The sequence below is a fragment of the Sorex fumeus genome, unplaced genomic scaffold, assembly GCF_029834395.1.
Source record: "Sorex fumeus unplaced genomic scaffold, SorFum_2.1 ptg000026l, whole genome shotgun sequence".
NCBI lineage: Eukaryota > Metazoa > Chordata > Mammalia > Eulipotyphla > Soricidae > Sorex > Sorex fumeus.
Window position 1 is genome coordinate 18,759,329 of NW_026606083.1, and position 144,179 is coordinate 18,903,507.

The 144,179-nt window shown below is 40.8% G+C and overlaps 1 protein-coding gene and 1 pseudogene across 1 annotated transcript; both read left to right on the top strand.

Moving 5' to 3' along the window:
* Window positions 1-14,549: 14,549 nt before the first annotated feature.
* Window positions 14,550-14,662, top strand: LOC130024115 (uncharacterized; annotated as a pseudogene).
* A 12,441-nt stretch (window positions 14,663-27,103) lies between these two features.
* Window positions 27,104-121,390, top strand: ARMC3 (armadillo repeat containing 3). Its single transcript, XM_056114666.1, has 18 exons — window positions 27,104-27,151; window positions 41,295-41,412; window positions 44,557-44,682; window positions 53,062-53,130; window positions 53,556-53,731; window positions 57,007-57,201; window positions 58,369-58,552; window positions 75,078-75,230; window positions 75,335-75,440; window positions 95,046-95,295; window positions 96,227-96,363; window positions 98,447-98,615; window positions 99,398-99,498; window positions 100,309-100,410; window positions 101,174-101,269; window positions 112,822-113,019; window positions 117,608-117,770; window positions 121,181-121,390. Exons 1-18 carry the CDS (start codon window positions 27,104-27,106, stop codon window positions 121,388-121,390), a joined length of 2,601 nt encoding a protein of 866 aa, XP_055970641.1.
* The last annotated feature ends 22,789 nt before the right edge of the window (window positions 121,391-144,179 follow it).

A 144,179-nucleotide genomic window follows, 5' to 3' on the forward strand; every position in this document is an offset into this window, starting at 1 on the left:
TAGAAAGAAAGACTGAATCCTGTACGCATTTTTTTTTATTTATTTATTGAATCACTGTGGGAAAGGTTACAAAGCTTTCAGGTTTATGTCTCAGTCATGCAAATATCAAACACATTTCCCTTTACCAATACTTATTTTTTACCATGAAGAACCCCAATAAAACCCCACCCCCCACCCCTCCCCGTCCCTGTGAGGCAGATGAATTCTAGTTAACACTCTATCTGCTTTGATTAGATTCATTGTTTCAATAAAAGATTCACCACTATTATTTAGAGTTTACCCCCCCCCCCCATTTTTTCTTAACCTTTGACATTGGTGACAAGGGTAATTGGGCACTGCATCACAGAGGTAAACATACTCATACTCATTTGACTCAGGAGTCAGAGAAGTGGAAGGATGATGGAGGTGAGACAGAACAATTGCAGACTTAGTGGGACATCAGTGGATCTATAACAGTGTGTGTGAACATTACAACCAAAATATACAATGAAAGGGCATTATGGGAAATGTAGTTCAGGCTAGCTAAGTTAACACATCATAAAGCTATCACATCCAAAATTAAATTTGTTTTTCCTTTTAAAGAGAAAGATATAGAATGAAAGAAACAAGTCAAAGAACTCAGTAAAGCATTGATTTTAAGTCTGCTTATTAAAAAAAACAGCAGTACAAAACTGTGATGTGAAATTGCAGGAATAAGTTTGGTAGAACTATAGGGGGAGAAAAAAGTGTCTAATATCGTGCTATGTTTCATGGACAGAAGTAGTTATTGATTGGTTCAGCCTTCCAAAATATAGTTCAAGAATGTATTTTAAAATTATGAAAGCAAGAACAAGCTATGAAATAAAGATTTGTTCAATCAAAAGCTGAGAAAATGTGTTGTTTATAGAAATGTCTTTTAAGAAATGCTAAGAACAAGTGCAATGGACAAAAATGATACTAGATGAAAACATAAGCTATGCAAAAAGTAAAGCATGCTAGTAAAGGTAAATATGTAGTAAAGAGAAAATACTTATTTCTCATTTAATAATCTTTAAAAGTTAGTAGCTTGAGGCAAGAATATTAATAATGTTGTTTCATGCGTTTATAATATAGTGAAGTAAAATGTTTGATGATAGCAGAAAATATGAAAGATAGGGGAAATTCATGCGTACTATTGTATTAACTTCTACATTCAACAGTGCAATTTTATCTGATGGTAGAATGTTAAGTAAGAGTGAATCTCACAAACTCAAGAACAACATACTAAGCCACACAAAACAAAAGAGCCAACACAAACAAACCAACAAATCAAAGCACTATTGAAAGCCATAGAAAAGATACAGGGAAACACTAAAGTAGAGCAAAAGGGTGTGGTTCTGGGGGATAAAGCTTGCTTCAAATGAAAACCAGAGAGGTCAGACTTAAATTCAACTATATTTGGGGCTGGAGCGATAGCACAGCGGGTAGGGTATTCGCCTTACAAGCGGCCAACATGGCCGACCCGAGTTCGATTCCTCCACCCCTCTTGGAGAGCCCAGAAAGCTACCGAGAGTATTCGATATGCCAGAACTATATTAGAAGTCATATCAAATGTAAATGATATAAACATTCCAATTAAGAAACACTACCAGTAAAAACAACAAGACAAATGCTTACTTAGAAAAATATATTTAAAAATAAAGGTTGCTGTTGGATGTTAATGTACAGGAAATATAAATGCAAACCATAACTAAAGAGAGGTGTTGGGGCTAAGGAGATAGTGCCAGTGCCAGAGCACATGGCTGGCATGTGAACCCCTGGATTTCATCCTTGGCACCATGTGTCCCTCTTCCTAGCACTGCTGAAAGTGGCCTCTAAACACAGAAGACAATTGGTATGACTATATTAATATTGTCTTCTGCTTTTCAAAGCTTCAGATTAGAAGTCATCCCTTATTTTTTTTTTTGCACTTGTTTCTGTCTTTTTTTTTTCTGCATTGACAATCTTTACTTTTCCATAGTTTCTTGGCAAATTGGTACTGAGGTGTTGGTTTATTTTCTTTGGGAGTCTCTTGGGGAGCAGAACTGGGGAGGGCCACCCAGTAATGCTCAGTACATATTGCTGGCTCTGTATTCAGGGATCACTTCTAGTGGTGCTTGTGGAACAAAGCATGGGTTGGTCCCAGGCAAAGCACCACACTTTAATCTTTGAACTCTCTCTGAAGCATCACAACTGCTGAAGAATGCAAACTGGGATACTCCCTTTCTCCTTCCGCCTCACCACCCAGGAAGGAATTTGGAAATCAGAGGAGAAGAAATTGAAAAGAAAATGATCCCTCACCAAAAGCTATTTCCAACTACACGCAAAGTACATTTTAATGGGAAGAGACCCAGTAGGAGGCAAATGTTCTTTTAGCTTAGAGAGGGGTTAATTTGTAGGATTGATCCCTCAGGACATAGCAAGAGGCGGACCAGGATTCTTAAGAGAATCCTAATTCTTGAGAGACAGTAGAGAGGTTAAGGCACTTGCCTTGCATGCTGCTCACCCCACTTTGATTCACCCCACTTTGATTCACAGCATAGTGTGGTCTCCTGGTCGGCACCTGGAGAACCAACCACCAGGTGTTGTCAAACATCCCCCCCCACGCCACACACACACTCTCTACCAATACCCTCCCTAAATAAGAAAGAGAAATCCTAATTCTCACTCTTTACCAATACTCTTCCCCCCACCCCACCCCATGCCCAGATAAAAAAAGAGTAATCCTAATCCTAAATCTACAGAAACCAGCTGCAGTTTATTACTTGGAGAGACTTCAGATTGACTCAAGGAGCTGGAGACTCTTCCCTCCAGAGCCAACTGGGCAGGGGAAAGCCCACCAAGTCCCAACAAGGTCTGGGTTGGCAGCTTTTACACGCTCAAAAAAGAAGCTGGGGATGAGGTTCTTGATCTTGTGGGATAACCAACATTCCCCAGAATTGGTGCTATAAAAGGAATTTATCCAGCAAAATTCCAAACAGCAGTTGGCTGGTGGTCTGCAGTTTGCAGATACTTACTGGAACACTGAAGTAATGACAATTTTGTTTTTGATTTTTGCTAAACTTCTTTTATCTTTGTCATGGCTCATTGTGGTTTAGCCTGGTTTAAGGCAGGGCATTTTACAAAGGATCGGTGCCCGTTTCTGATCACCCAGGAGGTCACTGTCTAAACTTTTGTACCCTCAAAAAGGGACATTTCACCGCAACTTTTTATTTTGTTTAATGATCCTTCACCAGAGAGTATTGCAAGAGACATTCCTCTAGAATGAGAATGGTTCCTTGTTATACCAATGAGCTAGATATCGCTGTGTGTGGAATTTCCTTGGTATATACTGCTTTTAATTAAAATTCACCACTTGGCTTATTTTCAAAGGAGCTTCCCAAAGTTGAAGGATAAAACTCCTGATGCTTTGCACTAACCATATGGGCATGAGAGCCCTTTCTCTCCCAGTCTCATCTCCTGTCATTTCTCAGAGACCTGCCAGCTCATGCCTTAATAAGGTCTTGCAGCCTGCAAAGTGTATTTGTGTATTTTGTTAATATTATTCATTCTCTCACAAGTGAATCCACCTACTATCCATTTGAAAAGCTGGCATAATTCCTCCCAAGTCAGTTTAAATGCTCTGTGTTTTGGAGCCTGTCTTTCTTTCTTTCTTCTTTCTTCTTTCTTCTTTCTGGACCTGGTTGTATGCTGGCTTGCTGGTCTCTTCCCGGTATTTTTTATGTCTCATGAAAACTGGGCTACAGAGATAGCTCAAAGTGTTGAGCACATACTTGACATGCTGGAGGCCTGACTTTGATCCCTGGCAACACAAGGTCCCCCAATCACTGTTAGAAGTTTCTTCTAAGCAACTCTCCTGATGTGTCCCCTGGTCACTGCTGATGTGTCTCAATCCCCACGGCTACCCCACAATTAACCAAAACCAAAATCTAACTGCTTCGTTATTGATGAAATTTATGTCAAAGATTAAGATTGTGGGTATGAATCACCCTTCTTGCAAATATGAATTATCTATTTCTAACCCTGTTTATATCAGTCAGATGAAGCAGAAAACATCTATGAAATGACACTGTCACTGTCCTCTCGTTGCTCATCAATTTGCTCAAGCGGGCCCAGTGATGTCACCATTGTGAGACTTGTTGTTACTGTGTTTGGCATATTGAATACGTCACAGGTAGTTTGCCAGGCTTTGCCATGCGGGCGAGATACTCTTGTAAGCTTGCCGGGCTCTCCAAGAGGGGCGGAAGAATCGAACTCAGGCTGGCCCGGTTGGCGGTGTGCAAGGAAAATGCCCTACTGCTGTGCTATTGCTCCAGCCCATGAAATGACAACAGTTTAAAAAATTAAACAATTTACTAAACTAAAGCACTGATATAAATAGTATCATTGCTGTATTGAGAATATATTCCAGAATGGGCAGGCCTTACTTTAGTTCTTAAAATGTGTCTTGGGCCAAAAATACCAAAAAAGAAATCAGATAAAATGTAAATCATCAAATATAAATTTCAGTAGTCCTTTGGTATCAATAACTGCTTGTTTTCTTTTCTTTTCTTTCTTTTTTTTTTTTTGCGATGCACAGGGGTTACTCCTGGCTCTGCACTCAGGAGTTACTCCTGGCAGTGCTCAGGAGACCATATGGGATGCTGGGAATCGAACCCGGGTCGGCCATGTGCAAGGCAAATACCCTACCCGCTGTGCTATCTCTCCAGCCCCCAATAACTGCTTATTTTCAAATAAAACAGTCTCTCTAATTAATAACTAGGTTTTTAGGCCCAGAAGTGGAGTTTGGGTCGAACACAAATAAGTCTGGTGTGAGACAACAGAGAGAAAAAACAAGGGAGTTAGTAATGACTTGATATGGACTTTACATCTGCTCAAACAATAAATGAGATGTTCCCTCTTTGAAAAAATAGTGTACACTACAAAAGAGTAATGTACCCATTTTTTTATTGCTGTTGTATTTTGGGTCACACTAGCAGTATTTAGGGTATACTTCTGAGAGATCACTTGACGATGAGAATAAAACCTGGCTCTTACAAGCAAGGTATGCACACTGGTCCTTTGAACTGTCTTTCCACTGCCTAAAAACATTATTTTAAAGAAATTTTCCATTGTCTACTAATGTTCCTCAAAATATATAACAATGTTTTTTTATTTGTTTGTTTGTTTATTTATCTATTTATTGCTCTTTGGGTCATACCTGGCGATGCTGAGGAGATACTCCTAATTCTGCAATCAGGTATTATTCCTGGCAATGCTCAGGAGATCATAGGGGATGCTGGGGCTATTGAATCCAGGTCAGCTGCATGCAAGGTAAATGCCCTATCTGCTATACTATCACTTCGGCAACCAACCAATGCTTTTTTTATAAAGTAGCTTCCGCCATCAAGTAATTTTATCAACAGTCATAAACCAAGAAAATTCACATTTATACTTAAATTTATAACTGTATATCTATCTGAGTTATATACTACCTAAACATGAGGAATTTGATCAGTGTCTGGTGGTAAATGATTATGGGAATGGAATCCAGTGCTATTGGTATGAACAAAGATAATGGAAATTTTAGTGGACATAGATCATGTTCTTGACTTTGGCCTTTGATTGAAACTATGTGGAGAAGCAATTTAAAACCTTAAAAATTATAAAATGCAATACTAGGAATTAGTCAGATGATGCAAGCCTGTAATCTGTAGAATCAAAACATACTGTATGTATCTCACATGATGGGTCTGGGAGCTAGATCTTCCAAGCCTTTGTACATCAAAGGGTCCTATGGTAAGTTGATAGTCACTGCTGTCCTCTGGAATGGTCTGAGTGCAGAAGTCCTTCTCTTAGCAGTAAATATATAACTGTATCACTGTCATCCCATTGTTCATCTATTTGCTCGAGCTGGCTCCAGGAACGTCTGCATTCATCCCAGCCCTGAGATTTTAGCAGCCTCTCCTTACTCATCCTTCCCAAAGGTGCCATATTGGAGGCTCTTTCAGGGTCAGGGGAATGAGACCCGTTATTGTTTTGGCATATCAAATACGCCACAGGGAGCTTGACAGGCTCTGCCATGAGTAAACATATATCTTCTGAAATCTAGTCTAATTCATGGGCCCTATTTGGTGAGGTAGAGACAAGTAGAGATCAGACCCAAAATTCCAGCCAGAAAATTTCCTTTTGCTCCTGGATTATTCTATAATTCATAATGACAGATGAGGGAAGAGCTGATAATAATACTTCTACTGTCACCAGACTGGTTTCTTGAGGTCCACAACCACATTTTTAATCAATCTAGTTGTTTCTAATCTGGTTGTCTTTTAGGCAAACCCACTTATTCTCAACTTAGAGGAGCATTTCTTAAATACGTACTATTACTCAGCTCCTTTTTGCAAACCAACTGACTTCCAGAAGCTAAACCAAGGGGCTCTCTGCCTGTCAAAGGGCTGTTGTGTTGGCTGTCCAGCCATTTCTCCAACATCATGACAGACACATTCCCCACAGGGCCAAGGAGCCATGCTGCATGGAGTAAAATGTTATTGCCCAAAACTGTTTTCTTGGACACTGCTTAACACACTTTTTCTTTAAGTGAAACACACTCTGTTTTCTCCTAAGCCTCACTACCTCTAGCAAACAACTAGGACACTTCACAGTTCAAATTATAGAAACTGAGTTGAGTCAAAAGAAGGTAAAAACAAGATAAAAAAACTAAATGGTTGCTCCATATGGACTCACTGCCCCATATGGACTTGGTCTGCTATGTTAAGCTGATTTTAAAGCCCAAGGGTCAAGTACACAATCAACATTGTTGACATTGAAACTGTCTTTCAGATTGTTCAATGATCTTCTTTTTCTCTGTAGCATGATGGCCTTTTGTGTTCACTGGTCTTATATTTCCATCGTGGGTCCTGAGTCCTATTGCCCATTTGAATAGCCAACAGGACTCCCCACTGTTTCATGAGCCTTTGAAGAACAGCGTTTGTCTCTGGGGTCTTAATTTTTTTTCTCCCCTGATACAGCGAGACAAATGCACTGAAATTGTGCCAAGATTTTGCTTCAGCCATAGCATGAGATAAAGAGGATTTACAGGCAAAGAACTCCCTTGAACAGCGGCCAAAAAAGCAGATAACTTTTAAATAACACAATGTGGTGGAAGAAGCTGCCTTGTGGCGATCTGCTGTTGAGAAAAAGAGCAATTATTTACAGCTCATGTTGGCAAACGCTGTGTGCTAACATTTTAGAAAAGGCAAAAGGTTACCATCCTGTTTATGGTTGCCTTACATCACTGAAACAGAATTGAATGTTATAAACAGAAGTCTTCCACTTTTATTATTTGTCTTCAACTAATTTCAACTGATTTATGGCAACCATATGACTAATTTAATTTGATGGAAAGGAATCCAAAAAATACTTTAAGACAAGTCTACTATGATAAATTAATATGACATGGATGTACCCCCCCTCACTTTAAGCAAATTTAGATTTATAAAGTAGATAAATAATAGATGATTGCTTTTTTTTTTTCATATACGGAAGGGCTCTTGTCTTTCTCTTGATGAAGTGATTCAGCCTTAGATATCTTTAGACAGTGAAATCCTGAAAGTGTAATTAGACTTCAAAAATATTTTTCAAACCCACATTTTCTGAAACATGTCTGTTGAATGAAATAAATTTTATTATCCTTGGATTTTCAAGTTATTAACATGGCAGAGTTGGAAGCATCAGGTAGTTTAAACCTCTCAATCCTTATACATGGTATATGAAGAAGATAGACTTAAAGATACTTATTTTAAAATACACATACTAAGAAAAGACAAAATATCTCTTTGCTTTATAGTAACTATGTAGATTTTAGCAAAGTTCAAGGGAGAAAGATGCTGAGTCTGAGATTGCCTTTTTTTTTTTTTGCAGGGGTGGTTTGGGCCATACTTGGCAGTGCTCAAGGGATCATGCCTGGCAGTGCTCAGCGAACCATATGAAGTGCCTGGGATTGGACTGGGATTGGCAGCATGCAAGGCAAATGTTTACCTATCTTTGAGTTCCTAGATGTTGAGTCTGAATGTCAGTAATAATCTTCATGCAAAAAAAAAAAATAATCTTCACGTGGCGCAACAAAAAAACCCTTCTGATCTCTTACCTTTCCTGTCTCAGCTCATATTCACAGTATTCTGATTGCTTATTTGATATGCAAGTGCCTTAATACCAAGAAAGGATGGACACTAGTTTGGGAAATGTCGGGATATTGCTCATTATAAATTGTTTACAGATATATTTGGTGAACTCCATGTATAGCTAATGTCAAACTACTAAACCAGGGCTGTTAGGAAAATATCCTAAAGATCCAATACAGAATTTTTAACATTCAGCAAAACTTTAAATCAGTGTTTCTCAGACTCAAAGTTTTCTATTTCTGGGCATATACAGAAAATGGCAACATTTCTAAGTTCCACAAAGATGAAGTAGAGATGATTGTGGGGGAACCCCCAAAAGCCCACAATTGTGGCTCTGGGTGAAAGATAAATGATCCTATTTTCTTTAAATGTATGATAATGAAAAGAAAACTTAGATCTATATTAAACGCCAAATAATTTTTTAAATACAGGATTGGAAAGAACACAGAGGGTAAGGCAGCTGCTTTGCATGAAGTGGATTCTACTTCAAATCCCTGTCACATGTCAAAACCCTGAAATTACATCCGTGTGCATTTTCCAAGTAAGGAGAATCATCATAAAGTCACATAAAGACCTCTGCATAAATGTTTTGATCAGATTTATCTTTAACATCCCCAAATAGGAAAGAACCCAAATGTCCATCAAGTAGGGAATGGGAATTATAGAACCATGCAGTGCAGTGCTCTTCAGTAACAGGGACATGTGATTCCATGAACAAATTTTCAAAGCATTGTGTTGGCACAAATTAAGGGAGTGAGACACAAAGGACAGGATATTATATGAACCCATTTATAGAACATACTAGAAAATACAAAATTATAGGGAGAGTTATTTCTAGGGAAGTGGGGTGAAAAGAAAGGTTTGATTTCAAAAGAGTATGAATGAAATTTGAGATGATGGGAATGTTCCAGAACTTCATTATGTTTGTGATTATACAACTGTAAACTTTTGTCAAAACTCATTCAATGTATTTGTTGAAATAAAATAGGGCCCATCAAAATAGGCAAGTGTAGTAAAGATTAAGTCTGTGGGAGAAGTGTCAAAACAAAAGTTATAATTATTTGATTAAAAAACTTTTGTTTCTTACAACATTGTAGTTCCAGGAGAGACTGATATATTGGTTTAGGACATGGCAACAAGCCAAACAATAGTTTATTCAGAGAAAACGCAGATAAAGAAAAGTTTGGAGCAGAGGGAAAGGTCAATATCAATCCTATCTCAGGATAGGTAGTCATGGGTGGGGCTGTGCATGCGTTCAATCGGTTGCCATGAATGGCATCTTTTAATTTATTCTTATTTATGGAAAGCTGATCAGGAATGGGTAGCCTTTAAGAATGGGATCAGCTAATATTCCCCAGCTAATATTCATCTACAATTGCCATTTCAAACCTCACAGTTATTTTAGTTACTTCCTGATTAATGTGGGCAATTACTGTTGAGCAGTGAGAACTGAAGGGTTCTACTTCCATGCCTGAGGGTTGCAGTCCTGTCCCTAAGATCTCTGACATCAGTATTTCCATGGGCTAGATCCAGAGTGTTCTCTTAGAGTATATTTCCTTTGTCCCACCCCTCAAACTTTAAAAAGTATCATCATTCAAAAAAAGCAATAAAAGCAACTTTTTCTTTTTTAAAAATAAGCTTTTAATTGAGCTTCTGTGGTTTAGAGTATTACCAAAGATTTCTCACACTCATAATTCCAACACCACATTCATCACAAATGTACCCTTTTATTCTCCAAAAGATGACAAGATCCCTCCCTCCCAAGCTGACCAACTCAACTGTGTGGATCAGTCCTTCCATTATCTTGCCTTTGGATCTTTAATGCTACTTTGTTGTGTCTCCTTAAGTCACACATATGAGAAAGATCTTTCTGAATCTGCCCTTCCTTTTGACTTCACTCAGCATGAGATCCTTTAATTCTATTCATGTTGCTAAAAATTGCATGATTTTGCTCTTTCTTAGAGTTACATAGTATTCCACTGTGTATGTATATCACAACTTCTTGATCAAGTCATCTGTAGTATTGGGTGTTTGGGTTGTTTCCATATCCTTTCTCTTGCACAAAGTGTAACGATAAACATAGCTGTACATATTTCCTTTTGGATTAATATTTTTGTGTTTTTGGGACAACAACAACTTTTTCTGAGGCCAAGGAGATGACTTGAATGGTTGGAGTGCTGTTTTACCTGAGGGAGCCCAGAGCCCTGGGTTCTATCCAAGCCTAACCCTAGCATCAAGTTTGGTTTTTATTTTTATTTATTTTATTTTTTCTTTTTGGGTCACACCTGTCGATGCACAGGGGATACTCCTGGCTCTGCACTCAGGAGTTACTTCTGGCGGTGCTCAGGATACCATATGGGATGCTGGAAATCAAACCCAGGTCGGCCGTGTGCAAGGCAAACGCCCTACCTGCGGTGCTATCACTCTAGCCCCTAGAATCAACTTTGGGAGTAGCCACTCCCTATCCAGCACTACTGGATGGTGTCCCCCACCTCCACTAACACCCCCCAAAATAAATTTTCCTTCCACAGAAAAGAAACAACAACAAAAAACCCAACTTGATAATAAGAGTCAAATTGTAGTAAAATGGACTTGGTTCAGTCTTGGTTCTTCCATTTATTACTAGAGTGACTTTATGCTGATTTTTTTTTTACTTTTTGGATCATACCTGGCGATGCACAGAGGTTACTCCTGACTTTGCACTCAGAAATTACTCCTATGACAGTGCTCTGGGGAACCATATAGGATGCTGGAATTGAACTCAAGTCAGTCATGTGCAAATGCCCTACCTGCTGTTCTATGGCTCCAGCCCCTGTTTTTTAATTTTAACCTTTTTAGCATCATGATGGGAATTTCCTGATGCACTTTCACCACTTCATAATTGCCTGACTCACAATGGGCACTTGAGAAATATTAGTTAAATAACAGTTAGAAACAGTCTAGGGAGGAAGGCACATGTATAAACAAATATCTTATTATATCATATGACAAGGGGAAAAATAAAGTAAGTATGAGATTTAGTGCTAGCACCAAACGATAAATTTTTCACTCTGAAGAAGGTAATAAAGATTTCTGGGAGAAATCACAGCTAGAATAAAATTTGAAAGATGAATAGATGGCTTTCTGATAGAGCAGGAGAGGAAAAGGTACGAAATGTCATGGTATCCTTGGAGAATTATGAAAAATTTGCTCAATTTCTCTTCTTTTTTTCCTGAATGAAAAGAAAAGCTATTGCAGGAGGGAGTAACCAGATAGAACAAAGTCTTGAGTACCAATTGAAGAATCTTGTTACTTTTCATCATGTATGGGGTGGAATTAATTGGGAGTCAGAGAGGAGAGAAACCAATTACAAAGATCAGTTTGGTCATACTAGGGAAAATTAATTGAAGTTAAAGATTATGCTAAGATGATGAGTAAGAGAAGGCTTGTTAGATGAAATCACGTCAAGGATGGTGATATTCCATATGTGGAGCATGAGAATGGAAACATGGAATAAATTCAAGACATGACTAATGGGATCTAATAACTGTATGAAGGAGAGAGAGTCTGGGATGTCTTTCAGACTTCATGCTTGTATATCTAGGTGGGTAGTGATATCCCTTGATAACTTTTTTTAATGTTTATATTGGATGCATGGTGAGCCCAGGTGGCCATTGTTGATATTTGATGTGCCTCTGGACACTCCAGTATAACATTTCAGTAAGAGAAAGAACATATGAGCCTAATACTCATTAGAATATAATGCATTGCTAATATGACACTTTAGGCAGAAAAATAAATAAGAGAAACCGTTAAAGTATGAGAAAAGAGCCAGGCATAGAGGGGAAATATCACCATCTAAAGCTATATGGAAAAGTATCTAGACAGTGGTCATTTATCTGAGAAGGTTGGGGGCTGGAGCGATAGTACAGTGGGAAGGGTGTTTGCCTTGCACATGGTCAACCAGACTCAATCCCTGGCATCCTATATGATCCCCTGAGCACTGCCAGGAGTAACTCCTGAGTCCAGATCCAGGAGTAATTCCTGCCTGTGGAGCCAGAAGTAATCCCTGAGCAATGCCAGGTGTGACCAAAAAAGCCAAAAAAAAAAAAATCTTAATTAGGAATTAAGATTCCACTTCCTTGAAATAGAATCAAGAAAACCAAGAAGTGTTTCATGGGTACATAGTGATAGCACAGTGGGTAGAGTACTTGCCCTGTATGCAGCAGACCTGGGTTCGATCCTTGTTATTTCGTATGGTCCCCTCAGCACAGTCATGAGTAATCCCTGAGCACAAAGCCAGGAATAACCTCTGAACATTGCCAGGAGTGGCCCCCCAAAAAAACAACAACAAATAAAGGAGAGCATTTCAAGAGTGAGGTGTCCCATCAGGAAATATGACGTGTTCAGTGTTTGTTTTGTTGAGGCCCTTCTAGAGACAATACTATACCTGGACCAATGAGTAGTACCTTCAAATTCTTTCCCAGGAGCAACTTCATAGAGGCTGTGTATTTATCATGTGCCTGGTTGTCTTCTTATATGGCAGTGTGATTTTAGGTTTCTTGTGTTACTTGTGTTTCATGTGTAGTAACTGGGGAGTCAGGGCAGGCTCAAAATATTTTCTACATAAATTAATGGCAATTGCTTCCTTGCTGTAAGCCTTTCTGCCTGTGAAAGTTTTCATAGGAATTCTCTGCTTTGCAAAAGCAAGTACAGAGTACAATATGAAAGGAGATTTGGTTTTGTTTGCGTAAGACAGAGGAGAAACTTCATAGTATGCATATACTTATGAGGAAAAGGCTCTGTGGGGGGGGGGGCGATGAAAATAGAGGAGCATATTTTACCAAGTGTAGCATGAGAAAAATCATTATTTGATCACAGAAAATAGAATGAATTGGTTATAAGTATCAGGTAAAAATGTAGAAGAGAACTAATAGAGGGAATCTTAAGCATTTACTACAGTAGAACTCAAGGACCAAAGAGGGTGGTTGAGTCACTGGGAAGGTAAGCAATGGAATTTGTAGTGTGTGTGTGTGCAATTTAGAAAAGTGAGAGATTTTGGGGGGGCACAGAAATGTAAAAATCTCTCAATGGAAGACACTTTTAGGGAGATAGTAATTGAACTGGGCATAATTCAGTAGAAATGAAACTTTCCAGAGTTACACAAGTGGCAAATAGCCAATTGGAAATCTTTGTTAACTAGATGAAGTGATGTAGGAGCAGAGTGAGCCAAAATCTAGAGGGATGGAAAATATTGGGGAGCACAGACAGCTCTGAATGTAGAGGGCAATGAGGGTTCAGAGGCTTTCCTTAAGGAAGCCACTGGAATTGGAGTAGGGGAGTGGCATGACCTCTCTGTGAATAGCAGAAATATCTTGGTAGAGGAGAGAAACCCATATTATCTTTTAGGAGGACCCAAATGATGGCCTGACCTGCGGGGTCCGTGAGAATTTAAGAAAGGGGATGAAACACGACAAAAAGGTAGAGAGCTAGTTGATGTCACCGCCGATTGGGTCTGGAGTTGAAGGAGGCAGAGAGGAAAGTGGTTACAGACCCGGGGGAGGAAGGGCAGAGAGGCGCGAGAAGTTGGACGTCCACCAGATGAGAAGGCGGCAGTGCAGGTCGTCGGAACGTGGACACCGGGCAGAAGAGGCGAAGTGGAAGTCGCGTGGTCTGCGCGGGCCAGAACTGGACCGAACCGAGTAGCCTCGCATAGACCGTGTGTTCGCAGCCAGCCCGCCCACACTCCCGCCTGGTTTACTGTGTTCGCGCGGTTCAGCCCTTAACCACAAGCAACAGGAGACTTCTTAGCGTCTACGTTGCCTCCAAGCACAGAAGTCGGGCTCCTAGACCGCAATCCCGTGCAGGATAATGGACATCTTCAGCCGCCCACCCCCCCGCAAAGGCATCCTTGGGCGGAGACGCGCAGGCGCGTCCTGGCGTTGCTTAGCAACCGGACAACATTGGCCCTTGAGCCGTTGGGGCCCGGCTTAGTACTGCTCGCAGGCTCGGAGTTGCGCGGGCTCCGCGGGATCTCCTGGCAGGTAAAGGCAGGCGGGCTACAGCCCAGCGACCCCAGCAGTTTGGAAAGGCTCAGGACAGGGTCCCAGTGAGACACGGAAGGAGGGAGTGGGAGGAACCCCGCTGGTGGGGATGACACTTCGTAAGGCATCGTCTGACCCAGTCCTGACCCGGCTGTTAGAAGGGTCTGTGGGTTCGGAAGCATTTGGGCCCACCCCTCCCGCGCTTTAACAGGTGACAAACACGAGACTCGGTGGCGATTAGAGGGTTAATTTAGTATTCTGTTACTTGACTGTGAACCGCACAAGAAGCAGGTCCCTCCTTGCTCTAGCCTTCTTCCTCCCCTGGAGGACTTCCAAAATTAATCTGCTCCTTTAGGAAACATTTAAGGTGGTGCTCGCTTTGGCAGCTCATAGGATAAAATTGGAAGGATAGATGCAAAAGAAAGATTGGCTTCACCCCTGCACAAGGATGATTGGCAAATTCTTGAAGCGTTCATATTCTGTTTTGATTTGGCGCCACACCCACAAATGGAGGTGTTTAGGTCCTGCACTCAGTAACCACTCCCAGTGATGCTCAGAGGCCATGTGGGGTTCTGGGGATCGAACCCGTTCAGCCACGTGCGAGGCAAACACCCTACCTGTTGTACTGTCGCTCTGGCCCCAAGGTTCCATAGTTTTAAGCTGCTGACTAGACGGCTCTCGGGTCTGAGAACTCTGGGGCCTTCTCGAAATGGGGGAGGGCAGATTCTTCTTGCTTTAAGGCCCAGCAGCTTCCATGCACACCATATATCCCGGGGCACAGAAATGGCCCAGCTCCACAACTGAACCTCACGACCTGTCAAGCCACCAAATCATCACAGCTCCGCAGCTCCTGGGCACTTGCTTGCATCTCCAAGTTTCACAGAACTGACGGCCCATTAGAAGCGCTGCAAATCTCAACAGTGTTACTTGCTGGTCTCCATGTTTCTTTGTTTACTTATTTCCTCTCTGGAGAAACCTTTGTTCTGTCTTGAACACACATTTCTCCTCTTTCTCTCCTCTCACATCTTTCTAAGCAAGTTTCCTTCAATAAAAACTACCTTGCTTCATTAAAAAAAATTTTAAGATTTCCTAGGTTGAAAGTTAACCAAGAAGAAACACAAATGATTAATATGTGTGTGTGTGTGTGGGGGGGGGGGGGGTGGAACTAAGCTAAACTAAAAGTGAATCCTCAAAAAATCAAGAAGATGGAAATTCAAACTTGGTCTCATGTCCAATGTTAAAAAATTTGTACATTTTCACCTGCTTATTACAGTGCTAGGAATTTATCTTAAGGAAACACTGACAGGTGTAGATGGATGTTTTATATCTAAAATTGTTTGCTCATTACAGCCTTGTCCCTAGTAATTCTAGAAAATTGGAGGCAAGCACTCAATGATAAGAGATGGGCTAAATAATATGGGTTTAATGATATTATAAGTGACATGATATGTCGATCTATCCATTGGGAATGGTTGAAGCAATAAAGGGAGACGGAAAATTTCATGAGCTAGGCCAAGAGTTTAATAGGAAATGTTCCAAAGAAGGGAAACTGGAGATAGAAGATAGACACTTGGTAGGATGGTTAAGTTATTACAAAAATATACAAGAGAAATTGTTTCAAAGTCATGCTGAACTCCCTGAGAATCATGACAAAACAAAACATGATCTTGGTTTATGATTTTTTTTATAAGTGAAATATTGAAGATTTCTATTTTGTTTCTTCTTCTTCTTTTTCTTTCTTTCTTTTTTTTTAAATCCTTAGGCTGATCTCTGATATTGCCAGCTAGAAACTCCCTCACCCATTAGTTAGTCTACTCATCCTGTCAATTAAAAATAGGAACTAAACATGTTACACTTCACAGTAATCTTGTACGTTTAAGTTCCACTAGCCTCTGTACTCATTAATATACAAGTATTCAAAACCACTCTCCTGAAATAAGATTCTAAGTGAAAATCAGATGATTGAAACCAGTTTTATGCAGTCATAATGCAATTGCTTCCTGGATATCTTTTCATAAGGAATTCTTTTGTAAATCTACCTTGTAATTGGTTCTATAAAGAACTATGAAATCTATTTACCTAGTGGTGAATTATTGGATAGATTTTCACTTGTATGGAGTATTTTCTCTGTGTCTGGCTGAAGCATTAGTGGTAAAAGTGCAGGGCCTTGTGCTTTTTCAAGCATCTCAAAGAAGTTTGAGATTTGAAAAAAAAATCTCTAAAATATAAAAAGAAACAAAGTCATTGTTCATTATTTTTAAAAAATTGACATTGCATTTGCAAATAATTTTCTCATTTTGCAGAAATTTTTCAGATTCTTAAACTGATTGCTGAGTCATTTCATATATAAAATTTCATATATAAAAGGAAACCTCTTTTGGAGGGTCATACCCAGCAATGCCCAGATATCACAGCGGGTCTCCTGCAAACAAAAATTGTGCTCTCAGCTATTGAATTATCTCTCCAGCCCTTCCAAAACATTTTTTATATTAAAATTATGTTCACATCAATGTGTGGAACTTTAACATAATTATTGTGAGGTAGCATCACAGAGCAAATATCTAGACATTCAAAGATCTAAAAGTTTATGTGAACTTAAATTAGGGACCTGGACTGGAGCTTTTGGCAGTTTCTTAAAGTTTCTAAGAGCAAGTGACTCTCTAGTATGTGCTGATCATGTCTGATCAGTGTCTATTTTCCTAATAGTTGCTTTTCTCCCTTGACAACTCAGCTGAATAAATGGGGGACTTTGTAAATTCCCTCTAAATTTCCCCATTTCCCAGAGATGCTAGGAATTTCCTTGAAACCAGAAGAAGCATCTGAGATGGTCCAAAACTATCTAGGGTTAGTCTAATAGTCACTGGCATCTTGAACAGGTTTCTGCACCCAGATGGAGTTACTTTTTCTGTCAATCAATCCTATTTACTTTTCCCACACAGGAATGGACATATGAGGGCAAGTGGAAGAAGGTGGTGCCAGGAGTAACTACAATTTTCCCAGAATATGTTTCTTTAGATGATCAATTGCTTTTGATTAATTATTAGAATAGAGAAAACCTTTTATTTATTTTTTATTTTTTTGCTTTTTGGGTCACACCTGGCAATGCACAGGGGTTACTTCTGGCTCTGCACTCAGAAGTTACTCCTGGCGGTGCTCAGGGGACCATGTGGGATGCTGGGAATCGAACCTGGGTCGGCCGCGTGCAAGGCAAATGCCCTACCCACTGTGCTATCTCTCCAGCCCTGAGAAAACCTTTTAAAATTAATTTTTAAAATTTTATTATAGAGGTGCTTGTATTGTACGGATACACTTTTGTTTAGTCAAGTTCCAAATCTTAACCTCTCCGTCGCATGCCCCCAAAAAGACAGTAGCCAGGCTTTTGGGGTGCTTTGCCAAGCAATTGACTCCATCTCGGTCTCCATCCAGGGAAGCAAGGAATGGTTTGGCAAACACCCGCTCCAACTTGGTAGCATTTAAAGCTCTCACGTATTCTCGCGGGACCTCAAAAGGATGTAAGGTAGGATCATAGTTTCTAGGAACTCTCTGTAGGTCCAACTTGGTCTCACGGACGTAGTTGTCCGGGTTCCGGCTCACCATCTTCACCTTCATCTTGGCGGCTCGCGGGAGACACTGACACCTCGAGCCCTCCTCCCCTCGGGGCCTCCGCTCGCCTCCACACCAGCGGGCCCAGGCACTACTTCCACTACCCAGCCGTGCCCATACTCCAGGACGCTTTCTGGACCCGCGTGGCAGCTCCGGCCGAGACTCACGCACGACTGAAGACCCACAGAACAAGATAAGCGAAACTCTCTGAGACCTTGGACTCCAGGCTTGGCAGACCCAGGGACAGAGCTTCTCTGCTTGCTCCCACCAACCACAGCCATCGCCACACTCCAGGATGCTTTATGGACCTGTGCGGCCGCAAAGTGGCCACACGACACATCATAAGACACTAAATACCCATCTTCCGGAATTGTCGTACCATATTTGAGAGGGTTCAAATATGGTAACATCTACAAGGGTGATTAGAGGTCGCCCCAAAAGCCTCTATCCCTCTCGGAAAGACTGGCAAGCTACCGAGAGTATTCCGCCCGCACGGAAGAGCCTGTCAAGCTATCCGTTGTGTATTCGATATGCCAAAACCAGTAACTACAACTGGTCTCATTCACCTGACCCTGAAGGCTTCACCGACATGGCAGCACTGAGAAGGATGAGAAAGGAGAGGCAGACAAAATCTCAAGGCCGACCTAGGCTGCCACAATGAAGAAGACAAAAATGATCGTCTGTATTTTCAATGCACGTACGCTAGCATCAGATGCATCCATTGAGGACCTGATGGTACAAGCGCGAATGATCAAGTACGACATCATTGGTCTGACCGAGACAAGAAGGCACAAATCTCACCATGCCATTTTCGACACTGGAGAAGAATTGTTCCTCGGAACATGCGATAAAAGAGGTGTTGGAGGCGTCGGTGTCCTTGTCAACACAAACTTGGCCAAGAGCATTGATTCATTCGAATGCCCAACAACCCGAATCGGACGTTTACATTTGAATAGATGTGGCTCACTGCCTGCAGTTTCTATCTTCGTTGTCTACGCACCAACATCTCATTATGATGAAAGAGAAATCGAGAAGTTCTACATGGAGCTAGAGAAGTTCTATAAAGAAGACCACACCTTCTACAAGATCATTGTGGGTGATTTTAATGCCAAGATAGGACCGAGAAGATCAGCTGAAGAACTTCACATCGGGACCCATGGCCTAGAATGGAACGAACAGGGTGAGAGACTGTCTGAGTTCATCATGTCGACCAAGACCATTCATGGTAACTCACAGTTCCAGAAGGCAGAATCTAAACGATGGACATGGGAGTCTCCCGGTGGACGATTCCACAACGAAATAGACCACATCATATTCAATCGACGGTTTTGCCTGACTGATGTCGCTGTTGTCCCAAAATTTCGAATGGGATCGGACCACCGTCTCCTTCATGCAAAATTCTACTTCACAGATTGGGGAGAAAGGGCTGCAAAGTTCAAAAAGAGAACTCTCAGAATGACTACCAACTGGGAACTCTTTGGTACTATTGCGGCAACATGGGAAGATGCCATTGTTGACAACATTGACGAGGAATACGATCAACTGGTTCAGCACCTCCATGAATGTGCGAGGAACACCAAGAGAGAGATAGACACAAAAAATCGCCAGCGTGGTTTGGCGCATGCCTCAGGCAACTGCAAGCTAACATCCGAGCTCGCAAAGCAGTGCAGAGATGTGATCAAGGAAGACCTCAAAGAGAGAAGAGCAGAAGTACTGGTAGATGCGGCAGAAGCCGGGAAAAGTATTCGTAACACCCGCCTGTCCTTCGCCAACTACAAGACCAAGATGACTGCCCTCCGACGTCCTGATGGATCCATCACATCTTCCAGAACGGCAATGGAGAAGATTATCCATGACTTCTACTCAAATCTCTTTGATAGCCATGTCCACTTGCCGACATACCAAATTCCACAGGATGGATATGTCGTTTCCAACGTTCTCCCTTCCGAAATCCGACACGCCATTCCGTCGGTAAAGAAACAAACAGCACCCGGCCCAGACAAGGTCAGACCTGAACACCTGAAGAACCTGCCGTCAGTACTCATCAATACACTGGCTCGGCTCTTCACTCGCTACTTGTCTGAATGCAAGGTTCCGTCCCAATGGAAAACCAGCAGGACCGTACTACTGTTCAAGAAGGGAGACATCCATGACATTGGCAACTGTCGCCCGATCTGCTTACTGTCTGTCATCTACAAGTTGTTCACTCGAGTCATCCTAAATAGGATTGGCAGAACACTAGATGAAGGACAACCATGCGAGCAAGCCGGGTTCCACAAAGGATTCAGCACCATCGACCATATCCACACGATAACCAAGCTCATTGAGGTTTCTCGGGAGTTCAAGATGCCGCTCTGTTTAACGTTCATTGATTTAAAGAAGGCCTTTGATTCTGTTGAGACGGAAGCGGTCATTGAAGCCCTAGCCAATCAGGGCATTCAAGCCCAATACATCAGTATCCTCCGTGAGCTGTATTGCGGATTCACTACCAGGATCTCACCATTCTACAAAGAAGTGATCGTTGATGTCAAGAGAGGGGTGCGGCAGGGTGATACCATTTCACCGAAACTCTTCAGTGCCACCCTTGAGAACATCATGCGACGACTAGAATGGGAAGGAATGGGAGTGAAGATAGATGGTTGGCAACTACACCACCTCCGCTTTGCTGATGACATTGTTTTAATAACACCAAACATCAGCCAAGTGGCACAAATGCTGGCCGACTTTGACCGTGAGTGTGGAAAGGTAGGACTACAGCTGAATCTTACGAAGATAATGTTTATGAGAAACAGCTTCATTCCTGATGCCCCATTCGCTCTCAATGGAACGACCATCTCTGAATGCAACAGCTATGTGTACCTAGGTCAAGAGGTCAACATGACAAATGACCTGGCACCCAAGCTTCGCAGGAGGAAGAGAGCGGCTTGGAATGCCTTCAAGAACGTCGAAGAAATAGCTAAGAGGACGAAGAACCTCCGGCTCCAGGCACATCTCTTTGATTCCACTGTTCTTCCTGCATTAACATATGCCTCAGAGACCTGGGCCCTAGGAAAACAGGATGAGAACGCTATTCAGGTCTCCCAAAGAAGAATAGAAAGAGCTATGCTTGGAATATCACGTTTCACTCAAATGAGAGAAAGAATCCGGAGTTCTGACATCCGTCGACGATCAAGAATCAGGGACGCTGTCTCATTTGCCAAGGTGTCGAAAATCAGATGGGCTGGTCACGTAATGAGATTTAAAGAGGACCGCTGGACTAGAGCTGTTACCGACTGGATTCCACGGGATGTCAAAAGACCGCGTGGCCGCCCACCTACCAGATGGTCAGACTTCTTTGTCAAAATCATGAACGATCGGTTTGAGGCCCTTCATGTTCCGGAACGAACAGATGCCATTGGGCTACACTAGCACGCGGCAGGGACAAATGGAGACGTTACTGGCGCCCGCTCGAGCAAATCGACGACTAACGGGAAGTTAAGTGATATTATAGAGGTAACAATATGATCATTTGCAATTTTGCTAATGTTTATGCTTTTGGGGTACAAAGTTTTTATATCATTACCACCAAAGTGCCAAAGATCTATCACACTCCTCCTGTCACTTCTAATCCATCCCTTTCTTCCCCTGTCTGACTCCAAACTCTGCTCAGAAACCTCAGTTCTATTGTCAAAGTGCAAAGGTTTGTTGTCACTAGACACTGTCCATTACCTACCTTTCTTTATATATATAAAAATATGATATATATAAGTATATATGAATGATATCATCCACACAAAACCCTCTAATTTTATCCATGTTGTAGCAAAAGGCAAGATTTCATCTTCCTTTATAATAATAATATGTTTCACTGCCTTTACACCACAATTCCTTTATCCATTTATCTGTTGTTTGGGACAGTTGAGCTGTTTCCAACTCTTGGCTCTTGTAATGAGCACTGCAGTGAACAGAGGTGTGTGTATCTTTGAAATGAATGTTTCTGTGCTCTTGGCATAGATGCCAGGGAATGGGATTGCTGGGTCATCTGATATTTTTAATTTTTGGAGAAGTCCACAAAGACCAAATCAAATGATATTCCCACCATCAGTGAATGAGGGGTTCCTTTTCATATCCCCAGCAACACTAACTACTTCTGGTCTTTCTGATAAAAATCAATTTCTGTTCAGGTGACATCTTATTGTTAGTTGACTTTCCATGATCACTTATCACTTAATCACTTAACTTCCCGTTAGTCGTCGATTTGCTCGAGCAGGCGCCAGTAACGTTTCCATTCGTCCCTGTCGCGTGCCAGTGTAGCCCAATGGCATCTGTTCGCTCTGGGAACATGAAGAGCCTCAAACCGATCATTCATGATCTTGACAAAGAAGTCTAACCATCTGGTAGGTGGGCGGCCACGCGGTCTTTTGACATCCCTTGGAATCCAGTCGGTAACAGCTCTAGTCCAGCGGTCCTCTTTAAATCTCATTACGTGACCAGCCCATCTGATTTTCGACACCTTGGCAAATGAGACAGCGTCCCTGATTCTTGATCGTCGACGGATGTCAGAACTCCGGATTCTTTCTCTCATTTGAGTGAAACGTGATATTCCAAGCATAGCTCTTTCTATTCTTCTTTGGGAGACCTGAATAGCGTTCTCATCCTGTTTTCCTAGGGCCCAGGTCTCTGAGGCATATGTTAATGCAGGAAGAACAGTGGAATCAAAGAGATGTGCCTGGAGCCGGAGGTTCTTCGTCCTCTTAGCTATTTCTTCGACGTTCTTGAAGGTGTTCCAAGCCACTCTCTTCCTCCTGCGCAGCTCGGGTGCCAGGTCATTTGTCATGTTGACATCTTGACCTAGGTACACATAGCTGTTGCATTCGGAGATGGTCGTTCCGTTGAGAGCGAATGGGGCATCAGGAATGAGGCTGTTTCTCATAAACATTGTCTTCATAAGATTCAGCTGTAGTCCTACCTTTCCACACTCACGGTCAAAGTCGGCCAGCATTTGTGCCACTTGGCTGATGTTTGGTGTTATTAAAACAATGTCATCAGCAAAGCGGAGGTGGTGTAGTTGCCAACCATCTATCTTCACTCCCATTCCTTCCCATTCCAGTCGTCGCATGATGTTCTCGAGGGTGGCACTGAAGAGTTTCGGTGAAATGGTATCACCCTGCCGAACCCTTCTCTTGACATCAATGATTACTTCTTTGTAGAATGGTGAGATCCTGGTAGTGAATCCGCAATACAGCTCACTTATTGTTAGTTGACTTTCCATGATAATCAGTGACCCCTTTTCCTTGAATCATCTATTTGTGTTCTTTGAAGAAGTTCCTAATCAGCTATTTTCCTCATTTTTTTGGTTGGGATTGTTTGTGTTTTTGTTGTTAAGTTGTTGAGTTCCGTGAATGGGTCATATATCTTAGATTAGGATCATGATCATCCTGTTGTTCATCGATTGCCTTGAGCAGGTACCAGTAACATCTCCTCCTTCCTAGCCCTGAGATTTTAAAAGAGCCATATTAAATGCTCTTTCAGGTTAGGAGAATGAGACCCATCATTGTTACTGGTATTTGGCATATTGGGTATGCCACGGGAAGTTTGCCAGCCTCTGCCATGTGAGCAGGATACTTTTGGTAGCCTGCCGGGTTCTCCAAAGTAAAAATGAGATAATAAGATGTCGTATGGCTGCAAATGCGGCCGCGGACTTCCAGGAGCTGGGTTTTATAGTGTCTGCGTTTTGGCCATTGATGGGACCAACCTGCTGCTGGCGGCAGTTGGTGGGTGTGACGTCTACCTACTGGAAGATGGGGGATCTGGGTGGAGAAGGCCCAGTCCCAATCCGAGCAGGCTTGGAGATCTCAACCCCGGGACCCGCATGCCTTCATGCACGAGGCTTGTCCGGACATGTGGAGAGTGGTCTCAGCATGGCTGTGGCTGGTTCTGGAGGTCTTCGGCTGCTGGGGCTCTGCTCGGGGCGGGGGGAGATGGAAGGGAAACTCAACTGCCTCCCTCCCAGGTGCCCCAGTGAGGACAGCCAGGCGTGGGGTCAGGAGACTTATTACATAAGTAAATATCTTAGATATTAACCCTTTATCTATACTCATGACATGCAGTGACTAGGGATTGTGGTTATATGTACAACATATATAGGGGAACTAGGTATCAGATCGCATATGTTGCACAGTGTCAGAACACTTCTATTGAGAGAGCCTGAGTGGGAGCTCTGTAGTTCTAGAGCCTGACAATCCCCTTAGTACTGTATTCACAAAGGTCTGATGGACAGGCAATCTGTGTGGATAGATAACCTGTGCAGAGACCTGGGCTTAAAAGACAGCAGCATATTCATCACTGCACCCTGCCTCTGGATTTGAATTTCCACACCTTACTAGCTGAAAATTCTTGGGAAGACCTGGGCCCCACGCTGGTAGTCATCAGGAGGCTGTGCATGGCTAAGCAAGTGTCCACCAGAGAGCCTGCTCTGCTACTGGTCACCTCTGGGCTGATGGACCCCAGCCAGGCCCCCAGGAACATCAAAGACAATGCCTAGTGCTAGCTCTGACTCAAACTTCCTCTTAGTTCCTTGCTTCCCTATTCAGTAGGTATGGAAATAGCTCTGGTAGATGGGAAATCTGAGTGCTCAGAGTACCCTCACCCTGTATCCCTGTGCCTCAGATGCTTGCAGCTGAAGTCTACTCCTGAGCCACTGTGCTCCACCCAACTGCATTTCTCCATGCCCGCTCTCCTGTACTCCTACTGCTATAGGTACTTATAATTCTGCAGGGCACTTTCTCTGCCCTGGAGGGTGGCGAAGAGGTTGCTTGGATTCAGTGACATTTTCCATTGGAATCCAGCAGGACTGTCCTCAGCTGACTGGGCAGCGTCTGATCCTTGCTCCGCAGCGGACAATTTCCTGGAGATGGTGGTAGGATTCTCCAGTGAACTTTCTCAACCTGGCCTGCTGGGATTCTGTAGTTAATTCCACTTTTGATGTGGTTTTTGTGGTGGGTCCTGGAAGCCTCTAATTGCTCCCTTTTCAGTCATCTCAACCTCACCTTCTGGAGGAAACTTTGTGTGTGCTGGGAAAATGACACAAATATTAATTTGTAGTTGGTAGATCTTGGGTCCCATTTTTAAAATCATGATTCCTGAAGCAAATAGACAATGATTTTTTGAGGTAAATAGTGAATACCTACTATGTATGAGGTACTGTCTGAGGTATTCAGGATGGATCAATGCAAGAGGACAAAAACCACTCTCTTTGTTACAAAACAGTCTTACAGATCTCAAAAGTAATGCTTTTTAAATTTTTTTTAATTTTTAAATTTTTATTTATTTATTTATATTAGTGAAACACCATGAGGTACAGTTATAGACTCACAAATTTTTGTGCTTGGGTTTCAGTTATACAATGATCGAGTACCCATCCCTCCACCAGTGCCCATCCTCCACCACCACGGGTCCCAGCATCCCTCCCCGCCTCCCCGTCCCCCCATCCCACCCTGCCTCTGTGGCAGGGCATTCCCTTTTGTTCTCTCTCTCTCCTTTTGGGTCCTGTGGTTTACAAGAGAGGCATTGAGTGGCAATCATGTTTGGTCTATAGTCTACTTTCAGCATGCTTCTCCCATCCTGGGAGGATCCTCCCAACACCCTTTATTTGGTGCTCCCTTCTCTACCTAAGCGTCCTTTTCCCCTAGCACATGTGGCTGGCCTCCAAGTCATGGAGAAAAATTCCTGGTACTAATCTCAGCCACTCCTGGGTGTTAGTCTCCCATTTTGTTACTTTATGTCCCCCAGATGAATGCAATCTTTCTTTGTCTGTCCTGTTCTTTCTGACTCATTTCCCTTAACATGATACTACCATGTAGTACCACTTGTATGTAAATTTTATGACTTAATCTTTTCTAACAGCTACATAGTACTCCATTGTGTAAATGTACCAGAGTTTCTTTAACCAGTCATCTGTTCTCGGGCACTCAGGTTTTTTCCAGATTCTGGCTATTGTAAAGAGTGCTGCAATGAACAAACAAGTGCAGATGTCACTTCGACTATACATTTTTGCCTCTCTGGGATATATTCCCAGGAGTGGTATTGCTGGGTCAAATGGGAGCTCAAATTCTAATTTTTTGAGAATACTCCATACTGTTTTCCAAAAGGGTTGGATCAGTCGGCATTCCCACCAGCAGTGAAGGAGGGTCCCTTTCTCGCCACATCCGTGCCAGCACCAGTTGCTTTTGTTCTTTTGAATGTGGGCCAGTTTTTGTGGTGTGAAATGATATCTCATTGTTGTTTTGATCTGCATCTCACTGATGATTAGTGATGTAGAGCATTTTCTCATGTGTCTTTTTGCCATTCGGATTTCTTCTTTGTGAAAGTTTGTGTTCATTTCCTCGCCCCATTTTTTGATGGGGTTGGGTGTTTTCTCCTTGTGGAGTTCAACTAGTACCTTGCATATCCTTGTTATCAACCCCTTGTCGGATGTGTATTTGGTGAATATCCTTTCCCATTCTGTAGAATGTCTTTGTATTTTGGTCACTGTTTCAAAAGTAATGCTTTTTGTTTTTGTCTTTCAAGCTTCTACATAAGTAATAAGCATAGTAAACTATTCTTGCTAAGAAAGCAAAAGTCAAGTCATTAACATATTCCATTGTGATTGTGTGTGTGTGTTAGGGTGTTTAATTTGGTTTAGTCTACACTTGGCTGTACTCAGGGTTCTGAGATCAGGGATCACTCCTGGTGGCTTCACAGGTCCATATGGGATGTTAGGGATCAAACTGCATGCATGCAAGGGAAGCACCTTACCTGATACACCATCTTTCTCACCCTTATTTTATTATTTTCAAACAGAAAACCAGGACTAATGTGCAACAGTTTTCAATTACTTTCCTTTAATTTGTGACATCTGAAATAGGAATGTAGAGGCATTCATACATGTGCAATAATTCCTGCATATATCACAAATCTGTTTAAGTGAGATTTAAAAGAGTAAATAAATAACTTTCTAAGGATATAGGTAACAGATGTGTTATTTATATACATTATTCACAAACTGTGGGCTGGAGTGATAGCACAGGGGTAGGGTATTTGCCTTACAAGCGGCCAACATGGCCGACCCGAGTTCGATTCCTCCGGCTCTCTTGGAGAGCCCGGCAAGCTACCAAGAGTATCTTGCCCACATGGCAGAGCCTGGCAAGCTACCAGTGACGTATCGATGTGCCAAACACAGTAACAAGTCTCATGATGGAGACGTTACTGGGTCCACTTGAGCAGATCGATAAACAATGGGAGGACTGAGATACCGTGATTCACAAACTGCACTTTAACCATTTATTGCACTTTTGTTTCAGAATGGGTAAGAAGATAAAGAAGGAAGTAGAGCCTCCCCCTAAGGATGTGGTAAGAATCTGATTTGAATACTAACTAGTAGCATGCTAGCAATCATTTTAAAAATAAAATGTTAAAACAGTTTGGCATGTCCCAGTATATACATGAGTGCATGGTGGCAGAGGTCCAAAGTCTGACTAATGATAAGATTAGTCAGAAAAATCTAACATTATATAAACAAACATTTACAACATTGTCATTACATAATTAGTACAATTAGAGAGTAATTATTAGCTTTTCCAGTATGTGGATGGAATGTTTATAAGCCTCGTTAATGAATAAACACTTTGGGATGTTCTCTTATTTTAAAGTTACCAGTCTCTCACTATTGTTAATTACCTAAGCAAAATATTTTACAAAACTGGAAGTTGTACCATAGCTACTAAGTAAGAGAGATAAAGGTGCTCTGGAGATGACCATTCAAGTATCTGACGACCTGCATTTTCCAGTTCATTTCCTTTTTTTTTTTGGCCTTTTTGGGGGTCACAACGGTGATGCACAGGGGTTACTCCTGGCTTTGCACTCAAGAATTATTCCTCATGGTGCTTGGGGGACCATATGGGATGCTGGGAATCAAACCCAGGTCGGCAGCGTGCAAGGCAAACACCCTATAGTACACTATAGCTCCAACCCTGCATGTTTTCCAGTTCTGAGAGAGCAGTCTGTGTACAGCATGTCTGTTTGTATAAGGGGCCGTGTCTGGAAGTGGTCGGGGCATGAGGTCACTCCATGGACACTTCTGCTTGTCCACAGCTGGTGGTATTTCAGAGCCAACAGGGCTAGATCCCTTAATATTCAAAGGTACTTCGGGGTGCCACTGTATATAAAAGATTGAATTTAGAATGTTATAAATGTGACTCTTGTGTTCCACTACTTGAGCTATGATGGATCATCTTCTTCTGTGATAAATACTTAATTAGTGCATCCCCCAACTACAAAGACCTGCCTCTTCTCATTCATTCATTTATCTATATTTGGTTTGGTGGTCACACTTGGCCGTCCTAAGGGGCTACTCCCAGCTCCGTACTAAAGGGTCACTCCTGGCAATGCTCAGAGGACCATGCGGCAGTAAAGATGGAACCTGGGCCTCCCACATGCAAAGCCTATACAAAGCCCTTGAAACTCTCTCTCCAGCTCCAGACCTTCTCTTCTAAGTGACCGATTATACTGTCTCTGTTTAAAGTTTACCAATTATGGAGTGATTATGTTTTAAAAAAGTTACCTTGAACATTTTTAAGTTTATAAACTTATTTTAGAAAATAGATGTTTGATATGCTTCTCTTCAAATAAAATGTGCACGGAAAAGAAAATATGAAGAGTATACATACTCCAGGGATTTTATAATTTTGCTCTGTTTTACTTCTGTCAATGTTGAGGTTTGACCCCAGGACCTTACACATGCAAGGCAAGTGCTCTGCCACCAAGACACATCCCTGACCCCTCAATGGTAGTGTTTGGAGGAGTCTCATTGTACAGCAGGAATCTCCTTGAGAGCTCTGGGCCATTTTCGGTATAAATATGAGCTTCATTCTAGCTCTGCCTCTATGGAATTTTATTTTGGGTGGTTTTTGTTTGTTTTGGGTGAACTTATCAAGTTTCACTAAATTGTTTCAATTTTTCTTTGTGTCTCAAATGGGAATTGTAATAGTTCAACTCATTTGGGTTGTTGTCTGGATTAAAAATTTTAGAGCACAGTGCCTGAAACACAGTTCACACACTGTAAGACCTATCATCATGAGAATCCTTTAGGTGTACATGCACATATGCATGCACACATGCATGCACACATGCATGCACACATGCATGCACACATGCATGAGCACACTGAAATTCCATGTGATCTTTGGTCTGGTTGGAACAGAGGCTGCAGAAACCCGTTTTCCCGGGTCTCAGAACATGCTGCTGAGGAAAAAATTGTGGTCACCTGAAGGGGTTTCCTCAACTTGGCTGCTCACTTTTGGCCATACTTCTAGAGTGTTCCAAATTCTCTTTAGTTTCATTGTATTAAAGACCTTCACATTTCTTCTCTTTTTGTTGTACTATGCCATTGCTAACATTGTATTTCTAGAAAGGGCACTCAAAAATTCAGTGCTTGATGATAAATGCTTCCTGATTAAGATGAGAATGAGGAGACCATTAATATCTCTAATAAAAAGGTAAAAAGGTAAAGGCCCTCCCGTTGATCGTCGATTTGCTCGAGCGGTCCCAGTAACGTCTCCATTGGAGACTTTGTTGTTACTGTGTCTGGCATATCGAATATTCTCGGTAGCTTGCCGGGCTCTCCGAGAGGGGCGGAGGAATCGAACTCGGGTTGGCCATGTTGGCCGCTTGTAAGGCGAACGCCCTACCCACTGTGCTATCGCTCCAGCCCTCTAATACACTTTCAGTAATTTTTTAATGTCTTGCTGGTTTCATCTTCATTACACCAGTCCTTGAGGAGGAGAGTGAAGGACCTAAGAACTAATACCAACCCTAGGTTAACAAAACTCTAGCTCTTGTTTGCTCAGCGGTCTTGGGGCACAGCCAAAAGCATGTGTCACCCTTACCAACAGTCCCTCACTATTGTAATTTCACCCCCTCCCCTACTCTGACTCTGTCATAAAGGAAGTGAATAGAGAAGTAGTCAAATATCTTACAGCCTTCCCCTCGTATAAGTTCCAATACTTTAAAGAAATATGCTATAATTTAAAGTATCTGTACTTGGATTTTTTCCCCAAAGTCTACCTCTTCAAAGTCAATGAAAAGTTTATTCTATGAAATAGGTGAAACCAGATTTAAAAGAGAAATACACAACTTCTTGAGAAAATAAACTTTCTGTGCCAGCTAATAAAAACTTGAAGTTTTCATATTTCTTAAAAACATTGTTTACAGGGACTGGAGTGATAGCACAGCGGGTGGGGCGTTTGCCTTGCACGTGGCCAACCAGGGTTCGATTCCCAGCATCCCATATGGTCCCCTGAGCACCGCCAGGAGTAATTTCTGAGTGCATGAACCAGGAGGAACCCCTGAGCATCCCTGGGTGTGACCCAAAAAGCAAAAACAAAAAAAAAATTGTTTGCATTCTACAAAGAAGTGATCGCTGATGTCAAGAGAGGGGTGCGGCAGGGTGATACCATTTCACCGAAACTCTTCAGTGCCACCCTCGAGAACATCATGCGACGACTAGAATGGGAAGGAATGGGAGTGAAGATAGATGGTCGGCAACTACACCACCTCCGCTTTGCTGATGACATTGTTTTAATAACACCAAACATCAGCCAAGCAGCACAAACTGTTGAGATGGGCAAAGTCTGGCCGACTTTGACCGTGAGTGTGGAAAGGTAGGACTACAGCTGAATCTTACGAAGACAATGTTTATGAGAAACAGCCTCGTTCCTGATGCCCCCATTCGCTCTCAATGGAACGACCATCTCCGAATGCAACAGCTATGTGTACCTAGGTCGAGAGGTCAACATGACAAATGACCTAGCACCGGAGCTGTGCAGGAGGAAGAGAGTGGCTTGGAACGCCTTCAAGAACGTCGAAAAATAGCTAAGAGGATGAAGAACCTCCGGCTCCAGGCACATCTCTTTGATTCCACTGTTCTTCCTGCATTAACATATGCCTCAGAGACCTGGGCCCTAGGCAAACAAGATGAGAACGCTATTCAGGTCTCCCAAAGAAGAATAGAAAGAGCTGTGCTTGGAATATCACGTTTCACTCAAATGAGAGAAAGAATCCGGAGTTCTGACATCTGTCGATGATCAAGAATCAGGGACGCTGTCTCATTTGCCAAGGTGTTGAAAATCAGATGGGCTGGTCACGTAATGAGATTTGAAGATGACCGCTGGACTAGAGCTGTTACCGACTGTATTCCACGGAATGTCAAAAGACCACGTGGCCGCCCACCTACCAGATGGTTAGACTTCTTCGTCAAGATCATGAATGATCGGTTTGAGGCCCTTCATGTTCCCGGAGCGAACAGACGCCATTGGGCTACACTAGCACGCGACAGGGACAAATGGAGACGTTACTGGCACCCGCTCGAGGAAATTGATGACTAACGGGAAGTTAAGTGATTAAGTGAAGTGATTAAGTTTGCATAGATTTAAATTTTTATCATTCTTTCACCTATTTGCTAAATATAAGGAAAAATATTTGGTGATGTGGTTAAAACAAAGATTCCCTTTTCTTATTTTTCTTACTGTAGAAATATGTTTCTATGTGTGCATTTGGTTGTATGGCTCTCTGATCCTTTGCATAAAAGGGAACACTATCTAAGAAACTGCCCAGATGTGGAGAGATACAGTTTGAATGACCAATACAACTGTATTCTTTCTTCCCAAATTATTTTCATATCTGGCTCAAGGCTTGTTAGTGATGCAGTAGTTGAGACAGGCTTACAATAAAATTATTGCTAAAACAATAAATAATATAAATGACTGTGATGGGGCCGGAGCAATAGCACAGCAGGTAGAGCGTTTGCCTTGCATGCAGTCAACATTGCCGACCCGTGTTTGATTCCTTCACCCCTCTCGAAGAGCCCAGCAAGCTACCGAGAGTATCTTGCCCACACGGCAAAGCCTGGCAAGCTACCTGTGACATATTCGGTATGACAAACACAGTAATAACAAAGTCTCACAATGGAGATGTTACTGGGCCCACTCAAGAAAATTGATGAACAATGAGAGGACAGTGACAGTGACTGTGATAAGTAGTATATATTTATTTACTTTGCTTGGTACATATGCTACTTTATTTTAATATCATGGTTCACAAAGTTGTTCATAATATAATTGTTATGGGCTTTCAATATTCTAACACCAATCCCATCACCAAAATGACCAAAATGACCATCCACCATTGTCCCTATTTACCAAGCCACCCTCTATGCCTACACCCTTAGCAGATACACAATAACTTATTTTATACTGCTTATTGCAATTAAAGGGCTATATGAATTATAAAAAATACTTCAGTAAAAGAAAATATGTGAAAATTGTTATATCTCACCAGAGTTGTTAAGTTCTTGTCTAAGGATTTACTAAACAATTTGTTGCTAATTGAGGCGTCAGTATTATTATTTTCCTTTGTTGAATTTAATTGGCTTCTATGCTACTTTCCCAAGTAATTTGGTGTGCTCCTAATGGAATTTCAGTACTGATGAATTTGGAGGTGTTGCAAGGCCTCTAATGCTGCAGGCAGTCCAGACACTTTAGGATCTATAGTCTGGGCTAATCAGTTGTAAAAACCCAGAGTTCTCAGCTTGGATAGTGTGAGTACCTGAAATTCTTCACTGTTCAATGTCTCTGTGATGAGGAATTGAGCTGTTGAGGTGGGTGCATGGTGAGTTATGCGTGCGGCTGCTTGGGCTTCTGCACCCTGGGACTCAGCCCCCTCCCATCCTGAGAGTGCCCCAGAGTTCTCAACCAGGGTTGGGGGCCACCAAGATGTCTGTGAATTTTAGTTGTTTGGTTCACATATGCTTGAATGAATTGGTAGAGCAGGCCCAAGTAGGTGAGTGAGCCTGGCTGCAACTGTGGGTGGTTGTGTGGCAGAGAGGCAATGCTTAGTATAAGGCAAGGTATTTAACCAAAAGCATCAGCTCTGGAGTTACAGTTCCAGAGTTTGAGGACTTACCTTATTATCCATATTTCTGGGGCAAGTTTCCTCATCTCTCTTCACTCAAGTGAAAGGATAATGATTTTCATACCAGAACCATTCACAAAAGTGAGACATGGTCAGAGACATATTAGAGATTTAGAACAGTGTCTGGCATGAGATAAAAACGTAGGAGATGTCAGAATTATTCATGACGTCTTTGAAGATGGTTTTTGTCATCTACAGCATCCTGGTAGTTCACATGGTCTGTCCAAAGAAGCAGGGTATAAGCAGCAGAAGACAAAACTCCACTGCTATGTATGGCTGCCACGATTCATGGCCAGATCTTTCCATTTATGAGCACTGTAGTCTCTTAAAATTTCAGAGGTGAGTGAGCCTCAGTGGATAAGTCCATAGCATCTAGTCTCACAAGAGACTGTGACCTGGCTCTGGGATCTCAGTGATTAAGAGTAAAGATGAGTGAAGATTCATATGAATTGTGTCTTCCCCTAAGTTTATATCCCTGAAGAGTTCAGCCCAGTGTGGAGTGCATCAGTGCAAGGCACAGGGCAAAACTTCTCTCTCACCTAGAAACCAAGCCCCATTCTTTGGTAGAACTCTGTCAACCTCAGAATTCCACCTGAGCCCCATGGCATTGTTGCTGATGCTACCCTCCAGAACTAAAGTTGTTGGCACTTAATTTCAAATCTGTCTCTGCCTGTACCAATAAATAAAATAAAAACAGTATATGAAAATTTATAAATAACAGATGTACAAAATTACATAAGTAAACATCAACTCATTTACCTACGAGTTTGTTGTTTCGATTCAGGTTGGAAAGTAAGTTAGAGGTCATTTTCACTATGCATTTCAATGTCTATGCTTTTAGGTGGAATGAAACTCTTGTCTAGATACTCTCTGATGCAAGGTTACAACAAGGTTGTGCAGTTTCGTTCCTCTTGTTTTACTTGCCTCTCACTTCCTGTTTAATTGTCTCCTTGTTATTTGAGACCATGGATGTGGTAAATACTCTTCAGCAGAAATGAGAAGTGCCAGGGACTGGAAGATGACACAAAGGGTAATGTGCGTGCCTTGCACATGGTCAACCTAGGTTCGATCCCCAACACAATTGTCCCCTGAGCCCAGCCAGGAGTGATCCCTGAGTATAAAGCTAGGAGTAAGCCCTGAGTTGCCGAATGTGTCTCAAAAAGGGGGTTGGGAGAAGAAAAAGAATTGGCATCTGTGGAAGTCAGAGAGATAAAACAGAGGTTAAGGTGACCTTAGTTGTATCCCTAGCACTACATGGTCCCCCAATTGCCTCTAGGAATGACTCCAAAACACAGAGCTGGGAATAACCCCCAAATGCTGACTGGTGCGACTGCCTGCTTCCCCAAATTAAAAAAAACCCAACATTTCATTTGCTGTGCTATTATTTAAAGAATATCATTCAACCATCATGATTAAACTATTTTCAACATTTTTAATCTACTGAGTTATTTTATCATTTTGTGTTCCCTTACACCTTTAGTGTTTAATACCATAACCACCAGCCACATATAATTCTTTAGATTTGACTGATAATAATAACAATTAAATACTCATAATTAATAATAATATAATACCATCCCTGAGTCAAATTAGTTGTATTTGAGTGCTCAAAAGCCTCCTGTAGCCACTGATGGTCACAGTGGCTGGACAGTGCAGAATCCAAACATTTCCACCCCTTGTCCATAGACAGCACAGTCTATGCAGTCTTATTTCTTAGAGGTGAAAATATCACCTTAGATAGACAAAAATATCTGGAGCTTCTCAAATCTACAGCTCTTAATATGCAGAACAACCTCAATGCCTCCCCACTTCTTTGCTTGTGTAAAGGATGTTCTCTCACCGTTTGTTTTGTAGGAAGCACGAAATCCTCATTTCACACCCAGCTTGTTGAGGACTGACTGTGAGCCCCTTGTGGGAAAACAGATGGGATGTGTAATTACAGTGCAGTATTATTTATTTCATCAGGTGGCATTTTGTGATAGCTATCATTTTGGTCTCCGTGCCCTCTTTAATAAAAAAAATTACTATAATGCCGGAGGCTATGTCAGGGAAATGAGTGTCATGCCGAGTTTCTTCTCTCTCTGACAAACTTGGTGTTGCTCCTTCTCTGACAGCTTCAGCTTCTGGGGTAGCCTCCCCCCACCTCCCTCAGCCACCTTTTCTTTGCATTGATTGGAAACTCTGGCAAGACTAAAGTGTGTCTGAATCCATGGAAGAGGGGTGGGAAGATGCTGATCAGAATCTTTGTTTGAATGCATTCCCAGGGACTCAGACTATGAAGTCAGCTTTAGAAATAATGAATTATTAAATGTATCAAGGGTGAAAGTGATAAAAATGGAAGGGAAATGTGTACAGAATGGGGACACCCACCAGCCAGGGCACAGAGGAGACAGCCTTTCTGGGTCAGGGTGATACAAGGCCAGGATTCTCCAAGGTTTGATGGGAGCTGGGGATGCCTTAGGAGTGTAGAATGGTAACTGGGCTCTCTCTTCTCACAAAATATAACGAAGTGTTGTTAAATGAAACAACATTCTCAGACCTGATATAGAGGAATAGTTATATATGGTTCATATTTTCAAAAGGATTACTTCTGCCACAATGTGGATGAAAGAAGAGTGAAAACCAATAGATTAGTTTGGAGACTATAAATAGTATTAATAGTAATAGCAATAATAAGAGAGATGTATTTGTAATCATCTGGTATAATGGTTCTCAACCCTTTTAACACCTGCAGACTGACAGTTGAACTCCACAGGAGTAGTGAAGATATAGATGCATCTAAAACCGGGTGGTAGCAATTGACCAGAGCATAGCTAGAATGATGACATGGGTGGTAGGTAGAAAAAGTAGGATTTGCTATGGATTGGACTTGGGGGTGTGAGAAAAGGAGGACTTAAAATGTTTCCAGATTTTTTTCACCTGAGCAACTAAGTAACTGGTGGTATAGCATATACTTATAAATAAATCAAAGAACCGCTGCAGTGTATCCAAGGCTGTAGAGGAATTCAGATAAGGAAGGCAGGAAGGCAGGAGGGAGTGACTGGAGGAAGGAAGAAAAGGAGGGAGGGAGGGAGGGAGGAAGAAGGGAGGGAGAGAGGGAGAAAGGGAAGGAGGGAGAATTTCAAGACCCAAACTATTAGGGATAAAAATACTATTGGGCATTTATTCCAAAAAATAGAGGCCTGACAAAAATCCTGTAAGTTCTCTAGTATCAAGTACTATTCTTATTCATTTTCTGGAAATGAAATAAAACTATCAAGAAGTAATAGGAGACCTGGGAACACTGACTGAACGATCTTCATGAGCCTTCTTTTTGTGAGATGACCAAGATGCATCAACAAATAGAATCATAGAGTAGATTTTATCTTTGAAACAACCTTTAATCTTAGAGAAATTTATTTTACCCCATTGCTGTTTATTTTGATCATTGACATTTTATTTTACTCTTGTAATTAATTTAAAGTTTCTTTTATCTTTGTGATGTTGTGTTTATTTTGTATCATGCTGTTTTCATTTTGTATTTTCTTCCCTTTTTACTGAATTGAGTGATTTCCTTTGTTGCCCTCTCCTTTCAGTAATGTGGCTATTTTATTGTGTATCTATAGCTAGTTATATACATGTACTTGGGCCTGTGTATTTCTCTCAAGATGAACAATAAGTAATAACTAGGCAATAATCTCAATCTCTTCATAAAAAATTTTCATTACCTGATGATGGTAACAGTGCTGGCATGGGGGTCTCCCTGGCCAGGTGGTAAGAGCTGACGGTTTGGTACTTGCATCTGACAGTGCTGGAAACCACCAGGGGCATACCTGGTCAGGTCAGCCAAGCGGTGTGAGGGACTGAACTCAGAGTCTTGCGCAAATACGTGCTTGAGTCCTTTGAACTAAATTCCTTGTTCAATGACCTGTTATTTGTTGAAAGATTCTAGAATGTTAATTCCAAATAATCCTTACATATATTTATAATGCCAGCATTACTTCAGTATTATAATAGTAATCTTATAATTTAATAATATTATTATTAATTTATGATTCATACCACCATTATCAGTTTCTTAATCTTATATAGCCACTATAGTTTTTATGTCTTGCCCTACCAAATGTTGGATGGAGTTGTTGGAAAATTATTTCTTTTTACATATATTTGATGTATTTGGTGTTTTTATAAAAGACCAAATATTGCTTTATCCTCACCTGAAAGATAACATAGCAAGATTTAAAATTTTAAGGTCACAAACTTTCCGTCTGAATTCTGTTGCTTATTCTCTAAAGACAGTTAGATAAAGATAGGGTCAAGGTGATTTGCTGAGGCCTCCATATTTCCTCATTATTCATTATTTCTGCTTCCCATGATGTGTTTTCTATTTAGTCTAGTTCCTATTTCATCTGCTATGAATAGAATCCTTTTCCATTTTAAACATTCTTAGAGGTACTTCCCCACTTTAATATCCGACCCCATTTTTCCTATACTTTATATCATATCCAAAATTCTAACACCTTCGTAGACCATTTCCCATTCACTCTAGTCCAAACAAAATGAATTTTCCCTTCTTTATCACAGTACTGATTTTGTCTGTCATTTGCTTTTGTAGTTTATAATATCCTGGCATTTCATATCTGGAGGAGATCTATGAGAGATAATCTAGCTCCCTACCTAAATTTTCAGATAAATATAAAATGTGGTCAGTGAGGCCTGTGTGTAACAAAATTGAGGCCCAATCCTCTGGTGTTCTGGGGCTGCCCTCGAATACTTTTGTTTTTGTTTTTTGCTTTTGGGGTTACACCCAGTGATGCACAGGGGTTACTCCTGGTTCATGCACTCAGGAATTACTCCTGGCCGTGCTTGGGGAACCATATGGGATGCTGGGAATCGAACCCGAGTCGGACTGCATGCAAGGCAAATGCCCTACCCGCTGTGCTATCACTCTAGCCCCTGCCCTTGAATACTTTTTAAAAGGTTCTCAAGTGCCAGTATCTAGTACTTTCAGGACCCTCTCATATTTCTATGGCCGCCCACGCCCATATACTCCTCTGATCCATAACTCCCATGAGACTCTTGGCCACCATTGTCTCTCTCAGCATCATATCCCAGAAATTATAAGTGCCACAGGCCTGAAGCAGAAGACAGTCTTTTCTTGAAGACTTGCCCCCTCAAATCAAGTTTGAGGGGCTGAAAATAGAGTGCAGTGGATAAGGTCAGCAACTGGTTAACCTGGGTTTAATTCCCAGCACCACTTATGGTCCCTCCAAGTCCTGTCGGAAGTAATCCCTGAGTGTAGAGTCTGGAGAAAGCCCTTAGCACAGTTGGGTGTGGGCCCTCATTCAATGGAAGTCTGAGACTTAACAATGAGCTATGTGACCTGGGTGACTGATCCCTTCTAGTCTGATGCCAAAGGAACAGGCCTGTTGAATAATGCTATTCTACCACCCTAAGGCTATTCCCACCCCACACCGCCCCCCCCCCCCCCCCAGGTCATTGCTCCTTTGTCTGTTTTCCCTCTTCTGACCTCATAAATGATGCTTCCTTATTCAGAGTAATCTAAGTTCTGCTCTCTGATGAGACAGAATTTCAGTTTGCATTATCTCTCAGAATGCAGCAAAGCATCCATCTTGGAAGGCTCAGCTCAGCCAGCTAGGCCTCGGACATTACGTTTGGCTTCATTGTTGGGGGGCGCAAAAGTGTTGATCTTATACATTATGTCATAAGTTTAGTCCTCATCCACACTGACTGTAGATTTTTTAAAGTGATGACAGGTAAGTAGGTAACCAACATATAGGGTTGGTTTGGTGAATCTTCACTCGCATTACGCTTTCTGGACCAAACGCTCATGGATTCAGTATGGGACATTCCTGATTCCTTTGTCCCAGACAGCTTTGTTGAGCTCAGTGCCATTGCACACATCTGGGGTGCCCTTCTCCTTCACATCAGACTTCCAGATGTCTTTGAGTGCCTGAGGTGCATGCTTCTTGGAATCTACCTATGGATATGCTTATGGATGGGATAGTGCTTTCTTTCTCGGGTCACGACCACATAGATGATGGAACAGTCCTCCTTCTTGCAGCCCTTCTTAGTGGGAGCTATTCTGCCAGGCCAGGAGAGAAAGGCCGGTTTCATTTCTTTAACTGAAGTACCCTGCCCCCACCCCCCCCCCCCCCCCCCCCACACACACACCACCACCACCACCACCACCGCCGCCGCCGCCACCACCATCACCCTTCGCCAGTTTCTGGAAACAGAAAAGGTCATGTAATCACTTGTTTTCTCCCTGACCAAAGAAAACCCTGAACAGGAGTCATGAGTTTATATTGTCCTTGTAAGCTACAAGTGAATGAATTCCCAAGGTTTCATCACAGCATTCAGGGTTTGTCTTAGAGTCCTGGAATTTTTTCTTTTACTATACAGTCATTTCCCCTGGTCCTTATTTTATCCAATTTTATACTTTGCTATTTTTTACTGGCTTGGGGAGTATGCATCTTGTGGGGGAGGGAAAGTGGAGGATGCGGGGTGTTACAAAGCAGTACTAAAGGGCCTGGGTGTCTTCAGGGATACTTAGTCAACAGGGCCCAGATGGTTCTGAGTGAGTAGCTGAGAATGCAAGGCTGTTCTGAGATCTCAGTGCTTGTATAACCTCTGGGGCAGCTAGGAAGAGCCCCGACAGCTCTCCCTCTCGCCACCCGGGTTGGTGGTCTCGGGCCGCTCACCCAGTCAAGATGGCCCATGCCATGGAGGAGGAAAACAAGGGCCAAGTCGGATAATTAATCAGTTGCCTTTTATTCCATTCTCCCCACTTGCCTGTTCCAGTCTCTCTAAGCCCCCCATTTTAGTCTCACACTGACCCTTATTCCTGTTTCCTCCTGTCTCTCCCGCTCATCTCTCCACGCTTCATTTTGCTGCCCTGCTCTCTCTCTCCTCTCTTCCAACTCTCTCTCCGACTCCAGCACTCTGTGGGTAGATGCCCCGTAGTAGCAAAATTAATGTAAGAAAGCCCTTCCTGACAGCTCAAGGGCAGAAACACCACCTAGGGGTCATTCCTCTTCTCCTTAGGTCAATAACCTAATTAACATCTTAATTAGCATCTTAATATTTGTTATTTTTGAATGGACACATTAAGAGATACATTAAGGTTTCTAAGGCAACTCTCCTGGGAACATCTGGCCACAGACTCAGACTACAGTGCTCAGGCCAGATTAATCTCTCCTAACCCTAGCAGGATCTGAATCTAGTTATTACTCTTTGGATCATGACAGAATTTGTCCATTATCATGCTCTTAACTTATAGTTAAGCATTATGACACTTTGGCCAGGCCCATTTCGATGCCAGGGCAGGACATAACTCACCACTTGTCCTGGGTCCATCTAGTCCTTCGTCAGGACCCTGCTTTTGGGGTGCTAGGAAGTAAGGGCAGCTGGGGCTTAAGTTGAGAAAACAGATGAACAGATGTCCAGGAGGTAAATATCATTCGGAGTCAATTAATTCCCACCTTACAAAAGCATAGCATTTACTGTCTTCTTGTATCCATACAAAAGGGACATTGCTCTGAATTAACTATGCAAAGGACTTAAGAAGAGGAAAACAGTATTTACAAGTTAACGGAGCACAAAGAAAGAAATTACAAATAAACACAGAGGAATGGGAGCACTGTGATGGGAATAACCCAGTAAACCTAAACTCCCTACGTCAAGGCAGAAAGGACAAACCAATGTTATTCTACAAGTGCTGAGATCCCCAGGGCTGCACCTGGCGATGCTCTGGGGGCCATATAGTTCTGGTGATTAAATTGGGGCCCCACACCTGCCCTGATTGCTGGCCCTTCGTTGATTTTTCAGTTGTTTCATATATGCAGTTCCTGTTTTCCAGAAAACGTGTTGTAGTTAGGAAGAAGATATTAATGAGACTGTTCGGGTATCTAACATATATAGCCCTTCAATATTCTTATATTTTGACTTATATAGTCTTATGTATTATGTATACTGTGCATATACATAATCTTGTTTGTACTATATATAATTCTTATGAACTATAGATATACAGGATAATTAAAATTTATTATGTGACAGATGAAAGTGCTTGACAAAAGTGATCTCTGACCCTCTCCTTAATCCTTTGAAGTAGGAATTTATATGCCTACTATACAGAAAAGGAAACTGAAATTCAACCTGCTTAAGTAATTTATTTGATTGCACATGGCACAGTTGACAAACTAGACCTGTCAGATTCCAAAGCTCTACCTGCCATACCTTAGGAATCCCAAAGTCGCCAAGGTTGAAAATTGTCTATCAGTGATAGTTTTTAAATGAAAATGTATAATGTGGAGTTCATGACCAATTCAATCAGCTTAATCAATGGCTGAACAAATAGCAGTACTCCTACATTATTTAAAAAAAAAAGTATAATGTACTTAGTGAGTAGTGACAACACCCTTTTTGTAAGATTATATTCTCTTTAGCTTTCAGGGCACCATTCATTGTTTTATGGTTTTTGAAACTCAACTGTGAATCTGATATTATTCTCTTTGCATTTTAGTTTGATCCAATAACAATTGAAATTAAAAAAGCTGCAACTGTGGTGTTAATGCTTAATTCTCCAGAAGAGGAAATTTTGGCTAAAGCATGTGAAGCCATTTATAAATTTGCTTTAAAAGGTTTGGAATTTTTTTCTGTTTATCTTTCTAATCATTAATTTCTTAACATATATACTACATCATGGGCACTTCTCTCCCTACTCTTTAGCTTACTTCCTGTCAATTCTCCTAGACAATCAGATTGTCATTAATGTACCATCGCCAAGTAATGTATCTGCTCCCCATATGCCTAACTAAATATCTTAAGGAGCAATTTATTAACTGGGTAGAAGATTTTAGTGTAGCTTTTAAAATTTTCAATGTCAGCACTTCCAATAGTCAACGCTAGAAAAAGTTGAGTGACAAAATTAAGTAGCATTGAATTATAACCTAAAGTAGAAGATAAATTATTCATGAGTTTATACTGATACAAATAAATGCAGGATAAATAAGTAAGAAAGAAAAGACATTTCTGATGTACAAGAATTCCAAATGATGTATATCAGTGTTAACTGCCTTGAGGAGGCACGATATCATTTCCTACTCTTTTGCTGTGGGCTATACAGGATTACTTTTTCCTGGATACAGAGAGGAACACTAGAAGGGCCAGGAAAACAACTCAAATGGCAGAACATATGTCCAGCATGTACAAGTCCCTGAGTTCAATCCCTGGAACTGCACGATCCCCCAAGCACTGCCAGCTATGATCCAGTGGTCCTCACATATCATGGGTCTGAATACTTTTGGCTTCATGGACCACACTCTGCTAGGAATAGAGGTTGTAAACACTTGAATAGCAATATAAATTAATTTAACCTAATTAGTATTTATAGAACACTACAACAACAGTGAGAGCATACATTATTTTTCAAGTGCGTATAGAACATTTATGAAAATAGACATCTTCTGGGCAATAAAGCAAGCCTCAATAAATTTAAAAGAATTCCAATTACACGAAATATGTTATACCACAATAGAATTAAATGAAAAATCAATACTGCAAAGAACTCTGGAAATCATTAAATAGTTACAGAGTTAATAATGTACTTCTAAATAACCCATGAGTGGAAGAAGAATTCAAATGGAAAGTCAGAGTTGAAAATGAAAACAGCCTATAAAATACTTGAGACTGTTATTGAATGAGTTAGAAGGGAATTTATTGCGTGTAAATGCCTGTTAGAAAAGGAGAGCTCAAGTCAATGGCCTCTGGTTTTCTCTTTAGAATCTGAAAAAAGAAGAACAAACTAAAACCTGTTACTAGTAATAGGAATCTAATAGCTATCTTAGTAGAAATCAATGAAATAGAAAACAATGATAAAATAAAAAGATAAGCTAAATTGATACTAAAAACAATGGAAGTAAGGAAGTAATTTCTACCTTTTTAAGATAATCAATAGGAAAGACAAACTACTAGCCAGACTGATACATAAAAAGGGAGAGAACAACTTATCAATAGCAATATTAAAGATTATAACTCTATAGATCCTACACATAATAAGAGGGTGCTATGAATATTCTGGATGATTTAATTCTAATAAGTTACAGGACTTATTAGTATTTATTTAAAGACACAAACTCCCAAAGTTCACACACACATACACACACACACAGACCACGCACACACACACAACACCTAACCTCTCTCTGTACCTATTACAAAAACTGAAATGTGTTATTATAAAGCCAAGCTGGGATGTTTCACTGATGAATTTTACTAAAAATTAAAGGAAGTAATGATAGTAGTTGAAAGACACTGAGTGTTGCAAATGCTGTCAGGCATATGAGCACCAGAATTCATTCATCTCCTTCACTGCTGGTGGAATTCAGATTTTGGAGCTACTCTGAAAGACAACTGGGTGATTTCTTGGAAAACCACCATCAACTCAACCCTAAGACCCAGCAATAACTCCCTGGTTTTTTTCCTTAAGGAGTTGAAAATTTAAATCCACAGAGAAATCCCTTTGTTTTTTCAGTAACTTTGTTCCTAATTGCGAAAACCAGAAAACAAGCAGCTTGGCCTTCAGTAGGTAAATGTACAAACTAAGTATGGGCCATGCGTAACAGCTTTGTTCTGTGATTTTTTAATTTTTAGCACATTCTCAACAGGCTATATAAAAAGGTTAGTTATAAGGGCAATTCTGGGGACTATGTGAAGATTGAGTTTCCTTTGGAGGACCACTTTTCCAGAAGATGAACCTATAACTTGAAGTGCAAAATAATTTTGTGCAATAGCTGAGGCAAAAAGAGACTGACCTTATTATAGTCTCAAGTTTGTTTTAAAAGGGAAACAGAAATATTCATAGCCCAGTGAAATGGAAAAGCTGAAATGAGTCAGACCCTCAACATTTATTCCAGGCCTTGAAAGATGATAACCCACTCAGCAGGGAGGAATAGATTGCTTCTGACCTTCCTTGCTCCACTACTGAGGATCCCCAATGACCTCTGGATCCCCTCAGTGAGTGTACCCCCACACTGGCTGCAGGCCTGCCTATCTTGAATGCGATAGAGGGGCTCTAATGCCACTGGTTGTAAAGTGAGCCGCCTCTTCCCCCCACTCCATCACACACTTGAAAGTGCAGTGTGGGGGAGATGATGTACTTCATTGATTTTTACAACAACTCATACAATTGTACAATCTATCATACCACTGCCTGACTGGTACCATGTGAGCACAGGAATTAGGATAGAACAGAGCAAAAAGACCATCTCTCTTTGTTGGGGGTAGAGGTGGGATGAGTGGGGGGGTTAAAGTATATGGAATAAGAAGTGGTTAGGTGGCAGGAAGAAAACGAGCAGGACAAACAGAGACAAGGAAGACTTGGGTATCCTGTTAACATGGGTAGGGTGCTCAGAAGTACAGTGTGAACCAAGAATTGGATGACAAGAGGAAGCCAGTTTTGTCAACATTGGCAGAAAACTGTGTCCTAAAGTTTATTCATGGGAAGCAAAGAGGAATCCACAGGCAGATGACCACTAGAAAATCACAATGACCCAAAGAAATGGATGCCCATGGATGATTTCATTCTTTACTTACTTATTTAGTGGACTACATCCCTTGATGCTCAGAGATTACGCTGGCTATGATTGGGGCCACTCCCGCACAGTGCTGAGGGGACCATATGTGGCATAGGGGATCAAACTGAAGTTGGCTGTATGCAAGGCAAATACCTTAACCCCTGTATTCCCCTCTGGCCCCCTTGTATAATTTTATTTTACCTGTGTCAGGTGAGGAAAATAAAGCAACCCTCCTTGAACTTGGAGCTGTGGAACCCTTAAGTAAACTGCTTACCCATGAAGACAAAATTGTCCGAAGAAATACTACCATGATATTTGGAATTATGGCTTCTAATAGTAAGTATAAACTTGAAAAAAAATCAAATAATCTCATATAATGCATCATCTTTCCTTTAGATTTTATTTTAAAGGATTTGTTCTATTTGAAATAACTTTAAGGAAAATTTAAGTATAATGCAATGATGTCTGGTTTTGTATTTTAAGGGATTTTTTTTAATATAAAAATGTACGTAAACTGATCCACACAAAAACACTTAAAACTGGTAATGTTATATGTTCCAGTATTACAAATTGGGAGAGCAATTATTGTTTCTTAAAAAAGTTTATTTTTGTAGTATATAAAAAAAAGTTTATTTTGTAGTATATGTAGTATATTTTGTAGTTTATTTTGTAGTATATTTAGTGTATAATTTCTCTGCTATATGTGTAACTTCTACTTCATATGTATTTTTATATAAAATAATTATTATATTTATTTATAAATTATTATAAAATAATTCCCAGAATAAAGAGCTTTGACATTTTTATAGTTTTGAAGCTACAAGCCACATTTTGCCAAAATAAATTCAGACATATTTATTGGATCTGTTGCTGCATGAATATTTTGTATAGGTAGTATATAAAAAGGGAATATATATATAAGTAATATATAGAAGGGAAATTATTAGTTAAAATTTGCTCTTATGGTCAGTAGAATACCGATTTGATCATAACCAGACCAATTAAGGCACTCTCCTTTATTATGGGTCTGTGTATATGTGGAGGCATGTGGGGATATGTGTGTATGCATTTATGTTGTATAGATATGGTGTGTGTGTATATGTATATATGTATTACATATATATAGTTCCATATATGGGGTGTGTGGTGTTTATGATGTGTGGTATTTGTGTGGTGTTGTATTGAGTATGTGTGTATGGTTTGTGTATGCATATTTGTGACATGAATGGGGTATACATGTGGTGTGAGAGTAGTGCTATATGTGTGACGTGTGAATGTGTGTGTGTGTGTGGTGGGAGTTGGGGAGTTGTAGATCGGATCCCTTGGTGCTGTTACTCCCTTTCCATCCACAACAACTGAGGCACAGAGGATCCCCAAAGAGAACAATCAATGTTCTCTCTCTCTCTCTCTCTTTCTCTCTCTCTCTCTCTCATACACACACACACACACACACACACACACACACACCACACACCCCTCTACCCCACACATGCCCCTATTTGCATGCATTCACAGAATCTGAGAACCAAATGTGCTTTGTTTGAAGTGCCTCTTGGGCAAGTTTTCATTTTATTATTTATTTGAGGGGGCAGGAGGTGGGATCCACAGTCAGCAGTGCTCAGGGGATATTCCTGGGTCTCTGTTCAGGAGTGATCCCTCGAAGTGCTGGGGTGCCAGGGATCAAACTGGCAATCTGTGTGCAAGGCAAGTGCCTTACCTGCTGTACTACCTTTCCAGCTCCAAGCCCTCATTTCAGATACAGTAAAGAGCCCTCCCAGGATTCTGTTCCTTGCTCAAAGTCCTGCCAGGTGGTGAGTGAGAGGAATTGATGCAGGCTGGGGTTAGCACTTTCCTCTCAAGGTCACAGTGAATGGTGACATCCTAAATGTTCAAAGTCCAGTTCTTTCTCTGATTCTGGGAGGAGGCTGTGTCACATTTGTAAAGGAGAGATACAATTTATTATATCAACTTGTTTCTTCTAACTTAATGTCTAGGTTACCTAGAACCTTTTCTTGCTTACTTTTGTTCTGAATTTTTATTATTTTATTTGGTAAATATTTGCATATAAGTATCAATTAAGCAAATATTATTCTTATTTCCCAATACATGAGGGGTTTATAACATGTGAATGTCTCTAAATGGTTTACAAAATTTTTCTGAGCGGGGCTTAATGTAAAGATTCATGAGTTTCTAAAATAGCCTGTGGTTCCCAAATATGAAGAATCACTCTTGCAAGGGCCAAGGATGTGGCTCGGTGGCAAAGTCCTTATCTGACATAGTAAGGTCCTGAGTTCAAGCCCTGGCACTGCAAGAGGGAAAAGAATAAGAAGAAAGGAAGATGCCACTTTTGGGAATATATCCTGGAAAGGCAAAAGAGTATAGTTGAAATGACATCTGCACTTGTTGTTCATTGCCGCACTGTTTACAATAGCCAAAATCTGGAAAAAGCCTGAGTGCCCAAGAACAGATGACTGGTTAAAGATGCTTTGGTATATCTACACAATGGAGTACTATGCATCTGTTAAACAAGATGAAGTCATGAAATTTGCATATAAATGGATCAACATGGAAGGTATCATGTTAAGTGAAATGAGTCAGAAAGAGAGGGACAGACATAGAAAGATTGCACTCATCTGTATCTATCTATCTATCTATCTATCTATCTATCTATCTATCTATCTATCTATCTATAGTAACAGAATGGGAGACTGACACCCAAGAATAGTAGCGATAAGGACCAAGAGGTTTACTCCACGGCTTGGAAGCCAGCCTAAAATGTTGGGGGAAAAGGCAGCTCAGATAGAGAAGGGAACACCAAGTAAAGGGTATTTGGAGAACCAGCTTGGGTTGGGAGATGCGAGCCAAATGTAGACTATAGATCAAACACAATGGCCACTCAGTGCCTCTAGTGCAAACTACAACACCCCAAAGGAAAGATAGAACAAAAGGGATTGCCCTGCCTCAGTGGCAGGGTGGGGTGGGGGATTGGGTGGGGGTGAGGGGATGGATACTGGGATCATTGGTGGTGGAGAATGGGCACTGGTAGAAGGATGGGTACTTGACGATTGTATGACTAAAACGTAAGCATGAAAGTTTGTAAGTCTGTAACTGTACCCCACGGTGATTCACTAATTAAAAAAAAGTCAATGTTCAAGCACAGTTTAAGTTAAACAATAATCTTTTATGCAATTTTGCAAAATATAAAAGGGACACTTTGTTTTTTTTTTTTTTTCTCTTCTTATATTTATTTATTGAATCACTGTGGGAAAAGTTACAAAGCTTTCAGGTTTAAGTCTTGCTCATACAATGATCAAACACCTTTCCCTTCACCAGTACTCATCTTTCACCACCAAGAACCCCAATATACCCCCCTCCCACCCCTCCCAATGCCTGTGAGGCAGATGATTTCTACTTAACTTTTCTCTACACTGATTAACATTCCGGGAACTGGTTTTTATAGTCTCTGAGTCTTGGCCGTTGATGGGATTACACGGCGCCAGGGGGCCAGTTGGTGGGTGTGACCCCTGCCTACTGGAATTTGGAGGATCTGGGTGGAGGATGCTCGACCCCAGTCCGAGTAGGCTTGGAGATCTCGGCCCCGGAACCCGCGTGGCTTTGTCCCTCTGCCAGTACCTTCATGTGTGCAGAGAGTGGTCTCAGCGTGGTGGTGGCTGGTCCTGGAGGTCTTCGGCTGTCGGAGCCCTGGTCGGGGCGGGGAGGAAACTCAACCCGCTCCCCTCCAAGGGGCCCCGGCGAGGACAGCGAGGCGCGGGGGCAGGAGACTGTTGCAGCCGCGTGACATCTTATTATGACATCTTATTATGACATCTTATTATCTCATTCCTTCTTTGGACAAACTGGCAGGCTACCAAATGTAGCCTGCCCACATGGCAGAGTCTGGCAAACTCCCCGTGGCATACTCAATATGCTAAATACCAGTAACAATAATGGGTCTCATTCTCCTAAAGAGCCTTGAATATAGTCTCAGGACTAGGATGAAGGAGACGTTACTGGGGCCTGCTTGAGGCAATCGACGAATAACAGGATGGTCGTGATTCGTGATTCGTGATTAACATTCATTATTTTGCCAAAAGATGCACCATTATTGTTTAGAATTCCCCCCCCCCCCCCCCAACAATCAGAATTGCTGAAAAGACATTGTGACATACTTTGTTTTCTACAGCTGGTTATGAGAGTCATATAATGATTTTGGATTTCTGCAAAGAGCCAGATAATTACAAGATTGGTTTCTGTGTGTCTGGTGTTATGGCACTGCCACCCGAGAGCCACTCGTGACCTTGGTAGGTTATGAAGGACGGGCCAGTACTGCCCCCCTTCCCATGAGACTGCAGTTGCCCTGTCACCGCCGGTTCATACCTGGCTTTCCAATAAGCTCTGAGGTGGTGGCCACCTTGCTGCCAGGGGAGGAAAAGGCGGACAGGAGCAACACCCTTTCCCTCCCAGGGATGCATGGCACCGTAGTTTAACGCATGGTTCATACACTTTTCTGCCGCAAGCTGCCGGGCTCTGGATTAAGTCCTTTTGCCTCTGGAGCAATGACCGTGCCAGAGAGCCACTCGTGGGAGGCAGCTCGTGACCTCGGTCGGGCATGAAGGACGAGCCAGTACCGCCCCCCTTCTGAAAGGGACACTTTAAATATGTGTCATAAATATCTATACAGATGTGATGTGCAAAAAAATGGATGATTAAACATTATATGAGTTTAAAATAAAAAAGAAAGGAAGAATGAAGAAAATATTTACTATTAAATTTGGATGCTAAAGGGCTTTCTGAATCACCCCAGCCAGCACCAGACTGGGCTATTAGCAGTACCAGGAACAGACCACATGTCTTGGCAAACGGGAGGGCTTTTCTGTGCCTTCACCATCTTCACCAAGTCCTTGGATCTCAAACCCGAAGAATGAACTTCAAGAGCTTTCTTTGAATTCCATGAATTGGGTGCTAGAAAAAAATCAAACCATTATTGAATGAGTGGATTTTCTCTTTGATCTTTCAGATGACAGAGATAAAATACTGGCTTCCTCACGTGCTTGGAAAATTTCTTTCTGTTAAGGGAGCCAACATATGAGGTCCATAGAGGGAGTATAGCAGGTACATCACTTGTGTGTCTTGCATGCAGTGAACCCAGGTTCTATCCCTGGAGCTACATATTGTCCCCAGGACCCCCCTTTTCTCCACCTCAGAAGTGATCCCTAAATGCAGAGCTAGGAGTAAGCCCTGAGCACAGTTGGATGTGATCCATAAACCCAAAGGAAAAAGGAAAAAAGGAGCCAACATGGTAACAAAAATGATTCAAACTTTGATTCCTGCTCCAGGAAAGTTGGTATTAAAAAATTAGATAAAGAGCCAGAGAGAGTGTATAGGAGGTAAGGTACTGTCCTTTAAGCTTAAGGTGAAGTTGCTGTGGTCACAATGCTGGTTTGAATTGCTGGTATCACATATTGTCCACCTCTCCCTCCTCCCCCTCAAAACCAAAACATCATCATCAATTACCCTCTTCCTCCTCATCACTATCTAAGTAAAAGTTACGTTTCTGATGCAAGGGACACAAATGTATTGCTGCAGGCACATGGCTGAATCATCAACTTCAGGCAGGCTTCCTAGAACAAATGTTTCTGCCGACATTCGTATCTTCATCTGGTTCTTGAAGACTTAGAGCTAGCACTGTATTCACAATGGGTCACCCTTGTGGGAAAAAAAAAAGGAAAAGTCAAGTGGCATTTAAAAGGAAATTTTTAATAAAAATTGCAATGAGCATCAACCTTCTCTTTGACAGTTGTGTACCAATTCTTGGTTCTTTCTTCTTTAAATTTTATTACTTTGCCTTTAGCCAGAGTGATTGAACTCTGTACCAAGTCGGACTCACTCGTGACATTTAAGTTCTTTTTTTAAAAGCCTTTAAAAAAAAAGTGGAAGTGGTACTGCTGTCTTGAGTGCAATTTGTATTTGGTTTGGTAAAGTCCCCTGACAGAGGTTTGTTAAATCAAGTCCACTAAAGAGAATTCATCAGTATTGTTGGGAGAAAAGTAAGCTTTCAAAACTGAGTCTTACAATGCTTCTGCCCATCTGAAGAGTTTGCCTTCCCAAGAAATGTTTGATGGAAAAGAGTATGTGTTGTTTTGAATAAATTATATGGTCATTATTATAAAATCAAAGAATTGTGGTTAAGAATGCAATAAAAACAGGTGAAGCTGCATGCTTTGGAGACAGCCGGTTTAGCTTTAATCCCCGCACCACATGGTGCCCTGAGCATCGCAGGTCCAGCCATGGTGGTCTCCACGAATCACTGGGCATGGCCCTGAAGCACTGCCATTGTGGCCCAGGGTGTCACCAGCTCTGCAGGACTTAAGCAGTATGTCCTAGGGCTTTCCCATTGAACTGTGACAACAGCCAGGGGAAGACTCGGGCCTCTGGGTACCGCTTTGGAGACCAATAAAACAGCCTCAGAGTTCAACACAGTCCACCAGGAAAGGAAGGAGCTGCAAGCCGAGCAGCAACTACCTAGGATTGTAGGTATCACACTGTTCACTAGAACCACAAGTCAGTTTCCATTCATTTCTCTACATATCTGTGTGTTTTCTGCTGAGAAAGACGGGCTGAGGTCAATATTATGCTATGGAAGAGATGCAGCTTATCCTTGGTTTTTCTGATTTAACTTCAAGAAAAAGATTCTTTGAACAACCTGCTGAGTAAAAGCAGAATGACAAATTGGTGCTGAGCAATTTTTGCCACCAACTTACAAGAATCGGATCAACCATTGATTTATAAGAAAAGGCCCAAGTGAGAACATGAGAGGTAGTACAGAGGGTAGAGCACTTGCTTTGCTCATGACTGACCTAGGTTCAATTCCCAGCATCCCATACGGCTCTCCGAACACCGCCAAGAGTAATTCCTGAGTGCAGAGCTAAGAGTAACTGCTGAGCATTGCCAAGTTGCCCCCTCCCCTCAAAAAAATTAGAAAGAAAAGACCTGAGTCAATGGAACAGGTCTATTGTTGAACATCAGTGGCCATTTGGACTAAATTATATTCAGAATTTGTCACAGAGAAGCCTCTGTGAAAACTTTTTGCATGTCTGGGTAGACTAAGGCCAGTGTCATAAAAGAATGAAGCAGGAGGCAGAGGAACTGGGCTCATGGGAACAGTTGCCACAGTGAAATGAGAAGTCTCCAGAGCAGGGGCTCCTGGGCCTCATGGTCAGCACATGGAAGTGTTGACAGTATATGGAAGACTGTTTGGGATGTTGGGCGCAGGATGGACATGGAAATCCAACAACTCATGAATATTTTTGTGACGATGTTAAATAGATGTTGGTTGTGGGCTCCACAAAAGTAAGCCAGAGTGCTACACAGATGCACACATGTGACAAGAGAATCTCAACACATTCTTCCAGAGTTTGGACTCCTGGATATCATCAACATGTGTGAAAGGAGCGAGTATTAAGTCAAAACGACTCTGGCCTAAGTTATGAGATAAAAGGTTTTTTGTTTTGTTTTATTTTTTAATGAGAGTTGATTGCAAAGATGGTGTTCTCTACTCTGGGATGCTACCTTTGCCAGAAGTTTGATTAGTTTGTATTGTAAGTTTATTCATTTACATAGAGCAAGCTGTGGTTTTTCTGGCCCTGTTTTAGTCGTTTTGAACATGATGAGCTGAGAACCTACAGATTTTAACAGATTGAGGAACAGCCCCATCCCTGGATCCCATAGGAAAAGGTGTCCAATGAAAGCCAAGTACGTATATCCACTGCTGAATGAGGAAGAATTCATCAAGAGACCATCTGCTTCCGAGGCTGCAGAATAAACTTTTCCAAAACGCTGGTAATGGTAATCTTGGCTGACAGACAAAAAGGATTGACCAAGAAGGAAAATTTTAGAACTGAAGATGCAATTATGCTTTTTTTCTTAAAAAAAAAATAAGAAGAGGGGAGAGAAAAATTCATGGGGGCAGGGGGAGGAATTTAAGGATAGTTAAAAGAAGTAGAGACATGTATACATCTAACTTTCAAATGTTAATAAAAATGATAGAAAATGAACTTTAGAACGGCAATAATCTTAAAGTAATTTTGATATTCCCCATCATTAATTGGAAGATAAACAAGATGCATTAATCTAAAATAAAAATGTAACATAATTCTTACTTGTATTCTGTGCAAGTTTTTTCAAAATCAAACTAGGGGTCAAAGAGATAGTTCAGAAGGTAAGGTGCTTGCCTTGCTTGTGAGCAATATGGGCTTGGTGTTGGTCTGTCGTCCCATATGATCCCCTGAGAACTGCCAGGAGTGATCCCTGGGTACAGAGCCAGGAGTAAGCCCTGAACAACACTAGGTGTGACCCAACCTTTCCCACCCCCTCACCCCACCAAATCAAAATTTAAACATACCTACCCAACAAAACAAAGAAAGAATGATTATTGTATAATTAACTAGTGCAGGGTTCAGTAACTCGATCTGGCTGAGAGGTTCCTCATGTTGTAGAGCTCAGTTTAGTTCAGTGGTCAAGAAACATGCACTGGAGTCTGTTGGGTCAGGCAGGTGTGGGTGTGAAATCCTGGATCTATCACTTACTTTGTGAGCCTCAGTTTCCTTATTTGTATAATTGGATAATAGCACTTGCTTCAAAGATTCATTCAGCAGAAGCTGTTACTATAATTACTATTGTGTGACAAATACTAATATTCAGTGTCTTCTTTTACAGATGATGTTAAAAAATTGCTAAGGGAATTGGACATCATGAACTCTATCATTGCTCAGCTAGCTCCAGATGGTAACTTTACAGCCTTTACTTTCTTTACTTAATTACTTGGGACTTGGGGGACCATACCGTGTAATGTTTGTGGGCTACTCGCAGCTCAGTGCTGAGGCCCATGAGTGCTTGGAGAACCATGGGGTTCTGGAAATCGAACTGGGGCCAGCCACTTGCAAGGAAAATGCCTTGACACTTGCACTGTCTTTCTGGGCTCCATCCATTTCAAACATGAGACTGGTTGATTTTTTTCCAATTGATTTCATTACTTGTGGATTATCAGTTTATAGAAAATTTCAGTAGCTATTTGTCATTAAAATCTCTTAGGCCCAAGTGGACTCCAACCAATACAGAACTTGAATAGAGGATTAGTTCTTTAGGCATGCTTTTGAGCACGGGTTGAAGAAGATTTTGGCATACTTGTGTTATTTATTTTTGATATGCAGAAGAAATTGTTATCCATGAGTTCGCTAGTCTTTGCCTAGCAAACATGTCTGTCGAGTTTACGGGTAAAGTGCAAATATTTGAATGTGGTGGATTAGAGCCACTTATTCGACTCCTGAACAGCCCGGACCCGGACGTGAAGAAAAATTCCATTGAGTGCATTTACAACCTGGTCCAGGTAAGGACCCTTCTGGCGGCATTTTGGAATAAGCTAATTATAGAATTAATATTCCCTGGACTCTGCGCCAGGCTGTTTTCACTCAGGGAACCCCAGAGTGGGGTGGTGAGAGCCCTCTCCGCCCCAAGTGACCCAGCCCCAACAGCCGACCTCCACTACCCAACTGCTGCCATGCTCCAGGCCGCTTTCTGGACCTTTTAAGACCACGTGACTCATTATAAAACACTTCCTACCCATTTTACATAATTACCACACCATATTTGATGGGGTTCAGACAGTAGGCAACAAATCATAGAGAGAAATATACAAATATATGCCTCTCGGAGATCCCAGCAAGCTACTGAGAGTATCCCGCCCGCATGTGCAGAGCCTGGCAAGCTCATTCCCCTGACCCTGAAAGAACCTCCAATAATTGGGAAAAGACGAGTAAGAAGAGGTTGCTAAAATCTCAAGGCTGGGAGGAATAGAGATGTTACTGGCACCCACTTGAGTAAATTGAAGAAAAATGGGATGACAGTGTTATGATAACGACCATCCTGTTGTTCGTCGGTTGCCTCGAGCAGGCCCCAGGTTTTGTTTGAACAAAACAAAACCCCAGGCCCCTCCTTCGTCCTAGCCCTGAGAATTTTTAAAAAGTGCCATATTCAAGGCTCTTTCAGGGTTAGGATAATGAGACTCATCATTTTTATTGGTATTTGGCATATTGGGTACGCCACGGGGAGTTTGCCAGACTCTGCTGTGTGGGCAGGTTACATTCGGTAGCCTGCCAGTTTGTCCAAAGTAGGAATAAGGTAATAAGATGTCGCGCAGCCGCAAATGTGACCGCACACTTCCGGGAGCTGGGTTTTATAGTCTCTGGGTCTTGGCCGTTGATGGGATTACACAGCGCCAGGGGGCCAGTTGGTGGGTGTGACCCCTGCCTACTGGAATATGGAGGATCTGGGTGGAGGATGCTCAGTCCTGATCCAAGCAGGCTTGGAGATCTCAGCCCTGGGACCCGCATGCCTTTGTTCCTCTGCCAGTACCTTCATGCGTGTGGAGAGTGGTCTCAGCATGGTGGTGGCTAGTTCTGGAGGTCTTCGGCTGCCAGAGCCCTGATCAGGTCAGGAAGGGAAACTCAACCCGCTCCCCTCCAAGGGGCCCTGGCGAGGACAGCCGGGTGCGGGGGCAGGAGACAGTGATACAGTGACTAAAAAAGCGGGGGCTTTTAAAACTCACTGGCTTTCATTCATTTGTCAGTTCTAGGTAAATCTAGGAATTATAGTTAAGAGAAGAAATAATTCTATATAGGTGTGTATTTCCTCTTAACCCCTAAGAGTCCTTATTTCTCTCCCTATTTTTTTTTTATCAACTAGAAATGAAAAGATTTACTCTACTCCTCCTTGTAAAAGCTGGTTAATAGCAGGGCATTCATTTCTGTGTAACCATTCATTGGTCTGTGAAACCAAGTACCACAATCCAGGGGGTGAGGTCAAAGGACAGTAATTGATTCCCTTCTAGTCTTGAATGCTAGCAGTTTGCAAACAGGGAATCAGCAGGGATGAACCTTCTGAGACACAGTCGAGTCCCCTCTTGTCTCTTCAGGACCTCTGCTGAAGACTGCCCTCCCTCAGCATTTGGTCGGCAAAGCTACATCATTGCCATTTTTCCTTTTGTTTCCCCCTTCCCCTTAAAAAGACACCTATCTTTCAGGGCCAGAATTGAGAGCCTCCCATCTCCTCCGGGGCCCTAACTCCTGATACTCCACCATGACCTGGATTCCAAATAAGAAATGAAAGAAAATATCATTTTCAGGGAGATACAGTTATTAGCCTGCAATAAGAGAACAATGTGGTTACCGGACCTACAGAAATACGTGCATTTGGAAATAGCAAAACATTAAAATTTGGAGTACACAGATTAAAACTAAAACATGTAACCTAAAACTTGGTGGTTAGTGTGGCTGGAGAGATAGCTAATGGGCTGGAGTATGTACTTTGCATGTAGGAGGCCCTGGGTTTGATCCCCAGTTCTGCACAGTTATCTAGCAGCACTGGGAGTGACCTCAAAGCATTGCACTGGTAGGATTCCCTGAGCACTGTTGGACATGTGCCTACATAAACAAAAAATAAAACTTAAAAAGGATAAGTAAAAATTTTAAATGAAATATGTATCTGGGGAACCCAGGTCAGGGGGTTCTTATAGAGAGCAAGAGGAGGGGAGAAGGTAAAGGAAGAGAAGGGGACAGGTGAGGAAATGGTCTGGTGAAGAGTCACAAGGTGTGGAGTGGTCACACGGCCACCTCTGTCAGTCCTTTCAGGCAGAATATTCAAAGTGTTGGCTTCCTTAAATGTCAGTCATCTGAGCCAGTCCTGGGAAGCTCCAGGTTGAGGACTAGAGTAAAGGTTCTTTCTCAGCAGAAGATTCCCGTGCCCTATTTTAATACAATACCAGTTGTATTGTTCTTCATGCACTGCAACCGTTAACAAAGAGCAACCTGCAAGTGTGGTGGCTGGAGGAAACAGTGTTGAACTCAGTGAGATGATGCCTGGAGGATAGCTGGGCCAGCAGAGTCTTTTCTACCCTTCACGCTATTTTACATTGACCCCGCTTTGATTGAAAAGGTCATGATTGAATACAGTTGGGAGGCTTGGTACGCCTTGGCCTACCATTGCTCACTCCAACCAATCCCTGCCCCCACTACTCACGCAAAGTGACAGGGACACAGTGAAAAACCACTTGTCTAGATCCCAAAGAACCTCAGTGGTGAATGTTCTAAATAAAGGTCATATGTCAAAACTAAACCTGATGGAAACTCACATGCACCAGGCTTGCCAATGGATGACTGTGCATGTAAATATTTTCCGGCTAATCCATTTGAATGCAGATGGCAAGGAATTGGTGCCCTTGTTTCATTTTTATCACATTCTATTTGAAACAGAGTGGGAAAAGAATTGTATTATTCATAGATCTTATTGCCATATTTCTCAGCAGAGGAATTTGCTGCATACAAAAACAAAACCTGCCAAAGTCCATAGTTCATGTCTGTTTTGTGTCATTGACAATGTTTGCATAGTTTAAAATGGATATTTTCATATTGTCTATTGAGGATTTGCCTATTTTTTTGGTTTGTGAGTTAGTGAAGGGAATATAAGGTAAAAGATGAATATAGGGTAAAAGGAAATATAGGGTAAGTATAGGTATAGGTATAGGGAATATAGGTAAGTTACAACTTAGAGTGCTCTCTTTTAGAAAAGAGGATATTTTGCTATTTAATTGTTTGTATTTCATGGCAGGATTTTCAGTGTCGAACTGCACTTCAAGAACTAAATGCAATTCCTCCTATATTAGAGCTCTTGAAGTCAGAATATCCAGTTATTCAATTGTTGGCTCTCAAAACCTTAAGTCTTATTTCACATGATAAAGAGATACGAACAATGCTAAGAGATAATCAAGGAGTAGACCAGCTTAATAAGATCCTAGAAACAAAGGTACTGTAAAATTTATTCAATTCTTTATGAAGAAATACCACTCTCCTAAAGTGTGAATTGCCTTAAATAAAGTTGTGTTATATTTAAGCATGATGCTCTAAATATAATGAACTAATTGGCTTATTTGGAGTGCAATTTATCTGCATAGTTAAGTAAGGCTAATGATAGAGGTCAATGAAAAATATTTTTTAATCTTCTGAAAGTTTCCTTCAAAAGTTAAAAATAGGCCCAGGGGCCTAGAGCAATAGCACAGTAGATAGGGCATTTGCCTTGCATCCGGGTTCGATTTCCAGCATCCCATATGGTCCCCTGAGCACCGCCAGGAGTGATTCCTGAGTGCAGAGCTAGAAGTAACCCCTGTGCATCACCAGGTGTGACCCAAAAGAAAAAAATAGGCCTAGGGATGTGCCTCAGAGGTAGAGCACATATAATATATGTGAAACCCTAGGTTAAAATCCTAGTACCACATAACACATTTTTAAAAAAAATAGTTTAAAATGGAGTTCTGGGAGTAGTGCAATGGTTTGGTGCATGCCTGGCACATGATAGACCCAGATCTTCATCTTCGGCCCTATATGGCCTCTAAAGCATTACTGAGTGTGGCCTGGTGGGTACCTAAGTACCTTAGAGGTACCCAGCATCACAGGGCCCAAGCAAATACCAAATCCTCAGGTCCTAGAACTGAACTAGGTAGTTGGTCTAGTATTGTGGGGAATTATTGCATATTATTTACCAAAGCCAAAATATGGAAACAGCTCTGTAACTGATGGATGAATAAAGAAATTAATAAAAGAATAAACGAATAAAGAAAACGTGGTGTATCTGTGCACACACACACACACATACACACAGACACACACATAGGAATATTATTCAGCCACAAGAAAGGACATTCTTTCATTGCAACAATTTGGGGGCCCTTGAGGGTCTTATGCTAAGGAAAATAAGCTAGCTAGAGGAAGGCGAATACCTATGAACCTCACTTACATGTGTGATAAATGATTAGGATATGTGATGTTACTGTGATAAACAGAATAGTTTCCTTGGGTCTCTATCACAACAAAATCAATTACACTGTTATCTGCATGCATCCCCTCTTAGCCAAATTTGAACTGTGTAAATTTCTTTAGAATAGTTTTCTAAAGTTGTGTTTGCTTTTATTATTAGGAATGGAATGATCTTCACATAGAGGCACTTGCAGTGGTGGCCAATTGCCTCGAAGACACAGAAACTATGGCATTGATCCATCAGTCAGGTGGTCTGAAGAAGCTACTAACATTTGCAGAAAACTCTACAATTCCTGAAATTCAGAAGAACGCAGCAAAAGCAATCACTAAAGCCGCTAATGATGGTATTTTTCATTTATATAAACCAAATATTCATATTGCCCTTATGTTTTTATTGTGGTTTAATATTAACATTAAAATATTTGCTTTTAAGGACCATTTCAGAATTGTGTTCTGTTTATTACTTAAAGCCAAAATCCATCTCATGAAAATGGGTTAGAGATTGCTTGGTCAAACCTAAAATGAACTCTAAATGATTTAATTTTTGAAAGACAATTTATTCCTAAATTAAGTTCTAAACCCTTTGGTCTTGGAATTATAAAGAAGGTAGGCAGCTTTTGTGATCCTGAAAATATTTCAATAAATACACATTTGGAATATGATATCTGTACAATAATTTCAAGTTTCAGCTGGAGTCTAGCAGTGCTTGTTACAGAGCTGAGAAAAATAATATGCTTATACTATATACATAATACAATTTTCACTTCACTGGCAAGCTGTGTTGACATAAATCTGTAAGAGATTAATTATGTCACAAGTACTGAAAATAAAATTATAGTTTTAATTTATGTATATTTGGGGTATTTTGTTTAATAAATGGCATGATTTTATTTTCCCTCTTCCATATAGCTCCTCTTATAAATGATGACAACTTTGACTAGTTTAATGATTTATATTCTAAATATATAGACTTACATCTGTGTATATGTCTACATGTATATGATAGGAAACACTCCCTTTTCAACCTATACTGGATTCCCTCTAGGCAAAGTTTTAATTCAGGAAGCCATATTTCACTGTCCAGAGAATACAGAGTACCTTGTGAATTACAGTATAAATGCAAGGATAGCTTATGAAATGAGCTGTTTGGTCCTTTTCAAGACTGATCAGTTCTGTTTTCCATCAACCTCAGGCCTTTTTAGCTCTCTCAAAAGAGAGAGAGCCAAGGGAAACATGAACAGGTTCAAATCTAAAGTTTTTTTCATCTTTAGTCTAGGATAGCTGTACCATGTGGAGATCGTTCCACCCTTTTGGGGCAGTGAATTTCCAGGCTTTCTTACCCTCATCTGACCCGGTGGTAGAAAGGACCCTGGATTAAGTTTCCAGTCTTCCGATGTGTTACTGATTTCACTACACTTGCTGAGTTATAGCTTCGTGGACTAAGCTATTGAGTCATTTATTATTTATGGAGCCTCCCTCCCATAAGCCAGCAAGGAAAGAGGCAATCATAATGTAATGTTAACTGGTTCCATGACAGAAGAACAGAAGAACAAGCCCTCTTGGAGGGCCACCTACGGCAGATTTAGAGAAGATAAGTCTTCCTGGAATAGGTGATTGATAATTTAAGACCTAGAGGACATCATAGAGATTGGAAGCCCCTGATGAGATCAGGGAAGATCAGCATTGTTCTTTGGAGAAGAAAGTGTGTTTAAATACTAGAGGAGGAAAAGAATATGGAATTTTGCAGAACTAAAGCGATATCACAGTGGTAGGGCATTTGCCTTGCGTGCAGCCAGCCCGGCCGAGCCGGGTTCGATTCCTCCACTCCTCTCTGAGAGCCCGGCAAGCTACCGAGAGTATCTCATCCGCACGGCAAAGCCTGACAAGCTACCCGTGACATATTCAATATGTCAAACACAGTAACAACAAGTCTCCAAAAATTGGAGATGTTACTAGGCCAGCTCGAGCAAATCGATGAACAACAGAAGGACATTGTTTGTTGTTGTTTTTGTTTTAAATGCTTTCAGGAATAACTCTGTGAGTAGAAGGCAGCAAAAAACTTAAATTGAGCTATAAAAGTAATGATGTACAAATGGTAATCTACATTATCTACCAAGTTGAGGACGTCAGGCTTTATTTTGGTAGCAACAAAGACTCATGGAAATGACTTAGTGACCACTGCAAGTTTTCCCCTTTTAAAGAAAGAGCACTCTTTGCAAAGTAAAGAAACTGGAAAGCGACAGGACCAGAAACAGAGACAAGGAAGAGAGAGCTTGGCTGCAGTATCTAGGTGAGAAGGTGTCCTGAAATAGGACATAGTGCTCAAAACGGACTCCCAGGTAGTTTCAAGGAAAACCACCAGCACAAGACTTGTGAAGGGCTAACATTCTTTGTGTGTGTGTGTGTGTGTGTGTGTGTATTATTATTTTTTATTATTAGTGAAACACCATGAGGTACAGTTGTAGACTTACACATTTTTGTGTTTGGGTTTCAATTATACAATGATCAAGTACCCATCCCTCCACCAGTGCCCATTCTCTACCACCAATGAACCCAGTAGCCCTCCCACCCCCCAACCCCCCTCCACCCCATCCCACCTCTATGGCAAGGCAGTCTCTTTTGCTCTCTATTTCCTTTAGGGTGTTGTGGTTTGCTATAGAGGTATTAAGTGGCCATCATGTTCGGTCTATAGTCTATTTTCAGCAAACATCTCACATCCCAAGCGAGTCCTCCAAACACCCTTTACTTGGTGTTCCCTTCTCTATCTGAGTGGCATTTTCTCCCAGCACATTTTCCTCCTGGCTTCCAAGCCATGGAGCAGACCTCCTGGTACTTATCTCAACTATTCTTGGATGTTTGTCTCTCATTCTGTTACTTTATATTCCCCAGATGAGTGCAGTCTTTATATGTCTGTCCCTTTCTTTCTGATTCATTTCACTTAGCATAATACTTTCCATGTAGAACCACTTGTTTGCAAATTTTATGACTTCATCCTTTCTAACTGTTGCATAGTATTCCATTGTGTAGATGTAACTAAGTTTCTTTAACCAGTCATCTGTTCTCGGGCACTCAGGTATTTTCCAGATTCTGGCTCTTGTGAACAGTGCAGCAATGAACATACAAGAGCAGATATCATTTCGACTATACTTTTTTGCCTCTCCGGGATATATTCCCAGGCGTGGTATTGCTGGGTCAAATGGGAGCTCAATTTCTAATTTTTTGAGAATCTCCATACTGTTTTCCAAGAGGGCTGAACCAGTTGGCATTCCCACCAGCAGTGAAGGAGGGTCCCTTTCTCGCCACATCCACGCCAACACCGGTTGCTTTTGTTCTTTCAGAATTGGGCCAGTCTCTGTGGTGTGAGATGATATCTCATTGTTGTTTCAATCTGCATCTCCCTGATGATTAATGATGTAGAGCATTTTCTCATGTGCCTTTTAGCCATTCGGATTTCTTCTTTGAGAAAGTTTCTGTTCATTTCGTCGGCCCATTTTTGATGGGGTTTGATGTTTTCTTCTTGTGGAGTTCAACCAGTGCTTTGTATATCCTTGATATCAACCCCTTATCGCATGGGTCACTGTCACTGTCCTCCCGTTGTTTATCGATTTGCTCGAGCAGGCCCAGTAACGTCTCCATTGTGAGACTTTGTTGTTACTGTGTTTGGCATATCGAATACGTCACGGGTAGCTTGCCAGGCTTTGCCGTGCGGGTGAGATACTCTCGGTACCTTGCCGGGCTCTCCGAGAGGGGTGGAGGAATCGAACTCGGGTCGGCCATGGTGGCCACTTGCAAGGCAAATGCCCTACCCACTGTGCTATCACTCCAGCCCTATATTGGGTGAATATCCTTTCCCATTCTGTAGATTGTCTTTGTATTCTGGTCACTGTTTCTTTTGAGGTGCACAAACTTCTTAGTTTAATATAGTTCCATTTGTTTATCTGTTTCCACTTGTTTGGTCAGTGGCATGTCATCTTTGAAGAAACCGTTAGCCTCAATATCGTGGAGGGTTTTGCTGATCTTGTCTTCAATGTACCTTATGGATTCTGGTCTGATGTTGAGGTCTTTAATCCATTTTGATCTGACTTTTGTGCATGGTGTTAAGTTGAGGTCTAAGCCCATTTTTTTTTCATGTGGTTGTCCAATTATGCCAGCACCATTTGTTAAAAAGGCTTTCCTTGCTCCACTTCACATTTCTTGCTCCCTTATCAAAGATTAGATGTTCATACATTTGGAGTTGTGTGTAGGGATATTCCACCTTGTTCCATTGGTCTGTGGTTCTGCCTTTGTTCCAGTACTATGCTGTTTTAATTGTTACCGCTTTGTAGTAGAATTTGAGGTTGGGGAGGGTGATGCCTCCCATTTGTGAGCATTTGTTATTCCAAATGAATTTTAGGAGTGCTTGATCCATTTCTTTGAAGAATTTCATGGGTATCCTTATAAGGATCATATTGAATCTGTATAGTGCCTTGGGGAGTACTGCCATTTTGACAATGTTAATTCTTCCTATCCATGAGCAGGGGATATGTTGCCATTTCCTCATATCCTCTTTTATTTCATGGAGTAGCATTTTGTAATTTGCTTTGTAGAGTTCCTTTACCTCCTTAGTTAGGTTGATTCTGAGGTACTTAATTTTCTGGGGCACAACTGTGAACGGGATTGCTTTTTTCATGTCTCTTTCTTCTATCTCATTATTTGCGTATAGGAAGGCCATGGATTTTTGGGTATTGATTTTATAGCCTGCGACTTTATTGTTCAAGTCTATTGTTTCTAGGAGATTCTTGGTAGAAGCTTTAGGATTCTCTATATATAGTATCATATCATTTGTGAATAATGATAGCTTGATTTCTTCCTTCCCTATCTGGTTGCCCTTAATATCTTTTTCTTGCCTAACTACTATTGCAATTACTTCCAGTACTATATTGAACAGAAATGGCAAGAGTAGGCATCCTAGTCTTATCCCTGATCATAGAGGGAAGGCCCTTAGTTTTTCCCCATTGAGGATAATGCTTGCCATAGGTTTGTCATAGATGGCTTTGAGTATCTTGAGGAAAGTTCCTTCTAAGCCCATTTTGGTGAGAGTTTTCATCATAAACGGGTGTTAGATCTTGTCAAATGCTTTCTATGCATCTATTAATATGATAATATGGTTTTTATCTTTACTTTTGTTGATATGATGGGTTATGTTGATTGATTTCCAAATGTTAAACCATCCTTGCATCCCCAGGATGAATACCACTTAATCTTGGTGTATGATTTTTTTGATGAGTTGTTGGATTCTATTTGCAAATATTTTGTTGAGGATCTTCGCATCCATGTTCATCAGAGATATTAGCCTATAATTTTCTTTGTTGGTAATGTCTTTGTTTGATTTTGGTATTAGAGAGATATGTGCCTCATAGAAACTGTTTGGGAGAGTTCCTTTTTTTCCCCAATTTCCTGGAAAAGCTTGAGGAGAACTGGCAACAGGTCTTCTTTAAATGTTTGGAAGAATTCGCTAGTGAATCCATTTGGGCCTGGGCTTCTGTTTTTGGGAAGACTTTTGATTACACCTTTGATTTCCTTGATATGAATGGGTCTATTAAGGTATTCCAAGTCTTCTTGGCTCAGTCTTGGGAGATTGTAGGAATCCAGGAATTTATCCATTTCTTCTAGGTTCTCTTGTTTTGTAGCATACAGACTCTCAAAGTTGTCACTGATCATCTTTTGAATTTCATTGGTTTCTGTTGTGATGTCCCCTTTTTCATTTCTTATTTGGTTTATTAGGGTTTTCTCTCTCTTTCTTTGTGAGTCTTGCTAGTGGTTTATCAATCTTGTTTATTTTCTTAAAGAACCAGCTCTTGGTTTCAAACCTCTTAGATTGTTTTTTGGGTTTCCAAGTCATTAATTTCTGCTCTAAGTTTTAGTATTTCTTCCCTTCGGCCGGGCTTGGGTTCCTTTTGTTGGTCTTTTTCTAAGATCTTGAGCTGTGAAGTCAAGTTATTTATGTAGGGAAGGCCCAACATTCTTGAACACCTGGGGTGGGGAAGAAGATGCCGATATTAAGGACGAGGTCAGGGATCTAGCTAAGAAAGCTGGATGCCTTCTCAGAAATGAGGGATACAAGAAGAGGGGCAGGTGTTGAGTTAAGGAATTGAGTTTCTTTATTTAAAAATATCATTAAAAAAACTCAATACTGGGGCTGGAGAGATAGCACAGCAGGTAGGGCATTTGCCTTGCACGTGGCCAACCTGGGTTCGATTTCCAGCATTCCATATGGTCCCCTGAGCACCGCCAGAAGTAACTCCTGAGTGCAGAGCCAGGAGTAACACCCGTGCATCGCGGGGTGTGACCCTAAAAGCAAAAAAAATCAATATTTATCAAACTTATCATTATACTATTTCATTGACATGAGTATATTGATATGTAATTTCATCACCATCCATCCGTGTCATTCTTTTCATCTTGCAAACTGACATCAGTACCCAGGAAACAGTAACTTCCTACTTCTCTTTCCCTACATCCCTAGTAACTACTACCCTTCCTTTCCCAAGTTCTTGCACTTAATATTTGTCCTGTTATGACTGACTTATTTCATTTAGCCTGATGGCCTCAAGATTTATTAATATAGGAGTATAGGAGCATGTACCAGACTTATTCTCCCTGTTAAGACTGAATCATCTTACTGTGTCCATATGCTATATATCTACAGCACATTTAATTTAATTCATTCATCTGTTGATGAACATTTGGTTTGTTTCTACTTTTGGCTGTTATGAACAATGCAGTGATATACAAATATCTGAGTAACTACTTTCAGTTGTTCTGAGTAAATACCCTGAAGTAGAATTGCTAGAACATACGATAATTCTATGTTTAATATTTGAGAAATTGCCATCATGTCTTTCTATAGCAACCACACCCTTTTAAATTCCCATCAGTTAGACAGATTTCCAAAGTCTCTGCATGCTCGCGCATACTTAATATATTCTTGTATTTGAGAGTAGCTTTCCTACAGTATGTGAAATGATATCTCTTTGTGTTCGAATTTGTATTTCCATAATTGTTAGTGATTTTAGCATTGTTTTCCTGTTCTATTGGCTATTTGGTTATCTTCTTTGGAGAAAAATTGGAATGATTTTCCCATTTCTCAATAAAGTGGAATGTTAATGAGTTGTTGGAGTTCTTCATATATTCTAGATATTGTTTTTCCCCTTTGTTGTTGTGATTTGGGTTGTTAATCAAAATCACTTGCCGACATACCAAATTCCACAGGATGGATATGTCGTTTCCAACATTCTCTTTTCCGAAATCCGACACACCATTTCGTCAGTAAAGAAACGAACAGCACCCCGCCCAGACAAGGTCAGACCTGAACACCTGAAGAACCTGCCGTCAGTACTCATCAATACACTGGCTCGGCTCTTCACACGCTACCTGTCTGAATGCAAGGTTCCATCCCAACGGAAAACCAGCAGGACCGTACTACTGTTCAAGAAGGGAGACATCCATGACATTGGCAACTATCGCCCAATCTGCCTATTGTCTGTCATCTACAGGTTGTTCACTCGAGTCATCCTAAATAGGATTGGCAGAACACTAGATGAAGGACAACCATGCAAGCAAGCCAGGTTCCGCAAAGGATTCAGCACCATCGACCATATCCACATGATAACCAAGCTCATTGAGGTTTCTCGGGAGTTCAAGATGCCACTCTGTTTAACATTCATTGATTTAAAGAAGGCCTTTGATTCTGTTGAGACGGAAGCGGTCATTGAAGCCCTAGCCAATCAGGGCATTCAAGCCCAATACATCAAGATCCTCCATGAGCTGTATTGCGGATTCACTACCAGGATCTCACCATTCTACAAAGAAGTGATCATTGATGTCAAGAGAGGGGTTCGGCAGGGTGATACCATTTCACCAAAACTCTTCAGTGCCACCCTTGAGAACATCATGCGATGACTGGAATGGGAAGAAATGGGAGTGAAGATAGATGGTCGGCAAATACACCACCTCCGCTTTGCTGATGACATTGTTTTAATGACACCAAACATCAGCCAAGCGGCACAAATGCTGGCCGACTTTGACCGTGAGTGTGGAAAGGTAGGACTACGGCTGAATCTTACGAAGACAATGTTTATGAGAAACAGCCTCGTTCCTGATGCCCCATTCGCTCTCAATGGAACGACCATCTCCGAATTCAACAGCTATGTGTACCTAGGTCGAGAAGTCAACATGACAAATGACCTGGTACCGAGCTGCGCAGGAGGAAGAGAGTGGCTTGGAACGCCTTCAAGAACATCGAAGAAATAGCTAAGAGGACGAAGAACCTCTGGCTCTGGGCACATCTCTTTGATTCCACTGTTCTTCCTGCATTAACATATGCTTCAGAGACCTGGGCCCTATGTAAACAGGATGACAATGCTATTCGGGTCTCCCAAAGAGGAATTGAAAGAGCTATGCTTGGGATATCACGTTTCACTCAAATGAGAGAAAGAATCCGGAGTTCCGACATCTGTCAACGATCAAGAATCAGGGACGCTGTCTCGTTTGCCAAGGTGTCGATAATCAGATGGGCTGGTCACGTAATGAGATTTAAAGACGACCGCTGGACTAGAGCTGTTACCGACTGGATCCCACAGGATGTCAAAAGACCGCGTGGCCGCCCTCCTACCAGATGGTCAGACTTCTTCATCAAGATCATAAACGATCGGTTTGAGGCTCTTCATGTTCCCAGAGCGAACAGATGCCATTGGGCTACACTGGCATGCGACAGGGACGAATGGAGACGTTACTGGCGCCCGCTTGAGCAAATCGACGACTAACAGGAAGTTAAGTGATTAAGTGATTAAGTTGTTGTGATGAGTGGGGGGGGGTCACTGTACACACACACACATACACACATACACACTTATGGTGCTTGAATACTTGGCTTAGTGCTCATAAGAGTCACATATTAGCTATGATGCTTACTAGGAGCCACACACTTTAGTTTGGTCACCAGAGGCTACACTCTTAGTTGTGGTGGTGTGTAGGATAATACTGTTCTGTCTTTCCTGCATAGCCTCAGGTAGTTTAGATTTATTGAGTTGCTTCCATCACAGTGCTCCCATTCCTCTGTGTTTATTTGTAACTTTTTTCTTTGTGCTCTGTTGACTTGTAAATATTGTTTTTCTCTTCTCCCTAAGTCCTTTGCATAGTTTATTCAGAGCAATGGCATAGTTTATTCGGTCCTTTTTGTATGGACATAAGAAGAGAGTATTTGCTATGCTTTTGTAATGTGACTCTCAGTGATATTTTCCTCCTGGGCATCTGTTCTCACACCTAAGCCTCAGCTGCCTTTACTTCATAGCACCCCCAAAAGCAGGGTCCCCACAAGGGACTGGATGGGACCAGGGCAAGTGGTAAGCTATGTGCTATCCTGGCATCGAGACGGGCCCGGCCAAAGTGCCATAATGCTTAACTATAAGTTAAGAGCTTGGTCATGGACAAATGCTGTTGTGATCCAAAAAGTAGTAACTACATTCAGACCCTGCTAGGGTTAGGAATGATTAATATGGCCTGAGTGCTGTAGTCTGAGTCTGGGAAGATGTTCCCAGGAGAGCTGCCCTACAAGCCTCAATATTACCTCTTACTGTGTCCATACGAAAATAACTAGTATTAAGATGTTGATAGAGTTATTGGACTGAGGAAGGAGAAAAACACCTTAGGCAGTCAGGAAGGGCTTTGGAATATCTCTTAGGTGGTGTTCCCTTTGAATTTGGTGAGCCCTCAGGAAGGGCTTTCTTATGTTGATTTGGCTACCAGACTGGGTGTAGTGTCAGCCCAGAGTGCTGGGAGTTGGAGAGGCAAGGGAGAGTTGGAGAGAGTGAGAAAAAGCAGGGCAGCAAGATGGACCGTTGGAGAGACTAGCAAGGGGGACAGAGAGAGAAGAATGTAGAAGACAAATACAGGAGCAAGCACGTGGAGAGAGCCCAGACTGTGAGATGGAGTGCGGAGAGATGAGCAGGAGAGACAGGAGGAGACAGGAATGAGGGGAGTGTGAGACTAGAATGGGAGGCTCAGAGAGACTGTGTCAGGCGCTTGGGGAGAATGGAATAAACGGCATCTGATCAACCAACCGGCTTGGCCCTCGGTTCCTCCACCATCTGCCCCATGGCCCAGACCTCCCCGGCTGGGTGAGGTGCCCGAGGTCCCCCAAACGCGGATGGTGAGAGGGAAAGCCATCGGGGCCTCCCCCGTCTGCCCCTTAACGAGTTTATACAGCGGTGTCACACATTCTGTTTGTAGTTCTTGTTGGGGCTCGTTGTGGTGCTCACTACTTATTCACTGAGTGCCATGCACCTGTTCACAGTGCTCACATATATTTCAGTTGTGCTTCCTTGGGTTTCTATACTACAACTGCAGTGCTCACACACACCTGGTTGTGTACCAGAGATGGCACAGCCTGCTGCAGTGTTGGGGCTATGTAACAGTGAATCTGGGAGCATATTCTATGCATGGGGAAGTACCAAGAGTAAAACCGGAGGCCTCAAGCTTGTCAAGGCAGCTCTTATGCCTGGGCGGTGGGTGTTGACTTCATATCTAATACATGATTTTTGCCCATTCCTTAGGTTGCCTTTTCACTCACTTGACTGTGTCCTTAATGCACAAAAGAATTACTTTTATGTAACTCAATTTGTCTATTTTGTTGCTATTGTTGCTTGTGCTTTTGGTGTCACATTCAAGAAATCATGTTTTCCTCTAAAAGCTTTATAAGACTTACTTCCTTCATTAGGTCTTTGATCCATTCTGAATTGTTTTTATGTTTGGCCTAAGGATTCTGTTTCATTCTTTTGCACATAGATACCTAGTTTTCCCAGCACCATTTGTTGAAATCCAGTCTTTATTTGTAACACAAAGAAACTCCACCAGATAGTCTTTAAATCCCATCTGGCACTTAATGTTTTATGAATCGACTTCCTTATGTTAGTTATAAAATCACTATATTCAGGTTCCAAATTGTGTCTCCTTGCTTTCTATTTTAGAACCTAACAACTGAATCTGTATTTGTTTCATTTGCAACATTTGTCATTTTTTATGTTCCCTTTAACCATCCCTTTTCCAGAAAGAGTCTTGATCTGATTCGGGCTTTCCCCATGTATGCATCCTGAGGATATCCTGTAATCAATCTCTTTTAAATTTTTTAATTTTCTTTTTACAGTGGTAAATGTAATGAATAACATTTAAAAAGCATGTGCCATCTTTCATATAATATTTAGATGGCTTATTTTAAGCCTATTTTTCACTTTAGTCTTATGAAGCAAGTATTTTTGTCGGCCTTTGACCAGATCAGCACATGGGGCCCAGCCATTTTTAAAAAATGCCAACAATGAACCCCAGATCCATTTCTCAGTCAGGACCCAGAGTTCAAAGTCTTTTCATTCTAAATTCTAACATTTCTTTAATGTGCATTTTTTAAATTGCAAGTTTTGCTTTGCACTTTTGCCAAAAGCTAGTATATAATCTCTCTCTCTATATATATATATAAGCATTTGTTCTATGAATGCTTGAAAAGATATACTCTTTGTTTACTATATAGCAAATATTTATTGTGTGTGTGCTATGTGCAAGGCATCATTCAGAAGATAGGGATAAATAAAGAATGAGATAAATGAATAAATATTTAACAGACAAAAAAAAGATTTCTTTCCTGTGGAGTTTGCTATTTATCTTTTAGTTGCGCTTTATTACTGATATAATACAAGTCCTTTTTTGTTTTAACTTGTTTTATGTCTGCTTTGATTGATCACTGTGGTGTGTTGGTGACTGGTATAGTAGAAGTTTCCTATTAGGTTATTTCTCTTGATATTCTATTGTAGTTTAAAATTATCCAACTTTAATAGTATAATTTTTAAATATTACTGCTGTTTAACTTCAAATTCCAATTTGATATTAAGATTGCCATGAGTCATCAAATATGGTCTTCCTTAAAAACAATTGTGATATACTAGATGGTTTAAATAAAGAGACAAAGCGACTACTTTCAGAGAGACTAAGTAAAGTCAAGGGAATGAGCAGGGATGGTGAGGTCCCACAGATTAGTAATATAGCAAAAACTTCATGGCTGTGAATCCAAAGGCAAGGTGATGAAAATAATTTGATTTTTTTTAATGACTATTGCATTTGGCTTTCTTTATGACATCATGTATTTTGGAATTTGCTTTTAATTTTTTATGCTATCTCCTATGTTTTCTTATTTTTCTTTTTGTTATATAGTTTTCAATTTTTTGCAAGTATTTTTAAAAGGAAAAGCTAATAGCTATATAAGATATTTGTCAATTTAGCTTCCGTATTTCTCTCCCTTTCTGATGTTTGTAAATTTCATAGAGGGATTTAGGAACTCTTTTTTTCTAAATATTTAGAAAATCTCTAAATTAAAAGAATTTAAATTTAAAGAAAATCTCTAAATTTAAACTCTCTATTTAAAGAATCACTTCACCAGTTCCAATCTATTTCACCCAAACATTTATACCATTTAGAGTTAGGTTCCCATCAAATTTGTTTAAAAGTCATTATAAATTTTCATAATAGAATGTGTCCATTCTTAAGATTTCTAAGATTTTTGGGTTCATTTCTCAATTAACCAGATGTGTTCTCAGTTAAAAATTTATTTCAGAAACAATCAAGAGTGTTTTGTGTGTATGTGTATGTGGTTCTTTCTTTGCTTGTTTTGAGACTTTTACCCATGATTACTGTCAGTTGCCTCTAAGCATAAATGACAGGTTAACTGGGTTGATAATTGCTGCTTCATAATGTTTTCTCTCACATATCTGTGGGAGACTGGGGCTGTAATATTTTAGTATAGCATAAGCACTTCATAAATGAGGTCCTAGACTTGATTCCCCATCCCTCTCCACACCTCACACCTCCCCCCCGCCCACCCCCCCCACCCGCCCCATCTCATCAGTGAACCTTGCTATTATAGTATCTTAGTCTAAGGTTAGTTTGACTTCCCTTTTGTTTGTATATAACAAACTGTACACACACACACACACACACACACACACACACACACACACACTTATATATCTATCTGTATATTGGGTAGACTCCTTTATCTGGTAATTAAAAAAAAAATGCCAAAATAGGTCTGAGAGTTTTTCTTCTATCTTCTCTCTCTATCCTTCCTTCCTTCCTTCCTTCCTTCCTTCCTTCCTTCCTTCCTTCCTTCCTTCCTTCCTTTCTCTCTCTCTCTATCTCTCTTTCTCACCCCCCTTTCAGAGCTCCAGAATATTTTTCCCTTTAAAATAGGACTTTTGGGGCTGGAGAGATAGCATAGCAGGTAGGGCGTTTGCCTTGCACGCAGCCAACCCAGGTTCAATTCTCAGCATCCCATATGGTCCCCTGAGCACCGCCAGGAGTGATTTCCGAGTGCAGAGCCAGGAGTAAACCCTGTGCGTCGCCGGGTGTGACCCAAAAAGCAAAAATAAAATAAAATAAAATAAAATAGGACTTTTTCCCAATTTTATCTTTGATTATATTATTATTTTGATTGATTTTCCCTAGGACTATTTATTATTTTTAGTTACATACCTACTACTATACACATACTCATAATTTTAGCTTTTAGTGTTTTATGTACCATGAAATGGAGTGTGCCTGATTTAGGCCTGGTTTTTAATAAATAGACAATAGTTCTGAGATGCCCTCTACCTCTTTTCCCATCAAAGGACTCTTGTATCCCAGTTTTCCTCTAACGTGGCATTGCAAAACTTATGTGCTAGTGTTTCCTGGTCTCACGTGCAGATCCACAATAATCCTAGAACCCTCACTTCCATTCCACTGATGCTTCCCTCTAGGTTTGCCTTACTAGTCCAAAAAGATCCTACCCATCTTTCTTAATCTGCCCGTTTCTCTCAGCTGTAGTATGACTTAAACTTTTGGTTTGCATGTTTTATTCTAATAGGAAAGATAAAGCTAAACTCTAAGAAAATAATAAAGATGAACCAAGTTATATCTCCTAACTTATTTATGGAAAAGTCAATAATCATGAAAAGATGGTAAAATTTTTTTCAGTTAGATTTCATTTATAAGTAATTTTTAACAGACGTCACCATCTGCATTTATTGACTTTTTTCCTTCTCATCGTCATCAACAAAATTATTTTTGTCCTAAGCTGGATAATGCACTATCATTGGCTAGCCAAAAGCAAAGGTACAACAAACACATCATGCACATTTTTAAAGTTTTGCTTGCCGTGTAAGATGCATGGAAATCCCAAACTAGTGTGCCTTTGACCTGATACCAGAAGGAAGAAGGTGTTAATTACCGTGCTGCCAGGCGGTTTATGAACTGGCATTAACATCTCAGCAGGAGCTAAGGTGGCTGCAATAGCACTCCCAGACTGGCTGAAGAAAAGCATCATTACGTACAGATTTATTTTCGGTGACAAAGCCGCATGCTTTTTATTTTAGTAATACTGAATAAGTGTTCCTTTTAAAGGACATTACTCTTTTAGTTGCACAATTACCTTGCCATCTTTATTATCTGGGTAATTAAAACATAAATACTTCTCAGTGTGGTAATTTAGGAAAGGTAGTTGGTTAATATGCTAATTCATCTCTTAAATCTATTATAGCCACTCTGCAGCCAGCACTTTTGAGGTTTGGTGAACACAGCTGGATTTTCAGAACACTCCCAGCAGGATTGAGAACCTAATTGCCTAGAGTTTTTAAATCATTTAAAAAAATCTTTCCAATAATTGCATCTATACTGGTTTTGTTGTTGTTTTTGGTGGGATGATTTTCCTGATATAATCTACACCCTGACTATTCTGTTTTGGAGAGTTGATTTAGAACCATCCAGAAAGAATTGTGTATCTGAAGCATTTAAGGTCAGAGACTCCAGAAAAGTTTCAGGTCTTATTTGTTCAGGGAAAACTAAAGAGGACACCATACATTTTCAAACCGTTTTGGAGCCGCATCCTTGAGATTTAAGTATGAATTGCAGCATTTTAATGAAACAGTTATGACCTGCCTGAATTCTAATTTTAAATGAAAGGAGCAAGGGATTAAAATGATAGGATTACAGGACACGGTTTATAATTGGTTTAAGATGAATGAACAGAAGTGCGAGTAACTTGTGCTAGTTATGGCCATATTGTGTGGCAGACATCTGTGTATCCAATGATCAAAGGTCCAAAGTATTTGCAAATACGGAGCCATCTGAATGTGATATTGCTTCTGTGGAAGGGCAATTTTGAAAAGTGCTTGCTAGAAGACAGCAATCAGATGTTAACTTTAAAATAGAAACCTAGTCGCAATCATTTCTAAAAATATTACTGGGGGGAAAGGCAGGTTAGTAAAATTATGTTTAAGAGACTGACTGTTTCAGGTTGACATGTACTGTTGTCATCTAAATTAGTGTTAGCCTCTTGGGCAAAGATTTTTATTCTCCGGAGAATCTGGTTAGTTTTTGAAACTGAGTATTTTTCTCTTCAATGTCATCATCTGAGAGCATCTATCTTTTTCAATCATGTAAGTTGACTTCATAAAAGTTAACTGATGATCAAATCTACCACAATTTTTAAGAAACTATAAACAAAGTTATTTGTAAACTATTTCTAGTGAAAAAAAAAATCTCTGATATATGGCCTTAAAATTAAATTTGCTTTAACACCTTTTCTATTACTTGCTTTTAAAAGATAGTAACATTTAGAATTAACTATAAGATATAAGGGGGAAAAGAGCAGGTTTTTATTTAAGTAAATTTTTGCTTTGTTTAAGCAATTTCCACTTCGGTATATAACAACAAAATTATTATTTATTAAAATATTAAACTAAGTCATCTAAGAGAACAAGAAGAACAGGAAGACTATTTTGGTTCTTAATTTAGTGTTTTAATGAGGTTAAGATGGAATATACTTCTAGTCATGACTTTGTTTTCTGATAAAGAAAATTATGCCATAACGCAAATTGAGCTTATGTTTATAATAACTGAGCAGGAAAATGATTATTTAGCTTTTGCTTTGTCAGCCTACACTGTCATTGAAGATAAAAGGTGATCATGATTTATTTGACATAAGGTTATCAATTTCTTAAAACTTAGGATCAGACCAGATATCACCATTTTTTAAAATTCTCTCTTCTCTTAAATATCCTGCTCACCATATTTTACCTTTTTAGATTTCTTTAAATGCTGATGTCTTTAATTTAAAATAAATAGTATAGGGACTGGAGAGATAGCACAGCGGGTAGGGTGTTTGCCTGGCACGTGGCCGATCCAGGTTCAATTCCCAGCATCCCATATGGTTCCCTGAGCACTGCCAGGAGTAACTACTGAGTGCAGAGCCAGGAGTAACCCCTGTGCATTGCCAGGTGTGACCCAAAACGAAAAAAAATTAAATAAATAAAATAATATAGCAATAAGTTTTGGTGCTGGATATTGAACCTAGGAGACAAAACCCAGGTCTTACATAGCATGGCAGTGCTTTACAACTGAGCCATTCTCCAGCCCTTAAGCAAATAGGTTTATATGTTTAGTGAGGAGATAACAGGGGTGATTATGTCACCATGTCAAGCAAATAACTAGTGTTATATAAGTTCTTGCTAAACCTGAAACTTGCCTCTGTATAACTAGAAAAATATTTGGCCATGATATTAATATCCTATGAGGAAATAGAAAAGAAATGCAATATTTGTGATTCATTTTTGCAGAATTTCTGTACTTTCTTGGAGAAATAAGTGCATCTTTTGTTTAGTTTGGGCTCTGTGACTAACCTAGCAAGTAGTTTGAATTCTTTTTGTATTTGGCTGAAGAATTCGCTATCCTTACATCATTTTATTTTATTATTATTATTATTTTTGCCATTAAACTCTGATTCTTTTTTTTCTTTTTATTTGGCAAAAGCTGAAAACAGAAAATTTTTCCATGAGCAAGAGGTTGAAAAATGCCTCGTATCCCTGTTGGGTTCTGAAAATGATGGAACCAAAATTGCTGCCTCCCAAGCTATTTCAGTGATGTGTGAGAATACAAGCAGCAAAGACTCTTTCAATACTCAGGGTAAGCAGATTGCAGAAAATTCTCTGGAGCGCTTTCAGGTTACCACGTTCTAGTTCATGCATGTGTTTTGTGTAGTCATACTTCACCTTTCTTTTTGTTGGTAGGGATTCCCCAGTTAATTCAGTTGCTAAAAAGTGACAATGAAGAAGTAAAGGAAGCAGCTGCACTGGCCCTCGCTAACCTGACTACTAACAACCCAGCTAATGCCAAGTAAGTACCCAGGCAGCCCCTCAGCACTGACTCTGCTAGGTTTGACCATTCAAGGTGTTCTCATTGCTCTCTTCTGACTTTCAAGGCAGTTTATGGATTCTTTCAGCTGGTCTAAGGTTATTCTAGAAAAAAACCTTATAAAAATAGAATCAGCAGAGAAGCCTGTTTCCAAAGATATGAAAACCTCAACTGTTTCTGAGCTTGTTGGGAAAATGTGTGGATCATTTGATTCACAACACAGGCTAATCCTTGTGGAAAGTTCCCATTACAAATCACCTTGGAGGATTCTGGAACTATCTGAGACAACACTATATAAGCCTTTGCTAAATCTTGGGGGGAGAATTTTAAAGACCCATTTGAAAAAGAATGTTAGACAAATCTAAAAACTTTTTCAAAAACTAATTTGAATCTATTCTGAATAAAATTATGAAGAGATATTCGAAAAAATGCATTTGGTATTTCAAGTAGTGTAGTATGTAATTTGTCATCGGCACTGTCCTCCCGTTGTTCATTGGTTTGCTCGAATGGGCACCAGTAACATTTCCATTGTGAGAGTTGTTACTGTGTTTGGCGTATTGAATACGTCACGAGTAGCTTGCCAGGCTTTACCGTGAGGGCGAGATACTCTCAGTAGCTTGCCTGCTCTCCAACAGGGGCGGAGGAATCAAACCTGGGTCAGCCGTGTGCAAGGCAAACACCCTACCCGCTGTGCTATCGCTCTAGCCTATGTAATCTATACTCATTTATATTTGTAGTTATCAAAATCATCTGCCAACAAACCAGGAAGCTGATACTTTAAAAGACAGCCACATTTTCTGGCTTCACAGATTTATTAAAATAGCTGAGTTGAGGCTAGGGTCATGTCTCAATGGCAAAGCGTTTGCCTTGCATGTATAAGACCCCAAGTTAGACTCATGGTTCCCTGAACACCCACTGTTGGAGCCTGACGTAGATCCCAAGCACTGCCAGAGATGGCCTCACACCACCAACTCCCTCAAAAATGTTTTAAAATAATAATAAAATAAAATAACTGAGCTGGTCATTACACCTCGGTCTGTTGGATTCTCAGATTTGTATTCTTTCCTTGACAGAAGATTGCCTTATTAAAAAAATTATTCCTTTCTGTTGTTGTTGTTTGGGGACCTCATCTGGATGTACTTGAGGCTTACTCCTGCCTCTTTGCTCAAGAATCACTCCTGATATTGCTTGGGGGATCATATACAGTGCCAGGAATTGAAATGGGGCTAGCTGAATGCAAGGTAATGCCTTCCCGGCTGTGCTATTTTTATGGCCCTTGAAAAATAAATTCTTGAGGAAAACTTTAAAAAATAAAATAATTATTCTTTCAATATTTCATGTAAGCAATAGGATTTTCTAGATAAATAGAATCAATAAGATAATATTCACTGTATCACTGTATTACTGACATCCCATTGATGGTCGAATTACTCCAGCGGGTTCCAGTAACATCTCTATTCCTCTCAGCCCTGAAATTTTAGCAGCCTCTTCTTACTCATTTTTAAGATAATATTAAAAAACAAATTTCTAGGGCAGGGGATCTAGCTCGAGGGTAAGGTGCATCCTTGTCTAGAGAGGCCATGAATTCTGCCCCCCCCCCACACAAAACAAACAAACCCCAAGGGGGAAAAATCTCTGAGTAAATTATAGAGATCAGATTGGCTTTATTCAATGACTCAGGAATCAGGTAGCACCCAGTTCAAGACCTTTAAAGGCAGAAGGAAATGGGAACAAGGAAGTGGTATTAGCAACAAGCAGATTGGTAATGATCTGACCACTGCTTACCAGGTGATTCCTGGTTGACCGGTTTAAGAATTGTATTGCTGAGAGAGGCTGAAACTGGAATTAACTTCTCAGTGTAGTGTTGCGGGGTTTAGCATAAGCAGCACCATTTGGGGGGCACATTGTCTTGTGTCAAACAAGGTCGAGATAGGTACTAGAAATTGGCTTATGTAATTATAGAGGCTGAGAAGTTTCCAAATCCGTGGGTTATGCCCTCCCACAATGAGGCCACCCAGTCTACCAAATAAAACACCAATCTCATCCAGAAACACCAGCATAGACATTATGTTTTACCAACTCTGGTTATGTGGAGGTAACAAAAATCTAGTCATATCACTCCATATGAGCTGGAGTGATAGGGCACTTGCCTTGCATGTGGCCAACCTAGGTTTGATCCCTGGCATCATATATGGTCCTCTGCACCCTGCCAGAAGTGATCCCTAAATTCAGGGCCAGGAATCAGCACTGCCAGGTCCAAAACAAAGTTGACACATACGATTAACTTCCTATACATTGTTAAATTTCAACTGCCAGTGGCTAAACTTTCATGCTCTTGTGGCTAAAATGGTGCTTTTCTCATCAAAAGTTATCTTTTTGCCACCACCATCACTTAATCTGTTTATTAACCACTATTTCCTTTTCTCTTCTCCCACGTAAATATTTTTATGTCATATCTTAAAGGGATAATTTAAACATCTAGCATGTAGAATAAAAACAGAGCTGAAATGGTTAAACATCAAAATGAAATTGTATTCCTTTAATAATGCCGTTCTTGACACTGTAATTTCCTTAATTCTGGGTAATTGTCATCTTTATGAAAGCACAAATACTTTAGAATATTGCGTCATAGTAAGTAGCAGTTTGAAAATATTATATGCAGTAATCCCCACCCTGCTTGGTATGAAAATCTTAACAGCAACTCTAAACACTTCTATTTCCAGGGCATTTAGATTTATGCTTTATCCAGAATACTGTAATAGGCCCCTAGAGTGTGTGGATGCTTTGATTTGATGTAGGCTTGCCTAGATTATATCAGTTCATAGTTTCATAGAAAATCACAGAATAAGAGGATGGTAAGTAGTTCTAAAAGAAGCTCCCTTAAGATTTCCTTACAATTTAATGATCTAGTTCACAGATACATGTAATCTGGTACTGTTTTAGTCCCATTTTATCAATACAAAGAGCTTAATTCAGATGAAATGGTGCCTAAATTTTCCTCTATAACAATCAGCTTTAGTTTTGCAATTTCACTTTACTTTTCTAAAATTTTTCATTGCTTTAACCTATTATGTACTATTTGCTTTTTTTTTCTTCCCAGCTTGTATTTAGTAAGGGAAATAGGATATAAGGAAAGTGCTTTCATGAATGTCTTTGGTGTCTCTATAGTTTTTACTTCATATTTTTATACCAAAAAGTGTTTTTGAAGAGGATAAGGAATTGTATTTGACATGTTGTGCTATACATTGGAGATGAGTTGAAAAAGATTCTATAATCAATCCAAAGGAATAAAAACAAATGAACTAGATGGTTGGTCTTTCCAGAAGACCTCATAAAAGTATTCATTACTAAAGCTAAATACAACAGAAGAGACGAGAAAGTGGCTGGTTGGTTATTTTTTTAAAAAATACAATAATTTTGTTGAAATAACATAGGTTTATAACATCATGTAAGATTCATATGCCCAGCATTTGACTTGACATCTGTATAAACTACATATATCATGATCACCACCAAATGACTAGTTTCCATGAATCAACCATGAGTCCCTTTGCTCATTTTACCCAGCCTCCAGCACCCCACCTCCCTTTCCCCATCACCCCACCCTTCCCCTGCCACCCCACTGGAAACCAGATTAGTCAATAGAAAACATTTTCTATTTAGATGGCCTTTGAAAGATTATTAGCTCACATTGGCAATGTTGCCCCAGCTTGAGCTTGAGTTCCAGCTCTGCCAGGAGCCCAGTGGAGTTGGCAGTTTTCAGAACTGCAAGTGTTGCCTTTCATCCTCTTGAAGACAAGAAGGCCCCAGAGATAATGTTTTCCAGGTGCATTTGACAGCTGTCTGGCTCCCTGGTAGTTGCTGGCCAAGTAATGCAGGTAAGAGTTACAGATACTGATTTAGTGTATGAACTCATGCCCTCTTCTCCCGTGCTCTGTGTCTCTAAAATTTCTAACACTAATTCTCAGGGTACTTCCCTAGAGTTTGTTTCATGAAGTCAGTGATCAGGAAAAAAAAATTACCCAGAAGAAGAGAAGCCATAGGTTATAATAACTCTTTTTGGAAAAAACTAGTGTGACCTTTTAAAAGTACTTTATGATCTAAAAATATAAGTATAACACACAAAGATAAATATACTATCTGAAATACCTGAATTCTGATGTTTATGGGTCTTGCTTTTTCACAACACACACACATTTAAGTATGCATATATGTAATTAAATGGCAAGATGATGAATTATTTTGATAACAGTAATAAATAACCAGACCATATTTACCCCTTCGTGAAAGATTTTCAACTTAAATGATAAATCTCCCTTAGTTGGGAGATTTTTTTACTCCCAAAGATTCTCTGTGAAAAGGGTTTTCTAAACACTTAGTTTTCCTAGATATATAAATGTTTACTTCTTCATCAACAAAGTGAACTAAAGTCAAAGAAAAGTTTGAATTAAAGTATTAAGGGGCTGGAACGATAGCACAGCAGGTAGGGCATTTGCCTTGCATGAGGGCAACCCAGGTTCGATTCCCAGCATCCCACATGGTCCTCTGGGCACCTCCAGGAGTAATTCCTGAGTGTAGAGCTAGGAGTAACCCCTGTGCTTTGCCGGGTGTGACCCAAAAAGAAAAGATAAAGTATTAAAATACCAGCTACCTTCTCCCCTTTGCTCCTGAGGCAGGCTTCCAGCTATGGAGCAATCTATCTGTCCCTTGTATCTACTATCCTTAGGTGTCAGCCTCATGTTATGTTGTTTTATACTCCACAAATGAGTGTAGTACTTCTATGTCTGTCCCTTTCTTTCTGATTCATTTCACTTAGCATGATACTCTCCATGTCTATCCATTTATAAGCAAAGTTCATGACTTCATCTCTCCTAATAGCTGCATAGTATTCCATTGTGTAGATGTACCAAAGTTTCTTTAATCAGTCATCTGTTCTAGGGCACTTGGGTTGTTTCCAGATTTTGGCTATTGTGAACAGTGCTTCAATGAATATATAGGTACAAATGTCATTTCTACTGTGCTTTTTTGCGTCCTTGGGATATATTCCCAGATGTGGTATTGCGGGGTCATATGGAAGCTCAATTTCTAGTTTTTGAAGAACTGTCCACATTGTTTTCCAGAAAGGCTGGACTAGTGGGCGTTCCCACCAACAGTGAAAGAGTGTTCCTAAAATTTTTCCCATATCCACGCCAGCACTGGTTGCTTTTGTTGTTTTGAATGTATGCCAGTCTTTGTGGTATAAGATGATATCTCATTGTTGTTTTGATTTGCATCTCCCTGATGTGCAGAAAGCAGATAAAGAACCAAACATGATAAACTCTCAGTGTCTGTATTGCAAACCATAATGCCCCAAAGTAGAGAGAGATTATGGGGAATATTGTCTGCCATGGAGGCCGGGGGGCGGGGGAAAGGGGGGTATATCGGGGATATAGGCAGTGCATTGGTGGAGGGATGGATGTTTGATCATTGTGTAATTGTAACCCAGACATGAAAGCTTGTAACTATCTCACAGCGATTCAACAAAATTAAAAAAATAAAAATAAATAAAAAATAAAAATAAAATGTAAAACCACCCCCTCAAAAATATAACTGAATGTGCTTCAATAAAATCTAACATTTTCTGAACCTAAAAAGCAAAAAAACAAACAAAAAGTATTAAAATAAAAATCCTGCCCCCTTATCACTCCCCCAACATTCCAAAGCTGGCCATACAGTTGCTAAACTTAGGGGTCAAGGGTTATCCTTTGACATGCGAGCAGCTGAGGAGAGTTTGGGACCCTTTGGGAAGGCAGGCAGTTGGCTTCCTGGGTGAGGCTTTTCATTCTGAGAAAAATGGGGCAAAGAGAAGCGAGAAACTGTGGGGGATGTGGAACTGTTCTGAGAACAATGTCAGTGGACAGTTGATGACTCATTAGATGGCTATCTTAGAGCTAAGCCTGTACCCCTGTGGCTGGACCTACTGCTCTTAAAGCCTTGGGACAGATCTGTCACTTTTGAAAGGTCCTGCCAAGACTCCAGTGTTTGCAATTGCACCCCACACCCCAATTCTTCGTGCTCCTTCCCTTTCGTTCTTGCTTTGTTTGGAGAGACAGGTCTGGTGGTGCTCAGGGCTTACTCCTGTCTCTGTGCTCAGGGATGACTCCTGGCAGGGCTCCGGGAATCACAGGGGTCCCAGGGATCAAATCTGGGTTGGCCACATGGGAAGCAAGTGCCTGTCCCCTGTACTACCCGTCTTCCAGCCTCCTGCTGTCCTTTCATTATCCGTAGTGCTTGCAGTGTTCCAACACACTATGTGACCTAGTTCTAGCGTTTATTACTATTTTCCATTTCCCCCCTCCTCTTGCCTGCACTCACAAAGGGAACCTCTTCATTCAATCAACCCCAAGCATCTTGCATAGTGCTTGTCCCTCTACAGGTATGTATTTGGGGAAAACTAAGTTTACACTACAAACAGAAAAGAAAGTCTATGTGACATTAGCCAATGTTGATCAAATTTACATCAGAATTGTATCATTTTCATCATAGAAGCTGCAGCAGTCACATCTTAGAAAAGAAAACTTCTCTGAGTAGTTTTCCCTCTACTGTGTACAGAAGAAAGGTCATTTAAAGTAGCACTGTAGCACTGTCCTCCCGTTGCTCATCCATTTGCTCGAGTGAGCACCAGTAACGCCTCCATTGTGAGACTTATCATTATTGTTCTTGGTATATCGAGTACATCATGGGGAGCTTGCCAGGCTCTGCCGTGAGGACGGGATACTCTCAGTAGCTTGCCGGGCTCTCCAAGAGGGATGAAGGAATCAAACCTAGGTCGGCTGCATGCAAGGCAAACGCCCTACCTGCTGTGCTATCGCTCCAGCCCATTAAAATATATATTTTGAAGGCAGCTCAGATAGAGAAGGGAGCACCAAATAAAGGGTGTTTGGAGGATCCTTCCAGGATGGGAGATGCATGCTGAGAGTAGAGTTTAGACCGAACATGATTGCTACTCAATGCCTCTTTTACAAACCACAGTACCCAAAAGGAGAGAGAGAACAAAGGGGAATGCCCTGCCACAGAGGCAGGGTGGGATGGGGGAGTGGGGGGGTGGGAGGGATACTGGGATCAGTGGTGGTGGAGAATGGGCACTGGTGGAGGGATGGGTACTCGATCATTGTATAACTGAAACACAAGCAGAAAAATTTGTAAGTCTACAACTGTACCTCATGGTGTTTCACTAATAAATTTTTTAAGTATATTTTAAAATATAAAAAGGCAGTAAGACCAAAATCAACTACTTGAAGGTATGAGAAAAGAGAACAAGAATAGATTTACTCCTTTAAAGGGCTAGAAAGTAAAAGAAAAATAATTTTTAAGTGAATGAATGAAAAAAATGAGGAGGCTAAAGCCACCTCCATATATATAAATAGTTAAAAATGGAAACCCAGAAGACTAAATATTATATTAAAATTCCATTCACTTAATTTGAACTCCATGGTCCTTTCTTGTTTCACTACTAATATATATGATTATATATGTATGTATGTGTGTATGTATGTATGTATCTATCTATAATCATCCTCCATTTGTTGTACTTTTTTGGAAAGGAGAAAGTGATTAATTTTTAAAATTTTTTAATAGGAAATATTGTTTCACCTAAACTGAATGCTATATTCAACTTGTATTCTTCTAACCAGTTAGCCATATTAAAGTTTTACACTATTTATTCCCAGTTCTGGGAGAATTATTCTAAGAAGAAATTCTTCTGGGGTGCAGGGTGCTAAGCCTTTTATTACACTCTTTTGACCTATTCATTTATGCCATCACCGCCATCTGTTGGATTTAATGAGAATTAGAGTTTCCAGTTTTACCTAAGAATTATAGTTCAATGCATTTCATACCCCTTCTCCAACACAAACTAAATTTGAGCTTTTGTTAAGTTATGATAAGATTAGAAAGCAGTATGTATGATAGTAAATTGGATGTTTTCAAATAGATCATTAGTTTGGGAAATAAAACAATGAATAAAATAAAAGCATGGTAAGTAAGAACTATAGTTATTTTAATAGCTATACCTACTTAACCTTGTTTTGCTACTTAGAATACATAATCACGTCTGGAGTTCCCACTTCAATCTACTCTGAACTTACACATTGACTGCTTACAGCATTGGATTCTTTTTTTTTTTTCCCGCTTTTTGGGTCACACCCGGTGATGCACAGGGGTTACTCCTGGCTCTGAACTCAGAAATTACACATGGAGTTTCTCAGGGGACCATATGGGATGCTGGGAATTGAACCCTGGTCGGCCACATGCAAGGCAAATGCCCTCCCCGCTGTGCTATTGCTCCAGCCCCAGGATTGGATTCTTTGCCCGAAGCTTGGAGACCTTTTATTTATCTCCATCACTTTTTTATTTTTAATTTTTATATCTCTTCATGGCTTCCTAAATTATCAGTGAGTCAAGAAGTTCAACATGGCAGATAAATGGTAGTTGGTTTAAAAAATGATTTTGGGGAGAAGGAGATTGGGGACATATCTGGTGGTACTTAAGAGCTACTCTTGGCTCTGTGCTGAGGACCTACTCTTGTCTCTGTGCTCAGTAGTGACTCCTGACAGCTGGGGAGCCATATGCAGTACCAGGAATCAAACCTGGGTTGCGGCCCAAGTGGCCTCACACGAGACAAGTATCTTCCCCCTGTACTATCTATCTGGACCTAAAAATAGCTGCTTTTGTATGAATGATTGTAGGCCCTTCTGGCCAACACACCACCTGAGTGAAAGTCATCATTTCTAGAGATTATCCTGCTGCTATATTATGTGACTTTCAATCAGAACCACAACAAAGGAATTGAGAACAAGAGTGAGCATGCCCCCAAAAGAGATTCCATAAAGAAATAATGCCCCCAAATTTATGGGACCTTTGAATATCATTATATATGAATGATCCTTCATTTTGTATTCTAAGTAGTGGTATTTTCCTGCAGGAACATAGAAAGAAAAAAAAATGAATTGAATAAATTTAATACCTTGTAGAATTTTTTATGCTTGAGAATAGCATGAAAAATGAAGAGATGCTATTTAAAAATTATGCGGCATTCAGACATTCATATTGTTCTTCAAGAAAAGGCAACACTTCATTTATTCATAGCTTTTCACTTATTTCACTATTGGCAGGAAAGGGCCTGGCTTGAAGTGATTGCTTAGACCATTCAATCAATCTAGTCTGTACAGAAAGGATTTTTAAATCTGCCCCCACCCGCCTCCCCTACGCCCCATTCACACCCTATTAAACGAGTTGTGGATGGAGGCAATATGTTTGTATACTTACTTTTATTATATCTTTTATTCTGTATATTTCGGTATAGACTAATGCTATATTCCTTAGAATTTTCAAGATGTGTGTGTCTGTGTCTGTGTGTGTGTGTGTGTGTGTATGCGCGCGTGCACTTAAAACTGTACTTCTGTGAATGATAGTCATATTTAAGGAGGAAAAAAGAAAACCTCTCAAGAGTTGGCAAAAATACTGCAAGTTGCACTTGCTCCTCCCCGTCCTTCGGTGGGAAGAGAAAGTCGTGTGCTTTTGAAATGCTAGAGGTGTGTGCTGTCATCCTTTGAAAATAAATTTTAACGTTTGCTTTAGAGCCAATAAGCACAGATTCACTTAGAAGTAACAGGGTCGCCTGAAATACTATATTAAACATTGACCAAATGCCAGCTCCTGAAAAATGCAAACTCGTGTTCTAGACTGGATGCATCGGTTGGATTTAATAACGCCAGAGTTGTGCAGTTATTGTCTTTGTTGTTAAAGGGGTTTTTTCCACAGGGAGACCGTCGTGGGTTTTTTTTCCCCTGGAGTTCCATTTTCCCTGTGAACAGTGAGAGGAACTGCGTTTTCATACTGCCCCCTAGTGGCCTTTTAGAAGGAAGTTGGGGGAGGGGCAAGAAAGGTGAAGAAAGAAGTGCTCTGAATTTTAGTGAAACATAAATTTAATTGGAAATATTCTGTAGTGTATCTAAAATAATGATTTAAATGCATTAATAAAGCAGTACTATCCAGAAGCTATTTTATGAGGCATTTAAAACGAAGAGTCTATTGCTAAGTGAATGTTATTAGTTGTGAGGTTTGTCTTTGTCTCTTATTCCTTCCCTAACTCCTTCCTTTTATCATTGTCATCGTCCTGTCATCGTCGTCGTCATTGTCATCATCCTCATCACCGTCATCATCATCATAATACATGTATCTTTCTGGGTGCTTGGACATTTTTAGCCAGAGGTCTTACCAGGGTTGTGGAAGAGTACTTGGGGGTCAACTAAAGAAATATTACTGCATTTTTCCAGTGAATACTTTTAATTTCTACCCCTTAGAGTCTAAATTCCATCTCCACTTGATAGAATGTCCTTGCAAACATGAGTTTTACTGGGTTGGGGAAACCCAGGCTGGATTTGAAGAAACAGGTTTTTACCTCATCTCCATTTTGTGTCTGTGGAAACCTAGTTCATCTTCAAGAAAAGCTCAAATTTCATTAGTTACTATTTTTGTGGGGCCAGGCGAACCCCTCAAAGCTTTTGATTAGAATATTTTCCCTGCCACTTTTTAAACCCAAGAGCCGGGACCCACCCTAAAGAATCTAAAATTTAAAGATATCAGGATCTCCTTCAGGTCGAATTTCCAGTGTATCCAGCTATCATTTTGATACCTTTACATTGTATGAATTTTCTCTCGATATGAAGCAGTATACTGAAAACCTTGACTTTTTATATCCTTTTCTGAGGATTTTCTTCCTTCTGGTAACACCCTTTTATACTCACTGATTAGAACTGAATGGAAAGACTTGTGTGAATGTGTGAGGAGATGTTGGAAGATGACTGACCAGCTGGGAAGCTGAAACTGAAAACTGTACGTGCATGCAAGTTTGCAATCAGTATATTTCCCCCACTACCCAAGAACTTGAGACAGGAAAATCTCTTTGAGTAAGAGGGAGAGATGGAAGAGAAGGAGAATTTAGTCTATGAGGGATTGGCGTGTGTAGTGAATATGGTTACATCTCCATCCCACAGACCATGAGACAGAGACATAGTCCTTGCTCCAGGTCACGAAGGTGAGGTACACGCATACACAACACACACACACACACACACACACACACTCGCGCGGGCACACACACGCACACATACACCAGGATGATATGGAGTAGACCAGAACACTTTAATGCAGGGGAATGTAGTCCACGACCTTCCATGGATACAGGAAGGCAAACATGTATCAAACAACACAGAATGGTTTTTCCTTTACCTACCCCTGATTCCATTTTCTGTGTAAGCTAGACATAGGAAGAGTTAATAGCCATTACCATCAGATACTGTAAGAAAAGGCATGTGACTGTGGCCTCTCACAGCATCTGTTAGGGTTGGGACCATGGTTGATCCCTGCAAATGAAACTGCAGAAAGTGAAACCACGAATACATCCCTGGGGAGGCTGGCTGGAGTGAGAGAGAGCTCCCAGCCTCCCCACTTGCAGTTTTTCTCGGCCCCATGCTCAGTGCCTCCCTGACGCTGAACTTCCCCCAAACCAACTAACCAAAACTTTTCCCTTATCTTTTCTGAGCTCTCCTCATCTCCCGTCTAGACTGGCCAGTGGTACCTTTGAAAGGATGAGCTTTCATCATTTCCTTCCCCTTCCATTTCCCTTCCCCTCTCCTTCTTACCCCCTTCCCATATTTTCCCTGGGTCTTTTATTTCCCTCTCCCATAGGAAGAATAAGAAAATGGGGAGATATATCCCACAGTGATAACAATTTCCTGCTAGGCTGGAAGTCTGATTGGTCCCTCCATTCATTCCCTGAGAAATGATGCAATACTAAACAGGCTGGCTTGGTTGTCTTTTGTTCTTTAATGTTTATTAGAATACACTTTGCTTTCTTAAGCTCAAGAGAGAGAGTTGTAAAAAGGTAATGGACTAAGAGTAACTAGTTTCAATCCCATATCGGTGGATATGTTTTGTGTACAGATTTTAGCTTCTCTACATTTCCTTGTTCTATCTCCAAAGAAAGAGTAAATCTATCTTAGATTCTCTATTTTGGAGAAGACTCCTCTAAAGGATTTCTTATGTCCAGCCTTCTAGGGAGCCTGAAACACCATTTTCATTTAGGGTTCAGATGGGCCAGCCTAAACCACTTTGATAATTTTGTGCCCAAGTTTTAATCATTTATTCCTATGGATCTAGGCTGAGTTGGTCATTATTTCGCTCTGGTGTTCTTCCTATGCTGAGACGGTGCTGCTCCAGGCTATATGGCTGCGATGAAATGAACATTCACCCAAAAACTGCTTTCCTGAAACTTTCAGTGCAAGAGGGAGACAACACATGAGTGATTCTAGAAAGGTGGTTTCCGAAGTGATTAGAGTACAGGATAAGTATAAGACATAATGCCGGCATCACATCAAGTGTGGGAAAAGGGGGGTGCAATCCCCAAGAGCTCACCAAGCAATCGAGTGCTGGAGAGGGGCCTCCCAAGAGGGCTTGACTTCTTTTCTCACCCCAGAACGTACATCAGTTTCATCAGCAGGGCTGAGAAAAGTCAGCAACATGCTATTTCTCATCCAATTTGGGAATCATCTATAGGTAGATAAACGGACATTTTCAGTGACATGGAAACATTTAACAACAGTGAAAGCCACTCACTGATGAAGACTGGATACCTTGCCCATCATGCCTACTTTATCAGGAGACAAGTCAGCCACGTGAAAATGCAGACACTTCTCTCATAATGGCAGCTCGTTCATGACAGACCCATGTCCCCCACTATGGAAACAGAAGGTGTGATGTGGGCCAAGGTGGTGCCCTCCTGGACAGATAGTCAAGGTCCACCCAGAAATGGTGAGAATAGGGATCTGGAATCTTAAAATCTTGTTTACGGCATCTGAACTCTGGTGGGTGCAACCTGGAGGCTTGTTCATCTGTCCATCCCCCTGCACCTGCGAGGTCACAGGGCACTGGTCACAGGGCACTGTGTAGGGGCATCAGCCTGACCATTTCCAGGGTGTCTGCGCCAGCATCCTCCTGGTGGCAAAGCTCTCCGAGACAGATGAAAAGTCATGCTGGTGGGAACGGCTGTAATCACAGTTAACAAACAAGGTTCTCACTGCCAACATCACCATCTGTTCCATGGAGTCCCACATATTACCCAGGATGTGGGCTCTGTTAAACAGATTTTTGTACAGCCCAAGGTCACCCTTGATGCATGTAACCAGCCTTTGCAGATGCGCTCCACAGGAACCTGCAGACTGCAGCAAGGTTCCACACTCTGAAAGGGGCTGCCCGGGATTCTCTGATGACAGAGTTAAGCCCCGTCAACAACGGCGGCAAAGGAGCAAGAGATATAACTCCAAGGGCAGGAGCATATGCCTGGTGCATGGAGGCCCCAGGTTTGATTCCTGACACCGACCGTCCCCACCTCCGACCCCCAACCCCAGCACAACCAGCTGACCCTTGGTCCCCAGCACTGCTGGACCTGAATGGTCCCAGGCTGAGTTATGCCAGGAAGCTCTCTGGCACTACTTGGACAACCACCACCCCCCCACAAAATACCCAACTGATATCTGCAAATATAATTATACATAAACACATAAACATATACAGAGTCCTCTTGACAAGGAAAAAAGGATATATCCCCAAAATTGTCTAAAATGCAGGATTCCACATGTTAAACTCAATACAAAATTTATTTCACTGCACAATTCCAGAGAATTATTGCATGCATAGAGGGGATGAACTGATTTCTGAGTAGCCATATTTGTGACAAGGTGGACATCTCATTTTTGCTGGGACCTACCCCTTGCAGATTCAAATCAAGTTGGCTACTCATTCCTCCCTCCTTTTCCATCGTGAAGGCACTTTCTTTGTCACTTGCTTTGTTGGCTCAATTCAAGTAAAATACAGTTGATCCTAGAACAGTTTAAGAAGGGAATTGGCTTCCCCCAAATATTAACTGCTGCCTCTGCTAGGGAGCCAGATGGTAAGGAGAGCAGCTGAGGGCACAGATCTTGTCTTTGCTGCTCACTAAGTGAAAAAGAATCATCATTAGGGGCTCCAACCTTATACCCCAACCCCCATCCTCATGTTGAGTGGGCTGTGGAGAGACAGGTGAGGAGGTTGCTCTCACTGTCTCAGGATGCAGAGGTAAAGGAAGTAGAAGGGAGACAGGCAGATGACCATCCTCCAAGTGATGGTACAGAGAGACATGTAACTTCTGTCTGACTGTAGTTTTTTCATTTCTCTAACAGGCTTCTTGGAGGTACCAAGCCTCCTTCCATCATTTGTTTTAGTCTGAGTGCTCCTTCACAGAGGGCCCATGTCATGGAAGATGTCAAAAACTGACGTGAGCCACCAGAACTCTCACACTGACTCATGTCAGTTGGCTTTTTAGGCCCTGCTGCACCCTGGCCCTCTTCCTCCTCCTGGGCTCTGGTCTGGAGGGTGCACAGCTATTTCCTCTTCATCTGCCTATGCCTCAGAGCTGGCAGTTGCCAGGTGGAAGTGGTTCCAAACAGCTCAACCTTCCTCTGAGGGGGTGCGAGGTGCAGACACAGCCCCGAGACTGAATGATGAGCAGGCAGAGGGTAGTGATGGCCATCATCACCAAGGAGAGGAAGCAATGGTAGAGCGGAGGTGAGGGTGAGGGTGAGTGGGTGGAAGGTTGTTTGCATCAAACAGGAATGCTGCAGCATCTGTCACAAAAGGGTGTAGTATTTCCTGTGAGCTGTGAGTAGACATTGTGTGACTGGGTTTCTTCTTCATGTTCTTCTCATTCATGGTCTAAGTGCTGCTTCATTGTGGGATGTGGAAACGTGTATAAAAAATATTGTGCTGAATATTTTTTCATACAAGTGTTATAAAATAATACTATATCCCTGTTTGTGAATAATTGAGCCCACTCTTGATAGTTGTGGTAGTTTTGGTTTGGGGGTCACACCTGTCAGTGCTCAGGGCCTACTCCTGGGCTGGTGCTCAAGGGTCACTCATGGCAGTGCCTAAGTGGACCATATGGGCAGCCAAGGATTCAACCAGGGTTATCTGAGTGCATGATAGGCACTTTCATCCCTGTGCTATCTCTCTAGACCCCAAACCAATACTTTTTTAAGCAAAAAGAAACATAAACATTTTGCAAACAAATGTTCTGAGCTCATGAGAAAAAGAGACCTAGTTTGGGATCGAGCTAAGCTTCCTTGAGGGGGAGAAAGTTGTGTCCATGCTTGAAAGATGTAATAGGGATTTTCCCAGGAGAAGGGGGCATCAGAAACAAGGATAAAGTTAAATAAAATTTAAGGGGGCAACAGAGACAAGGATACCCGAGGGGAGTTGATCTTCCTTATTGCTGAACAGCAGAGAAGCCTGGAGTCCAGAAAAGCAGGAAGGAGATTGATAGGGATCATAGTGGGAAGGGAAAGTCACTTCTCACAGGAGCCTGGAGACGGGGTGAGGAACCTAGGACTTCATTCCAAGCTATGAGAAATGGCAAGAGTTTTAAAGCAGGGAAGCAATACAATTCCACTTATTTTTAAAGTTTTTTTCATCTGTCAGATGGGAAAAGACTTGGAAGGGGAGAAGAGAGACCTGTTAGGAGAGCATATCAATCCTCGGGAGACAATATTGTGGTGGCTTTTGATGGGAGAAAAGGAGAAAAAAGAGAGATCTGAGGAATACGGAGGAGGAAAATATAAATTGGACACATATGACATGTCAAACTTGACTTCAATTTACATATATCAAACGCTATAAGCAGATGTTTTAGTTCGTTGCCTTTGAAATTTACATATTAAACTCTTACTTGATTTAACTCCAACTGGATGAAGGCTAATGAGAGTAAATATCAGAAAATATTTTCAGATTACTGTGATGACATATGGCCCTCTAATTCTGAATTTTGTAACAAAGCCGTTTGACTGCTGTCCCATTCATTTGGATAATACTATACGATCTAGGGAGTGGATGTGTTTAAAAATATGACAGGTTTCAGCTTGTGTATATCTAAGACGGGGGGGGGGGGGGGAACCAAAACAGAATGTGTTGGGTTTTAAAGACATAAAATTAATGCAATTAATTCTTAAAGGAAAACTACAAATTCTACACTCTACTTCTATAATTGAAATTAGGTTTTTAAGGTAAGAGTAAAGATTTTTTTTCACCATAATAATTCGACCTTGCTTGTGCTTTGTACATGTAAACAGAGCTGTGCAGAAGAGCTGCGGGCAGACATGTTGTGATGCAATTACAGTGCAATCTAGGCTTTGCCTGCCTGATTTGTCCTCTCATGCTGGCTTCTGGAAACCTATTTTCCAGGGCTGGGTAGCACAGAGGAGTAAGGTGCTGGCCTTGCACATGGCTGACCTAGATTTTGTTGTGCCACACATAGTCCCCTGAGCCCTACTGGGAGTGACCCCTAAGCATAGAGCCCTGAGCACCACTGGGCGTGGCTCAAGAACAAAGAAAGCAAACTACATCCCACTGTGTGTCTGGAATTATTATTATTTTTTTAAAGAGCTAGGTTCTCCTGTATTCCATATTCGCCCCACAAAAGAGCAAAGAGAAGAGCAGAGTAAAAAAAAAAAAAAACATGTGTGAACTCAGACCCTGGTCGCCGTGGTGAAGAAGGGAAAAGGAAAACCCAGCAAAAAGGCTGTGAACAAAGGCAAATGCAGCGAAACCCCGACATCTCCTAGAGCCAGTGTTTTGTTTTTGTTTTCAGTAAAGAGAAGCTAAAATGATGGAGTGGTGCTCTGTAGTCTTTTTATTAAAAAAATCTTCCTCTGAAAACAAAACAAAACAAGCTCCCTTAGTGCACAGAAATACCAAGGCTTTGAGAATCAGCAGGTTTGCAGCTACCTGAGGTGCTCTGGCTTCTGACATCCCCCGTTGCTGCTGTTTCTTTCCACTCTAAGACAGTGCTGGAGTTAACCATGCAGGGCCAGAGAGACAGTATGATGGCCAGGGTATTTGCCCAGCACACAGCTGTCCTGGGTTTTGTCTCCAGCACTCCACATGGTCCAGGAGTGATCCCTGAGCATAGAGCCAAGAGGGAGGCCTGAACACTGCTGAATACGACCCCTATGAAGAGGAAGTCATTCGAAAAAGAATGCAGTCAAAGAAAAATCACGAGGAGACAAAAGAATCAAGCATTTTAACCAATGTTTATAAAAATGTTTATAAAATCTCTAAAGTATTTGGTTTAAGGGCTCTGTGCCATTAAGTTTCTAATAAGTCAAAGAGGGGTAATGACTTTGGAAAAGGTTTGAGGTTTCAAATTCTTGCTGGCGGTTACATAAATTCAATGTTTCTACTCAAGTAAAAAAAGCGAGATGATTTTGATATTAGAGCATTTTATTTTTGCCACATTCATAAATCAAATGGACACCATGTCAATTTATAATGAAGAATAGAATTAAAAGTGAAATTTCTGGGCCCAGTGAGGAAGCTCAAAGAGCAGGAGCACTGTCTGGCATGCAGGTGATCCCAAGTTCCATCCCTAGAACCTCCAGGTCTGGCTCTAGCACAGATGTGCCTGGTTGAGAACCCTTTGAAGCTTTTCTTCTCCAGTACAAATAAGAATAAAATTTTATTTGGCATCAACCCAAATTTTAGTTTTAAGGGTTACTTTCCCAGAGTTACAAATGGAAGAAGCCACAAGAAGAGCTAGTGCGCAGCAGGGACTGAAGTATGGGCCAGGTGGAACTGGGCATCCACTCTGCCTGGTTCAGTACCCTGGGAATTTTGGACAGATTTCCATAAGCCAGTGTTGGGAGGTGCTGCCAAAGATAACAGCATCCCAGCCCTTCCTTGAGAGCTGCCCCTCTAGTCTGAGCTCCCTGCCCAGGCCTGTGATCTGTACCTCAGACCATCACAGTGTCCTTTCTCCTGGACTACTAATCCCCTGCTGGAGGTTTTGTTTGCTCTCCACGCTCTGATACTCTGATGGGTCAATGTGATAACTTCTGTTCTTGAGATTGTCAGTTTTCCTGCACAATCAGCAAATTGAAGTGACAGTACCCAGTTCAATCTAATTCACCAAAGTCCACAGAGATGAGCTAAATCAGATAGCCCGATGGCTGCTTTCACTTTGGGTTATTAATATGATCCTAAATAAAAAGAGGTGGAAATATTGATACTGTTGGGGTAGCGGTTCTTTTGTTTCTGTTTTTTGTCTCATTACCTTGGTTACCATGATAGATGTAAATGGATTTATATTTGCGGTTTTCCTTTAAAACCAGGATATTCTATTTATCTTATTGCTTGAGGCATCTCTTACTTGAAGCAGTTCCTAAGGCAGCTCCATTACAGAGCATAATTAAATCATCCTGCACTTGGTAAAGTGAGCTTTGAAAATGTTTTTGCTGCTTTACCTTTTTAAGTGATTACAAAGCAAGAGTTTTAGGACACATGGTACTCTTAAAAGATTAGATACTCTAAGAGGCAAAAATGTTAATACTCTAATGGAGTATTGATAGTAGAAATTTAACACTGAGTATGTCTACAGTACTACATTACGATGTCAATATCCATGGCTTTAGTCCTTAATGTTTAATTTGTCAGCAACATTCACCGACAGAACAATTTACTGACTTCAAACAGGTCATGTCTGCCTGCAGTTAGCAATCTAACTTGAAAAAAAGAGGAAGATGGGCTAACTATTTTTAACTTATATTAGGGGTTAACTTATATTTGGACTGGAGCGTTAGCAAAGGGAGTAGGGCATTTGCCTTGCATGTGGTCGACATGGCCGACCTGAGTTCGATTTCTCTACCCCTCTTGGAGAACCCGGCAAGTTACTGACAGTATCTCACTCACACGGCAAAGCCTGGCAAGCTACCTGTGATGTATTCAATATGCCAAACACAGTAACAAGTCTCACAATGTTAGTGAGGCCCCTTGAGCAAATCGATGAATAACAGGAGCACAGTGACAATGACAGTGATTAGGGGTTCATAATTTTTATTCTTGTTCAAAGTTTTGTTTTCCCACTGGTTAAGAATATTTTAAGAGTTTCTTGTTTGCTTTTTTGTTTTTGTGCCATACCTGACAATGCTGAGAGCTCACTCCTGAATCTGCACTCAAGAATTACTCCTGGTGGTGCTCAAGGAACCATATGGGTTACCAGGGATGGAACCTGGGTCAGTGGTGAGCAAGACAGGTGTCCTACCCTCTGTATGATTGTTCCAGCCCTTAGCAGAATTTGTTGAGTAAGATGCCCATGTCTCAGAAATACTCCCAATTTTTTAAAATGGAAATCTATACAAGGGTTTCTAAGAAGTAGTCAACACCCCCTCCCCCTAAAAATTAAGTGACCAGGGGACTTGGTGCAAAAAATAAATAAATAAATAAATAAATAATAAATAAATAAAAAACCTTTAGACTGACCAAAGCTGTGGATGTCAGAAAGGATGTTAAAAATGTATTCCTATGAGTCATCCTCCCAGATTCCATTTGAATCCTAGCGGCTTAACTTGGAGTTCATTGCCTTGTAAATTATTTCTGAAATTATCTTTAGATCCTCACTGGCTCCCCAGCTCATCCCTAGAATTAAGACGCATGACATTCATCTCTTCTTTACATACCCAGTGCTGCCGCGGAAGCCGATGGCATCGATCCCCTGATAAACACCCTGTGGAGTAAACGAGACGGGGCCATCGCCAACGCCGCCACGGTCCTCACGAACATGGCCATGCAGGAGCCGCTCCGCGCCAGCATCCAGAGCTGCGGCATCATGCTGGCCCTGCTGCAGCCGCTGCGCTCGGCCAACACCGTGGTGCAGAGCAAGGCGGCGCTCACCGTGGCCGCCACGGCCTGCGAGCACGACGCCCGCACGGAGGTGAGAGCCTCCGGCTGGCTTCCCTCATTTTCATACTCCCTGTTTATCCTGGTCAGTAGGCAAGAGCATCAAGCGCTCAGAGGACCCCTCCCTCCGGCTCACGCTGGCTCCAGCTTCTGGAAACAAGTCAGCCTCATATAGCTAAGGAAGCATGCCCTACAGGCCACCAATTGCTTCTAATCTCTTGCCCTCTTGCCTCTAAACTCCAGGAAGTGACTTTTTGTTGTTGTTTGGTGTTTTGGGACAGGGTCTTTTTTTTCCCCCCTGTGTCTACAGTACTACATTAACGATGTCAACAGCATAAACCTCTGGAGACACACCACTATTTGTCCAGTTAAGAGAAGGGGTGAAGAAATTGGGATCAAGTCTTAAAATGGAATTGCACAATAGCAAAAATGAACTTGGGCTGCAGACAGCACCTCCCATCTGCACCACCTTTCCCCATTCACACACTTAGAACTTCGTGTCTTTAGCATTTAGAAATATACAAAGCTAAGTTGTTTGTTGTTTAGGCAGCTCTAATAGACAGGTTGTTTCTGGGGGTCACTCTAAATCTGGGCAATGCATTCAAATTTTTATTCTAGTTAAGGCAGTGGAAAAAGTTTCTCCAGGGCTGATTTGACCCCGTTTGACCTTATCACCAACTAATCCACATGCCAAGCTCGCGCTTCCGGGGGTACCCTCCCTCATTACTATACTGTGATCCTTCTTGGCAACCAATAGAAAACTGTGATCCTTTCTGTAAGGTTTTGCCATTGATTTATTTCTCCCTGAATTTCACAAAACTTATCCTGGACACATCCCTTAATGTTTCTTGACCTTGTTTAAATAATGCTTTTAGCAAAGAAAATGAGGTTTTCTTTTTCCCCGAAAGGCATAAATGTTTTCCATTCTCTACCCTCAATGCATGAAATGTGGTTGTCTATTCCAGCTGAAAAACTCCGGGGGGCTGGAGCCCCTCGTGGAGCTCCTGCACTCCAAGAATGATGAGGTCCGGAGGAACGCCAGCTGGGCCATCATGGTCTGCGCCTCCGACGAGTCAATGAGCACGGAATTGTACAGATTAGGGTTAGTGGCTGCTGTCCCGGGTTTCTGGCTCAGGCGAAGATCAAGAAGCCCAAAGAAAGGCAAGGGGGTCTGTTCCCTTGAGACTGCAGGCAGGCTTGGGCTGCCAGGGCCCCCACCCCCTCCCAGAGATCAAAACCCCACCTTTACAAAACCCTTCTCAATGCTTCGTCTCTATTCTTCCCTCCTTAAATGCATGTGTTCAAGTACAGAGGACCCAGTGTGCAGATCCTAAATGGTTCCTAATCAATTCAACCAGTTCATCAGTTCAGCAGCAAGTGAAATGCAGTTTTAACAAGAATATTGGTGGCTTCAATAAAAGTATCTAGGAACAAAGGAGAGAGTTCAGAAGGTTGAAGCACATGGCTGGCCTGTGGAGGCCCTGGATTGGGTCCCTGGCACTACCTGGTCCCCTGAGTGCTGCCAGGTGGTCTTGGAGGTCCCCAGTGTTACTGGGCCTGAGCTGTACTGCATCGTCTGGCGAACTCGAACCGTTCAGACCATCTAGCCAGGCCAAGAATCTTTGTGTGGTCTCTGAGTCCTCTGAACCCTGCCTGGGGACCCCCTTCCAAAAAATGTATTTTATTTTTATGATTGAATTTTTAATTGATAAAATTTTCATTGAAGTAACAGGTGTGTCTCGTTCTATCGATGTCAAGTATACAGCACTAGAATTCAACATTTTACATAGTACATTGTGATCACCACCACATTACCAGTTTCATCTGCGCCATATATTTGATCCCTTTTATTTTGTTTTGAATAGTTTTGTGGGGAGGGCCATACCCGATGCTGCTCAGGGCTTATTCTTAGTTCTGCACTTAAAGATCACTCCTGGCAGTGTAAGGAGACCACACGGAGTGCTAGGGACTGAACCCACATCAACTGCATACAAGGCAAACACCTTTCCCTCTGTCCTATCTCTTTGGCCCTTGTGTTTTATTTGGGGGCCACTCTCAGTGGTATTCTGGGGCTATTCCCCTATGTGCTGAGAAGGGAAGGTCACCTGCAAGGCAAATGCCAAAACCTCTGTGCTGCCTCTCCAGCTGGCATTTGGTACCTGAATTGGCCACCTCTTGGTTTTTTTTTTATGTAGGGGTACTGAATTTATTCAGCCACTGATTAGCTGGTTGAATTGTGCATGAACTCCACCTTACTTTTTTTTCATTTTTTATAATTTTATTTATTGAATCACCGTGAGAACAGTTACAAAGCTTTCGGGTCTAAGTGTCGGTCATACAATGAAACACCTGTATTTTCACCAGTGCCCATTCTACACCCCCAACAACCCCAGTATACCCCCATCCCACACTCTCCCCCTACCTGTGGGGCAGATGATTTCCACATTACTCTCTCTTTACTTTGATCACATTCAATATTTTGACACCAGGCCCACCATTATTATTTGAGATTTTACCCCAACACTCAGATCTGCTGAAAAGGCAACAGTAGACAATCTGTTTTCTATTGCTGGTTATGAATAACGTATGATGTCGTGTGGCTGCAGTAGTGGCCATGCGATTTTGAAATTCTGAAATTTTAACACTTAAATCTGGGCACCTCTTGTTCTTGACCACCTTTTACCTGACTTGACCACCTCTCCATCTTCCGTTTTGTTAAGTGCTTCTCACTCCCTTTCCTCTGCTATTGGTAAGTACAACCCTATTTTCTTTCAACCCACCGTGTCAAGTCAGGACTTGCCTCTCCATTCCCTGCTTTTAATCACTCTCATCAGATGCTTCTCCTTCCCAGAACCTGATGAGTTTGTTGCTTCTACTTAATCAGCAACAGGGTTTGACTATTACCTGCTTAGCTGGTAAAATTTAGAGTCCAAAACCAAGTCTTATTTAAATGAACAGCTTCTCAGCTATTTGACAGAGTGTTAATACAGCTATATATGTGCTCTCCTGGAGGGCTGCTTTGTCTTTATAATTCTTGGAGCAGCACCTCATCTATAAGAACTGGAGGTGGCTGTAAGTTTTCCTTTCCGGTCTTCAATCTGGAAGTTAGCTTGGTACATTATTGGGAACTTAATATTGGATTACAATATTATGAAGCACGTAATACCTTCTGCTTTTATTGATAGGGCTTTGGAGATACTTGAAGAAATCAATCAATCAGTAAGGCGGAAAAATAAATTCAGTGAGCTAGCTTATAACAAATTACTCAACTACAACCTATCTCTGAAATATAGCCTGCTCTGCTATTTGTCATCAAGTAACATAATTACTGATGGATTCTATGACTATGGTCGGGTAAGTGGCAACATTAAATCACATTTTAGTATGCATAAGTATTTCATCTTTAATCATGATTCCATTCTGTTGTAATTGTATAACCACCTAAGTTAAATATTTTTTATAGACTGGATTTTGGGATCAAGACCTCTTTCACTTGATCTAACTGTAACATTTTGCATTGTGTACAATGTTAACAAAAACTTAAACCAGCTTGCTAATGCTAGTCTTAATGTCTTAGATATAGAAGAAGAACATTTTAAATTTCTAGATTCTATTAATTCTAGGAGTAAGGATTATTGATAAAGTATGCATATTTTTATTATTATCTAATCAGAATGAACCAAATTTTACTACTGAACCTGGGAAGAGAGAGGGATATAGTTACAGTGTGACTCAAAAAGAAAATCTTGGTAATGTCATCTAACCCTGTTCCCTGGGCTGGTTTGATCTAAGCAAAGGACTTTGCCAATCCTATTTTTACATATTCTTGTAACGTTTTTAGTTGTTTGTTTAGTTAGTAGTTACAATAACAGACAATAAGTTACCTCATATACAAAGATGGACTTTCAAATATAAATATAGTTAGAAACTGCAGGAAACAAATATAAATATAGTTAGAAACTGCAGGAATATTTTCTGTCCAAAGGTGAGGGAACAAGGACAACTTTCTGTTTCTAAGTGTGCAAATGTGTATAAAATTAGACACCTCAAAAGTTTAGATCCCCTAATGAATCAATATTAATTTTTTTAATGTGCCCCATGCAAATATTACTTTTCAGTCTTTTAATTATTTGCAGATAAATCCTGGCACCAAGCTTCCACCGTTGAAAGAACTCTGGTTACAAGAGCTAAATGATCACCGTCCTGTACTCTTAATTAACAGTAAATGTTCTGATGTGTGCGTTTTGGTGAGGAAGAGGGATGCAGTAATTCATGGGATTTTTTTTATTTTTCCATCATCACATGACTACAGACTATCATTTCCCCCCCCCGGATGTAGCACCACCATGAAAATAAGCTGCACTCCATCAATCTATTACCTGATGTAGTAGAAGCCTCTGAATAAACACCATTATGATCTTCCCCGTGACCATTAATTCCATATGTTCTATTTCAGCCAGGACTCCCTTATTCTCTGGAAAGTTGAAGAAAATATCAGTATATTAGTCAAATCAAGTTGAACCATGTTTACAAAGCTCCAGAATTACATGCAAGTGTACAGCTACTGCCTATATATATATATATATATATATATATATATATATATATACATATATATATATATAGGCTGGAGCGATAGCACAGCAGATAGGGCATGCATTTGCCTTGCACGCAGCCAACATGGCCGACCTGGGTTCAATTCCTCCGCCCCTTTTGGAGAGCCAAGCAAGCTACCGAGAGTATCTCACCCGCACGGCAAAGCCTGGCAAGCTACCTGTGATGTATTCTATATGCCGAACACAGTAACAAGTCTCATGATGGAGACATTACTGGGCCCACTCAAGCAAATCGATGAATATGACTGTGATTTATATATATATATAATATATAAATAGTGTAGCTAAAACTTTTATCTTACCTTAGATCTCTCCTCTATACTTTTAAAATAACATGTAGAAGTCAAAAAGCAATGTTTTGTGAGATGAAGTCAACATTAACAAATAAGTTGTTTTAATTTGAACCTAATTTCAAACATGTAAAATTTTAGAGTTTCACCTCAATCGACAGAAGATAAACCACTGGATACTGCTTATGGACGAAGTGTTTCTACTTCATATTCATTAAGAAAAGGAAGTAAAGAAAAGATCACGTAAGAGTGATGCTTTGTCTATACTCACCTAACTCTTCCCTAAGTCTGGAAGTAAAAAAGTGGTACATTTGGGCAACTTCATATTTATTCTTCTTATGGTACTATAATTTCCTCTGCTTTTTATAAATGGTGGAATGGGCTAGAAAGTCCTATCGGGACTTTCTTTTGTCTCTTATTTATTCGTTACTATATAAAATTATAAGATGTCAGGAATGTAGCTTTACCCCTCCCCCTATGAGACGGGGGTTCAGACACCCAGAACCAAATTCCAGTGCCATCCCATCACCAAAAATACCTTTATTCAGTTCTCCTACTCACTCCCTTTTCCCTCCACTAATCACCATAAATTTGCGGTGAGTGTGCTCAATGAAGGAAGATAGAAAGTGAAAGAGACAATGACCGAATGGTTTCCCTCATAAGTAGAATATAAATAACTAAGGCAAATGAACTAGCAGAAGGAGAAAACTCACTAATGCTGCTTAAAATGGATGTGACAAAGTTGTCTGACAAAGGAGCCAGGAAGCCTGATTCTGTGGGTTTGGGTGACTGTTGTGTCCCTGTGAGAAGGAGACCAGGGACTAATGCTTGAGACCATACTTCTCCTCCTCAGTTGAGCCTGGCGCTCCGTTTTGTCAATGGTGATAGTAGCATGGAAGAGCAAATGCCTTATAAATTATACAAGGTGCTATACGGTCCTTGACCAGCTGCTTGAGATCGTCTTGTTTCAAATAACAAAACCAAAAACTGTACTCTTCCTTTTTAGTATTGGGTTTGCCTCTCCCACAGAAGAGAAGTCAGAATCGACATCTGGGAGAAATACTGCTGTTAGCAAAAGTGCCTCTAAAGATAAAGGACCAAGGTAGGAAATGCAGTTTTCTCACTGTGATCACGTTCATTTTTCATTGCTACCCAATCACACTGGTGAAAGGGTGGGGGGTGGGGGGTGGGGGAGGTTTTACATAGGAAATATTTCAGATGCAATCCATATGTTGACGTAGGCAGGACTCACAACATTTAATTTATAAGTTATTTTAATTCCTAACTGACACTTTTATAGACAGAGAAGGCCCAGTCATTTGGATCCCCCAGTACCTCATGGTCTTGAGTATTGCTGAATGTAGTTCTGGGGGTCACAGTTACTACAGGGCTAGAAGAGCACCACATCCTTTGCCCTGGAGCACTAAATTGGTGTTCTGCTTGCTTAAGTATCTCTGGGAGTAGGCCTCAGGGTCCCGACGGATGCTTGGGAGGCATTCTCCCACCCACCCCACCTTCCCCCCAAAAAGGTTTAGCTACTTGGACATTTTGCCCAATGTCAGCAGCACTGAACCTGATCCATGAATTGCAGCCATCCCCACCCCATCTGACTTTCTGACCCTTCAAAAAAGCAGCCAGAGGAACAAAGGAGAATAGGACCAAGTCTTTCCTGGCTAGGAGCACTTGTGGCAGATGAAACTGGTGATATGCAATGGCAGCTGTTAGAAAAAATGAAATCATGAAATTTTCATATAAGTGGATCAACATAGAGAGTATCATGCTAAGCCAAATGAGTCGAAAAGAGAGGAACAGACAGAATGACTGCACTTATTAGTGGAATATAAAGTAACATTATAGGAGACTAACACCTAAGGACAGTAGAAATTAGAGTCAGGAGGATTACCCCATCGCAATCTCATGCCCTGGGGGAAAAGATAGCTGGGATGGAGAAAGGAGCACTAAGTAAATAATGGTTGGAAGGATTGCTAGAGATAGATGAGTGCTGGAAGTAGACTATGGACCAAACATAATGACTGCTTGATACCTGTATTACAAACCATAACACCCCAAATGACAGAGAGAGTAAGAAGGAATGTGCCTGCCACAGGGGCAGGGGATGGGAAGGGATGGAATACTGGAAACATTGATGGTGGAGAATGGGCACTGGTGGAGGGATGGGTACTTGATCATTGTTTGACTGAAACAATCATGAAATTTTGAGGTCTGAAAAAAAATTAAAGAAACTGGTGATGTGGTGGAGACCAAAATAACACTCAGTAAGACCTGAGCACTGCCAGCCAAAACTGAGAAAGAAAGAAAGAAAGAAAGAAAGAAAGAAAGAAAGAAAGAAAGAAAGAAAGAAAGAGAGAGAGAAAGAAAGGTTTAATGTTAGCAAAAAGACACAGAGATTCCATTTAGACCACCAATTTGCCGTTTTTTTAAAGGGGAATGGAGAGAAGATGTGGGAAACAAGTGGGTCAGTTATGTGTGACGTGGTATCTGTGAACAAGGAAAGTGAAGAATGGGACCCTCTTTTCCCTAAGTATTATTAACATGTACCATGTAAATTAAGGTTCCTAAAGTGAGAGGTTCTCATCCAGTGACCAACAACCATATTAATCTTATGATTGGAGATTTGGGTTCAAGACAAATTACCTCTAGGAGAAGTGTTGGATATATTATTTTTAATTTGTGCAATTCCCTTTCTGCTGCTTCTGTAGGTTTCACTGCAACCAGTACATCTAATGTGCCCTCAACATTTTTCTAGAGTCACCTTTCTCTTTAGCAGAAACATTTTCTATCCCAATTTGTGAAGTGTGTTATATGTTCTATCTGTATATGTTCTTTTGTTTTATTTTCTCTTGGGGATACACCCAGTAATTCTCAAGGGTCATTCCTGTCTTCGCACTTGGGAATCACTTTTGGAGGGCTTGATGGACCATATGGGGTTCTGGATCAAACTTTGCACACTTGGTCACGTGCAAGTACCCTACTTGCTGTGCTCTTGCTCTGTCCCCAGTTATCTGTATATGTTCTCTATGTACTGACTTTTCATTCAGTTTTGATAAATATTAGGTTGATTACATTGAGTTCATTATATACACTTAAACACCTATTGTTTTCTGTCTCCTTTTTCATATTCCTCAATTTGCCTGTTTCTGGGTATTTTAGATATATTTAAAGCATATGTTTGAGTTCTGCTGCTCAAATAATCTTGATCTCTATACAGTGATTTCCTAAAGCATTTTTGTTTTCAAAACAAACCCTCAAGTCCTTTTATTGTTATTTGTCTTTCTGGGTTGTTGCTTTTTTTCTTTTACCATATCTTGGCTAAATGAAAGTCTTTCATAAATAGGTGTTGTCTCTTAGTCATTTAAAAAAAATTGAGAAAGCATTAGTTTGCATGATGGTGTGTGGTTTTGCTTTGGGTTCTTGTTTTATTTTTCTCTTTGTTATTGTGGTTGTTGTGGTGCCTAGGGGTAATACCCTTTTATGGTGTTAGGGATCACAATGGCAGTGCCACTAGTATTGCATTCAGTGATGTGGAGAGGTGCTAGAAATCAAATTCATAGTCTCACACGTGTGAAGCATTACACATTCTACCACCAAGCCATACCCCCAGGCTCACAACTGTATATATTTTAGGGGCACAATTTCAAGCTTCTTTAGAGAAAATGTTACTACACCACACCCACCAGCCCTTTATACCAGTGCTTGGAACCTCTCTCCCTTTCAATTCCCACTTCATTTCTAGTAACCTCAATTCTGTGGTCTAAGTCCACGTATTTGTTTCCATTGGTTTCTTTTCTGTTCCTATGCTTGCTTCTTTGTATCCCACGTATACATGTGATCATCTGGCATTTGTCTTTCTCCTTCTGTTTTATAACCCATCCAGTTTCATACATGTAGCTTCAAAGGGCAAGATTTTATTATTTCGTATACCTGAACAGTAGGATTCTGTTGTGTATGTCGACAACAATTTCATTACCCACTTGTCTGTCATTGAGTATTAGGTTGTTCTAGATCTTGTGGGGTACCTGAAGATACCCTCCCACCTTCTTGAATTTATTCACCTTTCAAAAAGTAGTGGGCGCCTACTAGAGACCAGGAATTGTTTTGGTGTTGAAGATAAAGAAGTAAACAAAATAACCCTCTGTCTTCAAAGAATTTCTTAGTAGGGAGATAGAAAACAAACCAAATACACCAAATACATACACACACACACACATATGTATTTACACACTGTGTCCTTCTAAGCTCAAAATAAGTCCTATCCCAATTTGTACAATAATCCCTCCTGATCCTGTTAGAACAAATCAGATAGAAGAGAATATACAATGTGAGTAGATTTTTTCCAATACAGAATTCTCTCCATTTTTTCTTTCTTTATCACTTATGTGGAATTTATCAAATATTTCTTGGTATTGTGATTACTTTTCACAAAACCCAACTCCAAATAGAAATAGCAAGGGGGCTGGGTTTATGATTTTTGTTTCTCCCATCAGGTTTACCCTATAACTTCTAACTATTTAAGTAGTTGATGGTATCAGAAAAGGAGCAAGATAATATTACTCTTTGAAAATATCAGTACACAATTTGAAGCCATACAAATTCCTCTATCTGCTCACCTACTCAGCCCACCTAGAGGCATAGAAAATACCTATATTGATTTGGGTTCCCACCATACATCTGTTTTCTGAGCTGGTTTTGTTAAAGTCCCTCAAGAAAGAAAAATAGTTCTGCTCTTTAATCACGTACTGAGGTTCTTCCTGAGGATTAATTTTGCAGGAGTTAATTTTACCACTTCCGAGCTCTTGTTTCCCTATTTAAAAATGAAAGTCCTTATTAACACAACTTGGCAGCCTTCATGGGAAAGAAGTCCAAATAAAACACTTCTATTTATAGCAGCAGGAGACTACATTGAGGAGTTTCAGTCAATTATCTCTTTTTAATCAGCCTGATGTATTTATCCCAGTGCACTGGATAGCTTCTTCCAGAGGCAAAATGACTCTCCTTACTTCAGACAACACTTTCAATGGAAAATACAGCTGCTTTATTTTGTAGATGGGTCTGTATAATCACAGTTCTCCAACCTTATGAAGCTATCTCTAATTTTAGCAAACCTGTGCTTCCCACTATTTTACTTCACCTTCCCAATATTGGTTCCTAGTTCACCCAAGTTTTACTATTTATGGGAAGCTGTTCAATTTCTTTACGAGAAGAAATAGGAAATAGGCATCATTGCTTAAATATTTTTATCACTATAAATCCATTTAAATATATGATTTGAGTCTATTTAACTGTAGTAAATGTAGTATTTTGAGTTACAAAATATAAAGCATTTAATATTTGTGGTGAATATAGTTTTGTGCAATTCTCCAGTAGCTACTGATAGAATTGTTTTTCTATTTTTTTTTCCTCTCAAAATACAGAAAAGTTTCAAATGGACTTCAGTCATTTTCCCTTCCATATTATGCTTCAAGTAATATTGAGAGATCATTCTCAGAGCAGGAAATGAATCAAAGGGCTAGAGCACATGATCTGCATGCACGGGGCCTGAATTCAACCCGCAGTACTACCTGATCCCCAAAACACTACTGGGAGTAGCTCCTGAGCCCTGACTCCCTCAAAAAATGAAGATAGTTCTTACTACTAGATTGCTGCAAGTGAGACAGAATATGGAACAATATTCTGCATTCTTGTAAATCCATGATTTAGGAGATGGACCCATAATTCTGGGTTCTTGGCTCACCTAAAAACCACTGAGGAGAGAAGAGAGAGAGAGAGAGAGAGAGAGAATCATGAGCAGCCTTGTAACTGTATCTCATGGTGATTCAATTAAAAAAATTTTTTTAAACCACTGAGGTAGGAAATCAAAGAATCACCAAATAACTCGAGATGTTCACTTATGTTCAGAAATTATAAAAGTTAACATAAAAAACAGTTTTTACTCAATTGATCTATAGATTTGATAAAATTCCATCAAAATTCCAGTGAAAATTTCTGTTGATATAGGATGCTCTTATGGAAAGATAAATAAGCGATGGTAGACAAGAGATTCTTTAAAAGAATACAGTTGAAAGAATTACTAAACTTTGGAGCCAGAGAGATAGTACAGTGGATAGGGTACTAGCCTTGCACACAACTGACTAATGTTTGATTCCCAGCACCCCATACAGTCCCCAAAGCTTACCAGGAGTGATCCCTGAACTCAGGCCAGAAGTAAGTTCTGAGGACTGCTGGGTATGGCCTCAAAACCAGAAGAGGAGGAGGTGGGGAAAAAAGGAAGGAAGAGGAAGAGGTAGAAAAAAAAAAGAACTACTCAATCTGATTTTATGACTTATTTATAATATTACAATAGTGAATATGGTACAGTATTTTAAAAAAATAGAAAGATTTATTGGAAAGTAGAAGGGAAGGGAAAAGAACCCCCAGCTGGTGAGGAACTGTAGGACTAAATATAGTACAGCATTTACTATATGTAAATGCTATATTTAGACTAAATATAGTGCAGCATTTATGGATGGATAAACAGACACATTAATAAACAAAATCGAGTCCAATATTAAATTATATTAATGAGGTAAGTGGATTTTTAATTAAAAATTATCTGAGATCATTATATAGATTCAATAGTTATTCTAAAAATATAGAGAATCCATGTGCCCATAATCTAGTTTTCCTTAATGGTTGTGTGTTGAAAACTATAATACAATATCATGACCACAAAGCGAATACAATTTTATTTATGTTTCCTCAGTTTTTGTGCATTGAATTTAGTTCCATACAGTGTTACCACACATATACATTTGTGTATATATGATTATAGTTAGGGTAATGAGGAGTTACATCTCAAGTATCCTTGATGTCTAACTGATCCAACATCATTTGGTTGAATTGCTTCTGCACATTTGTGTAAAACTCAGGTAAGCTCAGTTTTGTGAATCTATTTCTAGGTTCTCTTTCATTAATTTGAATATCTCCCACTCTAACATACCAATCACTCTAGATTGCCATAACTGTTATATAGTGAGTCTTTATACCAAGAAACATGATACCTCTTATTTGATTCTTTGTTAAAATTTATTTAGATAATTCAGGGATCATACTCTCCCCACATAATACATGTCTACAAAAACCTTTGCTCAGGTTTTGACAGGAATTGCATTAAATAAACATATGATTTGGGCAAGAATTGGCATCTTTAATATGTAGCATCTTTAAATATTGGAAACAGTATCTCATCATTTATTTAGGTCTTCCTTGATTGCTTTAAACAGCATTTTTTAATATTCAGTACTCAGAAATTCAGAAATCTTATACATGTTTTGCAAAGTTTTAAGGATTTCATTTTCTTTGGAGCAATTATAAGTACTCTGTTTCCAAATTATTTTCTTTATTTTTTTTTTACATGTTCATTGGGCTGGAGCAATAGCACAGCAAGTAGGGCATTTGCCTTGCATGCAGCCAACATGGCCAACCCAAGTTTGATTCCTCCGCCCCTCTCGGAGAGCCCAGCAAGCTACTGAGAGTGACATGTTCGATAAACCAAACACAGTAACAAGTATCACAATGGAGACGTTACTGGGCCCACTCGAGCAAATGGATGAACGATGGGAGAATAGTGACAGTGACATTGTTATTTGTAGAAACATAACTGATTTCTGTCTTGAGCTTGCTTATAATTGAAACCTTGATGAACACTCTTTTTACATTGAGGATTTTTGCTCTTGTTTTATTCCTTGGGATATCCTTCATAAACAACCAGGTGTTGTCTTTAATGTTCAATCTTTTCTTTTTGCTATGATTGGGAATGTATTTCTTTGATTGACTTTACTTTGTAAAACTCTTCACTGTTTAGACCAACGTTGCCCAAAGTGAGTGATATTGCTTGTGTGGGAAGGACACTGGAAATACCCAGAGAGGCAGTAATAACTAGGGTGCAATTTGGGGTGGGGGTTGCTATCTGTTTTAAAAAGGGATATTGGGGGCACTATGTAGTTTTGTTTTTGAAAAGGAAGTATTAGGTCAAATAAATCTGGGAACCTCTTTACTCTATGCCTTTAACCAATTGAAAAAGCCAGTTGAAATCTAACTAATTCAGTATTTTTCTTCATCCTGTATCTCTTCTGGGTTTTTGATGACATGAATATTAGATCTTTCTTGCAACTGTGAATGCTTGAGTATTCGCTAGTGGCCGTTTCAATGTTTTGTTCTCTGTGTTACATGGATTTGGACAATTTTTCTTGGTCCTTTTCTCCATTATCTCCATTATGCTAGTAATATGAGGAATTATGAGGGCTTTAAATCATTTTTAGCTATTGTATTTATCAGTTTGAAATTTAGTTTCTTATCTTCTATAGCTAAAGCTTCCTAACTTTCTATTCATTTCTGGAGTACTTGACCTTATAGCACTTTATATGACTTATCTTGGCTTCAGTGTGAATTGAGTGTCTTCTTCCCCAGGAACTGAGATTTCCTTAGCAAGTGATTTCCTTCATATGCTAAATAGATTGCAATACTAAATCATAAATCCTAAAGGCCTTATTTACAGACCTTATAGATATTCTAAGAATGTTTCTGTTTTTTGACCCAGTTGGTGTCAGTTTTCAAATTCCAACGTGTGTTCTTGGGTTGGAATTTGAAATTTTCACTGTCCAGTTTTCAATAACTTTGCAGTGCTTTTGTGGATCATTTGTGGACATGTGTCAAAATCTGTCCAATTTGAAACTTGGATGATTGTCTGTCTCAAGTTCTCAAAATCTTGGACAAAGTATTTGCAGTCAGAGCTACGAATGTGTGGCCAGGAGAAAGTGTAGGAACTCATAAACAAGTTTGCAGGATTGCTTTCCTGGGATTCCCCTTTCTTCATGCTGCCCTTATCTTTTCTGGTTCCTTGAGCTTTCGACTCCCAGGCCACACAACTTTATTCATCATGTCCTTCCCTGCTCTTGCCTGGACCCATACCCTAGTGTACAGGCAAAAGCTAGAGGACTAGTTTTTTGTAGAGTATACAACAGTCTTAGGCTCCTTTGGGAATCCAGTGTCAACAGAGCTCTCACAGGATTCCTCAGAGGCTGTATCACTACAGAATGGAGAAACACAATTCAGAGCAAAACAAAGCTTCCTCCATAGTCCCTCTTTCACATCTCACAAGGGGTTTCTTTGTTAGTTCTCTGTGCTAAAGCCCACTTGTAGGTTTTGAACTAGGTTTTAGTTCAGCATTGCATATAGGGGAAGAAAATAGCACGTAAACTCATCTTCAGTTGAGTAGCAATTCAAATCAGCCTTTACAGAACTTCTGGCTACTATTTACTTTCCAGAATCTTCAAATCCCTTTTGCATACACCTTGTTCAGGGTTTAGGACTTTCTTTCTTTTTTTTTTTTTAATTTTTGGGTCATACCCCAGCAATGCTCAAGGGTTACTCCTGGCTCTGCACTCAAGAATTCATCCTGTTAGTGCTTGGGGACCATATAGAATTCTGGGGAATGAACCCTGGTTGGCTGCATGCAAGGCAAATGCCCTACCAGCTGTACTATTGCTCCAGCCCTTTTTAGGACTTTTTTTGATAGGCAAGACATATATGTTTGCTTGGTGTTAACCTGGAACGTGAATCCAGGTTGTCGTTTTATTCAATTCATTAATTCAGGAAGGATTCAGTGAAATACTAATACTGGTTCAAAGAACATTTGAGAGGCAGCTCAGATAGAGAAGGGAGCACCAAATAAAGGGTGTTGGGAGGATCCTCCCAGGATGGGAGATGCATGCCGACAGTAGACTATAGACGAACATGATTGCCAGTCAATGTCTCTTTTGCAAACCACAACACCCAAAAGGAGAGAGAGAACAAAAGGGAATGCCCTGCCAGAGGCAGGGAGGGATGGAGGGATGGGGGGTGGAAGGGATACTGGTATCATTGGTGGTGGAGAATGGGCACTAGTGGAGGGATGGGTATTCGATCACTGTATAACTGAAACCCAAGCAGAAAAATTTGTAAGTCTATAAATATACCTCATGGTGTTTCACTAATAAAAATTTTTAATTAAAAAGAACATTTGAGGAGCAAGGAAGTCATATCCAATTTAAGCACAGAAATTAGAAAAAGATAGCTGGTTTACCTAAAAGAGCTGGTAAGTATTCTACAGGATTATAAACTGTAATCTGGAGGGATATCTTTTCCATTGAATACTTGAAGAAATGACTTGCATCTAAAGCAATCTCTGCTAATTAGCAACTATCCTAATTCTGAAATTTTTAATAATAATACCTCCTATTTGGGCTGGAGTGATAGCACAGCAGATAGGGCGTTTGCCTTGCACGAGGCCGACCTGGCTGACCCGGGTTCGATTCCTCCGTCCCTCTTGGAGAACCTGGAAAGCTACCGAGAGTATCTTGCCCACATGGCAAAGCCTGGCAAGCTACCTGTGATGTATTCAACATGCCAAACACAGTAACAACAAATCTCACAATGGAGACGTTACCCACTCGAGCAAATCGATGAACAGAGGTAGGACAGTGCTACAGTGCTACCTCCTATTTAAGCAATATTGTTTTTTATCATTTACTAAGCACATAACATTTCCCTTAAGTATAGAACTAAGTTTACTTGAATATATAAACTTCAGATGTCCTTAAAGGGTAAAAATAATCTATATTTTTGCCATGCTTTGAGTAGATCTTCCTTTTGGTGGTTGTTGGCTTTGTACCACATCTGAAAACGGGAAAGGCTTACTCCTGGCTCTGCTCTCAGAGGTCACTCCTGTTAGGCTCAGGGAACCATATGTGGTGCAGGGGATTTAACTCCAGTTGGTTACATGCAGGACAAACACCCTGACCACTGTACTATCACTCTGCCCCAATGTGGGGTAAATATTTTTTAATGTAAAGATACAGCTAAATACCCAAACCACAGAGTTAACAACACTGAAATCATGAGACCGGAAATTTAACAACGAAACTTAAATAAGTGCCTGGTAAGCAGACAAGTTGAGGGTGGGATGATAGGCAAAGGAACCCTGGTAACGGGAGGTTAACAAAGGCTGCTGAATCAGTGCTGAAACATTGTATGTCTAAAACCCAACTATGAATAACTTTGTAAATCATGGTGCTTTAATAAAACAAAAAATGTTTTCAATTGCACCTGAGCAAATATGGTTACAAAGGTGCCAATATAAAGCTACAAAATCACTAACAAAACCACTTGTGCACCCAATCTCCCTTTTTTCAAACAGATAGAAATTCCCACACCAAAAAACTGTGGTTTTGTAAACCAGTGTCAAAGACCCTCTTCCATGGTCCTTATGTCACTTCTAATCTACCTCTTTCTTTTCCATCCATCCCTAATAACCTCAATCCCTTAATCAAAATCCAAGGGCATTATATTAGACAATTGAATTATATTACATTATTTTTTGATTTTACATATTGCCTTTTTTTGTTTCTTTAGATACCATACATGAGAGAAGCCATCGGGCATTTGTATTTCTTCCTTTGACTTATTTTGTTTAATATGATTCCCTTCTAGTTTTACATAGTAGCAAAAGACAAGATTCCATCTTTTCTTATAGCTGTGTAAGATTCCATTCTGTATTTATACCACAACCTCTTTGGTAATTTTTCTTCAAAAATAAAAAGAAAGGAAGGAAGGAATGAAGAAAGAAAGGAAAGAAAGAAAGGAAAGAAAGAAAGAAAGAAAGAAAGAAAGAAAGAAAGAAAGAAAAATAGATCTAAATGCAATGGTCTCGAACATGATGGCCACTCAATACTTCTATTTCAAACCACAACACCCTAAAGGATAGAGAGAGCAAAAGGGAATGTCCTGCCACAGAGGCAGGGTGAAGTGGGCGGGGGGGATGGGGTGGGGGTGGGTGGGAGGGTTACTGGAATCATTGGTGGTGGACAATGGGCACTGGTGGAGGGATGGGTAGATGATCATTGTATAACTGAAACCCAAGCATGAAAGTTTGTAAGACCACAACTGTACCTCATGGTGTTTCACTAATACAAACTTAAAGAAAATAAATAAATAAATAAATGCAGTGATCTCGACTGAAACCAGAGATTACATAAGACTGACATATGCCCTGGAGTGGGGTGGGGTGGAGTGGGGACAACCTTTGTTTTTTTCCAACTCAAAAAATATTTTATTACATACCTACTCTATGCCAGCCATATTGCTAAGCATCGTATGGCCCTGTTTTTATTACATGCTTTTTAAAGAAAAAAAAAACTATGAGCAGTTAAGTACTTTTAGCTATAGAACTGCTTTACTGGTGTTTTGCTTGAGTGATAGTACAATGGGTAAGGTATTTGCCTTGCACACAACCAACTTGGGTTTGCTCTCCAGCACCCTATATGGTTTCCCCCGAGCCCACCAGAAGTGATCTCTGAGTTCAGATCCAGGAGTAAGTCTGAAGTACATCCAAATGTGATCTGAAGACAAAAAACAAAACAAAACAAAAAAACCCCTGCTCTCCCACACAGTTTAGAAATCTTCAAACTCAAACACTGTGAGACTAAAGACTGAAAACTTTAGGTGGTATGGTTGTTGAGGCACAAAATGCTGATTTTTTGTTCTGCTGTTCTGATGAACTCAAGAGTAGATGATGCTTTTTTAATTGTGATTTTTATGATGGTTGTTTTACTCTGGAAGGAAGGGCAGGGGGAAAAAAGAAGAGGAAAAAGTGAAGGAGGAGGAAGAGGTTCCGGCAACACCAAAGTCAAATGAAGGAACATCAGAGAGAGAATGGCATTTGCCCCCTGACCCTGACTTCTGCATTTACGTGTATGAAGTCACAAAATCCATACTCCCCATCATCAATATTAAGGACCAGATTGTGACTCTTGCAAAGTAAGTTGTCTATACGCATACAGCTATTTCTACACATACAGAAACTTTCTTGGTTGGGTGGGAAGGGGTGCATTAATTTTAGACAAGCAATCCATAATAAAAGAACTTTTTAACATAGTATCTCTGACTGAGCAGAAAGGCAATGAATTCAAAACCACCCCCAGTTTCTATTTTCAGTCATTTTTTGTGCCAGGAATCAGGACTAGTAGCTTGGACTTGTATATTGAAGAGCAATGCCAACCCACACAGAAGCTGTGTGGTCAGCCATAAACTGACCCTTTGACTTCCTCAGGTCAGATCTAAACTGGGCAGGTTCTATGTGCTACAGCGTCAAATCTCACCTTTTGGCCTCTGCTTCCTGTTTCGGGCTGACAAATCTTTTTAAGTCCTCAGAAGTGTGAGGTAAAGAAGACAGTCAATCAAGGTAATCTGAAGTTGTGATTGGCTCTGTAATAATCCCAGGACATAGAGATTAACTCATGCATACGGTTATCATTAAGATGCTTCATATTAAGGCTTGGACTGAGTATCAGAGAATGGACTGCCAATGACCCATATGACTTTCTTTCAATGGTTATTTTGACCATTATGCCATTGTTTCTAGCAAGTGCAGCTCTCTCCTGGAAAAGAAGAAACAAAAATACACACACGCAAACGCACACACAAACACAGATATATGTATATATATATCTGTGTGTGTATATATACACATCACACAGATAGATAGATAGATAGATAGATAGATAGATAGATAGATAGATAGCAAAAGTTACGTGTCTAAAAAACAGCTGGAAAAATTATCAGACTCTACAGCCAGAAGAAAATCATTTGGAAAATTATGCAGTTTGGGAAAGATCCACTAAGATTTCTTATCTGGATTTTATGATGCTGTTATTTAGCAAGTGAAGTATGAACATATGGAAGAAATCATGTTCATATTGACCTCATGCTATAGCAACTGGTAGACTTCCTGTAGAGGTCTGTTGAGAGTCATTGTAAATATACATTTAGTTATGCTACATTTTCTTCATAACTGGTTTAGTCATCTGCCATTTTGTAGGTTATGTACTAGCATGAAAACATCAGTGGACAAAAATGACTTTTGATTGTGAACAACTTTTAAATAATGGCTTTGTGTGGGGTCTTGAACAAAAGAAATTAAGAATGTGAAAAGTCACAACTGATCTCATATGTGAAAGCATACTACAGTTTTAAAAAATACAATATGTCAGTTATAGTTCCCTCGTTTGGCTGGTTTCTTGGAGTAGAATAATTTCTGTTTTCCTCAAAGCAAATAATATTAATAAATGAGTACTTCTATTTTCCATATTTTTCTGATTTTAGCCTTTGAGATGCTAGTAATTATCAGATATGAGAAAATATTTAAATCTAGTTCTATAAAAGATTCTCTTATCTTGGTCATGTAGAATACCATCTACTGTGTATAATAATTTTTGTAGTTACAAACACTGCCACTTTCTTAGATATAACTTGTTGAGTGGAGTAATATACCTTGACCATGTGGATACCATCTGCTGATATAATAATTCTTGTACCTATAAATACTGCCTTTTCTTAGATGTGACTTGTTGAGTAGAATAATACTATGGTTTAAAGTTTTTACGAAGGGGCTTGAAATGTAACTTAGTGATAGAACACTTGCCTTCCAGGTTTGACCACAACACGTAAAAATTAAGTTTTCAGGAAAAAAAAATATATATATACTAAGCCTGTTAGTACCTTAGAACTAGTTTTATCTCATTTTTGCTATTTGAAGAAGTAAAAGTATCTTACTAGATTATCAGATCATTTGCTAACTGAATAATACAGCTATCACTTGACCTTTGTCCCTTTCCTTGTAACTCATGTGTTAGTAATGTCCTTTACATTTTTTTAATCAAACAAGTTAAAGGGATAAAACATATTTAAAGATATATTTATATTAAGGAATACTTAAGGAATTTCAGTTTAGTCATTAATTAATTAGTGAGTAAAGCCAGGCTTCAAATTTTGAAAAAAATTTGTGGAGCAATAGTTGAATATAAAGCTAAATGAAATGACTTATCATTGGAAATAAAGAGATAAAAGATATTTACTTCAGTTAAGCAATTGTGTAAATTTTTACAATTAAACATTTTTAGATATGTCTGGCCTAATTCTATTGATGTCAGTATGTAATAATCATTTATTAATGTTGTTATCAATCTTATAATAAATTTTAAATTATGAAACTTTGCCCAACAACTTTGATTTTAAAATGAAACTAGGTACTGAAATAAAATTGACACTTCTAAAATATATATTAAAAATATGCCTGATCTGTTTCTCAACTAAAACATTAGAACCTTCAGAGTGATCCTGAAGATGTTGAAAATGAATCAAAAGTTTGGAATTTAAATGACTCCTGCTGCAGATGGGGTCCTTACAATTTTAAGGTTTCTGTTGTGAGTTCATTGTAAACTCACAAGTTATTTCTAATTAATAAAACAAATCACCCTCCCCTGTTTCAATGTTCTAGGTCTGACATTTCGTGGTTTGCTTTGCTCAAAAGTTGGAGCTGCTAACCATTCTAAGAGATGGTTATTTGGACAGACTCAGCACTCTCTAAGCCAGTGAAGTTGTCTTAATTAGAGCATTTAATCCGATTCCACTAAGAGAAGTTGGGGACTTGATAGTTTAAGGGATTAGTAATCACTAGAAATGGATTGTGATTCTTGCCTTCGTGATTGACATTAAGCAGTAAGTGAGCTACTGGATGGTGGAACAGCTGCAGTCTCCGTGGGAGCTTGGACCTACTCCAATAGAAAGGAGTTGCAGTCATCAAACCTGGAGGTGACAAATGCAAGAAACACAGCCGCCAGATCATTGAAATCTTGTCAACCAGAACTGAAAGAAAACATTTCTGGCTACTGAAGTTTTCCTTGATGTCCTTGAGAAATGATGAGTCAGTCAGAATGCTGATTCAGCCTCATTGCATCATCTGTCAAATTTCCTCATGCTTTGTTCTTATAAGAAATACTTTTTATGATTACCATTAATTTTTTTTGGAGCTGGAGCGATAGCACAGCAGGTAGGGCGCTTGCCTTGCACGCAGCCAACATGACCGACCCGAGTTCGATTCCTCCCGGCAAGCTACCGAGAGTATTCGATATGCCAGACACAGTAACAACAAAGTCTCCAATGGAGATGTTACTGGGCCCGCTCGAGCAAATCGATGATCAACGGGAGGGCCTTTACTTTTACTTACTTTTTTTTTTAACTTAAGCTCACATCAAGCTAGAGAAGTAGCCCATGCCTTTGGTTCTTGAGCTTTTATTACAGTACACCCAGCTGGGTGGAACCATAGGTTGGTTCATCTTCCAACCTCAAAAGATGGAAATCTCATCTTTTTTTTAATTTTACTTTTTAATGAATCTCATCTATTAAACCTTGCTCTTTGCTTGGTTCCGTATACAACACAAAAAAATTCCTTTCCGGCAATGTGCACTGTGTATCTTCAAGAGTGCTATGGCCTTAGTTGACAAAGGATCCATGCAAGTGTGTTTGCTATCTTCCTGAGAAAGCAGAAAAAAATGGGAGCAATTCTCAATCATACAACCCACCCAACCTGATTCTTATATTGCCTTTCCCCCTTTTGCTCTCTTTTTGAACTTCAGCATTACCCAAGTGCAATTTATCTACATGAAATATAAGAATAATAAAATTTAAATAAAAGACTTTAACTTGTAACTATTTGTAAGAATAATGGAAAATTTTCTGTATGGTTATCTTTTCTCTTGAATTTAAACTCCTTAAAAGAAGGACCATATAAGAGTACAATATCTTGGATTAAAACTGTTAAAAAATACTTTTCAATAGAAACATAAAATTTTGAAACTGCAATGGTGTAAACTTAAGTGTCATATTGACATGTTGTTGGAAATATTGGGAAAATTAAAATTCATTTATTTTTGTCCGAAATAGAACTGTTATAATTTCACTTTATATCTGGTAGTCTAAATGCAGTAAGCATGTTAACTGAAATATAGTAAGTAGCACTATCCTCCCATTATTCGCCGATTTGCTCGAGCGCGCACCAGTAACATCTCCATTGTGAGACTTGTTGTTACTGTTTTTGACATAATATATATATTATGTCAAATAATATATTATAATATATAATAATATAATATAATATATATTATATATTATATTCTGTCAAATAATATATTATAATATAATATATTATATTATATATTATGTCATAATATATATTATATTATATATTATATTATAATTATATATATACTTACTATTTTTTTTGCTTTTTGGGTTACACCCGGCATTGCACAGGGGTTACTCCTGGCTCATGTACTCAGGAATTAACTCCTGGCGGTGCTCAGGGTACCATATGGGATGCTGGGAATTGAACCTGGGTCAGCTGCGTGCAAGGCAAATGCCCTACCTGCTGTGCTATCTCTCCAGCCCCTATATTTTAAAAATTAAAGCAAGTAGTAAAAAAAAAATAAGAACAAATGCAACTTAATAACACTTAAAGCTTCCAAACTGAAATGTGAAACTTGATTTGATCTCAATGTAATTGACACAGGTATGTGGCAGAAAAAATGGGTGGTAAAATTCCAAAAGAGAAACTACAAGATTTCAGCTGGGAACTGCATATAAGTGAATTAAAATATCAACTTAAATCCAATGTAGTACCAATTGGACTGGTCAAGAAAGGATTCTTTTACCACCGAGCTTTGCTTTTTAAGGTACGTAAGCTGAATTTTGCCACTAGAAAAAGATGGTTTACCTGTATCATAATGGAGTGAATCAGTGGCTAGCATTTAACTGGATTAAATGTATATTTAATATATTTAAGGTTTGCATATATATGTAGATACCTATATACTACATATATATTCATATATATTAATCAGACTGCTGAAACTCTATCCACTCAATAATAATCTCATGTCTGCTATAGGCATGGGCTTCTTCTAGGATCTGGGAGTATAGATACTAAAGTTTATAGTCCCTTAATGCCAGGGACACGTAAACTGGATCTGTAGGCTCTAAGGTGATGTCAGAGAAAGCTTTAGAGAAGCAAGTAAGAGCTTGTAGTGTGAATATGAAAGCTATATGAAACTTTAGCAGGTAAAGAAGGAAGACAATGACTGGAATGATAGTACAGCCAGTAGGGAGCTTGCCTTGCATGTGGCTGACCCAATCTCTAATGTCACATATAATCCCCTGAGACCAGCAGGAGAAATCCCTGAGCACACAGACATGAGTAACCCATAAACACCATCACGTGTGTAACCCACCCACCCCCCAAAAAGAAGGAAGACAAAAGAATTCCAGTCAAAGCAAGAATTATGTACAAAACAGCAGGTCAAAGAATTAATGATGCTTCTGGAGAGATGTGGAGGTATTTGTTGGGCATGAAGGGTTGCATTATGCGAAAGGCCCAGATCAAAAAACATCTATCTCATTGGCACTTGCACCTCAAGTCTGGGAGTAGGCAATGCAAGTCATTAGTGTCATTAGTGAAAGGCAATCACATACTTTTGAAAGACCATTCAGACAACACATTGGGGAATGAATTAGACCAGGGACAAGACTGGAGGCAGGAGGACCAATTGGAAAGTAATTGAAGTAAAAAATGTGGATAATCCAGCCACAGTCACAAGACTGGGAATGAGGGGATGAATTGAGTGGGACTTATTACATATATTTATTATATGTAATTATATGTAATACATGTAATTGAAAGAAGTTGGTGACTAATAACATGCAGTGTGAGAGATTGTATAAGAAGAATAAAATGATATCCACTCACTGTGGGTTGGGCAGCTGGTGACGATGGTCTTTATTCACTGAGATATGGGAAACTCTAAAGAAAGACCCTGTTTATGAGTGGTTTGATTTTTTTTGTTGTTGTTGATGTTGGTGGTGGAAATGCTCCATTTCAACCAGTACCTGATGTGTAGTGGGCCCTGTGATCTATAGACTGAATGTACAAAATTCTTATTGTCTCCCAAATACTTACAAATATTACATCTACATGTCTCATGCCTTCAGTTCTACATGAATTACTTCTTTTTAAGTCCAGTACCATTCTTTCCTCATATTTCTTGCTTTATCAATTTTTCCTTCTTTCCTATCTTAAGTATATGTATACTACCTCCTTCCCTTTCATTCCTGTTACCATCATCACCAACATTTAGGCTATGTGCTAGGCTATTACTGGTAAGTATAATTGTAAAGAGTTTCAAAAATACTAAAAGTTTAATGGCCAAAAAAAAATCCAATATTTAGAGGAGAAATTTATCATATCAACCTAAAATGCAGCTTCATTTGAGCCCAGGTGTATCTGAATTAAAAAGTTACTCTACCTTTCCTCCCATAGATACATATTTCTGATCAAAATGTTCAATCTTCTCAGCTCCTTGGCACACCGTCACTGCCCACTGGCCTTTGCTGACTCTCAGTAAGAATCACAGTGCCAGTTGCAAGCTCAGTTTGTCACCTGTGTTTCTGATGGCACAGCTCTAAATAGGGGATTCCCATGAGCTCCCCTCTGCCTCAGATTGATTACATTGCCAAAGCAGCTCACAAAAACATTTATACTTATTATATTACTCATTTATTTCAAAGGCTAGAACTCAGCAGAGCCAGATAGAATAAGTGCAAGGACAAAGTATAGGGAAAAGGCAATGGAGCTGTGATGTCTTCTCTGAGCAAGCTGTTCTCCTCAAATTTCTGCTTGCTCACCAACCCAAAAACTCTCCAGGCCCTCTCTCTGTTCTTTTTCTTTATAGCGATTTCTTACATCGCCTGATTGGCTAAATCCCTGTCTACTGGTAATTGTATTCAACACCCAGCCCCTCTCCTTTCCTGTAGGGCTGAAAGTTTTGACCTCCAGTCACATGGTTGATCCCCAAGTCGCAAACTGCCCCCATTCTCACATACCTCTCAGTCACATCACAAATAGAACAAAAGATTCCTCTGTGGCACTCCTCGTGGATTCTGAACACCCACTGGCTTTAGAAGCTCAGAGCCAGAAATGGGGATGAAGACCTAGAACATATTTAATATGAATCACAATCTCGTAGAATGCTGTACATTCATCTGTTGTGGTTCTATAGTTGGCTATCTGCCAGGCACACTCGGACTAGACAGAAGAGAAGGCTTTACAACGCCAACCATTTCTCAAATACCTTGGCCTACTGGGTCCTTGGTGCCATCGTTCCATAGTACAAATCAGCGAATTATACTCAGATACAAACCATTAGAGACCATTACCACCACATTATTTTACCACATTTATAGAGTACTTTTGCTCTGCCCTCACTCACAGCTCTAAGTACTTGACACCTATTAAACACCCCCCTCCCGTCCCCGCACCCTGGGACTAAGGTGGTTGTAATGTCATCACCTTCATTTTTACAGCAGAAGAAAAGGAAACACAGAGAACTGAGTCATTTGCTGGAGATGACAGCATCTAGGGAGCAGCTGAGTCAAAACTCAAACCCAGGCAGACTGAGCTGGTTCTTACCCACCATAATGTGGCTAAGACCTTTTCAGGTTATTTGGAAAGGGACTTTCTTCTTACCTTAAAAGCAGGACTCACTGGGGAGTCAGCTTCCAATGAACGTTTAAGTAAGCCTGGTGTGTGTTGCTGCAGGCAGCCAAGAATACCCACTCACAATTCTGCTCCATTGCCCCTGCCTACCTCTCACAGAATAAATCAGCAGGAAGTAGGGCTCCACCACTCAGGTCCCCTGCATATCACATCCCTCAGCAGCCAGAGCAGCCTGGGAAGATTGATAGGTACACCAGTGCCGCAAGCCTGTGGAGTAGCTTTTCTGCAATGTCCTTATCAATCTTGTGCTGATACAATGAGGAAGAATTGCCTGGAAAATGTCACTTCCCAACAGGATCTACACAAAGATTCTGAGTAACACTGAATCTGGAGGAATGGGGGGCATTTTGTTGGCATCTCTCACAAAATTCCACATTCCACCCTCAAACCACAAGCTCCTTTCTGAACACTTCTCCGCAAGACTTGCTTCCTTCACCTCTGACCAAGGAAGGTTTTACAGCTCAGCAGTTTTCTCCGCCCTTCTCTCTCCTCACTCTTGGTTGATCATGCAATTTCCTCCCCCGCCCCCAACAGGCTCTGGCAGATAAAATTGCTGTCGGCTGCTCTCTGGTTCGAGGGGAGTATGGCAGAGCTTGGAATGAAGTTAAATTGATGAATGAATCGAGTAAGGGGAAGATCGGGGGTTTCCTGCCCCCTCAAGAATACATAGTTGACCTAATGTTCTCTCCAGGAACACTGTTGAAGCTAAGAAGCAAAGAGGCAGATCTGTACAGGTATCTCTAAATTACCAAGAAAGCATGAGACAGCCTCAAACAAGCCATCCGGGCATGCGCTTCCTGTGAAGTTCCCCCATTGTTTTTATTTCTTTAAATTAAATACATTAGAAAAGCACTCTCTGTGTAAAAATGGCTTAAACTCAGACATGTTTCCCATTTTGGGTTTTTAGCAAGATGCCGACCCATTTACTAACTCTATGCCCCTCGTGTAAAACTTATTACTGTCAGCATTAACTCACACTACCATGCCCACAGTGGCATCTTTGCCCTCAAGAAATCAGGTGTCAGAGTGCCAGTTGCTATGCCCAGGAAAGTTCAGTGGCCTCAGGACCATCAATCTTTATGCCCAGCATGCTTCAGGAAAGTTTGCCTAGACAAAGTTCCTTTTTCAGAAAATGCCTTGGCCACCTGAATCTCGCTTTCAAAAAGTAAGATTACTGATAGATTTGAATGTTTATATATCTATTTTTAGCAGCACAAATGCTTCCTGAAATTTTTCTAATATACTTGACTGAGATAAAAATATTTCTAGCAGGTTTTTTTATAAATTGTATTTGTCTTTGTCTTCTCTATGTTTACTTGGAAATACATCTTCAGTTCCAAAACAATTTTGATTTACTTTGACATATTTCATGCTGGGTCACAAAAGGAATATTTAAATTCCCATCACTTCAAGTCTTTGGGAGGAAAGCCTGAAATACAGAAACAGAGAAAACCATTGCTGAGGTATTGTGTTTTTAGCACTGAATACGAAATGGTGAACACATTTCAAATGGTCACAAGATAAGTAGTATGAGCATGTTGCATACAATATGTATTTCTTGGCAGGCTTTATTTTCAAGTTTACATGTATAATTAGTTGACTACAAAGTTTTCAGAAATGAGTTTGAATTTAAAAATTAGTTCTGAGATTTGTACTCTGTATGAATCAGTTCCTAATTTCAAGAACATAGCATTTTAAATTTTAGAATAAAGCTTTTTACAGCAAGTGGTGTGGCAGTGATCTTTATCATGCAATTTTCTGATCTAGGGTATGGATTATAAAATACAAACCAATCCATGTTTTCAAGTTTGTTTTGATCCAGAAAGCATTTAACGTGGATTACAAACACACATTAAGAAATAATCAGAGAAAAAACAAATGACAAACACACATGAGTGTTGTAAAAAAAAGTTCTACAAAGCCAGGAATAAGAAGCTTGAAATGCAAATGCCTCCCTGCAAGCTCGATGCATTTGTTAGAGGAGAGTGAAAATTTGACTCTAAGCTTTCTAGCAGCCAACGCAGAGGGAAATGCTATCAGTTTCATGATTTATAACAGGGTCCTCTGGCTTAAAGAGGAAAAGCAGTTTCTCAGGAGAAACAAAGACCAGGGGAATTCCTCTTTGGGAGTTTCATATAAATGACAAATGTAATATAGAAAATAGCATCCTTGAAAAACAACCTCCTAGTAAATTCTGAAAAGAGTTTTCATAAACCAATAACCTAATATCAAAATGGCAAAAGTGCCCCATGCAGTCACTGACACATGGTTCAGTAGACACCACATTATTTTCCATCTAATACAGGCCAAAGATACATTTTGCTGTTTTGCTGTACTTTTTAAGCAATTAGATATACTCTCAGCTAGCTTCTACGTAATTATTTAATAGGAGAGTTTATTCTCAGACACCTGGTCTTTGATTTTTATTTAATTTGTGTTACCAGATTAAGTGTAGAAGCATAAAATTTAATAATAAGCTAATCTATTTATTTTAAAACACATCTACAATGACAATAAAAATTATAAAATGCATAGCAATAGATGTACCAAATATAGAAGAAAAACTATAACATCTTAGTGAGATATGAATAAATAAAAATATATATCATTTTCTTTAGTGGAAAACTCAGCAATCTGAAGATTTCAGTGTCCCTCATATTTATCTATGCTGTTAATATAATTTCAGTTAGAATACAAACATATTTTCTTTTCTGTAAATTTAATTTCTCTAGAAGAATGAATGTATATGAATACCAATATTATTTTTGAAATAGAAAATAAATATGCACTATATCCATTATATATCAGAATCTAAATCTAAACCAATAATAAGTATAATTAGTATGGCACAGGCATAAAATATTATAAGTCCAGTTATATAACTACATATTTAGGTAGGGATTTAGTTGACAAAAGTAGCTTCTCTACCATCTCACATCCAAAAGAACAGAAGCAACCGGTGTTGGCGTGGATGTGGGGAAAAAGGGACCCTCCTTACACTACTGGTGGGAATGCTGACTGGTTCAGATCTTTTGGAAAAAAGTATAGATGCTTCTCAAAAAATTGGAAATTGAGCTCCCATTTGACCCAGCAATACCACTCCTGGGAATATATCCTGGAGAGGCAAAGAAGTATAGTCAAAATGACATCTGCACTTGTGTGTTCATTGCTACACTGTTTACAATAGTCAGAATTTGGGGAAAAAAAAAAACCCAAGTGCCCAAGAACAGATGACTGGTTAAAGAAACTTTAGTACATCTACACAGTGGAATATTATGCAGCTGTTAGAAAAGATGAAGTCATAAACTTTGCATTTAAGTGGATCAACATGGAAAGTGTCATACTAAGTGAAATGAGTGAAAAAGAGAGAGAGACATAGAAAGATTGCACTCATCTGTGGAATATAAAATAACATAATGAGAGACTAGCACCCAAGAATAGTAGAGATAAGTACCACAAGGTTTGCTCCATGGCTTGGAAGCTGACCTCACATGCTGGAGGAAAAGGCAGCTCAAATAGAGAAGGGAACACCAAGTAAAGTGTGGATGGAGGACCCGCTTGGGATGGGAGATGCATGCTGAAAGTAGACCATAGACGAACACGATGGCCACTCAATATCTCTATCGCAAACCATACCACCCAAAAGGATAGAGACAGAGAAAAAAGAAAATGTCCTGCCACAGAGGTAGGGTGGGGTGGGGGGATGAGGTGAGGGGGTGGGAGGGGTACTGGGATCATCAGTGGTGGAGAATGGACCCTGGTGGAGGGATGGGTACTTGAACATTGTGTGACTGAAACACAAGCACAAAAGTTTGTAAGTCTGTAACTGTATCTCACGGTGATTCACTAATAAAAATTTTTTAAAATAATAAAATTAAAAATAAAATTAATAAAAGTAGCTTCTCTGCCCATAGGGGAAATGAATGCTAACGGTAAAAATTACAATCTTGACAATTTTTAACAAAAAACTAAAATTCATAGAACTATAAGTTTGATAAGCCTGGCTACAAAAAGCTTTTAAATTCCTATTTGAAGGGCCACAGACTTATCTCAGTTGTAGAATACTTTCTTTGTATGATACCCTGGATTCAATTTTCCGTACTTCCCTCCAAGCCCCCCCAAAACTGTTGACTAGTTCAATCAGAAAAGTATAGTATGAGCAAAAATGTTTATCTTTAACAAACCAAAGCATAACCAAAATTATAAACAGGAAGAAAAATTTGTAACAGACAATGTAACAGAAAAAAATTTCTATCTCTAGTAAACAAAATGATTCTATAAACCAATGGGGAAAAGACAATCTACTTGGGTAATAGGTAAAGGCACCCATATTTCAGTGGGCCATCTGTAGTGCTAACAATCTCCAGATCTCACCTTGCATCTTGTTTCACATTACATGGCTTACACCTAAAATCTCCTATAGGAATTATAGGCTTTGCTGGAATTACATGTTCTTTGATCAGAGTAGACTTTGATGGGATGGACCAATGTCTGCAACCAAGGAGATCTAAGTTAGAATATTCAAACCTGGGGGAATTTTGGCAAACGTTGTGGCTATCAGATTTGAAAAAAAGTTTTTAATAAAGCAACTGTTACTCTATCAGGATCACAAGCTCCAGTTCTCTTCTGAAGATCAAACCATTTTACTAAAAGTAATACCTAATTCTCATAAACATCATGAATCAAATAAAAGTAGTACCTAACTCTCATAAACATCACGAATCAAATAAAGAAGTAAACGGTCTAGTAAAATCCTCTTGCCAGGTTTTCAGCCTTTGAGCAAGTTTACATAGCAACGATGCAAGTAATTTTTTTTTTTTGCTAAGCACACATCAGATTTCAAACGTATTATTTTTTGGTCTGAGAATCTGCAGTCATCTATGAAAGCCACATTTTCTAGTAGCCCTAAGTATGCAAAATCAAATGAATACTGATTTTTGTTTTGATTGGCACAGAATTTTTACAATAGTGGCTTATTTTCCAGCAGGATATCACCCTACAACTACTCTGCCAAAAGCAGTCATCTGAGATTAGCTGTGGTGAGTTTCAGGAGATGTGATTCACAGACTGTCATCTATATCATGATGGCAGTTGTTTTTATCTCAACTAAATGCTAAGAGTAGGATCAATTATGGAAAATAGTTTTAGTTTTTTGTTTGTTTTGGAGGAATAAAATAGCATCAAATCATTTAGAGTATTTAAAAGTAATTTTCTTTATTTAAAGTTAACTGAATATTATTATTTGTAGAAGCTCTATTTTAAAAACCATGAAAATATGATCATTTTAGTAATAAATCTGGATGCGACTTCAAAGCCTACCACCATAGTCGAAAATGTGTTAACATAGTGAATGTAAATAAGATTCTTCTCCTGCCCCTGTGCCAGGATATCTTCACCAGGGCCCCTCGGAGGGGGGGCAGGTTGAGTCTCCCTCCCCACCCCAAGCAGAACCCCAGCAGCCGAAAACCTCCAGAACCCAACCACAGCCATGCTCAAGGCCACTCTTGGACGAGGCTCAATCATGAAGGAACTGGCAGAGGAACCCAGGTATGCGGGACTCGTGGCTGAGATCTCCAAGACTGCTCGGATCGGGGCTGGGCCTCCTCCACCCAGACCCCCAGTTTTCCAGTAGCTTGGCAGTCACACCCACAAACTGCCCCACCCACCCACCCAGCCATGTAATCTCATCAACAGCCAAGATCCAGAGACTATAAAACAAAGCTCCCAGAAGAGATTGACACAACCACATGGGAGAGGCTGGCAAGCTACCCGTGGCGTATTTGATATGCCAAAAACAGTAACAATGACGGGCCTCATCCTCTGACCCTGAAAGAGCCTCTAATATTGCAGCACTGGGAAGGACGAGTAAGGAGAGACTGCTAAAATCTCAGGGCTGGGACAAATGGAGACGTTACTGGTGCCCACTTGAACAAATGGATGAACAGCGGGATGGCAGTGATACAGTGATACAGTGAAGTGAGATTCTTGGGGAACTTATACAATAACAAGTTTGCCAATAAATAAAGATATATTTAGTGGCCGAAGTGATAGTACAGCTGGTAAGGCACTTTTCTTGCATGTGTCTGACCCAGGTTCAATCCCTGGCACCCTGTATGGTCCCCTGAGCAACACCAAGAGTTTTCTCTAAATTTAGAGCCAGGAGTAAGCCCTGAGCATAGCCAGTTTAGTCCATGAACAAAACAAGTAAGAATAAAGAAATAGCATTGCGGTTATTTTGAAAGAATCTATATTAGGGCATCAAATTTTTGTGTACTTCAGCTAACTTGCAACATTGCTTTCTGTAAAACTGCTTGGCTGCTTTGCACCTGGGGGAGAGGGGACTTGGAAAGTGAACAGGGCATAACTTCTTTCTAAACCAAGTGTGACAGGATTCAGGTGTATTTACTGTTCCTGAAATGTATTGTCTCAGTAAAGCACCCTGCAGATTTGGGTAAAGGATAACTCAGGATGCAGTGGTTGGGGGAAATTTCCCTTTCCTGGAGTGTATTGTCTCACTAAAGCACCCTGCAGACTTGGGTAACTCAAAATGTGGATGGTCAAGGGAGATTACCTAAGACTTAATGATTCCAGCTATAACCTTGCTTGTGCTGATAATCGATGTATGTAAATGCTGATCTTTGAATCTATAGGCTAAGGAGTGAGTTACTTTTAAATGGATTGGAGAAAGTATATGTTGTTACAAATCTATTGGCTATGAAATGAGCGGGCCTTGCTGTAACGGCCAGTGAAGGCCTATATAAGATCCCCTTTGAAGAAGCTCGGGGCTCTCAGCCACTGCCCACTCTGGGGTATGCTGTGGAGCCCCAGCATGCTGGCCTAAATAAACCCTGTTTGTACTCCTGCAGGAATTGTGTCTATCTGGTCTCTCCGCCCCTCCCAGGGCTAGGGAACTCCCGATCCCAACATTTTTACTTATAAACCCAAAAAACCTTTTATATTGAGAGGCAATATAACAATATTCTTTTTTTTTGGAAAACCCAGATTTAGGTTCAGAGGTGAGATTAATTTTTTTTATTTTCATAAAGTTGTTCACAATAATAGATTACATTCAAAATTTCGACACCAGTCCCCCCACCATTCCCACTTCCCACCACCATTATTTTGAATTTTCCCACCACCACTCAAACCTACTAAAAAGGTAGATGCTAGATAACTTTTTTTGTATTACTTGTTATAAATAGTATAAGCTTATGGCGCTCCTAGAATTCTAAGATTTTAGAAAATTAGGATCTGGAGAAATCTCTGCAGCTAGCTGCTCACTCCAATGTTGGAATACAAGGAGCTTAGGTCTATCAGATTACACACATCACAGTGCTCCATTCCTTTGCTTATCTGTAACCACTTCTATGCTCTCTTCCCCAACCAGTTAATCAGCTTTTCCCCTAATCAGAATCTGTTAATCAGCCACCACCATGCTGAGACCACTCTCCGCACACCTGAAGGTACTGGCAGAGGGACAAAGCCACGCGGGTTCCGGGGCCGAGACCTCCAAGCCTACTCGAATTGGAGTCGAGCATCTTCCACCCAGATCCTCCAAATTCCAGTAGGCGGGGGTCACACCCACCACCTGGCCCCCTGGCGCCGTGTAATCCCATCAGCGGCCAAGACTCAGAGACTATAAAATCCAGATCCCGGAACTGCGCGGCCGCATTCGCGGCCGCGCGACATCTTATTATCTCATTTCTACTTTGGACAAACTTGCAGGCTGTCGAATGTAGCCTGCCCACAGGGCAGAGTCTGGCAAACTCCCCGTGGCCTACCAAATATGCCAAATACCAGTAACAATGATGGGTCTCATTCTCCTAAAGAGCCCTGAATATAATCTCAGGGCTAGGATGAAAGAGACGTTACTGGGGCCTGCTCGAGGCAATCGACGATTAACAGGATGATGAAATGAAATGAAATGAAATCCTTCTAGGACACTGAACTTGTAAGTTAATATTGCCTTTCTCCTTCTCCTTTTGAACAGTTTACTTTAATGCAATGTCTTATTTGTATAGATACAGGAAGACAGTTATATTATGCTTTGTAACTTAGTATTTAATTGGCTTTGAATATTATTCACTCCCGGGCATCTGCTTTCTCAATTTAAGCCTCAGTTGCCCTCACTTCCTAGCACCCCAAGGGCAGGGTCCCCACGAGGGACTGGATGGAACCAGGGCAAGCCGGTAAGTTATGTGCTACCCTGGCATCGGGATGGGCCAGACCAAGGTGCCGCGATTCTTAACTATAGGTTAAGAGTTTGATCATAGGCAAATGCTGTCATGATCCAAAGTAATGACAAGACTAGGACCCTGCTAGGGATAGGAAAGACTATCTGGCCTGAGCGCTGTAGTCTGAGGTCTAGATGGCCCTAGAAGAGCAATTCTATAAGCTTTAGGTATTTCTTACTGTGTCCAAATGATTTATATTATGTATGCATATATGTTTGTAGGACAAGGAGAGGAGAAACACACCCAGGGGAATCCATCTGCTAAATGAGAATTTGCCTTAGAAGCTGCTTTCCCATTTGTCCTGACTAGTTTGGATAAGGCTGAACATTTCTCCCCTTCAAACTGCCTTCAGTAAATAATTTCAGTATGTTGTAAGAGCGATAGCACAGCAGTAGGGCATTTGCCTTACAAGCGGCCAACATGGCTGACCCGAGTTTGATTCCTCCGCCCCTCTCAGAGAGCCCGGCAAGCTACTGAGAGTATTTCACCTGCACTGCAGAGCCTGGCAAGCTCCCCGTGACATATTCGATATGCCAAACACAGTAACAACAATTCTCATGATGGAGACGTTACTGGACCCGCTCAAGCAAATTGATGAACAACGGGAGGACTGTGACTGACTGTGATATTGTAAGAGGCAGTTTCCCTTTTCTCACAGAAACCTAGCTGGTCTTAGATATGCAGATCTCAGGTGTTAGCCAGGCTGATCTCTGGTATATAGATTCCCAGCTCTAATCAGGCTAGGTTCTTTGGGATGCAAAGCTCAGATACTTGTCTTTGGGATGTAGATTCCAAGCTCTAGCAGACTGGTCTTTGGGATGCAAATCCAAGTGCTTGTAGCTTGTGAAAGTGCTTGTGAAAGGTTTCAGTCTTGGTTTTAAATCTTCCTTCCAGGAGGCCAAAATTACTGGCCTGCAGATGTAAAGAAACAATGTATGTTTGCAGCCTCAATGTTCTTTCTGCAACTCCTTTTGATGACATCACTGTATTGCGCCCTTTAGAGGTACCATGATCTATATACGGAGATTTTCGGGGCTCTTTGAGAGAGCACGTGCTTGAGAGATCTTGGGCCCTCCATGACATAAGTTTCTTCCTTGTGATAAACCGCTATTAATACCAACCAACCTAGCCCTCGTTTCCTTCCTTCACCTGACCATCGCCATCAACCTCCCTGGAGTGGGGAAACGGCCTGAGACTACCAAACGTGGGCGGCAGGAGAGATAGGCCATTGCTGTCCCTTTGCCTGCCCTCTTTTTGTGTTTACACACTCCAAGATTATTTTGTCTCTAGATCATGGCCATGAAGGAGCTTAATAGCAGCCCAATGCAGTTCATGGGCATGACCTCCAGGGTCCCATAGAAACAGGAAAACGGGAAGGATCGGCACATCCCCTATCCCTTAAGACCTGGTTTTTGCTGATCCCATGTACCTGGGCTTGGTGAGATTAAGTTCTAATTCTACCTTTTTCTCCCTGACAAAACTATGAACGTTTCTGTTCTGTACTATCCTGGAAAACAGAGTCTCACGGTAACAAATATTTGCATATTTGCTACATATCTGAGACTATTGATTTAATCCTTTACTTAATCCTTCCAGCAACCCTATGAGTTTCAGGTCGCATTACATTTGGCAAGTGGAAAAACTGACATACAGAGAAGTTAAGTTATTTATCCCAGGTTAATTCAGCTAATAAGTGACTTGTTTTACGTTTCAGCCTAGTTTGCCTCCAGAGGTCATGAGCCCAATTTATATGCCTAGTAAAGCTGCAAAGAATGAAACAGGGCCACGCATGCAAATGACAGATGTATATGTGCATCTAACAGGAAGGGATATATTTATGTGTTTGCATTTAATAACTCTTAATTTTCTGCATATACAATGTTGTGGTTATACATCTATCTCCTACATGTTTTTTTCTTTTTCTTTATTTTAATTTTTATTAGTGAAACACCATGAGGTACAGTTATAGACTTACAAATTTTTGTGCTTGGGTTTCAGTTATACAATGATCGAGTACCCATCCCTCCACCAGCGCCCATCCCCCACCACCACGGGTCCTAGCATCGCTCCCACCCCTTATCCCCCTCATCTTACCCTGCCTCTGTGGCAGGGCATTTCCTTTTGTTTCCTCTCTCCTTTTGGGTCCTGTGGTTTGCAAGAGAGGCATTGAGTGGCAATCATGTTCGGTCTATAGTCTACTTTCAGCATGTATCTCCCATCCTGGGAGGATCCTCCCAACACCCTTTATTTGGTACTCCCTTCTCTAGCTGAGCTGCCTTTTTCCCTAGCGTGTGCAGCTGGCCTCCAAGCCATGGAGTAAACCTCCTGGTATTATCTCGGCTATTCTTGGGTGTTAGTCTCCTATTTTGTTACTTTATGTTCCGCCCCCCCACTTCCCATGAGGCTGCAGTTGCCCTGTCACCGCCGGCTCATACCTGGCTTTCCAATAAGCTCTGAGGTGGCAGCCACCAGGCTGCTGGAGGGGAGGCGGGAGGCGGAAGAAACAGACACTCTTTCCCTCTGGGGGCGGGGGGGCGTATGGCACTGGAGTTTAACGCATAGTCCATTCACATTTCTGCCACAAACTGCTGGGCTCTGGATTAGGTCCATGTTCCTCTGGTGCCATGGCCTTGCCGGAGAGCCTCTCCTACGTGTTTTAGGGAAATTTTTAAGACCAATTAAGATTAAATTAAACAATACATTTAAGTTTCAGGTAAGTATCATTGTCAACCAACATCTGTACATAGTACATCAAGTTCACCACTAATAATCTAGTTCTATCATTCACAATACAACTGACCCCTTTTGTTTCATTTAACACCCTCCCTTCTTTCTCCTCTTCCTATAACCACCAATTTAAATTTATGGTCTAAGCATATATTTTTCAGTTCATTTATGTGGTTTCTTTATAAACTCCAGACAAATGAAAGCATACAATGTTTACCTTTCTCCATCTGATTTATTTCCCTAAGCATTTGTTTCTCTCACATTTTCTAGGTGTGTCTAGGTTGTTGCAAATGGCAGAATTTTATCTTTTCTTGTGGCTGAGTAGTAGTAGTTCATTGTTTGTCTAAACCACCCCTTCTTTATCCATTCACCTGTTGTAGGGCACTTAAAGTATTGGAGGGAATTCTTTATTCTTCCCTTATTTGTTTCTGTATTTAGATTATGGTCAACAAATGTTTTCCTTAAAGGGCCAGAAGTATGTGAGATTTTTCTGACTATCCAGTCTCTGATGCAACCACTCAACTCTAGTGTGTAACACAAATATGGCCATAGATAAGATTTTTTTAAATAATGCTTCTGGCCAAAACAAAAGTATAGCAAGCAGGAGGTTTGCTCTGCATGTGGCTGACCCAGGTTTGATTCTCCAGAATCTGATATGGTCCCCAAGCCCTGCAGGAGTGATCCCTGAACACAGAGCCAAGTATAAGCCTTGAGTACTGTCAAGCGTGACCAAAAACAAGAACAACAACAACAAATAATAATAATACTTCATTTAGTTAAGAAGTGTTGCCAGGTTTGGCTTACAAGCTGTTTTTTCAATCCCTTCGTTTGAGGATGAGCTCTTTTAAAGTATAGACCTGGAAGAGACTGTGCTTTTCTTGTCTCTGTCTCTAGGCATCTGGGCTAAGCATTCAAAAACTGTCACCCTGGCAATTTTGTCTTTCTTGATTTCTCCAGGCTCTGGACCAGATCTACTTGGTATTGATCACATTCTCTGAATGCCAGAGCTGATACCTTATTTTTCAACAAGGAAGAGAATAAAGTTGACCTATGTTAAAAAAAAAAAAAAGTAAAGAAATTCTCCTGTCTTCTGAAATGTGAAGGGTCTGAGGCTTTGTGGTCATTAGAAGGCCAGTTTCATAATTGCAGTTAGAAAACATAAGGTTCCTGGGTCAAAGACAAAGGATTTTATTACTCAGGGCAGAGCAAACCTTAGTGAGAGAGCAGAGTGGCCGATTTTCTTTGCTTCCAGTCTCTTGTGTACAATGTGGACAGTTCCAGATGGATGCCTGTTAGTGCAGTGATTTCTGTATGGGAGAAAAACCCAGAGCATAAAGAATCCAATCTTTTATAATAAGCATGCCTGTTCTTTTCACCAGAGGGAGATATTGCATCTCCCCTAGCAGCCTTGAAAAGATAATCTGGGATAAAAGGGGGTCAGAAAATCTCTGTAGGACATGAAGATGTGAGAGAGACTCATGAAAAATTGTCTTTCAGTAGCTTTACCAAGCCTTATAGTATATATGACTATATGGAGTTTCTCAACTTAAAAACAAAAAATAGCTCTGTGAACTGACTTTAACCAGTATCTCCTATAATTATATACACATTTATGTTAAAGTTTATAAAAGCTGACATATGTAAAAGTTTATCCTATAATTACATATATACACAATTATAGTTGCTTGAGAAAGGTCATAGTAGTTGAACTCAGTGACTCATGAGGCCATTTTTTTCTTTCTCAGGCAGAGCCAAAGGAGTGTTGGTGAGAAAATATGATCATAATTTCCTATATCAGGCTAAATCCAAATCCTGATCAAGCCTCTTCTCCTTCCCTAAACTTCTCAGATGCCTTTTGTTCTACTGATGAACTTTGAAGACACCCTCATTAGCTTTCATCTGGGCATTTTCCCAGGTGCTTACTACCTGGCACTACTTATAAAATACTTTCCCTAAAAGCATGTGTTTATCAAGTAGGGGTTAAGGGGAAAGCCTGGTTCTTGCAGTCAGAGAGAATTGAGTTTAAATCCTGTTTCTACTATTCTTAACGGTGGGATACTGAGCAAATATCTTAGCTTTAATATGAGTTTTAATAAACAGTAATGACCTAAAATTGTTGCTTCGATGGATAAGATAGAGCAGATACAGTTGCTCAGAATAATGCTAAACATAGTAAGCAATTGACAACTGTTAACTGTTATGCCTAGACCTCAACCAATGGGATGGGAAGCTTGCTCAGGGCTGGCCAAATCACTCACCAAAACGACTGACATGAGATAGCAGGAGCTGTATTTGTTGACTATCTTTATACTTTAAATTTTACAGATTAAGTGGGACTTTTGCTAGTTTTCACCTTCATTTGGATACTTTTAATAGTAAGTGAAGAAAATTACTCGCATCTCTGCTTAGGACGTTCTTGTGCATTTTGGCATAGCGGACACATGATCGCATACTTGAACTTGTGTAGGAGGAAGTAAAAATACAGGCATGCTCACTGTCTTTGGGACTGTATCTGAATTCCTTCCCCATAATGTGTGTGTACTGTGTGTACTATTGCTTCATGAGGAAAGCACACCACATTATTGCTATGGTTTCATGATTTCATATTGGGGCTTGGCCTAGCTGGTTTGTGATTATGAATGACTCATCTCACCTATTCATGTTTTTAAAGTACCATTAGTTTCTGTAGTTAAGACTCCAGGTCCACGTTGACTTACTAACAATGTACAGGGCTCCACATTGACTCACTGTCTTCAATGAACCAGAACCTGCAAAGGGGCGGGCCCCGGTTCTCAAGAGTCCCCAGAAATGAGCAACTAAGAATATAGTTAGAGTATATTTCAGTCATGAGTATATTTCAGTCATGAGTCTCTGGGTCTGACCTCAGGTCCTGAGCTAAGAGCATTTATTTCCCTTTTCAGCTCGTAGGTATCAGCCCCCAAATCCTGCAGACAGTTGGACTCTGATTATCTTGAGAAAGTCCCAGTTTGTTTTACATGAGAACAGCTGGCATACAAATGGAATCAAGCACTTTTAAGTAGTCATTAATCATACTGATGAGAACAGCTGAAACAAACAGTGTTCTCTCTAAGTACTTACATATCTGACATACAAATCAAGTGATAGTCCAATTAGTTTATTTATAGGCTCCTTTCTTTGAAAAATCTGAGTTAGTGTCTAGCTTTCCTTTTGATTTCAGAGTCTTTATTTTTAGGCAAAAAAGGAAAACTTTGAAAAACTCAGATAAATGCATTTAGATCAGTATTATCAAGTCATTTATCTGCCACATCATTGATAGTCATTATCCTGCAGACACAATTTCCTAGCTGTGTGATTTTATTTATCTGGCTCTCCAGAAAAAAAAATAATTTCATTTTATTAACACAAATAAGAGCACATAAGAGAAAAAATAAATATACTGGTTCCTTAGACTCTTACAAGATAGAAAGCTTGGCTGATATCCCTTAAATGTGATTATTTACTCCTCAGAGAATTAGGATGAGAGGAGAAAATTAACTGTTGGATGAAATTTCCTTATGTTGTTATTTTCCCTAGCTCAATAAGACTCAGATGAAATGAAAATAAAAAAGGGGGAGCTAAGAATCAACAGCAGAGAACTTCAAAGCCCCACTAGGAAAAAATAATAATAGGAAACTTATTCTCGGTGCTACACTAGCATGTGACAGGGACAAATGGAGACGTTACTAGCACCCGCTCGAGCAAATCAATGAGTAACAGGATGTCAAGTGATCAAGTGATTCTCGGTGGCTTTCAGGAACAGCATCAAATTCAGTACAAGCCCTCTCCATGCTGGGCATCCTGGTTGCCAGTAACAAATATTACCAGTGTGTTTAATCAACTGGGAGGAGAACACAAAGACACCCCGTCTCTAACACTCATCATTGCCTGGTTCACGGCAGCTACACCCTTTCCCAAGAACAGGCTCATCAACATGAAATTCCACAGAGTGGAAATAAAAAAAAAAAAGAAGAAGGAAGGCCGTGCCAAACCTCTCAGTACCAACTGTCTGATTCCTTGTAATCTTACCATTAGGCTCCACGTCATGGGGAGTGGCAGGGCACTCACTGAAGGCCTGAGTTGGGCAGTGGAGGCAGACTGTGTCTGCCTGGAACACCCACCTAGCTGGAGAGAAACTGCATTGTGCCCCCAGCCTGTCACTGACCGAGCCATCAAACCCTGGGGATAGAGGGGGGAGAGTGTGGTCCCCTTAGCATGGTCCTATTTTTATTTTTCATGTTCACCTGTATCACTGGCAAAGGTGCTATATAGAAAGGACTCAAGGACCCGAGAAAAGTGCAGTAGGTAGGGTGCTGCCTGAGCAACTGCCAACCTGAGTTCAATCCCTGGCTCCACATATGATCCCCCAAGCACTGCCAGGCGTGATCCCTGAGCACAAAACCAGCTATAAGCCCTGAGCACTGTCCAATGTGACAAAGAGAAAGAAAGAAAGAAAGAAAGAAAGAAAGAAAGAAAGAAAGAAAGAAATTTAAAAAGAAAATAAAAAACTCAAAACTCCACAGCGTGCATCTGGGAACCAGAAACTTTTTCCATGTAAGTCAGAGCAAAGAGTTGGTAAGTGCTCTAAGCGTCCCCTAAGCTTGGCTTTCCCTGTCTAAGTGTGGCCATCAAATATTAATCCAAGCAGAGACTTGCAAGTTACTATCCCTCAATTTTTTTTTATTGGAACCAAACTTTTTTTTCAAAGAGTGTACTCATTTCTAAACAAAATTTTAAATGACATGAACTAAATTATCTTGGAAATAAGGGAGATTTCAAGTTTGGTTATTCTGGTTTTGTTATTTGCTGCTGACAGGGGTGAGGGGGGGAACAACTACTTCAAACCATGGTGCATAGAACAAGAGGATGGTTTTTAGCTGAAGGAAGTTGGGAAAGAGAAGGCAATCTCCTCCTCTTCCTGTGTCTCCCTTGAAGGAGGTCCCGAGAACCCCATATCCCAAGGACAGAGGCTGAGAAGCCCCCAAAAGAATCCAGACAAACCTGGGCTCCCCACCTTTACCTTATCTCATACCCTTTTGAACCAGAGATTCAGTTCAATCCCCTGCACCCCATACAGTCTCCAGATCACTCCTGAAGACAGAGCCAGAAATAACCCCTGAACGCTACTGAGTTTACCCCAACCCTCCCTTTCAAATGTTTTACTTTTATTGAGCCTGAAGGTTGGGGGTAAGGCGTGTGCGATAGCACAGCGGGAGGGCGTTTGCCTTGCATGCAGCCAACATGGCTGACCCGAGTTCGATTTCTCCGCCCCTCTCGGAGAGCCCAGCAAGCTACCAAGAGTATCTTGCCTGCGTGACAGAGCCTGGCAAGCTCCCCGTGACGTATTTGATATGCCAAACACAGTAACAACAAGTCTCGTGATGGAGACGTTACTGGGCCCGCTCGAGCAAATCGACGATCAACGGGAGGGCCTTTACTTTACTCATCTGAGTGTGTGTGTGTGTGTGTGTGTGTGTGTGTGTGTGTGTGTGTTTGGGGGGGGGGTCGGAATCAGTCTAAGCTATAGGGCCTGGCTAGAAAACCTCAGGGTGTAAATAAAAGACTTCCTCCTCTATGCCTAAATCACCCTTGTCCCATAGTATAGGGAGGAACTCTGTAGCACTATAGCACTGTACTCCCGTTGTTCATTGATTTGCTTGAGCAGGCCCAGTAACGTCTCCATTGTGAGACTTGTTGTTACTGTGTTTGGCGTGTTGAATACATCACAGGTAGCTTGCCAGGCTTGCCATGCGGGCGAGATACTCTTGGTAGCTTGCCAGGCTCTCTGAGAGGGGCAGAGGAATTGAACCCAGGTTAAGCGGGTCAGCCACGGGCAAGGCAAATGCCCTACTGCTGTGCTATTGCTCAAGCCCCCATAGGAAGGAGAAGGAAATAGATGGAGGGGATGAGGAAAAAGAATCAGATGAGAAGGAACTGGGGGAAGGGGTCATGGGAATTGATTCTGGTACAGAGGTGATGTTAAGGAATGATCAAGCTAAATACCCAAACCACAGAGTCAGTGATACTCTGAAGTCATGAGGCCAAACTTGAACAACTGAACTTAAAATAGTGCCTGTCAAGAAGGCAGGCTGGCTTCGGGGGTAGAGGGGGCAACCTAGAGACCCCTGTGGAGAGAAAATGATACCGGTGGTGGGTTTGGTGCTGGAACATTGTATGTCTAAAACTAAACTAAGAATAACTTTGTAGGCAGCTCAGATAGAGAAGGGAGCACCAAATAAAGGGTGTTGGGAGGTTCCTCTCAGGATGGGAAAATGCATGATGAGAGTAGACTATAGACTGAACAAGATTGCCACTCAATGTCTCTTTTGCAAACCACAGCACTCAAAAGGAGAGAGATAACAAAAGGGAATGCCCTGCCACAGAGGTAGGGTGGGATGGGGGGCTGGGGACTGGGGGGGATACTGGGACTGGTGGTGGTGGAGAATGGGCACTGGTGGAGAGATGGGTATTCGATCATTGTATAACTGAAACCTAAGCACAAAAATTTGTAAGTCTACAACTGTACCTCATGGTGTTTCACTAATAAAAATTTAAGGAAAAAAATAAAAAGTTAGAAAAAAAAGAATAACTTTGTAAATCATGGTACTTTAATAAAATTGGTTTTTTTTTTTAAATCACTTGTATCACTTGTTGTCCTGTTGTTCATCTGGCGGGCGCCAGTAACATCTCCATCCGTCCCTGTCACATGCTAGGTTGTTTTATTTTAATTAATTTAAAAAATAAAGGACTTTCTTCCCTGCACTAAAGTTGGCTGACTCACTCCTTGTCCTGACAGATTCACTGGAATATCTGATCAGGAAAATTCTGGGAACTTGAAAGTGTCTCCAGAATGGGCTCCCCTGCCTGATGGCTTGCAGTTCTTGCTGCTGAGCTATTTTTATTCTTGACACTGCTGTGTGGTTTCTACCATAAGGAATACATGCGCCCTCCCTCTTGCAGCAATGGAACCGCTCACTCCCCCGTCTCCTAATTATGGATGTAAATTGTTAGCTCATTATAATTAGCATAATGTCTGGAAAGGTATTTCATTATAATTACTTCTTAAAACAGATGTAAGCAAAATTTGAAATGACCATCCATGGACACTGGGAGGTGGAGAAGATGGGGACGAAAGATGCAGTGCTTTTGTGTGTGTGTGTGTGTGTGTGTGTGTGTGTGTGTGTGTGTGTGTGTGTGTGTATGTGTGTGTGTGGTTAGCAGCTGCAGGCTGGTATGAGACATGGGGTTGAGACCTGACCCTGCTCTCCAAGGGAGCATCATGGTGAGGGGAAATGAATGAATAAGCATCCAGCAGTTCAACAGTGCCTGCTACAGGCACACCAATGAATGCTTCGTGCTTGATCTAAAGACAAGAGATCATCAAACCAAAACTATAAATTCTCTCTCTCTGTCTCTCTGTCTTCTGTCTCTCTGTCTTTCTGTCTCTCTGTCTCTGTCTCTCTCTCTCTCTCTCTTTCTCTCTGTCTCTCTCTCTGCCTCGCTCTCTGTTTCTCTCTCTCTCTCTCTGCATTTGGATTGAGGACAAGCTTGCCCTCTCTCTTGGCATCATCAGAAATCATGACAGGGAAAACCTGCCCAAGTAGATTCTGGCAGTCTTAGGAGTATGACCAAGAGCTCCTTTTTTCTTTAAAAAAAAATTGCTTTTCATTAATCACTCAGTGTCAGACTTTCCATTGTGAAACAGCCCAGAGACTCGGAAACAAGGACTCTTTTTCCCCACCTACGCTGGAGGGAAGGGCTTCTGCAAGTCAAGAGCAAGAGGAGGGCTGGAAGTCTCTTCTATCCTGATCTCTAGGGCCCTGGACAAAAGCTGGGCTTTCTGGGGATTCAGTTAAGCCAAGGGGAAGTGAGTGAGGAGGTTGGAGAAGAAAACTGTCAGATTTGTGCTTGCCTTTCCCTGATTGCCAGATCGCCAACTTGCACCCTTGGTGAACCCCATCTTCACCCTTTACTTCCAGCACCCCCTGTCTATCTGTCCCCCAAAACCCTCAGTGCCTGTTCTCCCTGGACCATTAAATGCAAAAGAAAGATGAAGCCCTCCACAAGGCTGTTAAGAGACACCTTCTAAAAGAATCTGTGTTTTATAGGCATACAAAATTTGAAACCAACTGAGCCACTCTTAACTGGGATTTCAAGCCTCAGTGGATACATACAAAATGCATTATTCAGTTTCTAACAGGCACATGCTCATTAAAGACAAAATGGAAAATATTAGCTGAGAAGAAAGTTTTCTGCCAGCCACAGAGTATTTCTGCTTTGAGATATTTCTAGGATATTAATCTGGGCGGGTTTTTTAAAAAATTAAATTTAAGGGTAAAGGTAAAGGCCCTCCTGTTGTTCGTCAATTTGCTCAAGTGGGCCCAGTAACGTCTCCATTGAAGACTTTGTTGTTACTGTGTCTGGCATATCGAATACGTCACGGGGAGCTTGCCAGGCTCTGCCGTGCGGGCGAGATACTCTCGGTAGCTTGCCGGGCTCTCCGAGAGGGGCAGAGGAATCGAACTGGGGTCGACCATGTTGGCTGCGTGCAAGGCAAACGCCCTACCGCTGTGGAAGGATAGCACAGCAGGAAAGGCAGTGCCTTGCATGCAGCTGACCCTACTTCAATCTCCAGCACACATACGGTTCCCTGAGCAACACTAGGAATGATCCCCTGAGCACAGCCCAGAAGAAGCCCTGAGCACAGCCCAGTGTGGCCAAAAAACAAAACAAAATTAAACAAAGCACCTTGAAGACTTTGTTGCTAGCCCCTAACCAGCACATGTTTCTTTTGGAAAGGTCTGGGGACAAGAAGGCTGTAATAAAAAGGGGGGGGGGGGGTTCTCCGGTCTCTGGAAGTCACATCTCAGCCAGTGGCACCTACCCTGGAGGCACACATGTAGTGAGAGCCAAACACAAAGACAGCTGCAAGCAAAAAAGAAAGAATATGCCAAGAACATGGCCAAGTTACATTTTCTCTGTCTTCCTGTTACCTTGGAAGTCACTGGCCCTTTTTCCAAGGCCTTGGCTTTGTGGAAGAGCTGCCACAAACTGTGACAAGCTGGGTGATAAATTGGATATTGATGGGCAATTACCTGACACCAAATAGCTCTATAAATCAATGGCCTCACACCAGAGTCAAGGGCGGCGCTGAGCAACTGCAGGCCCTGCGGGCCTTCAAGGGGAAAATGGGGAGACCAGGCTTTGGGGAGCAGCCCACATGGCCCGCTGCCCTGACACTATCCTGCAGTGACCAGCCCCATCCTGCTTCCTGATCCTCTATGGATCCTCTATGGAACTGAGAGCTTGACTGGGGGGCTGGGTTTGGGGTTTACTCCTGACTCTGTGCTCAGAGGTCACTCCCAGTAGAGCTCAGGGGACCATGCAGTTCCTGGGATGGACCAGTCCTGCACACAAAGCACATACTCAGCTCACTCTTGCTCTCTCACTCTCCCTGTCTCTCTGTCTTTGTTTCCTCCCTCCGTCTCCCCCCCCCCCCCCCCCCCCCCCCCGTCTCACTTGGCTCTCTGGCTCTGTGTGTGTGTGTGTGTGTGTGTGTGTGTGTGTCTTCTGTCTGTCTGTCTCTCTCTCTCTCTCTTGCCCTTGATTACCCGCCACCCCTACCCCCCTGGGAATCCAGTAATGGGGAGTTTTAAAAAGAATTTATATTGGGAGATTCTAGAAGGAACACAGTCTCTCTGCAGAGAGATTTTATTTTATTTCTTTTTTTTAGGTCACACCTGGCAATGCACAGGGGTTACTCCTGGCTCTGCACTCAGGAATTACCCCTGGCAGTGCTCAGGGGACCAAATGGGATGCTGGGAATCGAACCCAGGTTGGCCGAGTGCAAGGCAAAGGCCCTACCCACTGTGTTATTGCTCCAGCCCCCTCTGCAGAGAGATTTTAAAATGAAGATGAATACTGAAAGAAGCAACTATCTCCCCTCCCCCCATGGTAATTAGTTAACTGTTGTTAACATTTTGTCCTTTTATAGGCTTTAAAAGTAATTGTCCAGATGATGTTGGAGATATAATAGAGGAGTTAAGGTATACGCCTTGCATGAGACTTACCATAGTTCAATGCCCAGCAGCATATAGTTCCTGAGTATTACTAGGTATACAGCTCTGACCCCTTGAGAACTATAGGGACAGCCTCAATAGTCTGTCAAGAGACAAGAAACTCAGACCCATCTTTTCACGCCAAAAGAAGATTTTTCAAAATCTCTTACTGCCCTGATACCTGAGACGCTTGATCTTCCCTGCTCAGTCTTGTTCATATACCAGATATGTCCTCACTCCCAAGCAACAAGCCAGACAAGAAAAATATTTTACCTATCCAAGAAACCCAGAACCCCCACCCCCCAAACCAAAGCGGGGGAAAAAACCACTGTAATCTAAAAAAAATCTTCTTGCAAAGGGACATGTCTAAGACTCTCCATGCAAATCTATTTCCAAAAGACCCGAGCATATCATCCTTCCAAAGGTCACCGGAAAGCAGGCACATGGCACATAATGGCAGAGATCACCCCTGTCAAATGTCCTTAGGACATTTTGTGGCTGTGTTAGTCTTAGGGTCCTCACACAGCTCTAGAGATCGGAGTCACACATTACTATAGAGAGCCTATTGGGACCACCGTGTTCATCTTTGGGGCATCTTGGACCCAAACACTGTCAGTGGTGCCCAAAAGTAAGTGAGATCCTGATCACTTTTGCTGCTTTCCTGAGAGGAGACTGAACAAGGACCTCATTTTCTCTCTCTACCAGGAAGATATATATAGAAATAATAAGTAAAGGAAGGGGTTGTGACCTAAAAACATTCTTTGAGGAGTCCTGAGAGATAGTACAGCAGGGAGGACACTTGTCTTGCATGCAGCCAACTCTCCAGCATCCCTGAGCACTATCAAGAGTGATTCCTGAGTGCAGAGCCAAGAGTAGTAACTCCTGAGCAAACACAGGCGTGCCCCCACCCCCCCAAAAATTTAAAAAACCCAACACCCTTTGGTATAATGATTTGCAGGCAAGTGCTGATGCTTTCTTTAAGATTCTTTTACAGCATTTAAATACAGAAAGTGGCAAGTACTGCTGAAAATACAGTTGGTTCCTTGAGCCAGCCTCTGCCTCCCTTCACTGTGCAAAGCACTTCAGGCTCAGCTATTTGTACTCGCTGTGGGGATAGCTCTCATTTCTCACAAGGGTCCTTATCAATTACTGCCTGGATGGAATTTACCCTCGGTATCCATAGTCACACAAGCATGTCTAAATGAAAAACACACCTTCCAGGGCCTCTAACGAAATCAGCCCCTCAGCAGGAGAGGGAGCGCTTGTCTGGGATCAGGCATTGAAATGCACATTTGCATGCTAATTACCCAGAAAGCTCCACAATTCACTGAGGTGTTATGGAAATGCTAAAATTCTAGAAGCCCAGTATTTTGCTGCCCAAGGAGGGGAACAGGAATGGAGAATGGTCTAGGTGGAAGTAATCAGGATGCAATTTATTTTCCAAGTCATTTCAAAAATCCACTCTCGCTGAATTAGTCCTGTTCAGATTAATCAGAGAACATGCCCTTTTAGACTTGCTCCCAATTGCAGATCAGAACAAATAGCTTTTTCTGTCTTTTTTCTTTTTCTCCTATTTCTCTCTCTTTCTCTCTCTTTTTCTTTCTTCTTTCTTTCTTTCTTTCTCTTTCTTTCTTTCTTTCTTTCTTATTTCTTTCTTTCTTCTTTTCTTCCTTTCTCTTCTTTCTTTCATTCTTTTTTCTTTCTTTCTCTCCTTACTTCCTTTCTTCTTTCTCTTCCTCTTTCCTCTTTCTTTTTATCTGTCTTTCTTTCCTTTTCTTTCTTTTTTTTTTCTGTGTCATTTATAGCATAGAAGAGGTCCTTCACTTAAGTTCTACAGTTTCTGTCTGAAAACACAACATCTGAAAACACATTTCTCTAGAATCAGCCACTTAATCCCTCCTTCCAAAAGTTCTGTCCAAGGCTAAAACTGTGGTGTTTTCAAACTGAGCTATCATCAGAAAAAAATTATGTTTTGATAGAATAAAATGAAGCAACATCTTTTCTGCAGAGTCAATCTCAATCTGTAAATGCGATTTGAAAACTACTTTCTTCCCCCTCAAAACAGCAAGGTAGAGATGAAGGAACGTAGCCTTCCTCATACATATAGATGAAAAGTCAAAATCACTTTGACTTTCTTAATTTTCTCCTTCTCTGTGCTTGAGGGTGAGTGGAAAACTATTTTCCCCTTCCCCACCCACCACCCCCTTTTAGGAAGATGTTTTGTTGTTGTTGTTGTGCCTTTTGGATTTTTTTTGCTTCTGAAAGGTTCTGGCACTCTGAGATGTCAAGTGAAGTGGGTATTTTTCTTCTTGCTTTTTAGACTTTAGTGATGTTCACACTTCAATTTCCTTTTCTGTTTGCTACAATTTTCTTTCTGTTAAGAATGTTCTTTCGTCCCTGTATTTCTTGGGATTCTGAACTCTCAGAAAACGTTCCTGTAGAGAAGAAGACAGGCTGCTTCTGAACATCTAGAGTAGGGTCCCCCAAGATGCATAA

Bases quoted from the DNA above. Each gene is read 5' to 3' on its own strand.
- ARMC3 (XM_056114666.1), top strand. From the start codon at position 27,104: ATGGGTAAGAAGATAAAGAAGGAAGTAGAGCCTCCCCCTAAGGATGTG. The intron at 53,131-53,555 runs GTAACTTTACAG...TTTGATATGCAG, and splicing joins TGCTCAGCTAGCTCCAGATG to AAGAAATTGTTATCCATGAG. The intron at 57,202-58,368 runs GTACTGTAAAAT...TTTTATTATTAG, and splicing joins ATAAGATCCTAGAAACAAAG to GAATGGAATGATCTTCACAT.